Source organism: Molothrus aeneus, chromosome 4 (genome assembly GCF_037042795.1).
Source record: "Molothrus aeneus isolate 106 chromosome 4, BPBGC_Maene_1.0, whole genome shotgun sequence".
Lineage (NCBI taxonomy): Eukaryota > Metazoa > Chordata > Aves > Passeriformes > Icteridae > Molothrus > Molothrus aeneus.
Genome location: NC_089649.1, coordinates 16,189,218 through 16,333,396, shown reverse-complemented (window position 1 = coordinate 16,333,396; position 144,179 = coordinate 16,189,218). Strand labels below are relative to the sequence as shown.

The window sequence follows — 144,179 nt, the reverse complement described above, 5'->3', positions numbered from 1 at the left end:
CACCAGGGTACAAATGCTCCTATTTGGACTAAAGGCTAAAACTGTATGATCACAGAAAAATTATGGTGCTGAAGGTCCTCATTCACAGAAAAAACCCAGATTTTAATTCCAACCTGTCATCCACAAAAGTATATGCTGTATTTCAAAGAAACCATTTGTTTTGTATTTAAATGCCAACGTTTCAGAAACCCAAGTTTTCAGGGACATGACTAAAACAGAACTACAGTATTTACTGATGTCAAAAACATGGTAATGTCAGTTTATGTCTTGCCACAGTTTGTAGAGCAATAAGCCCATTTGCTCATAATGGAGCCAAATAAACATTTATCTTAATTTTTGTCCATAGAAATGGTGTCTCAAACTATATAAAATAGTTTGGTTTGTCACATAATACTTTTTCTGAAAGCAGATATTAAAAGTTTTAGCACTCATACTAAAATAGCATTCCTAGTGAAATGAAGGAAACAGAAATTTTAAGGCTTTCTCTTACTGCAATTTACTTAAAAAACATAACATGAAGAGTAAATTATTAAAATCCTCCATGTTGCAGTACTATTGCCTTAGCAAGTGTCTTACTGAAAATAATCAAGCCTAGTCATGAATAGATGTTGTATTGAGAAACAGGCTTCAAGATGTATTATCACTTAAACTGTATTATTCCATCATCTACACCAGTAATTAGCAATTGCATGACTTCATAAGCAATAATTTCCATCAGTTCAATTTCAGTCAAAAGAAAGAAGAGTTACTTTTCCAGACAAAAATTAAAACAGTACCATTGTATCCTATGATATAAACAGAGAAGCTCCAGGCAAATGTCAAAGAATGGAAGACATTAAATTCATGTTTCAAAACTAATTCTGAAAAAAGTAAGCCCTTTACACTTCTTAGCTTCCATCTTGGAGCATAGCTTAAAGGGACTGAAATCAATTTTCCAAGTTGAACTGGGAGAACAATCATGCCTAAGATACAACTTAAAATATTTTTCACACCTTACATCTAAATAAATCAAATGGGAAGTTCAATACATCAGGCAGTAAAAAACCCAAATGTACTACAAATTGCTGCAATGGAAGAGAGCAACATTCTTTTGGTACTTTCTGTGAGCATGCCACAAACATTGGTCAAGCATACTACCTTCACTCTACTCTAAGTGCTTCTGTTCCAACTTTAAACAGGAATGAGGCAGCCATGAACAGCTGAAGTGAGCCTTCTCCTTACTTCAGTTCCTACCAGTATTGCTGCACTGTGTGTGCTGAGATATTACAGCTGGCAGTTATAAGGTCACCTCACCCAGCCCTTGTCCATTCAGAAGTGCTTTGTGCCTTTCACTTATCCTCTATCATAAATAGATTGAAGCAATAGGATTTCTCCTAATTAGTAAGGAAATTTATTCTATAGGCTCCTTGAAAACATTTTATTTTTCCCTTGATATGTTCATCTTTCACGTATTCTACTTGTGAGCAGAGCTGTGAACACCTTCTCTTCTCCCTAGCCTTTCTTTACATCTGTACAATGCACAGTTCCTGTGTACATCCCTGCACACCACCCTTTGGTTCCTCTGTTCATTCCCTGCGGTAATTCTGTATGGACTGCGTGGATTAGACAGTGAGCTCTGAGAGGAGACAACCACATCTCTGGTGGACATGGTGCCATTCTCTTAGGAGGTTTCTTGAAATAGACTTCTAATAAACTCCTGTGAACATCCTCCACACAAAGCACAGATAAGATGACCAAAATTAGGTCTACAAAGGAATCTGTCTAATAGCAATGACAGCAAACAAAGGTTAGCCACTTCATAGCCAAAAAAGCAACTTCTCTGATTATTCCAGGCTACAAATATCATGTAGGAGAGCCAAATACTTAGGGCCAGATGATCCAGTTAATTCCACACTTCATGGCAATCATTAGAAAGGCTAAGGACTTCAAAGGGTGTCACAGGATCTTATGCTACTTGGCCAGATGCCACAGGACACAATACTCTGGAAAGGAATAAATAGCAGAGCCTGATTGGAATGAGGTAACTGCCTTTGAACCAGATCTTTGCAGCTCTGTGTACAGCTCACTGTGATGACCAGACTTTAGAAATTAGACTTCTCATCCCACAGAACTGAAGCCCACCTAAGAAAACTATTGAGGACATAGATCTGAGTGTTTCCCAGGCTTTATATGCCTTCTCTCAGATAACAACAGAAATATCTGTAAAACAACATACATGTAGGTAGCCACAAAGTTTGGTCTGTGTGATGTAATCCAAAGGCATTTAAGTTAACAAACCATGACAGCTTCCTCAGCATGACCATTGCCTCTTCCCATTCTTCTCCAGAAAATAGGTGTTCAGCAATTTACCGTAAGTCACAGGATGACAGAATGGTTTGGGTTGGAAGGGACATAATCACAGAATCAATCAGGTTGGAAAAGATGTCTGAGAGCATCAGGCCCACCAAGTGCTGTGAACAATAGTACTTGGTGGATGATATTTTCAGGCTCTGATGAGGATAAGCCACAGAAATTATTCTCTAGTAAAATGTGCCTAAGAAATAACACTGCTATGCATAATAATTTTGCTACCTGAGAGCAGATGAATAGAATAGTAGAATAGTCAGAAATGGCTGCTGCCTGGAGAGCAGGCTAAAAGACTAAAAAAATATGTCAGCTATTAGAGAACTGTGCTTGTCTCAAGCATATCTCAAGGCTGGGCTGGAACAGATTCTACAGATCCCAGAAACTAGACCCAGGTATGTAAAATAGAGGTTGGTATTACAGATGGTAATTATATCCATACTGTATGTCCACTGGAAAAGGCACAGCTGGGATTAATGGAGTTTTCTAATATTTATTCAAGTCCTGCTGCTTGTCAATACCATCCTCAAAAAGTTGACTTTCCTCAAAATTCTTGTGTGGTCAGTTTTCAGTTTTTCAAATCCCCAAGGCACTTGATTTGTTTCTCTTATTATTTGCTAGCCTTTTACATTCTCCAAGTATCCTACAGGCCATGGATTGGTCAATGAACTATTAGGCTGTGCAGTTAAAGAATCCAGTGGACCAAGGACAACACTCATCAAAGACTTGGATGGAAGTGGCCAAAGGCATCACAGAACTGAGGGTGGGCCTGTTCCACAACTAAGCCCTGCATAGCCTCAGTCTGCTCAGTAATTCTTTTCAATTCATGCCTCCCCCATGGGGTAAGAAAGCTGGAGTAGGTGGCCTGCTGGTCCTCTGCCAAGCTTGTTTCCCCAGCTCCTACAAATGCCCAGAATTAACTAAGGGAAAACATACTGGCCAACTTACCAAGACCTCTTTCCCCTGCACAGTTCACTCACTGACCCTTCCCGTCTCCCACCTCTAACATCAGTTTACTGCTCTTGTGCACAGTCTCACAGCCAGTCTCACTACCCCACACACCCCTTGCATTGCCCCCTGTGTGTCCCTGATAAATCTGGTGCTGTTTCCCAGTGTATCCCGTCTCTCCTAACACATGCCCTTCTGTGCCTCTGCTCCAACTGTCTGCTGACCCAAAGGCCTGGATGAGCATGAGGGAATAATGGCTTTTATACTATAAAGTGGGCAAGCCTTGTTCCAGTTTCAGAGCCATGGTTCTGATCTTCTTGGGTGGGCTAGTCATGACCCTGTCTTGACAAGAATTAAGGACTTTCCACATGGGTTTGGCAATATTTAGGCACACGGCATGAGGGAAATGAATCAAAACAGGGATGGGTGGAGGACAGAAGGCTAAGTTGGCAGGGGAGAGTCAAATGAATGTGAGAAAAGCAACTCAGAAGGCAAGAGGACTTTGTAAATCTAATTTCTGCAAGGCTATCTGAATTAGATGAATACTGCATCCTTGGGAAGTGGGATTAAGGTCAAGATGAGGAAAAAAGGCAGATGACTTGGACAGCAGAACTTAACTACTAACCTTCACCTAACTAGCTAAAGAGAGAATCCTAATACTAATTTCAAGAATCTTTTTCAAGAAAACAAATTACTCACTCAGCTATACTGAAAATATACTGAAAATACAATATTGAAAAAAATATATACCTTATCTTTTAAAACACTGTGGTAACCTTGTCTCTTTAGTGCCCTCTCCAATGATCTGGGAAATTTGATGGTTAGAAGCAGGCTGCAATTTTCTGGGATAAATACTATTATCTCCTTACATCCATGAAGCTATATTCAATGAAGAAATTAACTATCTGTGATACCATCTATATTGCATTTGTCTCAACAAGTACTTCAATTATGCCCAGGGAACTAATTTTAAAACAAGGATCAATGAAAAACAAAAGCAAGCATTTGCATCAGAAATCAAAATTTAAGAGAATTATAGCATGTATTTGACCAGGACACAGTAGTAATCCCGTATAACTTTTATGATAGTTAGTAACCAAATAAAATAACCTTTACAATATTTTTTCAAACACCAAGCCACATTACATTCCAAATTAATGAAATATTCTGTTAATACATTAAGTTTCAAATAACTGTATTTAACCATTTCACCTGTTTATGGATATTCAGTGAAGATTTCTTCTCTTGGTCAATTTGTCACTACTATTTTCTTTCAGTCATTCAATTTGACTCATGTTCAAACATAAAATGACCCATCTTGTATTAAAGACACAATAGTTTTTCTATGGACTCATAAGAGAACTAGAGTAGGCCCACAGAGAAGAAATACTCCCTCCTCACTCCATGATACAATGCATTAACTTCAAAACAGAGTTTTCAGTTTCCTACAACACTTACATGATTATGCTGTACCCATTTACAACTTGTTAGTTCATTTTTTATTTCTCCATCCTCTGTAGACCATGCTGTTGATCACAATTCAGGCACAGTTTCACAGCTAGTTTCTTTCACAATCCATGGCCACGTTGCCACCAAAAGGGAAAGTTCTCCCTCTTTCATTGAGCCCTTGGCCCCTCATTTGTGCCAGCACTGGATCAGATGGATTGACTCTATTCAGCTGAAAACTATAAAAATTAATTAATTAGTTTTCAGGCAGATCAGCTTTTTGATGTAACCAATTACCCAGCTGCCTGAACATTGGTGCCAGCAGAAAGGCATTATAACCCATGGCCTGGAGTGGAAAAGTGGTGGGACAGTAGCAGAATAGATTTAAACTGGTTTACACCAACTGTGAAACTGCAGCCCTAAAATCACATGGAACTTTGCTGAACATACTGATCACCATCTTCAACAGCACAGCACTTTGAATACTACATGGTCAAGTAAATAATTGTTGATGTGACATGGTTAATATGCACAAACAAGAAATTACATATCACATTATCAAGCACTGAATCACCTGTTTATTAAAATGCATACAATTTACATTTGCCTCACTGAAAAAAGGAACTTTTAGATAAATTTTTGCCCCTCATCTATTCTTTTCTGCTTCATAAACATTATAACTTGTTATTAAACCTAACCTAACAAAAATACCTGTATTGCCATTTCATCACACAATGAAAATCTTAAATTTTAACCTCATTTTATGTCAGGTCCCTTAAAAATTATTGTTACTGTTACTATACACATACTAGTCATACATTTTTAAAATAAATTTGAGACATATTATTTGGATCTGTCCAGCAATCATTAATATATTAATGTACAAATTTCATCTACATCCTTGCTGTTCATATGCTTTATTTGTTCCTGTAATTTTTAGCCCCATTGAAGGTCCTAACAGGTAAACCTAAATGGGTGTTGCATATGTGAAACAATAAAGATGTATCAGGTAATGTAATCAGGTAATGTCCTAGGCAGTTGCCTAGGACACACAGCAGAAATTTTCTAGAAATGTATTACGTCTATCTGTTGAAGCTATTTTATTTCTAAAAGAAAAAAAAAAGTAAAAACTCTCTTCTTTACTCCTTTCTTCTTAACTATACTACTATAACTGTACTTCTCAACATGGATTCCACCAGTTTGAGTCAGTCAATAACATTATGACAGCTTTGCAAAATGCTGTTGCAGAGCTCTGCTGAAAAATCAGTGTAAGTTTTTTCAAGGAACCATAAAGACTATTGTCAAATATTGTATACTTCTAGGAAGAAGTTTATCCCAATACACTGATGAGATTTAGAAATGGCCAGCTTCCTTGCCTCAAATATCACATTCCTAGCCATTCCAGCAAGAACTTCACCTTGCTGATTTCTCCCATGGACTCCCTAGACTAAATTACCTAAAAATAATTAAAATCACAGAACTACTTTACTATAACTGATATCCTTGTACTCTCCCTAATTTATGAACAGACCCCTAGAACCTGCACTGTTATCAACATATTGCAATAAGGAATTTTAAAATATTCCAAGAAAAAAAAAAAAACAAACCCAAAAAGCTGCCATAAAAAAATCAGAAATGTCAGGTTTTCTGGCTGTAGTTTTTCCATTTCACCTTTAAATGCCAGAAGTCATTTGTCACTTCTATTGGATTACCTCATAGATGTTCAAAGTCCGCCAAGTGCTTTTCACTATTATTTCCATCAACCTTTCAGTGTGATGACTAATCTGCTGCAGAACTATGTGATGTAACACAATAGTTAAAATTAGTAAGGAATAGCTTTGCTTTCTTTTATTGCCAGTCATTTCTGGAGTTCTTTATGCCCTCATGTAACTTTCTGTCCTTTTAAAATGAAAATTAAAGCAGCTTTCTGTCCTTGAGTAACACACATCAGTCCATTGCTTACACTGTATTTTTATATATATATATGCATATGTGTAATTATACACAACAAAAATTGATATATTGCAACTATGACTTGAAGCACTGAAAATTTAGAAAACACTGGAATTAGTGTTGCTGGTACAACCCCACTTAAAAAGCTAAAAGTGACAGAGGCCTTACAAAAATTTCAGAAAAAAATGGAATAATTCTATGTTTGAACAAGTATTTGAAATGTCTGTAACAAGTAGGGCTTGGAGCCATGCATGATAAGGGCAAAGCAATATATTTAATAGCTGCTCATTAAGTGCATCCTGCATGAGGTAGGAATTCTGTGAAAAAATAGTGTAATCTCATAATTAAATATAAACACATAAGGGACCAAGTTTACTCCATCAAAACCTCCCAGGCTTTTTCTCATTCCTCATCTCTTATTGAAGCTCTGTTATGCCCACTGCCCATGGCTATCTTGTTCTTTTCCTAATTCCTTCAGTTTATTTATATATGTTTGTCTTTTCCCAGCCTGCATTCCACCGAGGCAACTCCTCCTCTGTGCTTCCACGGGGGTTCAAAACAGCAAAAAGAAAAAAGAGAAAACAAACTTGTTTGTTTCCAATGACTGGACCTAGATCCAATCCAGTTTCAAACAGTGCAGGAATACGTAAGTACAAAGCAGAAGTTCAGTTCAAGGTTATTAAACCTAAAGAAGAACACAGCTAAAAACTTGATTTTGTCACAGGTGGAACTCTGGAACTCCAGTAATATTCAATCCCATGAGCCTGCCCACAGCATCAAAGTCACATTTTAGGATGTATTTGTCTGCTCCAAGCACTGTTGAACAAAAAGTTGGAGGTCATGTAATTAAACATGGTGCATACACAAAAGCTCAAATCCAGGTGCCCAGGTCATGGTAATACTTTAAGTCCTATGATTTGACTTTGGGATTTGAGAACTGTAACACTGTTCTTTTAATACAGGTTGTGTGAGTATATATGCCTGTTTTTGTACACAATATCTTTCATAATAAAACCAAATTTGATCAATAGTCTTGATCTAGAGGCAGTGTGATTCACTTATCACACTGCTTTACACTACTTTGATTTCAGTGTAGTTGTTTCTGTTGCATATTAATCCGTCAGTAAATTATTGGTTCTTTTCATACACATGAGCACCCCCACACATAAATCAAGTTTTATACATGCAGTCATATAGGTACAAGTACCTGCACACTCAAACATTAAAACAGAGTGTACAAAGCATTTTATGTCTATTACATTTTGTGTATGGCCATGTCTGACTGCATTGATTCTACTGTGTTTTCGGGAAGATTATCTTACTAAGATCCTAGTCAAGCTTGCTGCCACAAAAATTTAGTTTAGCACTAAACTGAAAGCTAAACTAAGGCAATAAACTAAACTTACCCCTTACTCCCGGAGAGGGTCCAACAAAAAAAGAACATAAAAGCTGCTTGTTCAGCTGTGGCACTCCTCTTTTAAAGCTATTGTATGACTGCCTCTATTTCAATGACACATGCTGCCTGTCAGAAGGTGATAGTCTCTGTCATATTTATTAAAAGGCATTTTGGAACTAAGCGATCCTAAGTAACTAAGGACTGTGACATTAATCATGTAGGCCATTATAAGACACAAAAAAATGGTTCTCAAAGTAGTTAGCAATGACTGACCTCACTATAAGATATTTTTAACAACAAAAATTATCAGAAAAATATTGTCTCACAGGGCAGAAGCTTCAAAACTTTTGAATGTCAAAAGCCATCACTCTCAGCAGTTGAATTTGATTTTGCCTTTCTCTGGTAACTGCAAAGGTATAGAACCCTGCAAGCAAGAAGCTTTCTGATAGCTATGCCTTTTCAGGGGCTCATGAGAATAGTTTCATCCAAGAGTTTCTGTATCTCATTAACTCTGTTTTTTAGTGTTCCCAATTGCTGATCAAAATACACAATAAATTATACTTTGTTTTATCAGTACTTATTATTTACCATACCTTTTCTGAATGTAATCTTCTAATGCATCATTATTTCCACAGCAACAGCATAACATTTAAGGGTGGTATGCCACTGCTAATTTACATTACAGAAAGGACTATACAAAAGTGCAGAGATGTCCAAACTCACTTTAAGCCACCTACAAGAAGACATCCTGCTGCATGGCCATGGCCAAACATATCAGCTTATTTAGTATGGAAAACATGCATGTTTCTCCAGCAAGTTTTCTGCCAGTGGTTAAACTTGCTTATTTATACAGGTATTTGGGTACTTTTACATTGTGCTAGATGTGCAGGTCTAATTTACACATCTCTGGTCCTGCCTGCATTTAACAAGACTTCTTGACTTGGCAGCACTTGCCCTTTTGCTGCAAAAATAAACTTGAAAAGTGTATTTATTTTGGACACAGCTAGTATGAAATCCTGATATCACCCTAGTATGTAATCCTGATCACATACACAATCAAGGTTTATAAACACACTAAGCATTACTTTTCCCTTACTATACCTCACACCAGTGCATTGTTGGGTTATTTTATTAAAATTGGGGCAGATATCACAATACTTTTTCTTTGGACACTAAAATACAAGGAAATACAAAATTCAAGGAATAAAATACAAAACAAATATTTTAGGAGGCTAAATATTAAATGTGATTGTGTCTATAAGAAAGGTGAACAATTACTTTGTAAAGAAAGGAAAAGGTGGGTTTGGCTGTGTAAGAAAATGGCAGGAAAACAAGAGACCCTGTAGAAGTTACTGCAGGCCTTGACATGAATATGAACCACCAGAATCACTGTGAGAGCAGTGCTGCTTACTTCTCTCTGCAAAGAGATAGACATACATGTTCAACATATATTCACGTACAGAGATACCAGGACTTCAAATTACACAGAAAGAAAATAGATGGGTCTAAGGAAAAAAGAGGTGAAAGCCTAATGTACTGGCTGTACTACCTAACAGTTTTCATGTTAAATTCCATTTCTTACTCCGAAGGACTCCATTACCATTAAAATAAATAGCTCAATTTCTTTAAAGAAATGAGAAGGACCATCCTATCAATGACCTATTTTGTGGGTAAGCACTTGAAGTTTCAAACCTGAACAAGAAATTACTTTGAATGATTGCTGCTGACAATTGTTTTGCTTCACATTATTTCTTGACATTGTATCTGGGTGGTAAACAGATCCTTCCCTCTTAAATTTTGAAATCTCAAAAATATTTCTTTCCCACATTAGAGTTAACTCCAGAAGTTTCAAAGTTTCCCCACATAAAAGCAGGGAAGACAGAGCCCAGAACAGCCAAAAGGCATCAGTTGTCAGCGTCCTCATTTTAATGTCAGAGCAGGAACTTAAAACTCAGCTTTCTGCAACCCAATCCCAGTGCTCCCTTTATTTTTCATATTTTTCATTCATTTTTTTTCTTTCTTCATCATTCCTAGTAAAAGTGATCATGAAGTAGCATTTTCACAGGAAAAAAATATTAACCCTCCTTAACAGCTTTTGTAGAAACAGAGACGAAAAACAGCCAGGCATTTTGCTAGTTCTCAGTGCAACAAGCAAAACCAGGTATGTGAAGGAACGTAATACTTTGCTTGATGAAAACATATTTGTTTACATCAAGCTGAGAATATTAATCTAGTCAGTTCTAAGGTGTCAGGATGCAAACCATTATGTTGAATAAGATATTAAAATCAATCAACATACTATTAGCAACTATTCCAAATATTCCAGATTAAATTGGAAGTGAAGAGATCAGACTAACATTATTAGCCAAAGAATTTTCACCACTCATATGAATTTGAATTATTTAAGCCAGTTTCAACATTTGAAGAACTTTCCTGCTCTCAAGGGAGATATTAAATGTATACATCAGTAATTCACAGATTGCTGCTGCTGCTAGTCACCAGAATCTGGCTTTAATTCCTCACAGCTAAAATCTCTCTTCAAATTAAGAGTGTTTAATTCACTAAAAACATATCAAAATCAAACAGAACCTAAATGAACTTACTAATGATAGACAATTTTAAATGATACCTTTCCTTTAGGACCTGAGGAAGGGAGGTAATTCATGCCTGATTATATGAGTTACCTGGAGAGTGAGCTGTGATCTAATTTACATGGTAGTAATGAGCACATAGCTTTCTAATTACTTCCTGAAACATTTGCACACTGAGCTGACAGAACCTGGAGTCCAGAGAGCAAAGAATATGACACTGTAGGGAAAAGGAACAGTCTGAGACAAAGGAGGTTACAATAAACATTTGGATACAATTTGCATGGGTGTGAGGAAAAAACCTGGGTCATGGTGTGGCGAAAAGTTCAGTAGTTTTTGTTTTCCACCCTTCATGCATTTTAGGGCTACTGTAGTACAGCACTGTTCTCAGAAGAAACAGAGGATGAGGTAGTGGTCTTGACAATTCAGCCTGCCTTAGGCAGGGCTCTTGTTTGTTGTCTCTTCTTAAATGACAGTGTGGTTTCAGAATGGCCAGCAGAAGATGTTAGGTTGTTAATTTGTCCCTTTATTCTCCCCAGCCATTAATCAGATAGACAGGGGCTTGCTCTTCTGTTCCCTCTGAAATTCTCCTATACCATTCCTCAATAAACCTGGCTATCAAAGGCAGCGTCCAGAGCAGTCCCGAGCCATGGAAGGGATTAACAACTCATTTAAGTGCTACCTGGCTACTTGAGGAAAGAGGGGCTCAAGATACACTCAGATGTAACACATTCTCCTCAGATACTGAAGCTGACCACACTACGAATTGCCAAAGGGATTTCAAGAAATGCAAAGTGCAAGAATTCATTTACAGTTGCATTTATTGAACAGCAGGGAAAGTCATTCCTTTTTGATTTCTTTCCTGAAATGAGACCAAGTATCAGCTAGGCTTTAGCTTGTCTGGCAACCTTTATTTCAGGCAGACTATCAGATATATACGTATATAACACTTTCAGTGACAACTCCGGCTCCCCCAAAAACGTTGGGTTTTTTCCTAGGAAGTCCTGTTCTACAGGTGAATCTGGAACTTTCTGTCATGTCAGGCAAATAATGCTGCCTCTATGAGTCTTCTAAATCTGTGTGTGGTTGCACACTTCAATTTAATAGATTTAATCTCATTTCTTTAAAAGAACCAATAAAGTAGCTTCATTATACATTTTTGCCTGTGTTAAAACATTCTTACAGCTGTTTCACTGAGAGAGTCCTCAATCTTCCTTCTTTGAAGGACTTAAAATTTGGCAGGATCCTTCTCACTGTCACTATGCAGTCTCACCCTGCGCAGACATGCTCTAAACTTCTGAGAAAAATCAGGAGTTTGCACGTGCTCGATGAAAGCTTGCTAGAGGGTATCAAGCAACATTCTTTACAGAGCCTGTTTTCACATTTTGTCTTCCAGACTGAACAGAGCTTTTCCTTGCAACAGCTCCTCATGGCTGCCAGAAACAATTATGGCACTGGGCACTAGAACAGAAAAGAGGCAAACAGTCTTCCTGTGTTCTCAATGTTCTTCTTGTTATACACACAGCTCAGAAAAAGAATCACTTGGGTTGGAAGACGCAGCACTCATAAAAAAAGTGACTTAAAGTGTATGGGAAAACTTGACAGCAGAAAAGCAGAAGGGGCAAACTGCTGGGAAAAGTATGAAAAATATTAATTAGTACTACTAATTCCAACTTAGTACTACTAAGTACAACTACTTCCCACATGAACCTGGAACAGGACGCATAGCTCTCAGTTTTTAAGATTCCTCTGCTGTAGGTATGCTGTTGGGAAAGTCACTGGTGAGCTGCATGAATCTTCTCCACACTGTGGTCAGCCCACAAAGGAGATGACAGCTTATGGCTGTTGCCAAATATTTCATTTGAAGACACACAAAAGCCTCTGCCACAGGTCAGTAAAATCTCTATTTAATACCATGACAGCAGCCTGTGTACCTCCACCTAAGAACAATTCTATTTTTCAGGAAGGTCTTATTTCCTTTCCTACATTCTACCTTGTCAGATAGGATGGGACATTAAAACCTAGACAAAATATGACACATGTTGCAAAGTCTTCCTCAAAGTTTGAAACAGGTCAGCATTATCTTCACCTGTACAATCTTTAATTGCTTCCTGTGCACATAAAGAATCTTTTTTTTTTTTTCCATTAATGTGTTTGGGATCCCTGCTTCATTCAATAGTCAGGACGTATAGTGTTTAGGGAACAATTAAGGCCTAGGCTTTGAATAAGGATATTGTCATTAGACTTCTGCCTTATTTCTTCCAAAATGCAGACAGTACCCTGAAATGAAGCAAAAGCAAAGATTAGTCTTCTCTTCTGAATGTGAATTTAGAAGTCCCTACTGAGCTGAATAAGAGGAGATCCTGAGGGAAAGAATAGCACTCAAGCCCTTGAGGGAGCAGCCTATGTCAGGAGAAAGGTGAGGGAAGAGAAAGCAAAGTCTCACTCATGCAATGGAAGACTGCTCTGTTGGAACTGTTTTGCCTCTGAAGTCTGCCAGAAGACCTGAATTCTTACAACAGTGACATAAGTCAAGAAGATCTCTGCTTTTCACACTTCAAGCTCTATATAGGCACCTCAAAACCCATTGAGCAATCAGGCCTAAAGTCTCCTGCATTCTGAGGAATAGGCATTCATGACAAAACAGGATTCACTCTCAGTCTTTCAAGTACACAGCTATTTCTGTGGGGGGCATAGAAAAGAGCTAATTTCACAAAATATATTGTTTCTTGCTTGCAGAAAACTCATTTAATATAGCAGCAATTGCATAGAAAATCCCACATGGAAATTAATTACTCGAAGCAGGGTTTGACTAGAGGTCACAAACAAAGCAGAAGGGGAAAACATTGATTATGCAACCACAAAGCTATGCTGTGTTGTCAGCTCAACTGAGGTATATTTAACTGGAGCAACACAGCTCCATATACGGATAGACATGCTTGCCTGAATGACAGACACTGGGCCCTCTGGGACAAAACACCCTACTGACCAACTGGGCTAGTAAGATAAAGGATTTCTGAATTAATTAAAATGAAGTTATTGCCCAGAATTTGCTTGATATTCCTGCAAATAACAGGTGCATGCTAGGAACTAGGATGTAGGGCTACAGGAGCCCAAAAGGACTGAAATACCCCCAGTTTTCATGTCAGTTCAAAGGTAGCAAGGAGAAGAGTCTCTGCTTTTCTAAAGCATGTTTTAGTTGGGAAGCAGATGAATCCTTAAGTCTTTGCCCTCCATTAAAATCTGTTGCACCAGAACATAAAACCAAAACATGTTTTACTTACACCTTTAATAACTTTGGAGATACAGAATGGATTTCAACTCTGTCTCTTTTGGACAGCTGTAATTACATGTCATTTCCTCATAGAACTTAACTTGAAAAGCACAACCAGTAACTGATTTAGTAACCTATGTGACTCAGACAGGAGAAAATATTGCAAAGAGTCCTGAATTCCCAGAATATTAAACTCGTGAAGGACTGTCTTCATGTCTGAGGATCAGATTCTTAAGGCCCAGTCTGCGTAAATGTTGCTTACATGGCTCTTGGCTCAACAGGGGGACCACAGCCGTTGTATACTATGGAGCACTCAACATAATCTGAAGAGAACGTTTCCTTCAGTGTAGCTGCAAAATACCATAAATAGGCATTCCCTCTGCTTCCTTACAAAAAACAAAATCTCAGACTTGGCTCAGTAAGACATCTGCTTCACTTGGGGGACAGAATCCCCTTCATTTCTTTCCTACAACTATGACTATGCAATAGAATCAATACTTCAAACAAAAGAGATGAGTCTACATTATGCTCATTTTCTCTGACTTCATTATCTGCAAAAAAAGATTGCAACACTATGCTGGAGTAAATTTCACTCCTTATATGCCCTTAAGGAAAGGTTAATTCACAGCAAGTAAGGGGACAGAATAACAGGGAAATCAAAGGGCTGTTATAACCACTCTCAGTTCTACTTTTTCCAAACACTTCACAGCTTAGAAGCTAAGCTAAGTTGGTTTTTTTTTTTTCTATTAAGTGGCTATTGACTAGAATAGATTAAACTGTCATGCAAATTGTTTAGGTATATGCATTATAGTAATAAGAAACACACATACATGGTTCCCTCTGATACTGAGACAATTGATGCCTACCACCATTGGTAAGACTGGAGACTGACTGCCCACAGCTATTCAAAGTACAGTGTTGCCTGTCCTTTCTCCTTCATTGCTTCTAAATTGCTATAAAATTAGTACTTCACATGTCAAAATAACACTCCTGTAATGAACCTGTAACCTGCAATCTAGTCCCAGATAAAATGCTCCTTTGGTTTTGAATAAAGAAAACATTTTCATCTATTTTATTTTTTCTCTTCCTTCAGACAACAGCTGAAAACAATTAGCGGATACAACATTACTTGCTCTTCGTTCTTTATATGCAAATACCATGGACTCAGTGAAGATACTAAACAGTACTGGTGCCAATAGAGACCCTTGAGGGACACCACTCATTGCTGGTTTCCATTTGGACAGTGAGCCATTGACTGACTCTTATCTGCCTAATGGTCCTTCCATCAAATTAACGTCTTTCACAATTTAGAGCCAAGAATGTTGCAGAAGTCCAGAGAGATGACATCAATAACTCTTGCCTTGTTCACTGATGTTAATCCACCCTTGAAGGCTGCAGGCTCTGTCTCAATTGGCCCTTGGTGAATATTTGCCCTTGGTGAAGCCATGCTAGCCACCCCTAATCTAACTTCTGTAAAATGTTGGACACCTTGCTGGTGTTTTAATTAAGGATATACCTCTGTCATTTTAATTTAACAAAACTTATCCAATGTGTGATACCATTTTTTAACATAAGACTTGCAGGAAATGTGGTTTTCAAGCAAAAAAAAAAAGTTTAGCAACAAAGGTTATGCTATCTGATTGTTCAATGAGAATAATGTGAGATACTACAGAGGATTCCTTGGTTTTCAGCAAGCAGCAGACTATTATAATACACACCACCCAATCATGATCTTTGGGAGCCAATGAGGGGTGACCAGAATTTTGGATTTGCTGGTAAAGCTACTAAAATGATCTTCTATTTTGGAAATTGAGTCCTTGCACATATTGCAATTGAGAAGCTTGTGATTCTTTTACAGGACTGTTACTCCAGCAATGCCTGCGACTGACTATATTCTGCCTGTGGTTGTGATTTCATTAAATCAGGGTAACAACTCTGAGAATAAATTTTAGTTAGAAAACATGAATACAAATAGAAAAATCTAGGCCCAACCTTTGTATCACAGTAAGATGCAAAAATTTTGACAAACCACTGTTCAATGGGTAACTATGACCTAAATTCCTCTAGTTGAATACTTTCTGCAAGCCAAACAAGGAAGAATTTACCAGTATGAAATATACCCCTTTTCAAACCCACTGGCTTCCCAGGACTTCATTGTCTTATCCATAAAGCTTTGCACCCTCTTGAAATTGCTTTAATTAATAGTGTGTGTCTGGTACCCAGTAAACTGGTTCTGCTGCCATTTCCACTGCTCCTGTTTTTTCCATTGTGGTAACAGAATTATCATTGCTTGTTCTCAGTTCTGAACTACTTTTTCTGGTTTTTAACCAGCTCTAAAGACTTGTTGCAAGTCTTTATTGCCGCTGATTCACCATCTTTTCATGCATCATGTGTAGTTTCCTCATGTGATTTATGTATTTATTTCTTTTACCAGCCTCTTTTATCCTCCAGTGCCTTATCCTCCATTTTTCTCTCCATGAACACTTCTAAAGACATGAACCCTGCAACTATTTACCAGATATACTTAATAACTATAAGTATTTTTTGCCTCACTTAAACTTTATCTCTTTTTAAGTCCTTCTACAATACGGCTGACTGGAATCATCAAGTAAAATTCAGTTTCACTTACAAATAGCTACCCATAAGAAATCATTGGGTTTGTTGCTGTTTCTGTTAGAGGCTTCAATTCAGTTATTTACTCCTGAATAAAACTTTTCTCTGGAAGTTGGCATATGTCTAAATTACTTCAGCTGTTATCTTCCCTTCCACTTTTCTGTCAGCATCAGTCATCTCCCAAATATAAGGCAACATTAGGGAAGGCAAAGGAAGACCAAGAGGGTGTAGAACAGTGAAGTAAAGTGAACACAGCAGAAATGGAAGAGAATTAACAGACTGAAGAATATGGAAAGAAAATTGAGGAAGGGGTGAACACCAAGGGGAGACAGGGGCGAATCACTGTGAAAAAGAAAGCATAAAAGGAGAAAAGAAGGCAAAGGAAAGAAAGACTTGGGGAAAACACCATAGCCACAGATAGCATAAAGATTAGACAATAAGAAAGAACAGGCAAAGAGGAGGCAGAAAACAAAGGAGATTAATCAAGACAAAAAAAAAAAAAAAAAACCAAAAAAACCACCCCACCCTGGGGAGATGATTTGTATCAGAAATAAGGGGTGTTTTTAACCAAAATTGGAGATGCCTGGTACAACGGGGAACACTACAGCCCAGAGTAGGACAATAAACAGAATAAATATTTTAAAATAAATGAGCACAGAGTGACTAGAGCAGTTGTGCTGCTGTACACTCTAAACTGGAAAGAGGTAAGTTATGAACATTAATCTGGTGTTTCTCTACAATTGAGAAGGAAAGCAGAAAGCTAAAAGGAATAAGTACAAAACTAAGACTGAATATTAGGGAGGGGTTTTTTGCTATATGCTCTTGAAACCTCTATGTGCTACAGTATATTGAATAAGAATAATAAAACCACAGAGCTCTGCTGTCATCACATAACGATACATAGTAACTGTAAATGTACATGTTACATTGGGGTATATTGCTTCTGAATGCTTATTTCAGCCTTTTGCCAAGCTGTAGTCTGCTCCATTCTTGCTCAATTTTATAAATATTTTTAATGGAAATGGAATACACATCAAAAGATGTGATATAATTGTTTTATGAGGCACTGGTTAGGCCTCATGCTTATTTGGGCTCATTTTGCTACAAAAAGGCAATGATTCTTCAACATAATGGAGTACATGGGATCAGTTCAGCTTTTGAGATAATTTCTTATGAGAAACTGCATGTTGGCAGATGCACTGATTTCAAGTGAGGCACCCATCTGCATCTGAAAGCACAGGATTCTCCAACAAAAAGAAACCTGCAAAGTAACCAAATGAAATCCTCTGAAATTAGATTGTCAATTTGACAAAATGTACTTCATTCTTAGGGTGCTTTTAATGTCCAGTGCTTGGTTATTACCTTCGTGCTCATCTTGCCTAAGGAAAAAAGACAGAGTGACCTGATAGAGGACACTTGGCAGATGCAAAGCCTGAAATAAACGCATGAATTGGTAACATCAGCTTTGTTGAAGTTGATATTAAAATTGTAACTATCTCCTACTGTCCTGGGGCTTAAGCACAGTTTTCCTGTCAGTTTGTCTATTTATTAGTCTAACCGGGAAAAATGACAATGGCCTCTCTCTTTTAGGGACAGGTGGCAGCTCCCACTTGTAGCATCCTCTTTGAAGATTGCTGAAAGGACAACTAGCCCCCTAGACAAGTAGCTGTGCCGGGGAAAAGGAATGTCTAGTGCCAATCTTCTTTTCCAGGGGACATGGCCCAACAGTTGGGCTTCAAGCACGGTTACGTACCTGAGCAAGAGATAATATGTGCTTGTGAGGGCAGTGCATGCCCTTACAGGCATTTCCTAGCTCCTCCTTGGCAAATGCAGCAGGCCAGATGGAACTGTTCCTTGGGCTGCCAGTTGGACCACCCTGGTTTGTACCAAACAGGATTTTTAAAAAACCCAAGGGGATGGAAAAAGTCTGAAAATTAGCAACTAAAAATAAACAGGAAATGAAGGCAGAACTGTTTCACATGAAGTGCCATAAGTAAATGAAACACAATTGTTCAGTTGGAATTATCAAAATTATGAATTTAAGTAAAAACATTGTCCATAGAGAAAATAATGCTCGGGCAGAAGGGAAAGGAAGAGCTAAATTGAAACAAAAAAGCCAAACAAACACAGCTGCAACAATGCTATCAGTAGAACCACACCTGGATATCTTCAATGTGAGGTAAAGGAATGTGTGAGAAGTTTGGCATTTTGAAGGTCTGAAACATGTTAACTTCAACAAGTTTCTGGTATATCCTTTGAAATTCCTTATTTGTCACAGTATAGTCTGTTGCTTGAAATTTTTTTTTCCTTTAATAGCTCTGAAAAATTAAGGCTCAGGCCAGGTACATAACGGAAGCTTGTGTTCTATAACTTGTAAGGATGAGCAATTAGATAGGAGAAAGTCACTGCATAATAACAAGAATACTTCTCTATTTACCCAGGATCAGTTAAGATTTCATGCAGATTTTTTTCCAGATGAATGTTAAGACACTGTTGGTCTGTGAGACACATAATTTTCAAAAGACATTATTTAATGGAAATATAATGCCAAAGAGAAATAGCACCCCCTACAATTTGATAATACTGTTTCAAGTTCAACAAATCAGAAGAATCTCTCAAAAATGCAAGGAGATAAAAAAACTAGATGATCTACACAGGACCTTTTCCTCCTGTAGGTTCTGGCACTGCAAGGAAAAAAATTGCTTTCTGACTGTTCTATTTAACAGTCACACCAGCAAAACGCAACACAGAAAGCAAAGCATAAACAGATACTATTTACACAAAGTATCATCTATGCTAATATTGAGATACTGAGTCAAATACTTCAATATGCAAATCCTTTTGGTATTTCAATCATCTGAGACCTTGAAACACTAAAGGCTGTGCTTTATAATTTTGGAGTTTTACACAAATGCAGGAACTGGAGCACTTTCATCATCTAAACAGTTCCCCAAGAAATTTAAACACAGTGAAGCACAATCAAGCCTTATCAGATAGCTTATTAAGTAGGACTTGCTGGGATACTTGAACTGTTAGCCAAAACAACACAAGCAGCCTGTGTTTGTGCAGCAGGCCAGGAGCCTTGAAAAGTCTTGCTCTTCGGCAAGGTGAATTCCACTGAGCCATGCTTGGTTCTGTGGGGTAGGTGGGGAGCTGGGGAGGGAAACAACAACAGCACAACAACAACAAAAAAGAGACACTCCTTTCCTGCAGGAAATAGGGAATGCAAAGCATCCAGGACAACAAACTGAAGAAGAATCACTTCAGAATTCTTTGGATTTGATGCACTCTCGCTGCAGTTAAGGCAGAGACAGAGTCAATCTCAGGTGTTTCCACACCATCTCTGTCACCACTTTTAAAGGCAGCTGTCTCTGAAGTGTCACCAAAGGATCTCTCAGTGGTCTTGCCTGTCTACCAAATGTCCTAAGTTAACAGGTGAAACAGCACAAGGTTTAATTTTTTTTTTTTTTTTACATCCCATGGCTACTAAGGTAATCTTTTTCTCGTCCACTCTGCCTTATGAGCACCAACAGCATTTATATATTTGGAATTAAGTAATGTGGAGAAGACTAATTCAATACAACAGAGGCAGGCTAACAAAGAGGAAATCATAAGACTGTTTAAGAGGGTGAAAGGAAATTGCATCCTGCTTTAGTTGGCAGGCCACCTTCCTTTCTTTTGCTACCAAAGTGCCAGTACACTTTAATATCCTAAAGTGATAATGCAAAAGATGGAGCACAAAGCATTTTGTTGCTGTTTTCTGGGTATGGGTTTTTTGCCTCTCAAAGAAAATAACACAGAAGGGTCTTTATGGAAAGACCATGGGGCAGACTTGTAGTTAGAAATGATCCAAACTGAAATCAACAGAGACATGACAGTTTCAAACAGCTGATGGGCCTCCTCTTCTCCTTTACAACTGAGACTTGAATGTGGCCATAAAAGGATCATAGGAAGTCCCAGCACAGAATTTCCGTGCCTCAAACATCAAGTACAAAAAACTCTGCTACAGGTTTTAATAAAGTTTTTCTTCTTTAATTCTTACAGCACGCGCACTTTAAAAACAAAGAATTTTGCAAATTTTCAGTAATTTAGGAATTTTCAACCTCATAGAGAGCAAAGGCTTATATTTTCCTTTCACAAAGTTACAATTTACATTAAGACCCAAACAACTAATTAGTAAATTAATCAATCTATTAATTTAACATCTTATTTTTTAAAAAAATAAAATTAAATCTTTAGTAATTTACTTAGAATTATTCGTAAGACGAAACCAGGAAATCACCATTCAGAGTTCACACCAGAGTTCAATAAGTCTCAATTACTGCCCAGAGATGTTTAATTTAATAATAGAAGGAAGCATGCATTTTCTCCATATACAACAGTACCCTGATAAATGTTCCTTCTACAATCTTCATATTTCCTTAGTTTACTTAAAATTTACTCTAATGTTATTCTATAAACTACTGTAATATGAATTAAATGACAAAATCAAATGCAGATTGCCACTGTGCGGGGCAACATACAATTATATTTAAAATACAAATGGAAAATTAACTTCCAACAGGCTTAAAACAAAAGATTAGAGTTATATTGAACTAACTTACATAATGAAGATTTTTAAAATAATTATATTCAGCTTTCTCTTTCATGTCTTATTCCAGTAGTAAGTAAATTTCCAAAAGCAGGTGATTCAGACACTGTTTTACCCATGACACAATGTGAACATAAAATTAATTTTGATTCACATTATACCAAAATGTCAATATAGATCCTGCAAATAATGTTCTGTAGCAATACTCATATTTTTCAGTGTCAGCTAAAGTGTTTAATGAAAACTAATTACCCATTCTCAGTATGAAACACTGACGGAGTTGGCGGTGGAATCACACTTGGGTTGCAGCACTCCTCACCATCTCAGCCAAAATCCACACAGCCAAGGGTGTTGGCTACCTGTAAAGCAGTGATTTCATCATTTCCAATTGTCTCCTTTCTACAGACATGTAAACAAATCAGAGCATCAACCAATACGGCTCTTTGGAAAGCTGCGTTTCCACAAACAAAGCAAATTCAAGAAATTTCATCTCCACAGTATTTTACATTTTATTTTGAAAATGTAAAACTGTAAGTATGAAAAATAATGTATCTTTATCATTCATTTGAACAGGAATATTTGAGTATTCATGTGCTTCTGACATATAGCGATACAACAGATCCTCAGTTCTTTTCTATCAGGACAGTAATAAATGTTCCACAATGTTTATAAATTGTGACTCAGAAAAAGCATCAAATCTGTATGACAAAGCACAAAATCTCAATTTTTGTTGCTTTCTGTTGAAACAGCTTCTCAGAGCCCTTGATACCAATGAAAAAATGCATGCTTATTACATGTAGTAATTTAATAACACAAACTGCAGTTTTCCTTTCTATTTTGTGGGTTGCCATACACAAAGACTGTATCTTACAGGCCAAATGAAGCAATGAAACATTATTCTCATTTAAACACTACAGAAAGTTACAGCACAGCCTGGCTAAATAATTTTCTGGGAAGAGTTTAGGGTTGGGAGTGGAAGAAAAATTCCTATTATAAACAAGTACTTAGCACTTAAGAAGTGCTTTGCATCTCTACAAGACTCCTCAAACAAGTACATAAGGATTCTGAGCATTGTACAAGTAAGGTCACTGAAATGGGTATCTTTAAGAAAGATTTAAAAAGAAGTGTTTTCTCCAATAAGAATCAGAATACACTGCAATGGTTTGTTTCAGAGCTAACCAAACCCCATGGCTTCCCCGTAGCTCATAAGTAAATTGGTACATGAAACAATTTTATTGTCCTATCACTGCATGACTGAAAATATTCCATATCAATGTAAGATTAATGAGTATAAAAAGAAATGTAAGTAAGTAAGTAAACAAATAATAGCTAGCTGACATCTTTGCACTCACAAGAAATAAAGTATCAGCTGAAGTTCAGGTCCAGAGAAGGATCTCCACAGCGAGGGGAGGATCAAGACAGAACAAGGGGTAATGACTTTAAACTGACAGAGGCCAAGTTTGGGTTGGATATTAGGAGGAAATTCTTTACTGTGAGGGTGTTGAGGCCCTGGCGCAAGTTGCCCAGAGAAGCTGTGGCTGCCCCATCCCTGGAAGTGTTCAAAGCCAGGCTGGATGGGGCTCTGAGCAATCCGGTCTGGTGAAAGCTATCCCTGCCTATGGCAGGGGGTTAGAACTCCATGATCTTCAAGGACCCCTCCAACCCAAACCATTCCATGATTCTATGATATGACATTCAGGAGAACCTGTTGAATGAGCTCTGGATCAAGCCACAATGGAAAGGATGATGCATATGTGAAGGAACCTTGATTTCATTACTCACTTTTCCTTCTCTATTTTATCACTTCTTGTTGTTCTTTCCTTTTTTCTTCAGTATTTTTTCAGTTATGGTCTCATTTTATTATTATTCATAAATCTTAACATTCTTAAAATAAAAGATATTTACCTAGTTCTACCTATCAGTGAGTGAATTGATGTCTGCATTGAGAAAGGATGTAAAAAAAAATCACAATTAACTCATTTAAATGTTACACCTTTGCAGAATTCTCTCATGCTACTGGATGGATCCCAAGATATCCAAAGTGTGGAATCCTATTCCAGAAATCTCTAAAATAAGGATCAGTAAGAAGGAAGCACAGGACTGTAGCCCATGAAGTTGTTTTTCTAGAGGTGTCCTGTTTATGTCCTACATTACTCCCTCCCTGTAGGAAAGCAGAAAGATTAAATAACTCACAATTACTCTGCTATCTTCTTGAAATTACATTTTTAACATCTTGTTCAAATCAGTATTAAAACTTTAAAACTCTGTCTCGTATCCAAAAATACTGGAAAATTTAGAATTATTACCTGCCCACTCAGCTCTGTCAAAACAATTTGATTGTGCAGACTTCCAGACCAGTTCACTGATTTCTTGGTACAACAGCACTCTCAGGGAACATGCAGCTGTCACTTAGAAGTGTTTCCCAAAGTTTTGTCTATACAGATTACCTCCTCCTGAGACAAGCAAGTGCCCCTGGTGTTAAAGTTCAAACCCTCTGGAAAGCCACGCTTGGTGGAGCGATACACAAACCTCCCAGAAGAACTGAACATTTGGTGTGAGGATCTACTAAAAAAAACCAGAGGTCCAGAGAGAACAACCCACACAGTCCCTCTGCTCCTTCAAGCTGCCAGAGGCACAGGATTCAAATGTCCTCAGAGCCTTCCTTCCTTACATATATTCAGATAAGTTTATCATAAACAGTTCCACAGAAGTTCATCTCAGACTCTGTATTAGTAAAAAAAATAACTGCTGGAACAAAGAATTCCCTCGTGAACACCCAGCTGATCCCTGAGTTTCCAAAAAATGTTGAGTGGCAATAGAAACTCATCTGACTTCCACTGATACTTGACTGATTTGCTAGCAAGATTCAACAACCTGTCCATGGCATAGACACTGTTCTGCAAACAATGTATTTCCATATTCAAAATCACTAAATATCATTATTCCACTGGATGGGTCTCAAAAAATTGATCCCTTATGAAAGTCAATACTATATCTGAGTGGTGACCTATACCTACTAATCTTGTCCCAAAGACAGAAAATAGCCTGTATTTTGTATAGTCCCTGGAATGCTATGATTCTGTTTTACAATTTAGGCTTTATTCTAAAAAAATTATATGGGGAGCAGAAAAAGTTAAAAAGCTGGAATAGTGATGAATTTGAATCATAGTTTTGCCCAAATTAAAACCAAATCTCTGTCGTAAGGGTTAAGTGCAGTCTGTTTACCTCATTCAGACAACATCTAGTCTGCAGTGACCATTCCTTGGGAAATTAGGGATTCCCTCACATCTGTAACAAATTACATGGAGCAGTACAGCTCATCCTTAAAGTTCATTTGATAGTGATTGTAATACATGCCTTAAGGTTAGGATGGAGTGCTTAACTCAATCACTTGATTATATGCAGAATTTCAAATGCTGCAGAAGCCAGGCTGCATATGGAAGTTCTGGGATTGAGGACAACTCACCTGGAAATCAAGGCTTTTATTGTTCATATCCTACCACAGGCAGACCACATTCATAGGGAGAACATGACTATTTAATGGAGAAAGAAACATGCAATAGACTAGAAGGAGTTTTCTATTAGAGCTGTCCAGGAACAGATGGTTCCAGCATCTGCTATTGTCTCTCCTTATCCTGGGTAATTTATTTATTTTTTAAAATGTGGTTCGGCCTTAAGTTCAGTCAAAGTTCATCTGGCATCCACATCAGTTTACATCTTTATCCAAAGATCTTCTTTGTTCATGCATCTTACAGTCAAATGAAAGAAATTACTCACACATTGCCACCTGTGTGTGAACCCACCACCTACTAAGATTTATTTCTCACCAAAGTTAATGGACTCTTTACCTCAAGGTTTGAAGAATTTACACAGTCCAATCTGTCTTTGAAGACCACATTCCTGGCAGAATAGTATCAGGCTGCACAACCAGGGAGTCCCAAAACCTGATGGTTTGACAGTACTCTGTGTGGCTGAAGCAGCTTTATGACCACATCCTAAGCTACTGCCCAAACGAGTGCTGGCATTCCCTTTTAATTACTGTGAACCTGAGCATGGCTTTCTTGGTTAAAGGTTCACTACTGTACATAATCTAAGATCCATAGGCTTGAAATTTGCTGCACATCACAGCGTGGGGGGCAAGCAGGCCAAACTCAGTGACTTCAGTGATAGATTCCCAAAGAATACCATCCATAAGAATTAGCTTTTTACAAAATCATCTGCTTCCACCAGCTTTTTCTTTGCATGACTGGGACTCAGGCTACAGCTTTAATTGTCTCCAGACTGATCTCATCTGGTCAAGATTCAGGCTGGTAACACAATGTTCCCAATGCCCCTTCAGGAAAACAAGACAGAAAAAGAGAAGAGAGGGTAACATTTGCAACCACAGGTCAGTGGAGGCTGGACAGACACCTGGACACGCTGGCCTGATGTATGTATGACAGTGCACAGGAGTGCACACCAGCCTGCAGAGCTCACAGGCGATGCCAGAAACGTGAGGCAGTGTTCGGCACTGCTTGGAATCAGTTAACATGGCAGAATGTCTGATTTGGGGCAGGCTGTTGGCACGGGGCTAGGCATGAGTGCCAGGTACACATCCCGTGTGCCAGGGCCCTGGGTAGCTGTGAGAACAATGCACCACAGAGCAATTGTAAGAGAGCCGAACTCCTCTTTCAAAAAGATAAATTATGGTACTGAACTAGAGACATCTTTCTGAAAGCTGCATCGTACATATGAATTGGACACATGCTGTTCCAGAAAAATATATGGCAATGGTTGCTGACTCCACTGTTATTTTCCATTTGTGTGAGCAAAGTTTTTTTATTGTTTGCAAAGTAGTCTCAAGTTAATTTAGCATATATGCCCGATATGCAGCAATGCTGTACACGGTGCCTTACCACGTATTATACAAAAGCTACAATGAAGAACTTCCCCAAGCTTCCACATCAAATAGGAATTGACTCACACCGGTCTGTGGAACAAAGGAAATGCACATACACTGCATCAACACAGGGAAAACCTGCGGAATCCTGTCTGACATCCCAGTGATTGGGCAGCTCACAGCAGAGCCTCCTAACAGTTTACTTTTAACACTGCCAGGGGAAAATTTCCATCCCCACACTCAGCAGGCTACAAAGAATACTAGGCACAAATATTTAAGTCCATTATTTAGTTCTGGCATGCACAATATTACTTATTCAGAAAGACCTTTATTACTTTGGTAAGTATTACAAGTATTTCAGAGTTCCCCTGTTGACATCTTATGCAAATTGTTCCTACAGCAAGTTATGGAAACTTCAAACACTGGAGCAAGGCACAACATACACGTGGCTTGTAAACTGCAGTACGGAGTGGGATTACCACAGTCCCTGGCAGGAAAGAAATATTTTTCCCACAGCAGCTTCCTTTGTCTCTTTGTAACACATAAATAGAGACCCGCTGTTGAGGTGAATTACAGCAGGTAGTGAAAGTATGCAGGCTATAGGCAAGAGGGCCTCTTGAGTCTTCATTCCCTCACAAAATGCTTTGCTTTATCTGCCTCCTAGTTAGACCAGCCCTCATTGCAAAACTGAACACACGTAATTGAAGGTTTGTGTTAGCAGCTGCTGTGATGTGCTAAAACAATCTGCAGGTCTTAATCCCTGATGAGCCAATCAAGTGGAGTTAACATCAGTCCAATACTGCTTTTGTACACAGATGGGAATCAGGGTTTTTTGAAGTCTTGTGTAGAGAGGAGACCCATTAGTTTACAGACTCAAATGGTCCAAGTGGCTTCAGCTGGGTTAGAAGATTTGTAAGAGCCACGGGGAAATCGGTGGTAAAGGCATACCCTAAAAACCTTTCTGTGACTGTCTGGGCACCTATTTTCCCATAAAAAATATCCTAACAAGTCCTGTTCATTCATGCTATACCAGCTTTCACACCTTGTATTTGTAGTATGCAAAGACAAGCAACATGTTATTCTCAACCCCATGAAATTATGTGGGCTATAGTATACGGTGGGGAGAGCCAACCAGAAATGTTTTGACCAATTGAAAAAATTCTGTTACATCACAAACAGAAATATAAGCAAAAATATAATGGTTTTATAAACTTCTGACTAACCACAAGACACTTTAATGAAACCATTCCAGCAGCTTTCCCTCTTCATTACCAGAGAAGCTGCTACAGTGACTGGACTTGTGGAGTTCACAGCTGTGGGGAACTCCTGCCATTAAGACTGTCCCAGAGTCAGAGTTTCCTGATATTTCAGTTCTCTGCCCTGAAGCCACAGGAACCCCAGCCCCAGTGATTCAGCCCAGAGCCAGAAAAAACTCTCAACTTTACTTCTAATAGGACTCTCAGGACAGTTGGGCTTTCACCCAAAAAAAGCAAGAAGCACAGGAGCCCAGACTGCCAAACCTTGAAATTCCTGCCCAAGTCCTCATTCTAAATTTCCAGATTCCTCTGTCTCTGTCCATCTAGCTGACAGAAAACAGGGAGATGGGAACTTGAAGTTTCAGGAGCCGCAGCTGAAGCAGGAGCCTCAGAGCTTGGGTTCTCAAGCTTGGTGGTTTTCAAAGTAATTTAAACAAACTATGTGACCTTTAGAAAGATTTTTCTGCTTTCCTCTCTAAATGAAACATACAAAATTTCAAATTAAAGGCGGTTTTTTTTTTTTAATAATTGAATCTGGAAATGGAACTCTAGTTTTCAGCATCTATAGCACAGAATCCATGGCTGAGTATTTCTTACTGGTCTACGACACAGAGTAATCCCAGTAAAACCACAGAACTTTGGAACATTTCAAGTTGGAAGGGAGGCATAAGGATCACCAAGCCCAACTCCCTGCTCTTCAGAGAACCACCTAGACTGAAAAGGAATCACTGGCTTCACAAGACATCCTACAGTATATGCAAGGACTCAGAGAAAAGTGTAATGGTAAAGAGATAGGAGAGATTTCACCCTCAAGTAAGTGGTTCCAAAAAAAAAGAAAAAAAGCTTTTTTCTTTTTAAAAAAATAAATGTGTTTCAGAAATTCAACTCAAATTCCAGTTAAAAGAAGAGCAGAGTCACTCTCCCAAGAACTGACGTCCATCTGCTTTATCTAGCTGTGTTCTTGATACACAGGGGTGATGCTTCCCCACCAGGATCTGGAATACCATAATTTCTCAGAATACTGTAATTTCACAATATCATAATTTCCAAGCCTACTCCAATGCTGCAATATTCATCCTCAAGACATGCCAGGTATTTACCACCTATGTGAAAGGTTGGAATTTAGCTCTGATGAAGACACATCTCACACTACATGGGCTTAGCTTTTCACAAGTGAGGTGACCACTTGGAAAGCTTCCCTGTGAATCACAAGAATATGTAAATCTGTGCCATCAAACAACATCTGTGGGCAGTTTATGAATAATTTGATGCTACTGTTTGCTATCAAACCTGGTGCCATGAAATAACTTTGCCCAGCTTCTGCACCTATCTGTAAACTCCTGTGATAACTGTATTTCCAAAAGGGACTCTAGCTGCTACACGTGACTATACATTTCCTCTTTTGTTCAAACTTCTTGGGAGTCCCTGGACCCAGAATCATAGAATCATTAGGGCTGGAAAAGGCCTCCAAGATCAGCAAGTCCAACCTTTGACTGAGCACCACCATGCTAACTTAACTACAGCACTAAATGCCAGGTCCAGTTGTTTCTTGAACACTCCACAGACAGTGATTTCACCCCTCCCTGGACAGTCAGTCCCGATGCTTTAACCATCCTTTCACTGAAAAAATTCTTCCTGGTGTCCAACAGGTCTTCAAACCTGAAAGCAAGTTTCTTGATGCAGCTGAATTCCCTTGCAAAATATGTATAACATAAAATAATTTGAGAAACAGTAAGTTCAAGTGCATGCCACAATCAGCCTCATACTCTTGACACATTCAATCCACACGATACAGGTACCCAAGGACATATCATTAGATACACAATAATACCTATTAATTAAAGTAATGGTGTAACTAAGCACTGTCTGTTTATCTCCCAGGCAAATCTAGAACAAAATCTAGCTACACTCAAACAGTGTGGCAAAAATAGCTTCACTTTTTAAAACTTTCTAACTCTTTCACACATAATTGAACTGTAACCCAAAAGATTCTTACTTATATCCCATAAAGATTCTCATTTATATCCTACAAAGATTATCATCGCTTCTGAAGAAATAAAAGAATTTATTCAGCTCTCTTATGGCATCATCATGCTTAATTATTTCTAGTAATGAGCCTCATGTCACAGAATCCAGGTGGCCTTAAAACCTGACGTGTTTATTATCCATATTTCCTATGTGTATGTTTTTACTTCGTAAGTATTCCCTTATCTCTGTTTATCAGGGGCTGGAAGTCACCTGAAGTTAACACTCTGAACTGATATATACTAACACCGATCTTAACTCTGCATTATTAAAATTAAAATAAAATTCTGTATCAACCAAGAAAAATACTGTATTAGAAAAGAAGCCAACTTGTACTTTTAAAGAGTGGAAAGGAACATTAGATTAAATCAGGTCTTCTTGCACAAAACCCCGAGAATCAGCAATTTCTATTCAGAGGTTTTAAAGAACATTCAACCTTCTTCAAGGTTGCTTATACATCTTTACATCACCCCATCACTACAGAGCTTGAAGTTTTGAGCATTTCATATTACACAAGGTCAACAGCACATTCCACAGACTCTCTGGGAAATGTCTCCATCACAGATCCAAGTAAAATTTCTGTGTAGAAACAGCTCTTCACAAACTGTCACATCTTTCTTAGTTTGGCAGCTTGATCTAAAGCCCATTTTGGGAAATCTTTCTCTAATTAATATACCCCAAACTCACCTCCTCTGAGAAGCAGAACAGATATGTATGCCTACGCAGGGGGAAGAGACACACAGACCTCCTGCTCTGTCCTTAGGCCACTACCGTTCTGCCAGTGTAACCCCCTGTGAGGGATCTGCTTGGGAATAAAAGTGACTTTAATATCATACTGTTATTCTGCTGCAGACCAGAATCACTTTCGTTTCAGAGTGATCTCGCAGTACCCCTGAGCAATGCAAAAAGGCACAGCTGCTGTCGTAGAACTGCACTGCTACAGCTCTGCCATGTCAGGTTGTTTATGGGACAAGTTTGTGTATTGCAAAGCAGAACTCTTCTCTAAAACTACAAAGTGAGGATACTGTATCTCAGGAGTACACCCTTATTTCACTCACCAACATGAGTGAGAAAGCCCAAGCTGCACCACAGGCCTTCCCTACTCATGTGGATGTGGCTCAAGCCAGGGTTGGGAAAACCTTTAGTCAAATGAGAGTCAGTGGCAAGACAAGGGGTAGTCGTGAGTTGACTTCAAAAATGCACTCGAAGGGAGAGGAAAGAGTCTTTCTGTCTTCTCAGGAATTTATGTGATGTGCTATGTATCCATGCCAAACTCCTATTTAGTTCAGTGCTGCTGTTTAAGAGCTCAAGTGTAAATATGAAGAGACTTGCTTTGTTTGGTGAAAAACAGGGCCCAGTTGGTATAGAGACACCAGTGCTCGTGAGGAACTAATGCAATACTTCTTTCCCTTTCTCCCTCCTAAGGGGACTCTTTGGGTACATGCCAAATTTTCCTCAGTTTCTGGGATGAGCAGCCAGCCCCTGGTAAACATACCTCTGACTTTGGTTGTGCAGGTGCCCTTCGCCTCCAAGTCAGTGGCTGCAGCTGCACCTCAGCCCCTCTGAGGCCTTACCCCGGGCTGGGGTTCTCTGGGCTTCCGTCTTTTCCCTCCATTCCACCCCTGCTGGCCCTCCCTTTCTGGATTGCAAAACAATTGAAATTGAAAACTGAAATTGACTCAGAAATTGAGACCTGGCCTCACAGGCGCTTTCTTGCCACCAGGCACTTGAATCTTCCTGCTCTTCCCACACACAGCTCTCCCGTTCTCGGCACACCGGGACCACGCTCATCCCTCCACGTGCCACGCCCTCACGGCTTCAGAGATGGCCGCCGTGCCGCCATCCCCAGCAGGTTGTACCTTGGTCATGCCGGCCGCACACCGAGGGTCGGACAGCTGGCGGCACCTTCGGGGCAGCCACGGCACCGAAGCCCCGCTGCACGAAGCCACCGGGAGCTGGGGGCAGCTCCCGCCGTCGACGCCCGCCCCGCGCTCGGCCCCGCGCCTCTGGAACCTTCCGTGGCCTTGGGGACGAGCTGTGGGGGCAATGGGCGAGCGCGGGCGAGCCGACCCCGAGGGAGCCCTGCCTCGAGCGCCTCGGCCGTCGGGGGCGCAGGACCCACCTACGGCGCTCGCCATCCGCCGGGCACCGCCGCGATCCCACCCGGTTCCCGCCGAGAGAGGGGAGCGGGAAGACTCCCGCCCCCTCTCTCTCTCTCTTTCCCTCCCTCCCTCTCTCCGCCGGCCCTCCGGGAGGCCCGGCACCCGCTCCTCCGGGGGGAAGGGGCAGCCGGACCCCCCGGAGGGGGGATCTCCTCGGGGCGGGGCCCGCCGCCGCTCCCTCCCGGCGGGCGCGGCCCCCGCGCCGCTCCCGCTCCCGGCGGGCCCCCACGGGCGGCACGCGCGGCCGGTGGATGCCGCCGGGTGACGTGCAGGGCGCGCGGTGGCAGCACCTCCCCGCGCGCCGCTTAAAAAGAAGAAGAAAAGAGGGAGCGAAACATGAGAGCCCGGACGAGCCGCAGCCGCCGCCGCCGGCAGCAGCAGCAGCAGCGGAGGGGGCATCGCCCGGCCCGGCCGCCGCCGCAGTCCCGCCGCGGGGACACCCTTCCTATGGGACGACAAGTGAAGGGCTGCTGCCGCCGCCCGCTGCCCGGCCCGCCCCGAGCCTCGGCGCTTCGGCGCGGCAGCGGCAGCTGCTAAAACCTGTGCCGCTCGCACAACTTCGCCGGCTTCGAGCATCCTCCCGCCGGGCTCGGTCCCCCCCGTTCCTGCCTCTTCGCGTCCACCTTTTTGGAAGAAGCGGGGGTGGCCGAGGTGCTGTTCCTCCGTCGTCTCTTTAACCGCCGCTGTTATTATTCTCCTCCAGACTTTCCCCTTCTGGGGGAGGGAGGTGGTTTCCTGATCTGAAGTGCAAAGAAAAGTCAGTGGGATTCCCCTCCTTCCTTCTCCCCCCACCCACCCCCCCACCCCCGGTTTGGGTGCATTCACACGCTCCCTCAGGCATGATGCTCAAGATGCTGCCGTTTAAGCTGCTGCTGGTGGCCGTGGTTCTGTGCTTCTTCGAGGGGGATGCCAAGTTTGGGGAGAGCGGCGCCCGGAGGAGAAGGTGCCTCAACGGGACCCCGCCGCGGCGGCTGAAGAAGCGGGACCGGCGGGTGCTGTCCCCGGAGGCCCCGGGCGGCGGGGAGGCGATGTGCCGCGGCCTCTACCCCCGCCTGTCCTGCTGCTCCCGCGCCGAGGCGCAGGGTCTGCCGCACGCCGAAGCCAAGGTAGGCACCACCTGGGGCTGCGCCGGGCTTTGGGGGAGGTTTTTGGCGTTCTGGGCTGTTTTTTTATTATTTTGCGCCGAGCCGCGCACCGGCCGCGAACCTGCCGCGTTCCCACGCGGGCGGTGGGGGCGATGCCGCGGCGGGGGGCGGCCGCTGCCGCCCGGGGGGCGAGGGCGCGGCGGGAGCGGGACCGGCCGCGGCTCTGACGCTGCCTCGGGAGGCGCGGGGAGCCGGCTCCGCTCCGCGCCCGGAGGGGACACGGGCGCCCCGCGGGGGAAGCGCTGTGCCGGCTCTACCGCCGGCTCTGCCTCCCAGTTACTTTCTGCCCGCAGCGCCCGAGTGTCCGGCGGCGGCCCCGGCGGCGGTGCCGTGCCCGTGGAGCGAGGCCGGGCTGCCCGCAGGTACCGCCGCTGCTGCGGGGAAGGGCGGAGGAGCCGGGCGGCGGCAGTGGCAGCGGAGGGACTGTGCGTTCGCCCGGCGGTGCCATCCGGGCTGGGCTTTTCCTGGCGTGAAAGATCGTGTCCAGTTTGCTCCACATGCTCACTTCGGGAGGGGGTTCGGATAGTGGCTTGGTGCCGGTGTACGGACATTCCGTGATCTCCGGCCGCCTCGGGGCCCGTGTGCTACTCACGGTTCCGGGTGTCAGCGGCGAAAGCCCCCCGAAGCGTCCGCTGTGGAGCCCCGGTGTGCCGGCTCTCGCCCAGGGCCGGTGTCGCACCAGGTGCCCTGAGATACTCTGCCATTGCACATTACCTGGCAGCCTCTCTGCCCAATTTCAAGCTGCGGTCATGTGAAGGGAAGCACCTCCTCTGCTCACCGATTTTTTAAAATTGTCAAGTTCTCTGCATCCTTTAGCAAGTTAAATTCTGCTTATCAGCCTGTTGCTTAGATTTTCAAACGCGTGGGTACCTAACCAGGCAGGACTGTGTTTGATAAGCTGTGCTGTGCTGGCCAGTGCTGCATCCGGGAGTATGCACGGGGAGGGAAGTTGCTGAATAATGTCATTAAGAATCACTGCACATGAAATAAACAATCAGGTGCCTTTTTAAAAAAATATTATTACTTTTCCTTTCCTTTTGTTATTTTGGGTTTTTTTTTTTAACATTTCATCCTCCTTTAGGTTTAATTAAGAATTCCTCAGTTACAACTCTCTAGTTGTCAAGGTCTGAGAGACTCTTGGAAAACTTGTGTTTCAGTCTTGCTGGCCCAAGCATAATAAAAAAAAATACCCAGCCTGAATCGAATTTTTATGCTCAGTTCACGGTAGATTTCACTCCATTCTCATGTAAACAGCTTCTACGAATCAACATATGTGTCTGGGTGGTATCTCTCACTTTGTTTTGTAACAAAAAGCCATATTGCATCATTTAATTTGCTCAAGTCATGCAAATAGGAAAAAATCAATAGGACAAAAAGGGGTCGACTTATCCTCCTCCCCACTAAACTGCTGCCCACACACAGAGTCCTGTTGCTTATGGCAAAAGAATAACAACAACACCATTGTGTTTGTTAGTTGGTTCACTAATGGGTGAAACTGGAGAACATCATTCTCCTTCAGTCCCCAGCTCTGTCCAAATGTTCATGCCTTTTGAGGGAGCATTTGTCCTACCCCCTCTATTCCCAGATGATTGAGAACTGTCTTACTGCAGGTTTTCAGCTGCAGATCTCTCTTTATTCATACCATATGCAGCAGCAGTTTGAGATTCAAGGCAGATATATTTCTTCATGTTGTCTAGAGACAGTGTCATTAGGCTCCTGTGTGATGATTGAATTAAACTATAACCACACACAGATAACCTGAAAGATCTAGCTGGAAAAAAAAAAAAAGAAAGGAGAAAAAGAAGGGGAAAAAAAAGGAAAAAAATAATAAGGACTGGAAAATATGTCCTTAATTCACCCTGTTTGCAATGTCTCGGTGGCATATATACTACTGAGATTATTCAGTGCTTGGAGACCCTTGTGGTAATTGGTTGAATGCAATAAACTGGAAGTGCAATTTTGGTTAGTTTTCCATCCCCAGGCAGTTGAAGTGTTTATTCTCTTCTTACTATTACTTTAAAAGATCTTTTAATTCCTTTTCAATGTGTTTTTTTTCTTACTGACGGTACTAAAAACCTGATGCAAATGTGAGGAAGTGACCACAGTACCTATTCCTGAGCTGTTGAACCCATTTCGTATTTTCTTTAAAACATAAATTAAATTTTTAAAGGAATGTTATTGTACAGGGTTGTAAAATCAGACTTGTTTCACTGAAGATTAATTTTAATGAAACTCACAAATGTGCTTTATCATATCTGATATAGATATATGATTAAAAATATGTCAAAAGATATGTAATTTATAGTTGACAGAATGGGGTGGGCATTCTGTAGAAGACTTGGCATAGTATTAATGGTATAGATTTGAATGTAACTTTTCTAAAAGCACATTTTTTTAAACTGTGTTCTACTACAGTTCCCAAACCAGCTTTTTTAAACTCCATCATCTACCTACATGATGGAGAGGCCATGCCATTAACAGAAATCTGAGCACTGCCATCTTTAAAAAAAAAATAAAATTAATTGACCATGCTTAGTAGACATTCTAATAAGAGCCTCTTGGTTAAGATGCTGGGTCTGTGAGAATTTTTGACCAAATTATTGATCTGTGCTTATAAATGAAAACACCACCTGCAGTTTAGGGAACAATAATGGAGCTCCTGTAAAGAGCAGATACAACACTGCACTGGCTCAAGTAAAATGTTTGTGTCCTGTTGTTGACATTTAACTCTTATTTTTCTGGCAATATCCCCTTGTTTATGAAGGGCTGCTACATCCCAGCCAAACATTGTAATATCAATTTTTCTAAAAGTTTGCTTACAGCCTGACAGGCAAAGAAGTCCTCTCTACCTTGGATGGTTTCACAGCCAAGGCTGTCAAGGAATGGGTGAAAAGTAATTGTTTTCAAGTGTGCCCTTTTACAATCATTTGTTTGCTCTGGCTCTTTCATGAACAAAGGCTATTGTTGAACACATCCAACTAAACAAATAACTCATCTTGGGGTCCCTTTAACAGCTGCCTTAGTACAATGATCTATTTAAATATTACCCTAAAATTGAAACTGAACTCTTTAATGACATAATCCAGCACTATAATACGGAAGAGGCATATGTTCAACTCAACAGCTGAACAATCTCGTCAGCACATGATTTTTCGACATAAATGCTTGTATATCAAATATGGCTTAACGCAATGACTTATTTCACTGGTTTCTTCCTTCTGTTAGCATCAAAATTCTACTGCCTTTCTCTAACTAGATATGACAGAGTACACAAAACAGATGACTATTAGTTGTAAAGAATTTCTGTCTGTCTCTTGTGTCATCTTCTGTTTCTTCTTCTTTGCACTCCTCCTTCTGTTGATAAACCAATTTAGTATGCTGTGCTTTCCTGTGCATTCCAGGATTTATCTTACCTTTAGTCTACCCGTTCTACTTTCATGTGGCTAGAGATTAAAGGATGATCTTACAGATGTTGTAAATTAGTCAGCAGCAGGCATAATCATTATTAGGCATGTTGCAATAAATGTTTGGAAGTTTTACATATTTTCCAGAGCACAGTTAGTTTAAACCACTGCAGTTTGATGGTTTCACATACGACTTTAAAAATTGAAGCAGGAAATTAGTTTACATTTCTTCAAAAGACCAAAGCCATTGTCAACTTTAAGGTCATTTTCAAAGTAGACATCCAACAGAAAAAAGCTTCATTTAAATAAGTATTTCAGAATCTGCTTAGAACTGGTTTAGTATACTCCAGGATAAATACATTATCGATTTACTGAAATTCAGAATAGAGACTTGTCCTATCTCCAAGCCAGTACAGAGTTACACATCAGACCTCACACAGAGCAAATGTTACCACCCTGTTTTGCTTGACCATTCTAAAAGTTAAGTAACATTGTACTTGATTTTCAGATAATTGATTGACTCTCATTCCTTAATCTTCCGATTAGCTATTATATGACCAAGATTCATTCCAGAAATGACATGAGGGGGTGAATTCCTGTGGTTAATTCCTGGATAGCAGCTGCTCAGGGGGATTAGGATCCTTTTGTCTTAACTTTGAGGATTGAAATGTTGGCAAGCTTGTATCACCAGGCAACGTCAATTACGTTTTCCACAAGAAACAGTAAATTAGCTTTGCCATCCTGTAATTTATTTTTCCCCCCCTGTTCACAATGTGTCCTGGAGCCTTCCAGTAGAAGTACAGTTTTCTATCTGCATCTCTGTAGAGTTAATTCAATAAACACACTGAATATTTATCTAGTAATACCTTGTGTTTACTTGTACTTCTAAACATACCATCACACTGTTACCACAAGAAAGTCTGAGATGAACTCCCTGATGAAAACTTCTGAGACTTCTGCAAACCAGGTGGTACTACTGCATGTAGGCAAGTACTTTGAAGGGTCTGTGCTCACAGTCCTTTGATGGAAGCACCAAAATGGGTTATTTCATCCTTACTTCAAGAGACAAGTGACATGATGTTCTTTAAAGGTAGCATTTATGGATAGTGGTTTTGCTCATCCCCCGTTGGCTTCAGACTTTGCCCTGTTTGGCAGCCAATGACCTGATTGAATTATACAGGCCCCTTCCCTGTGTCAGAATCACAGCATCCCTTAGGAAAGTTCAGCCTAGTGCAGAACATTGCCTCAGCAGCATGGATCGCTGCAAGCATGTCAAGTCTCTTCTCTACTACCTGAACTGCAACCCTCAGCAGTATTCAAATTGAAAGTTTTAGTTGTTATGTATTTTGGTTATAGTTTTTAGTGCTTATTACTATATTTTTACTTCTTGTCATCAAGATTTACCATATCTCAGAACAACATTTGAAATTCAAGAAAGAAGACTGAGGTTAAGAATTCTACTGCTATGGCCCAAAATGGGCAATCTAGCAAAAGGAATCCAAACTTTTTCAGGAGTGAAGAACCTGTGGCCATGGAAGAAATTCCTGAAAGAATTCAGGACTAAGGCAAACCTTTTGCCATACATGCAACATGCACAGGTCATTTCTGTCTGATTGATTACTGTCTTAAAGCTTAAAAAAAAAAGACAAACCCTTTACAAAATATGTGGGATAATTACATTCTCAAGAAAGGTTTGAAGAGAGATAATAAACTATATGTGGCAGATGTTAATCACATTACTTGCCTGCAGGTGCTATGAAGCTGAGGATAGTTTGACAACAGATAGTTTGAAGAACAGAACATTTAATGTTTTTAGTGATCCTGGCAAACCTGGAGGAATTGTTTTGAAGCCAATGGCAGCATATCCAGAATAAGGGTAGAAGCCAAATGGTGGTCTTCTAATCAGTGGTCCAACTTACAACACTAAACTTTAGTGCACATTTCAGGTGGTCTTTTGACAATATATGTATGGTAAGACTAAATTTTTCTGGATAGAGAATGCCTTCTAAATTAAGGTTGTTATAAATAGGATGTTTTTAAATATATGAGCCATATATTGTGTAATATTTTGAATACATACCTGTTTTAAACAATTGAAAGTGCATTTCTCTCAAGCAATTTGAGGTCTATGTAATTATGCCCTGTAAATAAAAAGCTGAGTTCACACCTGTGTTATCAAAGTACAGCATCCTAGAAGAGAGCTGACCTATGAGACAGCAAACTCAAGCATATCCAGAGTGTTCCTGCACTAAATAACTTATTTATCAAAAGCAACTTAGATAGTTCCCTTGAATGTTACACGGCAAGGGAATGACATTGGAAAGTCCTTCTGTAAATCAGTCCAGAGATACAAACTATAGACAAACTAGCAATATTTTCAAATATGTGATTTGCAAATATTTACAAATTTCATACAATACATATATTTGCGACATCAATATTTTTTAACATAAGTGTCGTACAGTCTCTGCTTATAACTGTGTTATATAAATAGCAGAAAGAACCTGAGCTTTGTTTTTGCACTGGAACGGATTCAGACCCTCTCAACAGAGAGAACACATTTCCCACTGCCTACCATTGGGATGAATGACCAAAAAACAATCCATGTAGTTAACAATAGATTAATAAAGTACACACATTCAAAAGCAAATAAAGACAACTATGCTGTTTTCCATGATTTTTCATGATTTGATGACATTGCACTACTTTGGCTCCTGTGTTTACTTAAACACATCATCAGTTGTGGTTTCGTGCCTCTTTAAGTGCTATGCATCCATAATATATGCTTTTTTAGAGGACAAAGTTAATGTTTCCATATTGACGCAAACAAGACATTACAAATTCTACTTTTGCACTTAAAATAGAAAAATGTCTGAAAACATACAGGGTTTCCCACCTCCAAACAGTGTGCATTAGAGAGAGCAAAAAGCAGAGCAGCATTTAAAGCATGAAAAATCCATGGCACCTGCTGAATTCCACAGCAGTCATTTCAGCAGCCAGGCTTTGTGCTGTTCAAGATACACCTATTTTACAAATACCTAGACATGGTTTTCTGGATGTGTTCTGATGCAAGAATTTTAAGCTTTAGTCTCTAAACACTTGAGTAGGCCACCTTACAAGTTAGGATTCTAGATATTTCTTGTCAGAGAAGTGGGTAGGCCTGCTGGTGTAATTCCCTCTTATATAAATGATTCCTCTAGTTCAGAGTTTGCCTATGTGATGACAGGCACAGTTCCTTAGAATAACATGAGTACTGTTGTTCTTCTCTGAGAAGCAAGCTCAGATAGGAAATCTTATAGAAGATTTTGTAAGAATCCTCTATAAGAAATCAGAGAAATTAAAATCTCACTGTACCAATGGCATATTGCACGTTTCACAGTAATAACTTTTGCACCTCCAGAACGGTGACATGAAACTCGATACATTGATAGTAACTGTATTGGTTCCATTAGCTTTATTTATGGCATGAGGCCATGCAATCTTTCTTTGTGTAGGACGGGGACACAGGTCACAGGTTTACTTGTCTCTGGTTTGTGGCTTGCAGGTCCTTTCTGTTACCAACAACACAGAATGTGCGAAGCTACTGGAGGAAATCAAGTGTGCACACTGCTCACCTCATGCTCAGAACCTATTCCACTCACCTGAGAAAGGGGAAACTCCTGAAAAAGAGCTAATGCTTCCCTACCTGTGCAAAGACTATTGTAAAGAGTTCTATTACACCTGCAGAGGTCACATACCAGGTAAAACTCGTAACAAAATATGGGGCTAAATGATGTCCTGATATGTTGATATTGCCTGAGCAGTTATAGATCCAGCTTTTAACCAGGAAAAATCCCCACTGATGTCCAAGGGAATTTGCCCAAGCAGGGACAGAATGTCTTCCCAGCACATCTTGTGTAGGGAGGTAAATACTTTGAGGGCTTTCTTGCCACCCTCCTGTTAAACTCACCACGAAACACACATGGTTTGATTGTTGTCAAAGGCACCTGAAACTGTTACCTTTGCTGAAATATTATTGTGTTCATTCTGATCATGCAAACAAGCAGCTGGCCATCCAGGAGGCTATCCTAAATGATAGTTTGCTTTAAAATGCAAGAAATAAAAGGTCCTGGCTGTTTGCTGTAGCCTCTAAAAGCTGATGAGAAAAGTGTTTTTTCTGGTTTTGTTACCCTAGAAACTGATGTTTTTTCCACAGGGTTTAAAGCCCATTGAAATCAAAGGGCCCTATTTGATAGACTTCTGTGATCTTTGAATCACTTCCAGCGTGCTGTTAACAAGCAAATTCTTGACTTACCTAACACTTCCTCAGTGTAGTCAGTGGAGTTAGCTGGACATAACCAAAAGCAGAGTTTGCCCTGTGCTGTCTGAGGCAGTCACCAAATGTGTGCTATCACTTGTAACTATATCAACAAAATAACCGCAGAGGATGGCTCTTTTACAAACACTGTCTTAAGACACTATTATATTAAATAACATCTTTGGTATTCCCAATAGTAAATTATTTATATGTTTAAGACTGTCATTTTTAAACTATGCTTTTTTCCCTGTCCAAACACTACTTATAAACAATGCCACACAGGAGAAAATAATTAAATAGGTTAAGATTTCTTTTTTTTTTTTCTTTAAACTAGTAACACAGACTGGAAAAAAGGACTTGATAATGAAATGAAAAATGAATTTGTGAATAGTCACTTTTAACATATGAACACAGCTTTGTAATATAATATAAACATATTTGAGTAAAGGGGATAGTTTAAGTGGATGGGATTTGCAGGACAGTTTTTTAATTGCATGTTTACAGTGTGTACTTGTTTCCTCTGAAACCCCAAGAGTGCAGGGATTTTTTTTGCAGTGTTCTTTTATTGACTCGAGAAAACATTTTGAATTGACTTACTTTTTCCCTTTACTGTGGTTTAACATGTATCTCAACCCATTCAAATATGAAAATATTATTATTGTCTTTATAAACTAAGAGATGTTTCTAAGGCTTTCTTAAACCAGCTGTTTCTTGCTCTTTATCACATTCCCCAAAGCAAAGCAGAATAGATCATAGTTGCCAAGACTGCCTGCTGAACAGCGATAACAGATTAGATATTCTAAATGTTTGGCCCATATAAGAAGTCAGCACAAAGACATTTTTGACATGAGTTTGTAGCTAGCACAAAGGATTTTCAGATTCTGCACAACGAGACCCTCAGAGTTGTTTTGTGACATTCTGTGTTTATGAGGAAACAATTTATTTAATTGAAAAAAGCGAAAGAGGGAAAAGGGGGGAAGAAGGAGGAGGTGGAGGGAGGGAGGGAGAATGAGAAAGGGCTGAGCAGCACAGGAGCTACAGCCACAGGAACCTCACTCCTCAGATCAACATATGTGGTGACGAATGACAAATTTATTTTTCTACAAAGTTTGTGTATATGTAAAACTGCTGAAGTGCATCAAGATGTCAAGTGCTTTTTGTGACCACCCAGGTTGCCTTGAAAGATAACCAGATGAAAGCATAACTTTAGCACTGGGCAGAGCAATGTGCTTTGCAGCAAAAGAGCTTACATACTTTAGCATCAGTTAAAATAGGATTTTTCCTGCATCAATCAGATGCTAATAATTGTTCTAAATACTTGTCCTGAAAGTAGGTTGTACTGACAAAAACTTGTTGCATGCTTACATCCACCAACAGGATCAATTTGGTGAGTTGACTGGTACTCATGGTTGTTGATACCTATTCTAGCATTTCCCAAAGATATTCATTAAGATTCAGGTCCCTCTTTTTGAGAAGATGGCCTATAGGATTTTAATATAGTTTTATAGTCTTGTACATTCTGAAACATAAGTAATCAAAATAACTTATTTGGGGGTTCTGTTTTCCTTGTGAGATTTGTATATCCGTAATAATATTTATTGCAAAAGAAAGAAAAAAACCAGAAAATGTGGAAGCTGTGTTTTTAGCTTAGCCTGGAGGATTTTAGAAAGAGTTGAAAATTACCAGGCCCCAAACCCAAGGTCTCTGGCAATGATTCACTGTGCATTTGTTAAAATGTCGAATAATTACTCTTCCTCCATTAGGGAGTGCTAATTGTTTCTGAACACCAATACAACAGAGTTTAAGGAAATTGCTGACTACAAAAACAATTTTATCCCTTAAGTCCTGTGCAAATGAGAAATATTATTAACATTTGAAGACAGCAAGCATCTTTTCTGGGATTGAAATGTTAGCAGGACATATTAACCAAGAAGGCTGAGAAATTATGCATCAGTTATTTTCATGAGTTAGCTTCAAAAATTCATTTATGTTCTGTCTCCTGCAAAGATGAAAACTCTACCAGATCCTTGGTTAACTCTTTTGAAGACAGCAGTTTGCCCACCAGTTATGACTGAATCAGAACTTCCACCAACTTCATAAAGAATATTGAGAGAAAAAGTGGACCTTATTCTTTATTCAAGCAGAATAATATCAGAAGCTGTTAGGATTGTATGGATGAGCAGGAGGGTGTAATGTTTCACCAAGACTTTGAGATTAGAGCTTCTCTGCTTCATTCCAGATAACTGTTCTGATTATTTCTCATCTAATCTTTACTTCAAGCCTCAGTTTAAGAAATTATTGATGGAGACAGTGGAGTTAAGTGACTTAATGACGTGTCTTCCATCAATATGAATTTTAAGTTTTCCCTTTCCAAAAGGGAAGACTGTATAATATTTATTACTAATACAGATAGTAAAGGAAAGCCACAACTGATTCTGCCTTTAGACATAATCAGAAACTTGATCCATGCCATTGAAGTGGCATATTCTAAGGAACAAACCTGTGCCACAGCCATGGTGCCATCCAAGGACATGGGAGAGATTTTGAGCTATCTGGCCTCCATTATTTTCATTTGAAGAAATGGGTTCCAGATGATTGTGGGTGAATTCAGATCCAGGCCCAGATCTGAATCCAGACATTACCAGAAGAGATGTCTGATGGGAATTTTCAAGCACCAAACAGGGTGTTCCAAAATGTTGGAATTCTAGCCCAAAACATTGGAATTCAAGAAATTCTACAACTCACAGAGCACTTCCAGAAGTTCTAACATGGCTGATTAATAGTCACAGTCAACACAGTCAACTTGCAGAAAAATAGTAGTGGGTGGTAAATTTGCTACTGGTAACAAGAGCACAAAGGGGATCAAGCCTGGCCCTGCCTGTGTGCAGGAACTTGCAGTGTCTGGGCAGGAGAAGAGGGTCACCAGCCACTTGAAAACCAGTTGGAAATTATGTGAGCTACCAGTGGACTTAGTACATTTTGAAACACTCTGTCTGAAATCACATCTTTGGTTTGGTTAGTAAAAACCAAATAGTTGAGAAGAGAGGAGAATGTAGGATTTTTGTGAACAAATTCACATCTAGCTGTCAAAGGTGCAAATCAGGAAAAAAACCCCAAAAGGTAAAGGCTGCTTTGACAGAGTGTTGAACTGTATGCTCAAGGTCACAGCAGAAATCAAGCAGGTGAGCCTGATTTCCAGATGCCCTCAAAGGCAGTGCAGGGTTACTCAGATGAGTGGATGATACTCAATCCTGTGTGCAATGCAAAGACTTTGACTTGCTGCCATGGCTCTGGAGTTGTGTGTCAGAGAGAAGAGGAAAGGGAATGGGTAATCAGGGAATCCAGCAAAGTGGCATTTGGTGAAGATAGGACAGGAAGGGAGATACAGTGTGAGGAACAACTGGCTGCAAATACAAGTGGAGAGAGGAGGTGGGGATCAGCTGGGAGCAGTTTTCCTTTGAAAAGGCTTTTAATCTTGCAATTTATTCCCACAGTGTTTTATAAAGGCGAACACAGAAAGCCTTCACTGTAGCTGCCTTAACTGAAAAGCCTGTCGTTGGATTCTTGTTTGCAAGACAAAGTTTAGCATAGAAATGCAAGCCTGTGCAAAATCTGACACTTAAACATGATGTTTAATCATCCTTTGTGATTTCAATTTTCTTCGTTAACACAGGCACCGCTCTGTCAACGCGTACACAGCTGGTCGGAAATTTGTAATAATATGTATGAGTCTTTTAAAATAAATTAGTTAGTACAGAAATTCACACAGGACCAAGGGTTGCAGTCCCTGTTACTTTTTTTTTTCCTTTTCTCCAAACAATTCTAGTGCTTAGGGGCACTTGTCAGGGACCATTCTTCTGGACACTGTACAAACTCTGAACAAAATGGCAAACTGTACACTAAAGACCTTACAATCTAAGCATGAGAAAGAAGATAATAAATGGCTACAAGCAGATAGGAGTGCAGAAGCAAATGTTTCTCTAAATGTCCTCAGTGAAGCTGTTAGTATGTTAAATGGAGCATATATAAGACATGGAGGGGGTTTTTTTCTAAATTACTATGTTTTTTATAGAACAAAATAGCAATATTCCACCCTTAATGCAGAGGTGAAACTGTATTTACAGAGGTTAGATTCCTTCCAGGAACAAGGCAACATTTTTCATAGCTTAATTCTAGCTTAATTCTAGCCCCACTTTTTTACAAGTGCTTCTAATGGAAATGGTCCATGAGCCTTATCCTTTCTTCGAATCTGCTGATGGGTTTGCTAAACAGCAAAAGGCAACTGCAGTGCACCATGCACTTTAGTGCATGATAAAATATTTCATGAGGCAAAGGGATCAGTCTTACATATAAGAAAAGGCATTGTGCTGGTTGAGTGAGTTTGCATCTGATTTAAAATTGACGTGTTCTTAGTGAACAACAGGATCACAACCTGCTCTGGGTTTCCCTGACTAAAGATAACACTCAAGCCAAGAGAAGTTTATCTTTACTGATTAGTAAATTGTATACTTGGAAAATTCTAGAAATTCTTAGTAATTGTACACCTCTAATTTGCTATTGCATTTTTTCAAATGACCCACTGTGCCTAGAGAAATAAATTATTAAAGACAAACCCCTTTATTCTTAAGTCAAATAATTCAACAGCAAGATTTTAGATTACCTTTGATTTTGGCATTATATTTACAAGCCTTGGAATCCTACTCTATGATTATATCAGAATTCCTCTTCAGTTGTTCCACTTGAAATTACATCTCCCATTTTCTCCAAGTAACTACTATAAATTAAAAGCAGCTCTTCAGAGATGAAATTTACTGAAGCTCCAAATCATGGTAATTAAACTTCTACACCACAACACACTACCATGTGTTTCCAGATATTATTTTATAGAAATCAAAGGCAGGCTTTTTCCTGTCATTTTTTCCAATATTTTTAAAGGAAGATATATATGAAAAGAAGTATAGTTGGGTGGGAAAGGCTTTTCACTCCACAAGAATTCTGGGATCCAAAAATTTTTCCTATTCCACATAAGGAAGAAATTGAACTCTTTCAAAATTTTCCATGAAGAAAGCCACAGAGAGACCACCCCAGGATAGCTAATAAAGTCGTTGTTAGGACATTTACTTGGGAAATGGGAGACTTAGGGTCAAACTCTTGCCTGACAGATGAGGGGCATTGACCTGAATATTCCTTTTCCTAATGAAACACCCTAATTACAAGACATTGGAGTATAGTGATACAAGGTTTGCTGTCTGGTTCTGTCTTTTTCATTTAGACCAGAAGTTTGAGCTTGGACCAGAAACATCATGCTAAGTAAAATTTTGTCAAAACTGATAATGTTTCTGAAAAAGCTTTGCTTGTAAGAAATTGGCATTTTCCAATGAAACACAGCTGTCCCTGATCAGTTTTTATTGTACGTTGTAAGCCAGAGGTTTTATGGCCAAGATCTATGGATTACTGCATTATTCACAAGTGGTAAAGCCATGCATAAATTAGGCCTCTAATTCCAATTAAGTGCTAATTCTGTGTATCCTATGAGTTATGTCCTGGACTATAGTACATCCTCAGACAGCTGCCAGTAATGCAAACAGGAACAAAGGTAACTTAAGACATATTCTCTCAACAATGTTCTGGTGAAATAGTACATGTATAACTGGCCAGACTCTGTGTTCTTAGATTTAATACTCCTGATTAAACCTGGATTGAAATGACTAGAAATAAGTTTGTGAACAGAAATAGATTTCTTTTAACGTCCTTTAAGATAATGCAAGAAAGTAATAACAATAGTGGAAGGGTTTTTCTTCAAAGGCTCCCATTTTATCAACTTTGTGTTTCTCTGGGTCTTCAAAGTCCTTCCCATTTTAACCTAAAACCTAAGGACCACCTTTCATCCAGTGCAGGATGAGACATATACCCTTTTCAAGGGATGGGGCTGAGGAAATAGACTTCACCATGGGATACTGCTCAGCTACTTTAATGCTGGAGAGACCAGCTGGATGTCAATGTGGTGCAGTTTTCAGCACTACTTCCCACTTCTCACCTCTCCAACCAATGTCCTTTGCTGGCAGCATTCCACAAAACTATTACTGCATGTCTTTTACCACAGTCTTCACTGAGATTTTCACTAGAACTAATCACTTATTTAAAAAAAAGTTAAACAGAAGCTGCTCAGGCTATTTTACAGCAGATACTACACTTGATTGATAGGGTTAAAATTAGGGAGAAGTGTGTCACAGCCTCAACTCTGAACTTTGTCTCTTAATTTTTTAGTGAGTGAACTATTGTGTCATTTTGAATGAAACTTAAGCACACTGAAAATGAGGTTTAATACAAATACAGATGAATAAACTGTAAAAGGCAATGCTCAGTTTGTGTTTATACATTTGTGTTTACTCAGAGCAGACTCGCTTTTTGCAGATAGCCCTTTGTTTAAAATGTCTTTTTCCACTATAATCTATTTAAAGATGAGTTTGATGACACAAAACTGCAGACATGACAACACACTAAATATTTGTATGCTCTTTTGCATTTTTAAGGTTTCCTCCAAACTACAGCTGATGAGTTTTGCTATTACTATGCAAGAAAAGATGGTGGTGTGTGCTTTCCAGATTTTCCAAGAAAACAAGTGCGAGGGCCAGCTTCTAACTCCCTGGACCACATGGAAGAATACGACAAAGAGGAAGAGATCAGCAGGTTCATAAAGATAAATGCTGTTTAATGCTGAAAAAACCCCCCTAGCAAAGCCTGTGGTTTTCACAGTGAAACAGCTCCGTGTGTGCTTATGCTGAGCAGCTGTGTTTTCCAGATGTGACTTTCTTTTGCTGCTGCTAGTGCACGTCAAAAGAGAAAGTTACACGAGCTTCAGCACTACAGTACCATTTGATGTTTGCCTTGCTGAAAAGGTGTTAGAATCCTGCTCTGATCCACCCTGTGGATCTTGGTTATTGTCCAGACCATGGATCATTCATAGTTCTGGGAAGTAATCTGTACCTAAATTTAATATTACTAAAAAACAATAATAAGGTTATTAGTAAATTTATATCATTATCTTCAATTTATTTCATTTGTGGAGGATTTTTTTGTGAAAGTAATTAAATTAGATTATTCCATCATAAGTCATTATTTTAAAATAGATATCAGAATCCAAATTTTATCCAAGAGATGAAATTTACTCTGTTTATTTTACAGTAGAAATTCTGTATTTCTAAATTATTCTCTTCTTTCGCCAATTTGCTCTACATTTTGGATCTAAGTTTATTTAATGTTCTCTTTTTTGTATGCAGACCAAATTTTCCTCAAGTGAAGTTAAAGCTGATTTTCTGTATTATGTGCTTGCATACATTCAAGGGAATAATTTATACACATTAATATATTTAAAATGTTTTATTATAAACCTGTTTTTAATATTATTGCACAACAATAATTTTATCTTTTAGGGACATTGTTGTGTCATGGTTACGAGAAAGAAGAAATGTCTTACTATTTCTTTAAATTTCTTTAGAAAACACAAGCACAACTGCTTCTGTATTCAGGAGGTTGTGAGTGGACTAAGGCAGCCTGTTGGAGCAGTACATTGTGGGGATGGATCCCATCGCCTCTTTATTCTTGAGAAAGAAGGATACGTGAAGATCTTCACTCCCGAAGGAGACATACTCAAGGAACCTTTTTTGGATATACACAAGCTTGTTCAAAGTGGAATAAAGGTTGGATTTTATACTTACCTCTACCTTTTTATATTTTAGCATGTGTATGGGAGAAATGGGAAGAATATTTTTTAGGTATTAATTAAATTTAAATAACAAAAAAGAGTAAAGACAAGAGACACCACAGTTCTTTCTGGCAAAGAAGTGAAAACTCATAGTGGGAAGGGAAAACAGCATCTTGTAACTCTTATCAAACTATTTTCTTTCCCTTCATTTTTTTCCTCACTTTAAATTCAAATGAAACTATTCAGCACCAGCATTCCACAGCAATATCTTTGTATTTTCATTCTTTGGGCTCATTTCCAGCCCATTGAATTGAAATGAGTTTTCCTGTGGTGCCAGTGGGAGCAAGTTTGGCTTAGGGGCTCCTCTGCCCTCCAGGTGCTTGGTGCTGCCCGGGGAGCTGGACACAGGAGGGGGCCTGGGAATGCTCAGGGATGCCCTGGAAGGACCAGGAGTGCTCATTCCTTCTTGGCTCAACCCCAAATGTAGCCAAAGCTTCCCTGGGTGGGAGGCTGCTTTAAAACTGTGTGTGTTGGAGGGGCACATAGAAGTGACTGACCCTCTAAATTCAGATATGAGGGTTGGTGGGATGAACAGCTTCCTTCCTGTCCACTGGGAACACTTTCATTGTTGGGTGTGTGAGGGTGGAATGGGCACTGATGGGAATATGTTGGAAGGTGGAGGTGAGAAATTACATCTAGTTATGGGGTAAGTACCAATGGAAAACTCTTAAATCTGTTGGAAGATACTTTATTCTGGAATGCTGGAATTCAAGTGTTGTTCCATGCTGATTTCTTGTCACAAGAAATCCATTACCATTCTGAGTGGTAATGCAAGTAAAATTCAGATATATGAAGAAGTTTTAAGTTGTAATCAGGTTATGCCTAGAACAGCCTGGACTATGTATCAAAAAGCCTTCATGGATGAAAGTTATATTGACACACTCTTGACAGAGGGATCTTAAATGATAATTGTGACAAACTAGGTCAATTTGAAATGCATAGCACATGTTAACTGATAATTTTGTTTCAGCTGTAAGGGCAAGGGGCCAATTAGGATAGACTTTTCTGACAGCAAATCTCAGAGGTTTTTAGTGTATATTGTAAAAGAGAGCTATGAAACATATTGCACCTTTTTCAGGAAAAAACTACTTTATATGATTATGCATTTTGCTGAATGCTTCCCCTTCTGCCCCGGAAGATAACCATTATGTTCAAGATACCCAAACAGAAGGGACTTATCAGAGGTGTTTTTGAACAGCCACCTAAGGCTGTTTCATATTTCTTAACCAAAAGTTCTGATCACTTGTACTTGTGGAAAACTGACAGTGAAATTTCCACGGAACCGTTATTGGTCCCAAAGAAATCTTTCTTGAGGAAACTTTTACAGCTGCAACTTAGAGACAAGGCTAAATGGAAAACTGATTTTCCATGCTTTTGAACAGGCACTAACCTGCTTGACATGACTCCCAACAGGTACCCTCAGGATCAGATACAACTTTCAGTTCTGTTTTAAATCCATGACCTGATCTTTTTAAAAAATCAACATGTAAAGCTCTACACTGGATCTGTTTCAACTATAACATTTTGTGTAAATAATTTGATGTTTCTAAGCTAGAAAGTCTAATTTAATTCCCTGAGATAACAGCCCAGTGACTAAGGATAATTGTGTTGCAGTGTTTAATGCAGGCTGGCAAGAATGGAGGCTTTATGTACTTTGCAGCGAAGGAGCAAGGGAATGTGCCTAGGAGCAGGACTCCAGCTCTTAAACAGAAAGAGTAAAGAATTTGTGGAATGAGTACATTACATAAAATAATAAATAAATCAAAAACCCCAAACCCCTTATAACCTAAATTATAGTTTTAAAACAAGGGTTCTTAAACATTTTTACGTTTGCAGTCTAGTTCCTATAAGCATTGTCCATGGTTCCTTACCCACAAGGATGGGAGATCACTGTGGCAATGGCAGCGTTGTCACTACTTGACAGAGTATTTGGTTTTACTTACCTGTTACACACTTCAATACTAGAAATCAGTAATGGAGAATACTCTGTGGACAGATGATTTTCCAGCAGGCAGTGCAGAACAGTCAGCAGTTACAAAAACCTCAACAAACCACTATATGAAACACTGCATCCACTTGCACAGTGCAAACATCATGGAATGTGTCCTCTGTGCTCACTTAGGAACCATGCATAGTGCCAGAATTTGGATGTACACACTTTGAAGAAAACAAAAACCACTCATCTGTTTTGCAGCCTCAGAGCAATAATAACAAGAAAAGGCAAACTGTTTTTTCCCCTAAAAACAAGTGTAAAAATTTTCTCTCTTACACTCAAATATCTGAAAAGAGAAATACAAACAAATACTTAACTCCAGTGACAGTAAAAACAGCAAAAATACTTTTTCAGAATTTTAGAGACATATGTTGTACCCAGTAAATAATTAGAATAATGATAATGACAATGCCAATAATGCAGCTGTGATTGAATCAAAGGTTATATAAATTGATGCCTCTGAAAAGAATTTTGGACAGCTATCCCATTAAGATATTTATAATACCAATAGATGGAATAATATAGTGGTGGTTAATTTTGTCTTCTTTCTTAATGTCAAGAGGAAATTTAGTAGTGATAAAATCATTACATTGTCCTAAATTAGCAAATCTGTTCCAAAGAATCAACTTAAAACTATCCTGAAGCTGATATAACCAAGAAACTGAAGTGATATATTTCCTTCATAAAAATAATCCTGGAGGTTAGTTTTGATCTCACTAACATATTTCACTCATTACAGCACTGGCAGTCAGATAAGGAGAAAGACAATATACAAAAACAGAGAAAGAAAGATGATTGCATTGTATAATAATAAGTCATTCATGTTTCCCTTCTAAAAAGATGCCTTTTTGTTTCTCTAATGGATCTACTGGTCCCTGTGTTGATGAAATTCATTTGAAGCCCCTAACATTGCTCTGAGCACCTTTGCAGGGCTTCTTCATGCCCTAAGCCCATCAGTAGGATTGTCTGGGCTTGCTTCTTGTCCATCACTCCTGGGAAGGTCTGTGGATATAAATAGAAAGTAAGTGAGAAGAGTGGTACAACTCTTTGCCTAAGTTTTATTGGTCCATTGGCTTTTAATGTTCATTGAAATCACTGAGGTTCTCTGCTTGAAAACTGTTGCTGCAGTACAATTACTGACAGTTACATGATTTAATTTTAAGGAGTTCAAATTAAAAAGGAGCAGCAATAATTTTATCTGCTGCCAGTATCTCAGAAGGAATTAGCACAAGTGTGGAGAAGCATTTCATAACAGAGATAGATTTCATGAATGGATGATAGTGACTTGTGCTTCTTTGTGGCCCTACTCAAGAGAACATTAGATGCAGGATTCCTGAAGATTTAAAAACAACTTTTAAAAAGCTTAAGAACCAATTTTTCTTTGCACGTCTCCTAATTTCTGCACAGTTAGCAGGAATGCTTTTTGGATCTCCTATTTTTTAACTTGGTTGTTGGAAGCCCTGAATGGATATTAATTAAGAATTTGTTAATTCAACATCTGTGGTCTTTTCCACTGCATTTTATGTCACCCTGGCTACATAAGTATTGCCAAGTGTGGACACTTGGCCAAGCCCCTCCTGTCACCTCCTCCCCTGCCTCAGGAATGTGGTGACAAGAAAAATCCGTGTACCTTGGTCTTGCCTCAAAGCTGAGCGAGGACATGAGTGAGACATGGACCTGTAACCCAAATCTAGGCCATGCACCTGGCTCAACTGTTTAGGAATATCTAGCCCAGTGTAGTGGAGAAAATACCAATTCCATCTCCTAATATATTAACATACCCATTAATATTTTGAACTGTCCTGAGTGTATACAGAAGAAAAGAATGAACCTTTTACCAAAAAAACCCCTCATAATACACCCAAACTAAAAGTCTGCTTTCCCTGTTTTGGTGATTTACTGCTCCATTATGTTGTGGAGAAGAGAGTTGTTAGTTGCAGAGCAACATTTTACAGTTCTTCCTTCAAAGTTATGTAGCAAAGACAAATTTTTAATGAAAATATTAGAACCCATTTTTTCTCTGTCTGATTTTCACTGCTGTTATTTTCTTTCTGTTTTAAACTATTAGCAAGTAGAAGAGAGGCAGAAAGTTGAAATGAGAAGCTATTGAACTAATAATGGTAACACTAAGTGGCATTTAAGGAGACCTTAATCAATTATCTAGAAAATTTAGATCTGATGCGTCTGAATCTCTTGTCAAAATTTAGGCAAAAAAATTAAAAGCTCCAAAAGTATCTCATAATGCTCAGCAGGGGAAAAAAAAGTGTCAAAACATTCCAAACACTTGGATTTAATGATTTCCTGCTGTAACAATGAGCTTTAACAATGCTGATTATGCTGTTATTACAAGATCAGTCCAGTCACCTGGTGCTCAAGATTGTATCTAACTTACAGAAAAATGGTCAATGCTGTAGCAGTTCTCCAACTTTTCATGCTCCAGTGACTGTATTTTATCTTATTAACTGTATTATTTCCTAAGATTTGGAAACCTTTAGGTTAGCAGCAATCACTATAAAATGTAGCACAACCTATTACATCAATTTTCACTTACTTTCTTCTCTCCTGAGCCCAAAAACCTGTATTGGTCTAAAATATATTGGTTTAAAATATATTGTTCAGAAGGGAAGGCATCAAGGTACAGTTTGGCAACTACAAAAAAATTAGGAACTTAGCACTTCTCTTGGGAAGTAAATGCTATAATCACCTTTCAGGATACTTTCTGAAAAGCTAAGTAGCTCTAGGGCTGCAACTGTTTGTCCTTAAATCATTTTTGTGGTCCTTCCCTATAATTATTCAACTTCCCCAAATCCTTTTAAAACTAAGGACCTCAGAACTGTACAAAGTAGCCAAGTTTACATCTTACTGCTGCCAATGGTAAAATCAAGTCCCTGTAGTTAGAAGGTCGTTTTCTACTTATAAATCCACTGACTGAACGACTCTTTAGGTACAGAATTGCAGCAGGGCTTCATGTTCAGTTGCTTGTCATCTCTGATCCTTAGGTTATTTTCAGTTTATTGCTTTTTGGTTTTGTTTTCTTTTTTTTTTCTTTCTGATTGTGACAAAGCTCTGGTGCAGCTCTGGTGTGTATCTGCTGGCTACAGGGTCATAAATTGCTCAGCCAGCAAGAACGGCTGCACTCTGCTGCACTTTGCCTCACACAGTGCTGAGAGTAGAAACCCCTGCAAAATGGGTGTCCTTAAATTTGCCATTGTGCAGTTACCACTTGCACTTGTGTAGAGATTCAGTTGTTTTTTTGGGGTTTTTTTAGCCAGTAATAAAATATTTCTCATGTATCTCATGGGAATATCATGATAAAGGGCAAAGTCTCTGAGGAAGGAAAGGGCATGGCAGGAGAGGGAAGGGAAAAGGGACAGAAAATTTCAGTTAAGTGGTATAGAGATCACCATTGAGTTAAACTCTACCTCTGTCACCTACCTTAGACAGAGGTATCTGATCTAAGACTATGGTTTTACTTGTCAGAAACAAACAGAAACTTCCCCTAAATATTAAGCTATAGTCACTTTCTTAGTTCATCTTGCTTTCAAACTAATATCAGTAAGACTACTTTATGTGAGGTTTTTTTAATTCCCAAAGTTTTTAAAATGCTATATTCCTACTTAATTCCTTACAAATATTATAACAGTCAGTTCTCTTTGCAGGAAAAAAAAATCCACAGAAATATCTGACAATTATTTTAAGTGTATGCTCATCAAATTTCCCAGTAATAGCCTTTAGATGAGTTAAAAGTTAGATATGTCTCTTACTGTGTGTTTTGGTAGTTTTTTAATCAGAGCACGAGTGCTTTCAGTCCTGCAGAATCTTATTAATGAGTGATCCAGTGATTCAGGTAGGAAATTTCTGTGATGCCATGAAGACTGCTGTGGAACACAGCAATTCATATGTTCAGTATAAGAGTATGGGAGTAGACTGTCAGGCATTAAACATGTTAACTGTGCTGCTCTGAGCCAATTATTCCAGAGTTTCTCAGGATCAAATAAGCATCTGGTCACCACAGGAATCTTTTTTCTGGAATGCATGATTAGTAGCGAAACATCTACTGTGCCTTCATGGTTGTGTCAAGATATTGGAACAGACTGCCCAGGGAAGTGGTGGAACCATCACCCCTGGAGGTGTTCAGAAGGCAGGTGGATGTGGCACTTGGGGACGTGGTTTAGTGGTGAACATTGGAGGCGCTGGGTTAATGGTTGCACTTAATGATCATAGAGGTCTTTGCCAAAGTTAATGATTCCATGATTCTGTGACATTTAATCATATGAATATTATTACTCAGGTCATTCAACATATAATCAGATAATTTTTTCTTTGAACTGCCACTACCTCCAGCCCTGGAAAAGCCTGCTCCAAGAAGTTATAAGAGGTTGTGCTGTCTTTGCAGTGAGGAGTGGCTACAAAATCTACAGTAAGCCAGGGATAAAATCTATTTAAAACTTCATGTGGGAATCAGATTATTTGTGTTATTTGCTGAATTGCTCAGTTCTGTCACTGATAAAACTTCTCACATATTCCTCTTGATTGGATGTGTACAGTTGTTCTTGCATCTTGCTGATGCACAGACAGATCTAAGTTAACACATACACTGTCCATTGATATCCACAGGATTTATATTACTGACAGAATAATTCACATAATTCATGCTAATCCTTCCATCCAAGTCCAGCAATTTCAATTTATTTCCCTCTGAACACTTACATGGATGAGGCTGAAATCAATGAACCTTTCTTGAACTTTTTGCCCTGACATCACAACAAGCTGTGCTTTCCTCCACAAAGCACAACTATCTTGTACTCTCCACAAAGGTTATTTGCTCCTGCTCCCTTGAAAGCCAAACTTACAGTGGCTACTAAATTCATGACCAGTTGGTCCCGAAAGGGATTATTTTGATGTATGGAGAGAAAGGGGAGCAGTGGAAGGTTGTATTTCTCTCTGGACACTGGAAGGACAACTGAGAGGTCCTATCTGAATTTCTTCCTTCTTCAACCCAATGGGCCTGCAATTCTTCAGAATTATTCATAAACAGATTGTGAAAACTCTGGAAAGTAAATCCTCATTGTCCTACCAGACCAAGCTCTCAGCTCTATATAAAGAATGGGGATAGTCCTCTAAAATATCAATGTTGAGGCACAGAACATAAGTATGACATATATTCTATGATGAACAAAGATTTCATTTCCATTCCATTCTACAATTAATTGCACCAGTGCTGAGTGCAATCTCTATTTGCTGTCCTGCCCCTGTACTTCTAAGAGTAATGAAATGGTAAATCCATGTAAGACATGTGCATAGGCCCAGGCAGAGGGGCAAGGTGGATGAAATCACTGACATATAACAGTGATAATTTGGGGTATTTTGGGGTGTCCTGGAACTCTTTTCTCAGTGTATGAAAAGGGGGACTCTAGCATGTCTTTGGTGAGAAGCTGAAACACTACATTTCCTGTGTTGTTGCAAAAATGACAGACCTTGGATTTCTCCTGGAGACTGCAGAGGGAAGTGATGACAGGGAAGTGATGAAGACTATTTTTCAGCAGGACTTGCAGGTGAAGTGATGTCAGGTCCCAGGACATGGGGGTTTCTCACTCATCTGAGAGGTCAGAAGCACAGCAGTCAGACCTGTGGCACAACAGACATAATTTTTGAGGCCACACCTCACCTGTGACCTGCCCACTAGGCACCACAATTAATTGCTTTTAAATGTCTTGACATAACTGGAGCAGAAAACTCAGAAAAAAGTAATGGTTAAGGTGTGAAAATGGCCAAATGTGAAAAAATCAGGACATTTTAAAGATAAACCACGTTGAATATAATTGTTTATAGTGACCTTAAACAGTAACAAAACAGACACAATATTCTGCATGAGAATTCAGCCTTCTTCATGAATAGGAAGATTTTTTTTTCTTAATGAGTGGTAAGTTCTTTGTAATTTTCGAGAGGGCAGCATTGCTATTGTGAGGACTTAATATACTTTAGCTGTGTTCAGAATCTGTAAAATACTGCATTTTAACCAAAGATTGCATAATGACAGTGAAATGTGCCTGAGTTTCTCATTAAACATTTGCAGATCCTAATAGGGACACAACAGGCCTTTGAAAGAGGTTGTATCTTAGCACCATATAGCTTTGTAAAAAATGAAGGTTTTTACCATCTAAAAAGCATGTGCCAAAAGCTTTTCGAGACCTCTATTTTTGTGTGAGAGCCTGCACTAGATAACCCTACTCGAGCTAGCAATTGTGGAACAGTGCAGTGGCTCTCAGGTTGTAAGCTGACCAGATGAAGAATTGCCAGTTTATTCTGAGGAAATTTGAATCAACAAAACATAATTGTGTCTGTTGATTTTGGGTAGCGTGTCTCAGATTTGAGGAGCTGAGAGGGGAAAGAAGATAATACTTTATCATTTTACATGCACATGTGTAGATTTTAATGTTCTGTGTTTCCTTGAGAGGAATCCCATGGTGCCAATTAACCTAACTTATTCCAAAACAATTCTCTGTTTGGAAAGAATAATTTTCATTGTGGGTGTTCCATGAAATTGTATGCCTCATACCCTGTTATTACTGAGATGTGTGCAGTGCAATTGAGAATGCCAGTTTCTTTTCCATGCTCTGTATAGATTATAGCTGTATCCCACACACAGTGCTAGATAATCCCTACTTTAATTTTGTTATGTGTACAAATCCTTTTTGAACATTTAGCGGTTTAAAAAATGTAAAAATCCATCATCTTCTGAAACTACATTTGTTAAAACCAAAAGCTGAATTTAGAAGTGATCAAAACCAATGAATAACATGGCAATTATCTAATTAAAAGGAAATTATTGCTTTTGCTGAAATATAACAGGCAGATCATGATAGCCAACACAAAATGGCAAAGAAGGAATAAAGTTACGCAGAAAATTCCATGGTTTTTAGCCAACACAGTTTCAACCACATGTTTTTCTTTAATGGGAGGAGGTTTAACAATCCACTTAGGCTCCAGGATTCATCATCCTTTTAAGCTCTTGGACACCCCAAAAACTGTAATGAGGTCCTAAGAATACTTCAGGGAATCCATGACACACTGGAGCTCTCGAAACCAGTCTGTGTCCTTGGGACTTCTTCTCTGTGCTTTCCTGTCCACCAGAGCTAGGGTTTCCTTTTGTTACATCCCTTGTACTGTGCCACATGGAAAAAGGGTCCTGTGTTTGTCTTAAAAGAGGTGAAAAATTGAGTAACACATTTACTTTCATAGTTAATACAGCCCAACTGCTATTCCTATATATATTTCCCCCAGATGCCACAGAACAATTTTCTTTTATATCCTCTTACACACATTTTCTCACAAGCTCTTAAGTCTTATTCCTTAGACAGGATCAGCAAGTTGAGTTGAGGGAGGAACACTTCCTCCAAGGAGCACTGGTATATTATCATGTTTTCCACCCATTTTATCCCCTCTGCAGTAAAAGTTGGACAAATGATCTGCCCCTAATTAATGGTTTATATATAATTTTAGCTTTAAAAAGCAGTCAGAACTAATTTTTCCCATTACCAAAAACATAAAAAGCTCCAAAAGATGAAACCACTTAGTAGCTGACACTTCTTTTTCTTCATTGTCAGTGTCTGCCTACATTCTCATATTGCTGGAATTTTTAAAGAAATTATTCCATAAATCTCAATAAAGTAATATTCTTGCTTAGATTTAATTTGGAAAATGGAATATACAATCTGTGGGAGATAGGTCTGCAAAATACTCTCAACCATTTGTTTTTAATTTACAGCAGATACTTTTTAAAACCTTGATCTATCTTCACTGGCTTTGGACTGCAATCCCTACAGCTGAATTGCAACAACTTTAATTTATGTAATAATCATTATTTTTATGCTAACTGAATGCCTTGAAAAGGAATAAAAGAGGGAGTAAATCACCCAAAAACTTTTATATTTTTGGCATTCTTAAAAAATTGGTGAATCTCCCTCAGCTGGATTCTCAATCACTGTAACAGCCCAGAGACAACACACAAGTGGTAGTAGATACATGGATCTGAGTGAGCTGTAGTGTTTGAGAAGAGGTTTATTTAATATCAAACCACATAAGAAAAGTACTTACTTGAGTTCTTCCTTAAAGAAAATGCATACCATAACAAACTGGATGCTTAATTGTTAGTAATGAATGTAAAATGGTATTGTACACCTCACAGAGGCCTGGTTGAAGACGTGCCCAAGCACTATTGACTCTCTTTATCAAGTAGCACACCATGTTTAGGGCTGTTAAAACCCTGACCACTTCAAAGATCTCATCAAATCAAAAGGATCTCAGATCAGAAGAGAGGTGATGTGCAACTTCCATTGCTGCTGTTTTCCTTCCCCATAATGGCCTTACAAGATATGACAGGACAATATTATCAGGACAGGATTGCTCCAGTGACTTTTTGAGGGAAGGAGCAAGAAGTCACGGTGCTCTCATGTAACAAGCAGGTGTGTGCCTGGGTAAATAAGCCAGAAGATCAAATAAACCTCAACAAGCCACCTAGGAGATCACTCCAGTTTGCCCCTACAGTGACTTTCAGATCACAGCCCTGCCAAACCCAGGGGAGTTCCAAACATCATGTCCAAAGTCTGAAGCAGCAGACAAATCCAAAAGTAGGGAATATTAGGGAACTGCCTCACAGAAACCAGCCCCTGTTGGGTTTTACCCCTCTCCTAGTTCTCCCTAAGTGGGAAAAACCAAAACTATTTCACAGACAGGATCCATGTTTCTCCAAAGGCCCGTGGGGCTGGGAGAACCACAGGTACAATTGGACCAAACCCTTTATTTACAATTGTTTGGTAAAGAAATGTGTAATGGATTACTTAATTTGAAAGTAATGCCATCCTTGAAGCAGAAACATTGAAAACTGTGGTTTTTCTGTAGTTTAATGAGTCAGCATTTTGTAACTTGCAACATTTAACACTTCTTGTAGAGATACATTCTCCCTACAAATTATATTGTCTATTAAAAATTTTTGCTTTTAAATGAGTTTATTAAACTTTTACGGTACAAATAAAAAACCAAAAGGAACATAGTTCTATACAATCCATATAATTCTCTGTTTTGTATAAAATGCATATACATTTCATCAATGTGTATATATTTTATTTTACCATATGCATAAATATTTCAACTTCCAGAAGTAAGTATCCTAAGGAAAAAAAGGTAACAAATGACTAAGGGAAGTGAAACTAATTTGATCCTTACTAACCTAGTAACTTCTGAAATCACTTTATATGAATTGTCAAAAAAAATTGCAAACAAAATGCATGAAAGAAAATTACTTTCAATGTGAGGAGAACTAAAATTATTTCTAATAGAGCCTGATAATTCCTTTATTCAATAAAACAAAAATGTACCTTCAACACCCCATGAATAATTTAGGTGGATTGAAACATCATGAACTACAATGCTTGGTACTGAATTTTATTTATTTGATTTCCTTAAGTGTTGTAGTTCATCAAGGTAGAAATTATAGATGATTTCAAAAAAGTGAAGAGAATGTCTTATGCATGTGTTAGATGTTCTAAATATGCAGCAAAGGGGAGGTTTTGGGGGGAAAAAAAAGGAGCTTCAGAACTGAAGCACTGGGTTTTGAAACAGTGTCTGCAACGTGCTGACTTGGTTAGCAAATGTGTATGGCCACTGAGCAGTAAGCAGTGATAAAGCAGAAAGTGCAGAGGCTATTGCTGTGCTATAGTATCACTCTGTCTGGAGTATTCAGAGGAGCTCCCAAGGCTGGACTGCACAAAACTTGCACTTCTTCCATTATGTTTCCTTGTTTTCTGTGTGAATTCTGCCCTTTTACAAGAAGGTAGAATAGTGTTTTCCTAATGCTGTCCTCAAGCACACAATTCTTCATTTGATCAAAATCTAGTGGAATTAGGATTTGTGTTCAACTGATTAAAGGTCTGGGTCCATGATACTTTGTTTCAATTCTAACTGTTTGAAACTTTATCGTCTTAATTTTGAGACTGAACATACACTGTGTTGTTCTAATTGCACTGGCTTTTTGCAAAGAACTTTGTACTGTATTCAGCCAAGTTACAGGGTTTCCAAGATCATGGTCTTGGCTCAGGATAAATGGAGCCAATGAGCTAAACAAATTCCTGCTTTCTTGGTTCTTATAGTAAGAGAAAAATGGAAAGAGCAGGATACTTTTACTGCTTTGTACAAGTGAAACAATCCTGGAAACTGCAAAAATGTAAGTTAGCTGTGTTTATGTCAGAAAGACACACTATTTTAGAAATTATTTTTAGCTTTCTTTCGAAATGTGAACCATAAATTGTAACATTAATGAAGTAAACCTTTCTTGGAAAATTTAAGAAAAGTTTGATTTAAGATAATCAGTTTGGGATTTAAAATAATAAAGAAATTGAGACTAATACCAAATATTGTGCTCTCATAACATGTAATAGTAATAGCTCTGTGTTGAACGAGGATACACATGTCTATATTTGTTTCAACTTCTGTTATTAAGAATGCTTTTCTAATGAGATAGATTTTAAAACTGGGGTTGAAATAAATGAGTAATGGAAAAAAAAAAAGAGAAGGGACTCCTAATCAGGAAAACAGTGTACATTCTTTCAAAGTCATGTTTATAAGTTCAGAGAAGCAGTGGATCTAGTTCAAAGACAAACCATATTTCAATCTGCTTTTCAGAACTACCATATAGTTCACTCCTAAAGATTGTTTTCAGCTGAATCTTAGCACAACGACAACTGATTGCTTGAGATACATTACTGGGCATCATCATTGGCTTTCAGTTGTAAGGTATCACAATTTCTATGGAATACTGAGAGGGCAAATCTAGTCTTGATGCAGATCTTGAGCAAAATATATGAGTTGATTCAGGAAGTTAACATGGTTGAGCCACTAAATAAAAGCGACCATAATGTAATTAAGCTCAACATCCTCCCGTGGGAACCTACCATAAGGTAATAATATTAAAGTACTTTTCAAAAAAGGAAGATTTTTATATTGAGGAAGTTAGAAATAGCCTGAAGGGGAAAGTTAGGAAATTAAAATCCATAGAAGCAGCATGGAGGTTTTTTAAAAGTATCTTATTAGATTCAGGGAAAATATGTATATACTGGAACAATCAGGAATCAAGAAGGTGAGAAATATCACGAGGTACAAGGGAATGTTCAGGCCCCCAAAAAATAATAATCCTATAATAAAATGGAAATCCAACTCAAGTGGCACTAATAGAGCAGAATATAAATTCAGAACACCAGAGTAAGGGTTATATCCTGCCATTGTTTCACTGACAGAGTAAGTAGGAGTTTCCCATAAATATTCGTGGTAGAACGACATTCTGAGGTTTGAGAGGAAATTTAAAGGACAAATAGGGAAAAATACAGAGAATTTTTAAAGACATCATAATAGAAGAACTCCCTCAAGCTAAGTGATGATCTTTGGCAGAGGCTGGTTGGGGGGACCAATGGAGTATAAAAGGAAAAGATACAACTTTATTTCTTTCCATAAGAGAAACTGAGAAAAGAACATCCTATACTTGGTGTTTAACATCTGCTGCTTCTCCACCTGTAGGATGAGAAGGGGGGAAAAAAAAAAGAGGGAGAAGAGAAATCATTGAAAGCACCAGCATAAATTACCCTGAATATAAGTACTCGAAAGCAACTGAAAATTAGAGTAGTTAAGGTAATGAAGCTGTGCTATTTGTTTTTACAAAATTTCATCTTTCAATCTGGCTTTTAAAGGGCTCTGAAGGTCATCCTGCAAAATACAGAGAAGGGAGAACAAAAAATCCCAGATGAAAAATTAGGAGAATTGTGAAATTAGGCCCAAAAAAGCGTCTTGTTTAAATGTGGATTTCTTGCCACAAAAAGAATGCTGTCAAAGAATCTGTAAGATAATGAAGAGAAAGTAATTTATATCTCTAGAAGTTTTTATTTGGTGTTTCTGAAGAAAGTGGTATGAGGGATTGCTGCTCTTGCAATAAAAACACGAGCTGTTGTGGTTCTGACTCCACTCAGGCAAGAACTGCACTATAGCAATGCCTCTGGACATATCTCCAGTACACTTCTAAATTAGGAGTGAAAAACAAATAGAACAAATAAATAATCCATATCTTTAAAATAATTTTAAAATGTGTAATCTTGTATTGCTTCCAGAAAATCAGCTGTTACTTTGAAAAGTTCATAACTAAGTGTCTGAATTTGCTGGTGATACAAGATTGAGTGTGTTGGAAGGAAGTCTAGAGAAATTTTTTTAAATATAAGTAATGAAATGGCACAGTAATATATAACATAAAAGAATCTTTCAACACACAAAGAGCTCTCTGACCTTATTCTGTTCTGTCCTGGAAAAGAATATAAGAAGTGTCAGTGACAACTCCAAAAATCTAACCAACTATAAAAAGCAGTTATTGAGCAGTATCTAAAAGAGATATTTGGGTAATGAACACTGTCACTATTTAACTCAGCAGCATCCTCAGCAGTACAGCAAGATACAGTTGAACAAAATAATATTGAAAAGGGTTTTGACGGCATCTAAAAATATATTTAATTTGGAAAAAGCCTGTAGCTTTTCTGCTGCTATAATTTATTATCCAATTGCTTACAAAAAACACAGCAGTCATGTAGCTTTCCTGGTAGGGAACTGGGCCTACTGTCAATAAAACTGGGTGCAGGTAGGTCCTATGTCTGCTGGTGTGGTAGCCTATAGAACTATGACCTTTAATCTTTGCTTCAGATTCCTTGTCCAGAAATAACATAGTGCTAGTGCTTGTTTTCTGCATGGGACAGGACCAAGCATCTCAAGATTAGCTTCTATGTGAAACTTGAGGTATGCTGCAAAGCTTGGTGACTTGATAACTCATTTAGGCTACCAGACTCACATGTACAGGCTGGTTTGTGTCAGGGCTGGATGCAATAGAAAACATTTCCAACAGTAACTAGGAATTGTCAAGATATGCTTCTGGGGAAGCTTATAAAATTACAAAATATTGGACACAATATACAATAATACAATTAAATTCAGAGCGGCAGCTTCAAAGGCACATATAAAGTCAATGGTCCTTGCTCACAGAGACCTGCTGTGCTACTGCATGAAATTAAATATTGTTTGGTAAAAGGGACTCATTGCTCTATATAGATCAAGAACATTATCCAGGATATCTGAATTGAAGATTGTAGTCCCTGTCATGAATCAAGTGCAGAATTCCTCTCCTGATCTTTACGAAGGTTGTTTGGAATCCTTCTCAGGTAAAGACTAGAAATTCTAGTAAAAACAGAAAAAGAAAAGGAGAAAAAATCCCTAACAACATAACAAGTATCTTGATAGGTTAAATCTTTAGATTAGGTGCCTGAACTGTTTGGGTTTTTTATATATATTGATTAGGGTTTTCCAACAATACCTGCCACAGAAATGTTTTGCCAAAAACCCTAGGCTGGCATATGAGTCACAGACTCTTGCCAAGGACAATTACATTGGGGATGTCATTCTCTAATGTCATTGTCACACCCAACTACCCCACTTGCAGAACAAGGTCCCAAAGCCTTCTATTCCCTGGGCTGAGCAAGCCCCACTCTGGTGGCCTCTCTGCAGAGGGCAAATGCTCCAGATCCCAGCCCCCTTCACACTGTGGTGTAATGACACCACTCTGGTGCTGAGGGGCTGTAGAACTCAGAACTGCAGGTGCAGCGTCCTCTCTGCAGCCTCCTGAGTGCAGGGAGAAGGGGTTTCTCTGCTGCCTGTGCTCTTGTTAAGTAGCCCAGCCTGCTGCTGGTTTTCTCTGCTGCCAGGGCTCTCTGCTGGCTCACGTTCAATTCTCTGTCTGCCGAGACCCCACACTCCTTTCAGCAGAGCTGTCCCCAGCCAGTCAGTTCCCTGCCTGCATTGTTGCAAATGTAATGGGATTTGGAAAAGAAAAAGTCTGCAGGGATCTCTATCTGTAGCTCTGATTCATTCCTTCTGGCTGGGCTATCCAGTCAGAGGTAGTTCTTCCCCAGCACAACGAAGATCAAGGTTTCTGTTTAAAAACTAGAATCCAGAGATAGCCTCCCCGAGATATCTTTCTTATCCTCCACTCTCTCTTCCCACCACAAAACCCATCAAGCTGCTTTAAACACTGTAAAGTTTAGAACTTCATATCAGGCTGGCTCCTCTCTGTCTTAAGAATTACTTTAATTCCTCAAACAGCAGTATTCAAATGAAATTTGCCAAAAGCATGGATGTGCATCAGAGTTCAGAAGTAACAGATGCTGTGATGTTGCTGACTTAATGGCAGTGAACTGCAAATATACACAGAAGGGTGTGAAAGAAGCCTCACCACTCACACTATTCCCACTGAAGACTGTCCTTTAAGGGGTTGATTTTCAGAACTCTTAATCACTGCTGTAACCAGATACTTAGACTTGAATATTTATTATATACGTAAGGCATTAAATACTTATTGTGATTTATAGCTTGGGTTAGGATGTTATTTTTAAATAAGCCATGTAAAGTACCTTCAGTCCTGTCCATTCACACACGCATGAGGCAGACTCCAAAATCATGAAATTGGCTTAAAAGCCACGTGCTTAAAGAGTTCATTTGAAAACAGGAGGAGTGGAAATTCACTGCCTCCTTACTTTTTAGTTTGATTTGTGTTCTCAGACTTCTTCCTGCAATCAAGAAGTCTGAAGGTTTCAAATTAAAAAGCTGAAAACCTACTTGCAGTGCTTTATTCAACTAATTTCAGCTTTCAATACACCTCTTATGCTCGCAAAGCTTCTAATTTAATTGCAAGCGTTGGCTACACGACATACTAAGATGTGTGCACACAGCTATGTAGCCGAAAATTCCACAACATAATGAAATATTAGTTGTAATTAACAAGAGACTGGATTGCTGAGGTTCTGTGGCATGCCTGCAAATGTTTGAGCCCACATTCCTTCCATACAGCCAGCTCTGTCGAGGCTCATAAGTCCCTCATGCAGGGAGACTGTGGGAAGAGCCCATATGGGCAGGGAGCAGGGGAACCTGCTGGTGTTCTGGAGAATATCTGCTCTCTTTCAATCTTCAGAGCAGAAAGGGCAATTTTCATATTAGACTTATTACATTTGGTGTGTCCCTGGGAGATTTTCCTCTATCAGTTCCAAGAACAATTGCAAGGAAATATTTCTGAGTTTATGAATTTGTAGAGGAAGTGAATTTACCACTTTGAAATATGTTTAAGCAGTTACATTTTTATTCCTCAGATACAGCAAACTGTGTGTAGCCTGCCATTATTTCAGAAGTTACTGTTCTTTTTCTCCTAAGGGAATATGGTTTCTGTAGCTTTAGTGAGGCTCTACTAATTATTACATACCTCATATTTCTAAAGAAGAAATTATGTTTATGCAAGCTATTTTTCTTTCAGGAATTGTTCCATTCAGTACTTAGGTATAGATTGCAAATGTGTGAATTTCCTATTCCTTTTTGGGGGGAAGAGAGGGTAATAGAAAATGTTGGCATTAATGAAGGAATAATATATCAGTGTATTACAATATTCTGACAACTCTAGTAATTTTTTCTACCTTGAGTTTGAATAACTGTCGCATTTAGCTAATGTCCATTCAAATGCAAAAGTGTAAATAATGACATAATTTAAAACAGATGCCCAAGTCTTCCAACAGCAACAACAAAATCAGGAATAATTAATAACATTTACTTAAATTTCAAGTTTATATTAAGTAATGCAATGGACCATTTGAAAATGCTGTCAGGGGTCTTTGGATTAAATGGGTCCACATCATTTGTGTACTGTGTATCTTTGAAATATGACTTGAAAGATATAATCCCAGTTGATAATTCCATTACAAATTAACTCAACTGGCAGATATTTGTCTAAGGACAAGGATGCTGATGAGACAGTCATGCTGAAGAAACAAAAAATGAGTCCATGACTCCTCTAAAACTTTTTTTTAAGTTTGATTCCAAGAAGCCATTGCAGACCAACTGTGATAAATGTGCATTTGTCACATGGAAGGGAAAATTGTTTCCTACATAAAACAATTATGATGATGGTTATTTCTTTTAGGAGAGAGCCACACCAAAGAGCATGGTTCTTTTCTTCATGTGAGCCCCAAGACTCAGGACTGAAACTTTGGTTCTTACAGACAATCACATTTTTGACAAATTGCTACTGCTGTACTCCTATCATTCCTGGACTGTTTGGGGTTTGGTTTTGTTTTGTTTCAAACAAGTTACAAAGATGGCTTAACTTCAGAGAGATTTTCTTAATGAAATCCATTCCACCCAGAAGGTGTTCTCTCTAACAAATGGGAAACATCACTAAATTTAACCTAAAGTCTGAGCATATGGAAAGCTACATAGATGATGTCAGACATTACAAATATTATTTGTACTTGCTAGTTTACTTCAAGGGAAATTATGAGAATGACATCATAATGATGACTGACTAATTTTTATTAGTGTTTTCTCTCTGAAACTCTACACTTAAGTGTTATAAAGAAAAACAGCTTTTAAAATGCCGTATCTGTTATTCTTTTCTAACACTTTGTGATTTTCTTATTTATAAAAGATATTCATATTTTAAAATACCATAGATACTATCAGCTCTTATTCTACTCCTTTGACATGTCAAATATTTTTTGTCAAAAAGAAAAAAGATATTATTTAATGCTCATAAAAGATAGGAAATGATCACATCTTCTTTTAAATTAATTGCCGCTTGGGTTGGCCTACGAACCTACAAACTCTGCTGGAAGACTTGTAGCTAATTTCTTTACAACAGCTTCTTACTCTGGGAATGAATTATGTTGATGAAGGGGTGATGACCAGCTTAGGAATAGCGATATGTTCCTGCAGTCAGCAAAGACAAATCACAGGGTGCCACAACTCTGGAAACTCCCAAAATCCACAGAACCCGTAGAGCTGTATTTTACAGCAAGAACCCCGGTAACGCAGCGTTGCATAAGCACTTTTTGCAAAGGTCTGCTGGGTCATTTTGCTGAGGACCTCTTAGAGGATCAGCTCCAGCTCTGCAGGGCTGCTCAGGCACTCTGTTATCTTCAGAGCCGGAGACAGCAGCAGCCATGACACCAATAAAGCAGCGTCTCCCACAGCAAGGCAAGGAACGTTCTTTGAGCCCAGACAAAGGGCATCCCTACAGGAATACTGTGAGAGTCATCAAGGGATGAGATACGATGATTCAAGTCAGTAGGGACTCCACAATTAAAACCTGGTGGGTGGCACAGCAAGCTGGAGAATTGTGGAGAATTCCCCTCCCTATTTTTAGGAACTTAGTACCACCAGACTGCATTCCTGGGCTCTTTCCTGAGGACAAGATTAGGCCACAACACCACAAATCTCCATGACCATATTAGTATCTTTCTCCAAATGCTCTTGCCCCATTCAGCACTGTGTTTATGGTTGACCTCAAAGGCAATGGTCTTATAAATGTGTTTATGGTTCAGCATGTTCATAGATGTTATACATATTAGGACCTTTGTTTATCTGTGAAGGCTTGTTTTCGTGAGAAATTAATATTTATGGTATCACAGTGCTTACACACTCCAGGGTACTTTAAATGCTGAGCCCCAATGGAGCCATCATATTCATGAATTAATTTAATATGCAAAATTCAAGGATGAATTTATCATCAATAATCCCTGCCAGATCTGCATATTTGGCTCTGACTTCTGGCATAAAGCGATCCATTGTCAGTCTCAGCTCCCACATGGATATATTTACATTAGGTGTGCAAAGGCAAGCTTCACAATGTGACTCCCATGGCTGAGTTAAAGTCCCAGGGGTAAAGCTTTTGAGAAATTGCCCCTCTCAGTCTTTTTCACCCTCTTGCCTTAGCAATGCTGAGTGAGTGTCTAACTGCTCTTATTTCATTCCAGTGCAAAGCAAATAAAGTTCAGCAAATAACTAAGGCTTGGTACCATCATACAGCATTACAAAATTTTACTTCCAGAAAATCCAGCAACATCTTCCATAAATGATGTGTATGTGAGTTCAAAGATATCCCAAAACAAGAGGTGTAGGTTGTATCAATGGCATCATTCAGCTCAGCACAAAGGAAAGTTAGTTCTGAGACTGACTTGCAGAGCAATACTAAAGAGAGCTACACCACCATATAATGGGCCTATGCTCCAAGGAATGCTCCCCTAACCAGCCCCATTTGCAAATGATTTTCAAGATAAAAATGAGCAAATGATCTGTAATAGATAATAAACAGCTAATCATTACATCACACATACCACATCAGTTAATACAGATACATTTATTAAACCTCTTTTATATATGACTTAATGTTAAAGCATTCTATTTTATCAAGGATTCAAAGGGATTAGAGTTTAATTTGTTATTTTAGTATACTATACCTTTAAATTGTTGACATATAAGTTGTATAAATAGAAACACCATAAATCTCTTAAAAAATGTACCATAAATTTTTTATGTATGACCTTTAAGTAACAGCAGTCTGTTGCATAACTCTGCAGGGGAAGTCACATGGTGGAAACCTCATATTTCCTTAAATTTATGGTTGTTTCTTGGTGGTCTAAAAGACTTCTTTCTTTTTTTTTTTCTAAAGTTGTAATCTTAGTAAATTGTTTAATGTTTGGTCTAATGCAGGTCAGTGTAAGTTCTTATTTAGATTTATAATAGGAAATATATAATGTCAGATACCAATGAAGCCTGGCTAATAAAGGATAGGATACCAGTGTTATGTTTCATTATAATGATGTGAAGATAATGCCTTTAGCTGCATAACCACCACGTTAGCTACAGACCATAAAATAATCTTTATGAAATCTCAGAATTTTCTAAGAGAAAATTCTCCGCTTTTTTCCAGTACTTTCTTTTCCTCCTCAATCAGAAGCACTTTAGATTGATAAATCGCCTCATCAACATTGTATCAGATCTCATTTACTGACACCAAAAATCAAGTAAATGCTGAAGTGGAGAGAATTGGCTGCCTCATGTTATCCTTTTTTGCACTAGAAAAAAAAAATCAGTGGAGTTTGGGCATGTGCCTAAATACTTGCTGAATTAGAGCCTTATGAAACAAAATTTTATATTAAGGTAATGATCATTGCTATTACTTAGAGGAAATTTTACTCTTTTCAACTCCAAAAGTGTTTGGTTTACACTCAAAGCAGTGTTATCAGCATCAATAGAAAAGGCCTGCCTCAAGTTAAAACATGCAAGGGAATATAAGTTGCGTGAACAAGAAGAAATTATTAGTGGTTTTCCACCTCCACTGAAATCCTCAGAATCCAAAACAGGAATTTACACCACTTGGCAGAATAAAAATTAAACCCCACTCAGAAATGTCAATATTTACAATACGTAGTACAACCATAATTTAATGAGTTCTTTAAAAATACACAGGGCACATACATGAAGTGCAGTTTTCAAAACCCTTTTTCCCCAACAGTGGAATTGAATGTTGCAGGCATAACCACATTTGTTTATTCTTTACTATAAAATAAATCCTTCCAGATAGTTCAAAGGCCATTTATTTAAGCCTTAAGATATGCAAATCAAGCACGTGTGCACTGTTTATATCCACTCATGTTCCACTTTTGGGGCTACAAAACCAATGACATTTGATGAGAATTTAACCTACAAGGCCAAGGAAAACTCTATTTGTCTAAATGCTGGATGCAAGTGTATGTAGTGAATATGTGCATAACACATGGGCATAAACAGCTTGGAAAATCCAAGCCCTGCACAGTCATAAATCCTCCCCTGAGAGGCAGATGTGCAAGGCAGATGTGCATGTTCCACAGGAGATGCAAGTGAAAGCAGTGCTTTGTGTGTCCAGCCTGGCAGAGGATGAGGGCAGGTTTAGATTGGATATGAGGAAGGAATTCTTGACTGTGAGGATGAAGAGACACTGGCACAGGTTGCCCATCAATCAGAGACACCCAGTGGTGTGCCTTCAGTGTCTTAGGAACATTTGGTTCAATTGACTTTGGTCATCCTGTCTAAAGGTCTCAGGTGCTATGCAAGTTCAATGAAGAAAAGAACTGACGATAAAATAATGAACATTCATTTTTCCCTTTTTTGCATTCAGACTTCTGGATATGCACTAAAACAATTGATACATGTTAAATGAATATCTCCAGGAATGTTAAACAGTGAGAAATCAGATACATTAAAAATCTGCTGAAAACAAAATTAGGACCAAGATACAATAACAGCCATTTTACTGCCATTGTATGAGCATTGCTCAGTTAAGGAACAGGTAATTTGTAAAATGAGTGTCTTTGAGCCTGGAACAGGGTTAATCCAGAATCTCGACAGGCATGAAAGCTTAGCAAACCTTTTATTTTCTCAATATTTTTCTTCAAAAAGAGCATTTAGAGCCTGAACTTAGAGGAAGGATGATAGTACTCAAAGCTAGTCTGGAGCAGAAGGCAAATGTGCACCAAAAAGAGAGTCTGGAACTTTTTCCTATCCAAGGCAAGGGATTCATTATCCTCACAAATAACAGAAAAATCAGCACTGCTGGGGCTTTCACAAGTAGATGAGGGTGTCAAGGGAGAGGCAAAAATCCATCCCGCAGGCAGCGAGTCTTAGGAACCTCAGAATGCTGGCAATGGCTTCGTTAGAAACCAGAGAGCCTTCCTATGCCAAGAACAGACACTAAAATCTCAGACAGTTAATGCCAGAACAGGATAGAGAGGAGTGAGAATATTCTGAGATTTTGAAAACATACTCTCACCAAGTGTGGACTGAAAGGTTCTCAGAAAGGGCCAAATGAAATATTTCATTTCAGTGTTGACATTCTTTTAACTAAAACTAATTTCTAAACTGAAAACAACTCACTGAAATAATCAAAATTCCCACTTTTACACGTATTAGAACTGGATGTTCCAAGAATTTCAGAGCTATTTCACTTTTTGCCCCCCAAATACAACATGTGTGACAAGCAAACCTCCATTTCCATGAGGGAAAGTGAGGGCTTGGACAAATCAGCATTTTCCAACGCTGTCTTTACTGAGAGATCTTCCAGCCTTTTGTACTGAAGACATTTTTCATAGTAATTTATTGGTTGTCTTAGGACAAATGAGTTCTGAAGTTCTATGTCTGCATCAGCTATTGACACACACAAACATATTCCTCCAATTATTCCATATGCATGCAGTGCCTCACCCTATTTCATTTTTATAACTGAGCATGCTTAACACATTCCTTCTTTGCAATGTCCAAAACTATCTTTGCATTCTCAACAAGAAACATATTTCTCATTCACACATCTTGGGCCAAACCCAGATGGTATTAGTTTCCTACAAGGGTATTTCCTGTATGTCTGAATTGTCAACACGGCTGTGGATTGCCATCATTCTCCTCTTATATACAGATCCTAGTCATGGAGAGCAAACCGTATATCCTCCACCGCCCTGCTTTTTCCACTTGGCACATTTCATAAAAATATTCACGTCTCTCTTCAAAATATTAATATTTTTTCTCACTATTTTAGTTGAGAGGTAAAGACAAGACCTGTATGAGGGATCCACAAAAGAAATGATTATTTTAGCTTCTTCTGCTGTTTGCAAACGTCTGTGGAAAAAATCTGGATATCTCTGGATTTATTTACTCCTTGTTTTCAGGTAGCTGGCAAAATACATATATTTCTTAAGACTTACTGAAAGAACTAAAATAATTTGATTGGTTAGGGCAGTATTTAAAGCCAAGCTTAACTGCAGCAGTGTGAGTAAGTTGCTTACTGGCCTTTCTGCCCTTGGGCTGCTCAGATCCTGGGGCACTGGGAGGTTGAAGGGATTGGCAAAGAACTGGGAAGAAAAATCCTTGGGCAGTATCAGAGAATGTATTTTTCTTCCTAGCTGCCATTCAGTACCTTTTCAGAAATGTGAGGGTTCAATGCTTAAATGTTTTTCTGACCCAGGTACAAATATGATGCACATGCATGATTTTTGTTGAAAAAATGCAATCATAGCCTTTTTTGGATTATTTCTGGATGCATTTGTACCAGGACTCCAAAAAATGCAGTCCTTATATATCAAGGAGTTTGATTTTAGATAACAAATACAGTTCCAATGCTCACACTCACATGTGGAAGCTTAAAACTCAGTAGCAGATACTGGACATCTAAATGGGTTTTCTGTTTGCATTTGTGCCAATAAGACAAGACTTTCTGGAATGGCTGAATGGTCAAAGAATGTAGGCATAAACAATTTCAATACTGGAGTAAGAAGACATAGCAGACTGGCCTAGCCTGTAGTGCTTTTGTATGTTTACTGGTAAAATCTTGAAGAACATTTACTGAGCTTTATAGCTCAGTAAATATAGCTCTAAATACAAAGTCTGACTTTGCCTATTATGTTTAGCTCAATAATTACTGAGTAAACCAGCAACACATGCAACCAGCATTTGCTTTGAAGATATGACACGTTATTATCAAAACTATGCTGAATGCTGATGCCAAATAGAGGCTGAAATATGCCTTGCCATGCATCCAGATTTCAGAGTCCAAAAGTTCTTTGGATATTAGAGAGCAGAATAGCATTTGCTTTATCTCTAGGATTTGCACACACATTTTTTGGCAACTGAGAAATAGTGACATGTTCCCATCTTTCAGGCCTGCAGGCAAAGCCTCACGTTCTATGTGGGGTCTGTGCCCTCAGGAGAGAACCTCAGACAAGATCATAGGTGCTATATAAGCACAAATTGCAGTAAACCTTTTTTTATCCTTTCTCTACTGTGTTCTTTATGCTACTTGAACTTCTATCCCTCAGATTGTCTCCCACTCCCCTACTAAAATCCATTCAGATAATGCTATTTTCCAGTTTCTTACAATAAGAAGAAAAGGAGATTTGAAATATCTTGCAGAAATCACTTTTAAGCCTTTCCTAAATACCTTCAGAACCTTAGTGACTAAAGCCAGGAATTTGCTTAAGAAATAACCTTCAGTGGAGAATATTACCTTTATATTTACAGCAAAGATTGAGCAACATTTTGATAAGCCATGGAACTCACTCTTTTCTCAAAACAATGACAGAGCTCATAAAGGCCACAGTTTAATCCAGGTTATGTTGATTATCATGGTAATACTTGGCAAAGGAATAGAAAGGGTGGGGACTGAATGAAGCTCCTCTAGCCCTTTATTAATCTCTGGCAAAAGGTATCCTGTTGAAGGGGTGGTTTTTAGAATTCTTTTAACCATTTCTTTTGCAAGATGCAGACTGCTAGCAACTTGCTGAGCAAGTTTTAAGATCCATTAGCATGCAGACAAGGGTAAGGACATGGAGACCAATCTAAGTGGAAATCTAAAGCTTTTTTCCTTCAAGCTGGCTGTGGTTTTCTGTGTTCTCTCCCAGCCCCACAATATTTAAGTACATAGCTCATGTGAATGTACCGTTCCTTTTGCAAGCAGAAAAAGCAAATACCTGCTCTAATAGGTGACAGCTCAGCACTGGGAGCCAAAGGAGAAAGGCAGAATTGTTTGTAAGAGTAATGTCATCATGGCATATTCCCATTTGCATCCCTCTTTTTTGAAACTAGTTCTTTTTAATGCCTACAATTAGACAGATCAACATTTCTGGTTTTAATTTAATGCAGAGAGTATGATAATTACTGTTATTCTGTTCTGAATTATATCCCTAAATTTCCATATAAAGTGGTCACGGTAAAACAGCATGAATTTGTTTTCGATTATCAGAGTATAGAATTTGTTGTAGGTTCGTTCATTTTACATAAGCACTGTCAAATTTGCTCTGTGTCACTGTACATCCTTTTTTCCCCCTCTCTCAGCAGAAAAGTCTTACAGCTCATTTAAAGTGCTGTAGACTTTTTTGTGGACATTTATTAAAATTAGCAGCCAAAGAAGATCTTTGCATGGTAGTAGGATTTTTATTTTTCCATAGCATATTTTTATCCATAGGAAGGACAAAAATGACAGCAGTGATTGGCTGAAATGTCATGCTATAAAAAAAGCAACTTATGTATTCAATTGTAATTCTTAGAGTATTTTGACAACTCTCTGTCATTAATCTGCATTTTAAACAAAATGAAAAATTATATTGAATATGCTCCTGAAAAATAAAGATAAGTTTTATATACATAGTGAGGGAAGGAGAGCGTGAGAAAATCAGAACAGATGGGTGAAAGGATCATAGTCAAATTAGAGCATTGGTAGAAGAGCAAGTCACTAAGAAGATTAAAAATTTGTATTTTTGTGTGTTTACAGAAAAATAAAGTCAGATAGCATCAAAATAGGGTGGAAGTTTTAAAAAGTCATTCTTGATTGGAAGGGGCAAAGCCCCAGTTTTGGTGACTGGGAAAAAGGATTATTGGTGTCTTGTCATCATGTCATGTATTTGTGAATGTTAATGGAACGTAGTCTGTTCTCTGTGGGGCATCATCTGAGCCAATTTTATTGGACTGCCCACTGAAAGAGAGTTGTAAAATTTGCCTTTATCACAGAAGTGGTGTGGAAAGGTGGGTAAAGCTTCAGAGCAATAGAAAGGAGGAGGAAAAAATACAAAGGTCATCAAGTCTATTCTGCCCTATTAATGAAGGATTTTCATGGTCAGTGAATTTCTGAGCACTTACTGCATTCTCATTCACTGGAAGGAAGCTTTCTCTGCTATCCTGGAAGGTTAATTCTGCAGCACAATAGACCTCAAACCAATCCAGCAGAAAACCTGTCAGGGAAAGACAGTCTGCTGTGGAAGAATGCTGAAGAGGAAAAGTGTAGGAGAGCAGATATGCCAAATAAATAAATAAAAGAGCAGAAAGTGGAGGCATGCCAGGGAACTGAGAAGGAGCATACTTATTTTTTACCTTCCCATAGTGGCCTCCGCTGGTGAACCACTCACTGAGTTGCTGGTGGAATGTAAAGCTTCCTTGAAAATAAATCCAGCTGGGGACAGAGGTGGAATCACCACCTGTGTTCCCAGAGGATAAATGCTGCTTACAGCTCAAGAGGCCTCTGTGGTGCAGGAAAGTGTGTAATTCACACCTTCCTGAGCCAGCTTTACTGAATGCAATAATCATCTGGTCTTTATTTGAATCTCCCTCTTCCGGGACTGATTTCCACTGTCTTCTGTTATTCCAATTCTCCTAAAGCAGTGCAGTACATAAAGTTTCTCAGTCCAGATGCAGACCTCACATGGGCTCATGGCCACCTCCTTGCAAGCACACTCGCAGCCCTGTGTCGCTCTGCCCAAAACCTCTCAATTATTGGCTGGCTCTGGGCAGTCTCAAAGCTTTCAGCCGCTCCCAACCAATAACTGGGAGAGTTGGGAAAGCAGGATTCCTGTTGTACCAGAAGAGTGTGAAGGAGGCAAGCTGTGGGTTTGTGTTGGGTTGGCATCTGCATTTATAAGTTTCGTGTACTTTCTTTAGGAGGACGGGAAGAAAGAATTGTATTATCAGGGACGAGGATTGTCATTTGGATTAAACTAAAGACTTGCCCAGCAGAACAGCAAAATCTGGAGTTGAGGAATTAAAAAAATAAGTACAGAGGACTAGGACTAGAAGTGAAAGGTCCTGCATTTAGTGACTGGTATCTTCAAAGGACTGTGAAGGTAAGGAAAAGAAAAAATTATCCCCCCATATCAAAATTTTGTCTTTGCTGCAACAGAAGTAAGAAGAAAAAAATAATTAGGCTTTAAGTTCTAGTGCTGTCAAACATCAGAACAGAAAAGTTTGTGATGGATGCACTTTGGCCATTTTCAGCTAAATCCTGCCCTGTACCTAACTGAATAAAAAGCATCTCTAACTTCAGTAGGTTTTGTGCTTAAATTCCAAGCCAGAGTACAGTCCTTTAAGTATTTCTCATGTATAAATTAATTTGTAACATGTTCCTGTGCCTAAAGTTATTTTAAAGTCAAGTATTAAAATAGTGCATTTGTTGAAATCAGTAAAAAATAATGAAAATGTTTTTTAAAAAATCCTTAGACAACTGCAAAGCCCATTATAAACAGAGAAAAAAGCAAAGCTCTGCAACACAAGAGGAAAAAGGAAATGCTTTGGAGATAGGGTCTAGTATGTAGCCCATACTGAGCCATGACATCAGTGTAATTATTTTCCCCTAAGGTAAATGTCTAATGTTACAAATCCTTCCCTTGCCAGAGGCCTCAGGCCCCACAGATAGCAAAGCACTGGAGTCCTCAACACCCAAGAGGTCTCGCAGAGCTCTGCTCCTGCAGCCCAGACAACTTCTGCTCCTTCCATTCCATGTTTGCTGGATTTCCACCAGGCAGGGGCAATTCCCTCTTGTGGAGCTCAGAGTAGGTGGTGCAGCTTGAAGGGCAGGGTGTACCCCTGCAGCAGACCTTGGCAGGCTTCTGCTTCTGCTGGAGTCACGTTTCTGTTCTGTGCCGGGGCCAAATTTCCAAAACATGGCAATTAAGCAAACACTTCCCACTGAGAAGAATACCTGACACTGATCTTCAGCCCTCCTGCATCTCGTTCTGAAGAGTTCAGATGGTGTTGCCTGATAAGAGGTTTTACCCTTCACCCATGTTTTTTTACAAATAAAACTCCTTAAGATCAAACACTTGGTAAAGCATATCGGTTATGCTATTTATTACGTAGGAAATAAACTAAATTAAAGGTGATTATATTACTTCAACAACTTACCCAGCATTTCTGCTATGAGAATAGATGAAAAAAAAGAGATAAAGATATTAGAGTTAAAATATTGGGTGTTGAATTTGCATATTTTAAGCACAACCCCTTTTTAAAAAGGTTGTTACTTCATTCCAACATGAGAGTGAGTTTGTCCAGACAAAAAAGTCAAGTATAAATACCATTATATACCATATATTTATATATACCCATCACATTAGTACTGTTAAGTATAAATACCATTATTTTATAAGTATTATATAAAGACTGCATTTCAAAATCACTTTTAAAGGAAAACTTGGAATATGCTACCTACATTGTTTACTATTAAGCCACACAGAGTAATGGAAATAAATGGTCACGTCTGGTTTTGCTTACTAGCATTAATTACTACTAAGGATATGTAATTAAGGGTCATACTTACAATATGATCTATTTTAAATTAAATAATTTAAAATACCAGTTAAAGCATTCTTGTGTATTTCTCTGTATTTACTATATGTAATAACACATATATTGACATAATTAAATGGCAGAATGTCTTAAAAATAAGTGCAGCATATGTTTCTGAATTACAGAAAAAGTATAATATCTTAATAATATAATAAAACTTCTGTCTGTAATACCAGAGGTATACCAGAGTACATTTGAAAGCACGCAAATTGGAAGCAGAGCCCAGCTAAGGAGTGGTTACATGAAAATAGCACCATTCTATAAAAATCCAGCATTCACATGTCTCACATCCAGTATTCACAGGCAAGTTACTTCTCTTTGTGTTAGGTCAAAATACAAAGTGGATAATTTTGTACACTCGTTTAACATTTTTACAAGTGTAAATATATTATAGCAGAAATTACAACGCAAAAAGAAGTATCAAAAATATCCTTCAGTTGGGAACACATACTGCTGCAATATACTTTTAGAATGTTTTAGACATAACGTAGCTAAACAGCCCTTTAAAAATGAAAAATATAGAAACACTTTGTTTTAATGTTTACTTGGCTTTGTACTGACTTTATGGAATTCTGATTAAATTATTTCGTGGCTGTGGTCTTAAACTAGACCAAACTGGGGTTTAAAGGTCTGAGGTCCCTGGCCTAAGGAAATCAGTTTTGGTAAAAAGTGTAGTATTGGTGCAGAAGGTGTCACAGCCACGAACAGGAGAGGGGAGCCTTCAAACTACAGAGCAGCACAGGCAGGCATCGAAAGTGGGAGCTGCCAGATTTAGTTACGACACAAATTTCACATTGGCCCCAGTCCACAGTATGTTTAAGTAATTAATAGTCATTTCAGCCAACCATCATTCTTTGTCTTCAACAGACATCCCAATGGAATACAAAGATTTGTCTCATTCTTCTTGCCCTTCCTTATACAACTGACAAACATTAATGGTTATTCCATCAAATAGTGCAGTGCAGAATCTCATACGAGCTGATTTGTCATCTACAGTTTGTTGGTGCTGGTTCCATCTAAAGGGAAACTTTCAAAGAAAAGGATGTCAATAACCTTTTAAGCTGCCAAGAAAAAGATATAACTATTTGACATGGTATACACAGTAAAGACTGTAAAGCCTGAGTGCTGGTTTCACATCAAAAGTCCATTGATAAAAAATAAAATAGAGGGAGATTCTATAGAGAAAGTCTGAGATTTTGTACAGAATTATTTGGTTTGATAGTACTAAAATTACTACTCCAAAGGGATTTTGCTGGCTATCTCTCCATTTACCACGCAGCATATGAGACAACGCTACAGAAAACGATATACTTTCTAGCACATAGAGGGTATTTTAAAAGCTATGGAAGTGTGGCAGGGATTTGGTTGGGAAGAACCAAATCCCTGCCACAGGTTTGCCAGTTAGTGATAAAGTTCAAAATACACATGAAGAATCGGTTTCCAAAACCAGGAAAACTAAATATGGAAAAACTCATCTGGATTTCTAGTTGAACGTGAGCCAACTAATGTCTTGATGCTGCACTGATTTCAGTATCTTGGAGGGATATTCACAAAGTTTTTATTAACTGCATGAGTAAATAGACTTTTTAGAACAAAATGTGTCTATCTGACTTTGAAAAACAGCAGTGTGACTTTTCAAGAAGCAATAGAAACAATCTATAAAGTGATACACTGCTCTCTAACAATCATGCAAGGCAGCAATAAATAAAAGTCAAGGCCTGATCCTACAATGCAACTTGCCATAGTTACTACCTTGCAGGTCCAGTGTTTAATTCATTTTTCAAATTCTTGCTTCATGTGTACTTCATTAAAAGCTCTTAATTTAATTTTCACCTGTTTACGCTTTCAACAACTTCGCTTTCACATTGAGACGGCTGCCATGGCATCCAGCACTAAATAAAATCTTCAGCTCAGTAACAAAAAGATCTTTTCTTACTAATACTTTCAATAACTCACCTTGCATGGCAGACCTAGTGTGACTCACTGACATTCCTGGGCCCTTAAATGAGTTGAACTCATCTCTCAGGAGAAGAAATAGGACTGTCTTTGTCTGGGCACAACAGATAGAATCATTCCTCAGGAATCTTTGAAATATGCCTTCCTGTTCCCAAAGCAACTGATTTGCCTCCCTTTGCTTCAGACTTTATCACAGCAACTTGGTCAAAGCTCTTAGAAACTCAAACAATAATATCTACAATCAGTTCAGACTCAGCTGCAGAATTATTTTTGGCACATAAAGGAGAAAGAGCTGGATTGGCAGTCCCTTCATCCATGATGACTGCAACTGATTTGGCAGCTCTAACTAGACTTTCAAAACTAACCTCTCTGATAACCCCCTGAAACTAAATTTTTCGAGCAAACAAACTAGCAAATTTTGTCTGCCTCTAAATTAGCAGGATCCAGATTTCATTGTACAAATCTGTTTATATGGAAATCTCTTGACCTATTTACATGTCCATTTCTGACTCAGGTTTCTTTTTGGTGGTTGTGATTAAAAAGGAAGTACGGCAATCACGTTGAATTAAAATAAATTAAAGCTGTGCACTTTCCCAATTAGGCCCTTTGTGGGATGACTTTCAACAGGAAGACAGGCCCATCCATCATTCTGAAGTGCAAATACATTTTAAAGCTTCATCCTCTGTTATAATTTCAAATTTCATAATTACTTATCTTGGGTGTGGTTAGAGTTGCAAAACGTTGTCTCCTTATTGGTGCAGAGCTAGAGTACTTGAATCTACAACAGAGTCACTGGTTCTAGTTTTGAGGGGCTGGCAAGTCCTGAGTCAAACCCCAAAACTTCTATCACTTTGTGAATAATCACATATATTAATTGAATTTGAATTGTTAACTATGTGCTGTGTTTATTTCCACGCCTCAGCTTGGCTCCCTGTATTGCCTCAAGAGCAACAAATGAATCTGAGTTTTATTCTTCATTTATACAAATACAGTTTTAGGCATAGTAATAGTACATACATTCTTAGAAGCTTTTTAGAAACCAAAAAGCCTTCTATTTAAGTTGACAGGGTATTTGAATTGTCACAGTACATTACATGGATTGGATGCTTAACATATAACTGCACTAATCTTCATAGCAAACATAATAACAAAAGCAAGTTGTTCTGAGATTTTTCTATTTCTATTTAAAAAAAAAAACCAAAAAAAAACCCAAAACCCCTTTCCAGTGAGGGACCACATGTAAAACTATGGTTTCTCTGCACACAGACCAAGGCTGCTTATTACCTACAGTATACCAGCTATGATGAACAGACCACCATAGTTGTGACAACTGATGTTGCTGCCTCCAGGGTAAAACAAAGGTTTACATATTACACAAGCAATTTAACTGTTTTCTAAACATATTGCCAAGACAGTGGGAGTTGGCAGCCAGCACTGTGTTTTAGGTTTTGGATACTTGGATTAGAAGTGACTGCTGATTATAGACCTTTTTATTCGTCTTCTACGAATTACAAGCAACCTAGTAACCCAGCAAAGAATCCTTCACAGCACTTAAACTTGTCTTCATGGCTTCCCAAAGATTACATACACAAATCACTCCACAAAAGTGGCGTAACAGACTTGTGCATAGATAACTACATAAGGCAATTGTCTTGTTCTAACTCTTAAAGACTTCCCCAAAGTGAAATGTTTTATAATCCTTTTTGTGCAGTAGTCAGGAAAGAAATAAAAGAGTTTGGGCAAAGATTATCCACAAGAAAGAAACTTTTTTTTTTTGGGTTCCAGCTGAAACACAATAAAGAACATAATTAACTTCACAATTCTTTGTGTTTTTCATTTGACTGCAGGGAGGAGATGAAAGAGGACTGTTAAGCCTTGCATTCCACCCCAATTACAAGAAAAATGGAAAGCTGTATGTGTCTTATACCACCAACCAAGAACGGTGGGCTATTGGACCTCATGACCACATCCTTAGGGTCGTAGAGTACACAGTATCCAGGTATCAGTAGAAGTCTAAAATTAACAAACTCTGTATTTCTCAGCAACCTCTGCACTTTAGTATTTCTGATTTCTAAAATGAATATGAGTTTACAATGTATGAACTTGGGCACCTACAGAAAAACTATTGTGGATTTTATTTCAAATAGTAATTTTGGAATGACAGTAAGAGCATAGTTTTTTTCTTTTTAAGACTTTTTTCAGTTATTCTGTAATTTTTAATTATGATTACTTCCTACTTATTGTGTATAGGCAGCAAAGTAATTGTTGTGAATGCTGGAAAATTGAAATTTCTCAGAAATAACTGTTAGGCATTTTTCCACCAAGTTACAACATCCACATCTCGAAGTATAATTTGAATGAGTCAAGTGTATTTTCAGAAAGAACATAGATAGTGAACTGTGTTCATATCTTTAACTTGCAGGAAAAATCCACACCAAGTTGACATGAGGACAGCAAGAGTGTTTTTAGAAGTAGCAGAACTCCATCGAAAACATCTAGGAGGACAGCTGCTGTTTGGCCCAGATGGCTTCCTATACATTTTTCTTGGAGATGGCATGATCACTCTAGATGACATGGAGGAGATGGATGGTTTAAGGTACAAAAACTACCAGTGGATAGACTCCTATTATTGTGCACAAAGACCTCTTTGGCTCAGGAGAATTGCAGGTGCTTCTGTGGTTTTTAAAATATTTCTTAAGTACAAGGGTATACTCAAAACCCAGACCAGAGGGCAATTGTAGTACCTGGTTTTAAATTAATGGAATGGAATTAATTTAAACATTACATCGTTTCATGTTTATGGTAAGAGTGTGCTCCTCTACTTCTCCTTTCCTCCATCCCAATCACAAATGTAAGTTAAAACACATTTTGGTTTCTCCTGTTTCTTGTAACAAGAAAGTTCTGAATCCTTATAAAAAAGTATCAACACCTGCATTGAAACCGTACAATTTTTTCTCACTTGCTTTCTATATAATTAGTCTTTGGATTGTATTGTGACTAGAAATCGTTGAATTCAAGAGTAGGATCCAGAGTGTGAGCAAAAAGCACTTTGTAATTACAAAGAGTTTATATCCAAACTTACTCTAGATGACACACAGTATAAAAGACTTAGTAGCCTTATATTTGAGGCCCTAAACAATTTTGATGTTTAGAAAGTTATTCTTATGATCAAGTTGCTTCCCAACAACAATGATCAGAGGCATTTTAGTCTGCACATAACAAGGCAAGATATTTGTCCAAGTGAATCTCTGAAAGGCTCTGCTACACTTCTTTGGACTTGCATCCACCATGATGGACTTGCATCCATCACTACGTGATTAATCAGTAAAGTGGGTTGTTTATTTTGCTGGCTCACTCTAGTATTATATGGATTAAATTTACCAGTGAAACACCTTTAAAAACCCAATTATTTTACCCTCCAACTCTCTCAGTGATTTTACAGGTTCTGTATTGCGCCTCGATGTCAATACTGACCTGTGCAATGTCCCTTACTCCATCCCACGGAGCAACCCACACTTCAACAGCACCAACCAACCTCCTGAGATTTTTGCACATGGACTCCACAATCCAGGCCGGTAAGTAAGTTTCCACTAAACTGAAATTGCTCTGGAGCAGACAGTTTTCAACCCGGCTTGCTTTTATACAGACAGGCAGCAATATTTCAGTAATAAAAGCACTCGTGAACTTTTTGAATCTTCCACTCCTCCACCTCCACACATATGTCACAGTTAGAAACAAATGTACATTGGCAAAGGGGAAAGAGAAGAGCATGCACAACTACTACAAGTCAGGACCAAAATGACAGAAACAAAGTACAGAATTTTTAGCTTTAATCAGTAATAAAATTACTACCTTTGTGAAAGAAAAGAGCTTAAAGCAGAAAGCTGGTAAAGTACAGCTGAAATGGAAATCTTGACTGGGAAAAAAAGGCACGTGGAAAACAAATGAGAACATCTGGTGATATCTAAACAATAGCAAGGAGGAGAACAATGCTTTAACTAAACAACACATAATTCAGCAAATTAGGTGGGTGGTAGTACTGAAGTGACATTTAAAGTCTTGGTTTGAAAAAAAATCAGAAAGTCAAGTTGTTCAGATAAGGACTTGATTCTGAACTTTTTAACAGTCCAAAATTCCTACACCATGTAAGTTCATTTAGCTTAAGGTACTATTCTTTCCAGGTGCTATATTGCAGACTACATTATATCACTAGGGAAAAATACTTTTATTTCACATTACATAGAAACGTATAGGAACGGGAAAGTTGTATTATCTCCTGTATATAAATTCAATGCATTTCTCAGGTATTTTGGCTCAGCGGGAAATAGGTTCCTCAAATGAAACAATAGGCACCACAAAGAAACAATAATGCTTTTAAAATGTAATGCTTCAGATTGATAGTTATATGTCATGAACTCACCTTTCTCATGGGTTTTCTCTTTTTTTTTTTTTGTTGTTTTAAAGGTGTGCTGTGGACCGGCACCCAACAGATGTAAACGTCAATTTAACTATACTTTGTTCAGATTCAAATGGAAAGAACAGATCTTCAGCAAGGATCTTACAAATAATAAAGGGCAAAGACTATGGTAAGTTCTATCCAGGGTAAAGCTGCTGGCAACAGTCAGGTTCTATTATTTCCATGGAATAATAAACAGAAAGCAGAAGAGAATATGTAAAAGCCTGTATAGCCACGATAGGAAACTTACAGCATAGACAGGATAGACAACTTATCTGAGATAGAAGTGAAATTGCTATCTTTTCAAAAGAAATTTTCGATGTAGAAGCAGATAAAAGATGCAGGCCAAAACCAAATGGAAATGACTCAACTTTGTTCTTGTTGGTGTAGAATATCACGTAAATAAGATTTAACAAATTTGACAGTTGCTAGTCTGTCAAAGATCTCCCTGTTGCTGCATATTTTGGCTCATAAAGAGAATATTTTGGAATATCAGGAAATGATCAAAACGCATTCTTAGTTTTCTTATTATTCTTAGTCTTTCACAAATAACCTTTTGAGACAGAGAATGGAAACCTCATGTAATGTGCCTCTTATAATGGAAAAAGTGAGATAGACAACAGCAGACCACAACCAAACAGGGAAATGACTGAGCTCTGTTTAAATGTTACTAAAAATAAAAAACTTAGAAAAAGGCACTATGCTGCTACTTCATAATAAATTACTAGTTTAGATTAGATTACAAAAATATAAATACACTCAATTAGGGACTCTAAAATATTAAAGTGCTTCATGCTCTCTCTGAATCAGTATGATTGCCAGTCACAATTTCAGTTTGATGTTTAACTCCGATGCTCACCAAGGTCCCTTGCAAGTTCAGGCAAGCCAGGTGACACTTCCTCTGAGCTATCACCTGCCTTGACTGCCCATTTAGCAGCTTGTAAATTCCTGATGGTAACATGTGATAAATGCCAACGGTGTCTAAAGGCTTTGAGATCTGGCCTGTCTTCTGGAATGTAGCATTTCCCTTTCTAATCACATCCCTGGGTTCTCCCACCTGTACTCCCCTTAAAAGCAAAGCAGCTGTGCTGGCTGGCACAACAGTACACAATAGCATAATGCAATTGTACTACTTTAGTTATTGCATGGATTTTCTGTGTCCATTTTATAGAAGCCAAACCAAAGAATAATATTTGGTTAACCACTGCTCCAATGGAATTTTGACTGCATCCTTATTGCAGAGTAAACTAAGCAATATTGTGTCTGTCCCGAGCAGCTTGCCAATATTAATACTAGGCTGTGGGTCAATGGCTTCAATAAAGAGTTCATCACCGTTTTCTCCCCCATAAAATTTCAGCTCTAACTCATGTGGAACAATCTGGGAAATGCATTTATCAAAGCCTTGCAGATAGCCTGCTGACTAAAAAAAAAATCCTATTAAAAAATGGTCAACTGGCTGTGGCTTTTTTAAAAATTATGCAGCTAGCATGTCAAATGAAGCCTACTTGTACCCTAAGTGGTATTTGATTGCATGAATAGGAAAATGTACACTGAAACTTCCTTGAAGAATTGTTTGATAGGACTAAACTCAGTGGTTTTGTGAAATAAAAAAGCAGAAAAGAAGTATAGGAATTGCAACTACTACAGCAGCATAAAATAAAGTACCATGAGAAGATACAGCCAGCAATAGTAGTGCTTTATGGGATATAACACACATAACATGTTTAAAACTGTGACTTGGGAAGTTTCTCAAACCATTGAAAGGGATTTCAAAACTAATTCTACTGGAAATCACTGGAATTTCTGCGCTGGACTCTACAGTGAATGGGGTTATTTTGTTCCTGAAGTTCAGGAGATCCAGTCTGCAGACTGATTGACATATAGAAATTAATAGCAGTAATCACTCTGGTTTCAATGGAAGTTCAGCCTAATCTTTATGTAGTTTTATTCTCCCAGCTTGTGCACATGGAAGAAAACAATTATAGCCTCACCTTTTGAAATCTTTAATGGATTGTTTCCCAAACAGACTTTGTTGTAATTTTCTGATTTTTTTTTAACATCTCATTTCTGAGATGTTAACATTACAATGTCAATGCATCTTGAATTCTGAGGAATCTTTAAATGGAATTAATCTTTTTAACTGAAGCAGTAACGTTTTCCTAGATGTGCATCAATATGAAAATGCATATGATCTAATGCTACGGTAGTTCCTTTTCAGAGAGTGAGCCCTCCCTTCTAGAATTCAAACCCTTCAGCAGTGGCTCCCTGGTTGGTGGATTTGTGTATCGGGGCTGCCAGTCGGAGAGGCTCTATGGAAGTTACGTGTTTGGAGACCGCAATGGGTACGTGTGGTACAGCTCACTCTGAACAGAAATGCATGGCAAGTGGATTTAGTCACTCAGCTGCCTGTGTCAGTCTTGTATATTGGGTCACTTGGCCAGTTTAGCAGTGGGGTAATGCAGATTAGATTCTAGATTTGGGAATAAAATAGCACAGCATTCTAATGCATGGTGACATACAGAACGTACCTAATCCTTGGAAAAAGGTACAGAAAGTCGTAAGACAAGGAACTGCACAGATGTATCTATGAAGCGACTTGCAACAAGTGTTTACTTATTTATCTGGACAATGAAAACCCTCTGTTCAAAATGTAATATAACTTTATATAACTTTTTTTTTTTTTCTATTTGTGAATGTAGAAATTTTTTAACGCTGCAACAGAGTCCTGCAACCAAACAGTGGCAAGAGAAACCCCTCTGTCTTGGCAACACTGGCTCATGTAGAGGTTTCTTTTCAGGCCCTGTCTTGGGATTTGGAGAAGATGAATTAGGTAAATACTAAAAGAATTTTTCTTAAATTACAAGGGTTATCAGTAATTTCTGCAGCAGTATTCATAATTATAGTAAATGTTTAAAAAGAAGGCTATCTGTCCTTTGCCAAAGCTGCTCTCACGGCTCTCAGCTATACCTCAGCAGCCTTGTAGGGAGAACTGAGAAGAGGATGTGTTGCTGGAAGGGGCAAAAATCCTTATTGTGTCTCACATGCTGTGAACCTGGCACTCACTATGACACAATGTATAAAATACTTGCTTTTATTTCCAGCATTACAGAATTAAAGGGCAAAGATATTGCATGAGCAGACTGACCCCTCTTCGCCCTTCCTCACCAATTTAATTTTTTTAATCAATTCTCTACTTTGTGAAAAAAAAAAAATCTCTCATTATAGAATGTTTTTCACATTTTAACATCCATTTGGGCAAAGTGCTTATATAAATTTTCAAATAGCAAATGATTCCTTTGTATATTTCACTGTTTCTTCTGAAGTTTTTAAAATCTCATTTGGCAAATACAACCAGCTCACAAAAGTCATGTATTTAACATCTTAGGAAAGGAGAAGTAATTTATTGCACTGTTTTCCCTAACAGGTGAGATTTACATATTATCAAGCAGTAAAAGTATGACACAGCCTCACAGTGGAAAACTCTACAAGATTGTTGACCCAAAAAGGTGAGTATTGCGCTTCTTTTTGGGATCAGCCCAAATAGATTAAAAACCAGAAGGTAACTGCAGTTCTGTTCATGTGGCTGAATTATGCAATACTGTTGTTCAATAAAAAGGAAAATTCCCAATGCAGGGGGCTCCCTAAAAGCAAATGTTCCAGCAGCAGCAAGCAGAATCGATTCACTGTCTCATAGGAAGTGAATGTCAGAATAGCAGAGGGGTAACCAGCACTAACTTCTGGGAATTTTTACAGTTTGACATTGTGCTGAAAGCTGCCCACTTTCCCACCTAGATGTATATTCTTAGCATGTTTTCATAGAGACGTTGACCTACTTAATTTGGAACCATATGGACTGGTAGAAGATGCTCCTGGTAGTTCTGAAGCCGAGTGATTTGTAAGTACCACAGAAAGTTATGCAGCATCAGTGGAAGGCAGATGCTGGAATTCTCCCCAGTACTGCTGCTTCCTCACCTGCCACTGTGGTGGGACAGGGCACAACAAAAGCTGCCTCCAAAAATCAGCACTGTGTAACAAAACCTGTTCTGTGTACTAAACAGCAAGCACAGAAAATAACCAATGAGTCCTAGCCAGGGTCAGTTTGGCCATAAGTAAGGTCTAAGGGACTCGTTCAGTCTTTCCCAAATATCTCTTCAGTCTTTCCCAAATATCTCTTCTCCTGTTGTACAGGAGATACCACCAATGGACAATAATAGTGAGGACTCAGTTCTCAGTAGGTGTAGTTGTCACTGCTTACTGATACTGAACATACCCCTTCCATACCCCTTCTATTATATATCTCTCCCTTGGCAGGCTTGGAGCACCAGGAAGGGAAATCCTCTGTCCTTGGACTCTGTGCCAGAAATACAGGGAATTCTTTAACCATTCTTAAAGAACTGCTTCCAAAGGGCTTATAAATCCCACTCAAGTGATTTATAAGACATGGAATTTAATAGGATTGTTCTAATTATTTAGACTAATTTACCAGTTGTAAAATGAGGATAAATGAAAATTATCAAGCCAAAGCTCCTCAAGGCATGATCTTTGCAGAGCAGCTGGATGTATGAAAAGATTAAGGAATCTGGAAGGACTGCAAAAAGCCAGTTCCCAACATGACCCAGGGGCCCCAGCAGTAATAAGAGCTGATGACTAGCAGATAGATACTCACTTTAGCTGGGGAAATACCATGTTCTTCATGATGGATCTTGCTGCTCTATCAGACCAAGTTCTGACATGTAAAAGTTGCACATCCATCCTGCAAAAGTATCAGAAATCAACACAAAAGGAGTCAGCCATCAGAAGTGAAGTTTTTTGTATAATACTTTGACCCCATAGTACCCTACAAAAGCAGCTGCCTGTTTGTTCAGCATCTACTTCATCATGTTCCTCCATGGGTATCAGATACAGTCAGACTTCCATTTTTGGCTTTCCTATTAAGGGAGGAATTTATTTTCTTGTCAGACTTAAATTCTAAACATTGTTAGTGGGATAACAAGGGAATACAACAAGAAAATCATGACACTGGTTGCACACTGTACTGTAAGTTAGAGTTTCAGGGGTAGTGGACTTTCCATGTTCTATAATTGTACTACCCCAAAACTACAACAAATAATTTGGAAGCAGATGTTACTGCAGGTTGGTGCAGTCTGTCAGTCAAGGTTATTATGTATGTTTTATTTATGCTTTCTGGTATTGAAAACATTTTTTTAGAACAAAACTTGCCATTCTTCCTGGGATTGTTTAGTCTGTTGGTGTATGGTTTTAAGTGAATTTTACACCCTAAATCCACTATTAGTATCTAATTACATGGGGCTGCCTTTTTTGACCTCAGCTTTTTGTTCTTGTTACCTCTTCCAGTAGGGTGGTCTTCAGCTGACATACCTGAAAGGCCAGACCTCCCATTGCTGCACTCATGGTTGGCTGTTTTCATGCATGGAAAAGGGTCAAGACTGTGTTTGGTTACTGGTGAAAGTAACCAGAAAACTATAAAATACTTTTGTAAATTGGCACACAGTTGAAATTAAACAGACTGTGGCACGGGAATATCGTTTTTGGTAACTCTTCTCAGAAGCATGGGATAATTTTCATTCAGGCAAAGTTTTGAGTTTTGCTGTCTTTCAGTCTCACACCACTGCAGCATTTAAGGGAATGATAATGAGTGACTTCCACAATGGAGCATTGCAGATGTATTTCCCATTCCATTCTGAGTTCATACCACCCATGTAAACAACTTAAAAACTCCATGGCTTTGGCAAATGTTCATGTAAAGTTTTAGTAACAAAATAATGTTATTTACAAGATAATATTCTTTTCCATGTTTATATTTTGTTGCTTCTCCTCGTGGTGTGCACCACACCAATACAACAAATATTCACATAAACCCTACCACAATAAGCTTTGTAGAACACAAAGTAAGGATGCTACAGGTGGACTATAGGTAGGTGGTAATAATAAAATAATGAACCTATTGATTTGTCATGTCTTAGAAATTCATTACTTACTAAAAAACCCCTGTGAGAGGTGGTCCCTGGCAGACCTGTTAATTTACGAAGAGAATCTTCCATGCCTGGGGCAGTGTAGAAGAACAAAATTATCATGCCCTGGAGTAGCCCCTTGCTAGAAATTAACAGTTCCATGCAAACACAACCTTCTTCTCCTTGTGGTCATTTGTAAGCTGCGGCAAGCTTACAAAATTATTATTTTATTTTTAAAAATAAACATTACATGAAGGTGCAGAGCTTTATTTCTTTTGATCTTTTTAGAATCATAGAAACATTAAGGTTGGAAAAGGCCTCCAAGATCAGCAAGTCGAACCTTTGACAGATCACCACCTTGTCAACTAAACCAGAGCACCGAGTGCCATGTCCAGGTGTTTCTTGGACACCTTCAGGGATGGTGATTCCACCACTTCTCTGGGCAGTCCATTCCAATGCTTAAAAACCCTTTCAGTGAAAAAATACTTCCTGATGTCCAACCTGAACTTCCCCTTCCTTTTGTCTTGTGGAAAACTACTGCATAATCAAACAAAACCATGACTCCTATTTTTCTTGTCTCAAATGTAGCTTAAGACAGAACTCTATTACTTGGACATAGAAAAAAATCAAATTAGGTCGCAGGTTAAACATTAGGAGATCAGAAGATGAGACTAATGCAAAACTCTTTGCATTAGTCTTCAACACTCAGCAATGGGAAAATCCCATCCTACAACAATCCTTCAAGTGTAATAGAAATGAGGTGTTTAACTGAGGTGATATATGACAAACTGATGAACATGATCAACACAGAGGTTCTGAATCCCACAATTGCCAAAGCAGTTTGAAATACAGAATTCCAGGTACCACAGTAAAAGTTCTGTTCAGTTCTTCCAAGTACTTCATATCAATAACTAAACAGACCCCCATTGAAAGCAGTGAGTGAAATAATCCTTCTCTTTGTAAAAAGGTTGTTATAATGATACATTAGTGCCTGAGAGCTCACAGACAATGAACTGATTAAAAAAAAGCCCTAAGCATGTGAAGTGCTGCAAAATGTAGGTATACTACATATTACCAAAAATCCCATAGAGAAATGAGTATAGCCAATAGCATATTTAGCTCTGAGGATGGAGGAGATGTGGGAAACATTAAAAATTACAGGCACATAAAACCAACATTGGGCACATTAGTTAAACTGGCAGTTGAAAGACATTTTTAAGTTAAAACTGTCTCTGAAAAATATTTCCACTGTTTGAGGATTATCAAAAAATACTTTCCAGGGATTGGTACTAGTGAGGAAATACAGGGAGAAAGACTTATGTTCTTCTCAACTAAAAGGTAGGGTTACCAGATATCCTGAAGGTCAATGCAAATACTAGCATTTTATAAATTGTTTTTGTGACCAAACACCAAAATCTCTTTATTTTCTAGTTTTCTACTTTCTGTTTTATAACCTTCCTATCATGTTTTCTGTTTCTAAAAATACATACTAATATCAATCACGAAAGTGTTGATGAACTGAAAAGAAAAATCAGCTAAGTAAACAGTGATGTAGAAAATGTATAGAGGTCAAAAGATTCCAGTTAGTCAATAACAGAGAAAATAGGAGACAGACCCATTAGAAAAGAAAAAGCAATCATTTTTCTAGCATGATGAGAGGAGAAAATCAACTGTGAAAATGAATATTTAAATAAGTAAGATTTGTTGATAGGTCCATACACTCTGTAATTTAAACATTATTACTAGACCAAGAAGTAAGAAAATAAACTTTGTATGGTGGAAGAACAGCCATAAAGAGGCTTTGTAACTTTTCTTTCAGAATATTTATAATATGATCTCTTTAATTTCTAAGGAAATTACAGATAAAAGGAAAGATATCCAGAGAAGAGTCTAGAAGTGACAGACAATGCAAAAGTTTTCCTTTTAAAATATGTGCTGTGAAGTTTTAAGTGTGAAGCTTTAATTAAGAGTTTGCCACCATCCATAGAGTGATTCCAAAGTGGATGAGTGACTGTTTTGACCAGGATGGCTCACTGAAACCAGCAGGTGATTTTTATGAAGGAGGGCAGAGCCTGAGCAAGTGTTCCTGCACACAGAAGAAGATTTCCTCTTCCTCTCCTCGTAACACCTTATAGATCTGGACTTCAATGTGTTTCAGATCAGCAGCGGAATTGCTGCTTCCCGTTGGATTGAAACTTGAACTTGATTCAAACCATCTCACTCCTCTTTCATGCCCCTCCAGAGTATATAATTCCACTTATCATCCTTTCCATCATCACCTTCCGGGGTTTCCGCTGTCGGAGAGCATTTCCAAACAGGCTGATTTCAGACACCAAGGGACAATATCTAGGCCATGCCTCATTTTGACGCTGTTCAGGCTCTTTAGAAAACCATTAGTGATTTGATTTTTTAATGTGAGTCAGGAGTGTTTGGTAGTATGACAGAAGAAAAGCATTTATGAAAGTGAAGCTCTGTTTGAGCCTTCAATTCCTGTGGAAATGGAAACACACGGTTTTAGAGTAATCTGCATCAAGATACTCAGTTCTGATAGTTATAGATAAACTCCAAAGCTCCTACTGGAAACTCTTTGTAGAAGGAGCCAATTTTGTTGGTGAATGCCCTCACCAACCCAGGTGGGCCATATGATTTTTCTGTTCAGAAAGTTACTATCCCTTAAGTCATTTGAGGGAATGGAAAGCCAGAATTAATGTCTAATTATGTTTAGTTTAGCCGGAGCATACAAATTTCTTATCTCATTTACCTACCCACATGAAGTTACTGTTCCCACAAGAGACACTAAAGAGAAATTAGAGCTTTTTGCTAATACCAGTCTAGAGAGTTTCACTTTACAGAAGTACTTCACAAAAAGTCCTTTGTAACCACGATGGAAAAACCTAAGGATTTTTTTCAATCACATCACAGCTCACTGACTGTAAAAGTTTTTGTTTTGGTTTTATATTTTTTCCCCTTTTCTTAAAGTCTTCCTAGCATTGGCTATTAAGGACTTCTCACTTTTTATCACTTTATAAGGAAAAAAACAGCTCAGTTTATCTTTTGCTTATTTTCTGGAGCCTGCAGGAAGCCTCTGCCATCCTAAAGAAAGCCACACATAATAAAGCAGCTTTAGACCAGTAAGCCAGTCATTCCCAATTCATCAGTCAAAGTGTTATGCAAGTGGCCCCCTAAATTGATAAATTCCCACAGTGCCTGTTGACCCAGCTGCCAAGTGCTCATGCAGCAGGTGTTGTTTTCATGACCACCCTGACAGTAATACAAACTGTTTAGCAGTTGCATTGACCTCTTAGCTATTAACATTGATACAGGCTTCGCTAGGGACTAGTTTTCAAACATGACAGAATTTCTTAAGACTAGAGGTCATGAACAAGTATACCATATAAGAATAAATTTGATATGCTGCTGAGTTTAAATCTTAAAAGCCATGAGTTTTTTCCACATTATTCCCATGTAGTAAATCTGGAGACAAGTAACGAGCTTTTGGCATCTCTCCCAGGACTAAAGGTATACTTTTTAATTTTAGAAGCTGTACCTGAAGAGATGCTATATTTATTCTATGACAAGCAGTAAATTTAGGTTATGACAAAGAGTGAAACAAAATTATTTTTTCTTGACATTTTCCCTTATAAAGGAAAAAACCTCAACAACTGATGCACAAATGTTGGTGATATACTTAAGTATCATTCTAATACCTAAATCTTATGTGCAGATAATTGAATCATAATTCCATATATTTTATATCAAGATTTCTACAGCAGTGTCTCCTGTTTGAAATCTGAACATTCAGGAATTTTGTCTGCCTTTTTTTCCCTCGTTTTAGTAGGGAAGTAGAGATTTTTGATATTGTGTCAAAAGCCTGGCGGAGGAATTGTTTTCTGTTCAGTATCATTATTTTACTGCAGAGTTTGGCCCTCCATTTGCATTGATTTATGCACATCTGAGTTACAGATAGCACATACAGCAACTAACACACTCTATGTGTTCAGTGGAGCTGCGAACAGAGATGCGCTGAAGAAAGCATGAAGTCCTGAGCTATGCCAGAATGAGTTTTAATCTATTAAAGCATGTTGGACTTTTAAATGCCTCTAAACAGTAGAGGCAGCTTTCTTCTACTAGCTATGGTAAGGCAGCAAAAATTATTTTACACATTGCACAGTCAAGAATTCCCGGCTCACTGCACACGTCAGCGAAGGGATCCAGCGAGGCCCCAGCCCCCAGTACAACTTTTCCTTCGTGTTCCATACATTTAGAGTTGTTATACAGTTTCATGAAAGCCTGTTTTAACAAGCAAGATATACTGTACTGTACTGTATATATGAACAGCTCTTTAAGATAACTAGAATTGTACAGACCATATAAATAGTCATTATCAGCTACATTTTTGGCTGACTTTCTGCGGACCAAATAGTGCTTACTGTAAGAGTAATCAAGCTGTACCCTTTAGAGTTTTATAGATTGAGGGATACAAGGAAAAAAATTCTCTCCAGCCCAGAGTGTGGCTCCATCTATTCCTCTCCATTTTCCACATCAGGAGACACAGCGAAGCACTGGTTATATAAACAAAATCATGGTCCTGTCTAAGTGCAGGAGAGATCAAGTCCCAACAGTCGGTTTCAGGACTTGCATTATCTTTGTGAGACTCACTTCAACTTGTGCTCAGCCTGAACATTTCCACCTCTTCCAAGCCCTAAGAATGCAAAGTGTGAGTGCTGTGGGGCAGAGGCTTTCTCTCAATACGTGTTGGTCCCAGAGCAGTGCTTGAATCCTGAGAAAGAAGTGTGGCTTTTCCCAGAGCACAGCTCAGGGAAACCAGCCATTCTCACACGCGAGGATTCCACTGCAGCTGCATTTGTATTCCTCTTCTCCTAAGGCACCTTGCCAAACAGAAATTTTTCCATCTTTGTTTCTACTCCACCCCACCATTAATAAATATTATCCAAGGCTGATGAGTGCAAGTTCTTGACTGATGGTAGAATAAAAGGCAAGGTTATATTCACAAGTACCGAGAGCGGTAGAAAACTTTAAATCATAAAAGTGACCAGCCATGCTCAGCTGGATTCAAAGAAGTGTGACTTCTGCCTTCCTAATTGCATACAAAAAGAACATGTATTATAGCATTATCATAGACAAATACTTCACATCTATTAATAAAATAAATCATTATCTTCCCAAATAAAACACCTTTGTGACTTAAGAGGTCATTCTTTGCTAAAGATATGCCACTGGAGCTCTTTTCCAAGAGATGCTGCAGGAGCCTGAGGTTATGTTTCTTGCTAAGCTCTGAACTGTAATTGTGCTTGAGCAAGAGAAAGAGAAGCCTCCCATTTAAAGTAACTTCAAATAAATGAGCTTTAAGTAGTGACAGGTAAAGAATGTTGCATCCTGTGCAGTTGGCTATACAGAAATAATTTCAAATGTAGATTTTTCTTCCAGATGTAGGAATTAGAAGACAGATCTTTTTACCTTAAATCTGAACAAGTCTCCACTGAAAATCATATTATTCTCTCTAACCGTTTCCAAAACAGCATTGCATGTGAATATTGCTTATAATATTTAAGGGTAGGAACTTTCTTAACTAGAACACATGTAATATACTCATTGCTCATTACAGAACTGGAATTCCTTACAGGTCAAAAAAATAATGCATTCTATTTAAAAGACAGCTGTGGAAATATGTAAACAGCAAAACTGAAAGGGTTTCAAATATGCTGCACCAAAGGTGTCAAAACATGTTTCAAATCCCTTGAATAATACAGGACCTTCAGTGTGATTCTCAGAAATGCTTTGGAAATTAGGACTTGGTGCTATGCTAAAGAAGCACCTTCACATTCTTTCTGTCCTTAACATCTTTGGGGAACCAGTTCTTGTGTGTGGATGTTTAAACAATCATGGCAGTAATTAAGACTGGGCAGAGAAAGTGCTATACTGAAACCAACCAGTGGGCCTGTACTCTATTACTCTCTTTCAAGGAAAAATGCAACAAACCCTGTAGTGAACCATTAACAAGATGCATGTCAAAATGGGAGGGGGAAATGTAAGCCCAGTCAACTGGTGAGGGACTTAAGTATGAATTCTTATTTTTTAAAAAATTATTTTTACCCTATCTAATATTACTCTGAATGGCACCATTGCACACAGAAATATCTATTTAAAATCCTAGTAGAACATGGGCTTCAGGTATCTTTTGATATCTTAGTAGTCACAAGTTCAGTTAGTTAATTTTATTTTCTTTAGCTTAACTTTTTCCCTTGATGTTTCTTCTGATGTTGAAATGGGAGATAAACAAGACTGCTAAATTTTTTCCTCTTTTTCTTCTGTCACTGTTTTCTACACCTCCATCATACCCATGTTTTCTCAGACCCCAAAAACTATCCTTTCCTCTGCACAGGAGTATCAGTCTAGGAATTTAATATGTGACAGAGTGATCAGTGCACAAGCTGCTATTACAGCTATTTGCACATAATTGGGGTGTTAATACTGATGCCAGTATAATGAGCAATGTCCTATTCTATTCTATTCTATTCTATTCTCTCATAGAATTTTGTTTTGGTTTGTTTGGATTCTAGCTGGACACTTAGCCAAGGTTTCTCTAAGGTCCCCACTAAACTATTAGAATCTTTTTACTGCTCATTTCAAGCTTAGTATGTAGATGATTTCCTAGAGAATGAGTAATTTTGTATTTGTCACTAATTAACTTAATTTTCCATGATGCTCCTATTTCAATTACTTGATTAGATCACTTGGGAGATCCTGACATTCTTTTCCAAACTTGTACCTGTGCAACCAAACCTACAGCAGAGACACAACATGGTACCTCTACTAGGAACCTGTAGCCTTTGGATGGTCCTATCTTCCTAACCAAAACATACAGTGTCAGAAATATTTTAAGCCATCTGAACTAGAATTTCCTTTGTGCATACATTCTACAGAATCACCTGATGCTGAATGGCTGAGTTTGGAAGGCACCTCTGGAGAACACCTGGTCCAACCACCCTGCTCAAACAGGGACTCCTACAGCCAATTTGCCACACAATTTCTGAGTATCTCCAGTGATGGAGACTCCACAACTCTCTGGGCAACCTTTGCTAGTGCTTGGTCACTCTTGGAGTGAAAAAGTCTTTTCTGATGTTCAGATGCTTAAATAAGCATCCAGAATGCACAATCCAAATATCATTCTATGGAAATATGGAAATAAAAAGCCAGCAGTTTAAAGCTGAACTCGTAGACAGAGGAAATACTTCTGCAAAATTATTACACATCACAATGCCATAAAACTTGTTCAGGTTATTCTTCCCCCTTTTTTAGGGGAAATCTAGATCAGCTAGAAATGAAAAAAAAACACCATCACTGCCTGCAGTAAGCTGGCAGCTTTATGAAGATAAACCTTCAGCAAGCTGGTTTTGGCAGGTTCATGCTTCAAGAATTCTCAAGGAATATTGCTTAATCTTGTGGAAGATCTCTGAAGGCAGTTACATAAAGTAATAGCAAATTGTACTGTATTTTCCTGTAACATATCATCTATAGGCTTACTTCTTTTTCTGAGGAAAAAAGAAATCTCATTATTTTTTCCACTGATAATACTACAGCAGAGAATCAGGTCTTTAATTTAAAAATCAAAACTTTTCTTCTTGATCCCAACTTTTAACTCTTTGTTTGGTTTGTATGGTTTTTTCAGGCCTTTAGTCCCTGAAGAATGCAAAAGAACAGCTCAGCCTGCACAGATACTGACATCTGAATGCTCAAGGCACTGTAGGAACGGGCACTGCACTCCCACAGGAAAATGCTGCTGTAATCAAGGCTGGGAAGGAGAGTTCTGCAGAACTGGTTTGTATACAGATTCACACCAACAAGTGAAAAAAGCAGTGACATGTCATAATTGGCTTTTAATTATTTGCTCTGAGAAATTTTCAGTATATGTTCACCAATATATTGGCCTTCAGTCGTAAGACAACATTAGAAAATACTGATTTCATGAGCTGCAGGAGAACAATAAGTCTTTAGATGAATGCATCTGCTAAAACATCTAATGCATTGTGAGCCAGTGCAGAATGCAATTGATAGCATAAACATGACAACATTATTCTTTTTTTTTCCACCAAGATTTTCCAATGAAAGGAGATGCAGTCACTACATGTCCTGTGTTTGGACATTCACCTTCCACTTCCAGTATCATCACTGTCAGTGTCAGAGAGGTGACTTGTCAGGAGAGATGGTAAAGAAGAACTGCAGGTCTCCATTGCATCTTTTGCACTTCACTAATTTAATGCATATTTTTTAGTTTTGGTACATTCTTGCTTTGATCCTGCCAAATGAAAGGGCTCCAGTTTGTTGAAGAGAATTCTCTGTACAATGTATCACGAAACAGCAAATAATCAATGTTGTTGTGATCCATTATTACAGTCATTTCATCAAGTCCTATCTTGTTGCTTTAGCTTTTAGAAGTCACTTGGAAAAGTGACTGTGATTGAACTAAGATGATGGGTGTGCCAGCCAAGGGATGAGGTGAATGAGCCTAGAGTGTCACAGCTGTGCCATCACTGTCTCAGAGGCCATGGCTCTGTCTGAGCTGTGTCATTTTGGCCAGTACAGCTGTTCCAGAGCCAGCCTGGGTACCAGGAGATGTTATTACAAAGATTTTATTCCTCAGCATCAGCAGAGTCCCCTGGCTGGGCATATTTTGGACAGCAAGTTTGACCACATGAGAGATTAACACCGAGATGTCCATATTGTGGCAGTAAAACTCAAAGAAATAGCAAGGACTAAGGGAAAACAAGGATCCCACGATGGATCATGGATAATCCAGGTTGGAAGGGCACTTAGGAGGGGCCTGGTGAAGTAGGGTCAGCTATGAAGTACTTATGGGCTGGAGTGTAAATTTCAGCAACCTCCAGGTTTTTAGTGATGAGCAGAAGTGACTTCGGAATGAAATGAAATTATTAAACCACTAATAAAGTATCTTACTGGCAAAGATTCATAAGCTGACCATCCAAAACCCAGCAATGAAGGCAGGTTAGAGAAATGGATGAGGTAATCTGGCCAAATATCCCAACTTCAATTGTCCTCACTTTCCAGAGCCATCCTGCTTTTAGAGAATGAGGCCCATTCTACAGCCTTTGTCCAAGTGGAACTTAAAAAATGCCTCCAACATGAACATAAATGGGTCTTGATAACGTGCTTTGTTTTAAAAATCACAGCTTTATGATAGATTATGTGATGGACATGATGAGCAAGAAAGCCACAGAAAATATGTAGACTAAGGATCTTCCTTCCCTGTATCCCACATGACAATTAATAGGGATTGTCTAAATTGAACCTCAAGCTACTATTATAGTTTAAATAAGAAAATTTACCTTTCAAGGTATGAGTTTCCTTTTCATGTAGTTAAGAAACTCTTGGACAGAATCAAGAAAACCTGCATTTCGTTAGTGTAGTATAAATATCCGTAAATCCATATTAAAGTTCATTGCAATAGATAACATTAAGCAGCATAACGCCTGCAGAAAAAGAAAGATATACTATATACATTATATATATCACAGTCCTGTGACTACCCCAGAAGAAAATACTACCACAACTACAGTTATTGATTATTAATTTTGCTAACACTGGCTACAATTTAAAATAGGAGCTATATTTGAAGGACTGAAGCAAGCTGATTAACCTAGAATTCTACAGATAAATCATCAGGCATCTGCTAAAGAGAGGGGAAAACTTTGAAACTTATATAACTGATAAAAATGGTTGAAAAAACACCCTGGCTCTTTTTTCTCCAATAGGAGTTCAATTTTGGTCCCAGCATTAAGTGATTCAAGAGCCAAAGGAGTGCATTGGGTGCACTGCTCAGGTGTAGTGTGCTTTGCTGAGGCACGTGTGTAGTGCAGAACTCTGAGTATACAAAGGAGCTTGCTTGAGATTCCTAAATGAAACCTGAATATGGGAATTGGACATTTCATAATAAATCTGTTATTTGAGTTTATCAGTCTTGTCCCAGGTAATGTCCTCAAAATTATATACAAAATTACTTTCTCCCCTAATATTCTAAAACTTTAGAAAATATGTTTTCAACACTCCTAATATTTCATCCTTTCTATGTTGTTTTTAATTTATATGCTTTTTTACTACAAGGTTAGAAAAGCTCTAAATGAATGTGTACTGTATCTTTTTCTAGTTTGTGATGATCTAAACAAATTAGAAAATCACTGTTTTTTTCACCCACAGCAAAATGTGACCCAGCCTGTCGACATGGAGGTGTCTGTGTGAGGCCCAATAAATGCTTGTGTAAAAAAGGCTATCTCGGCCCCCAGTGTGAACAAGTGGACAGAAACATCCGAAGAGTGACAAGGGCAGGTATTCTGGATCAGATCCTAGACATGACATCCTATTTGCTGGATCTAACCAGCTACATTGTATAGTTTCTGGGACTATTTGGAAACTCCACTTTCAGCGGGCATTTGTTTAGAATCCTGTCGTTTTTGAAAGACTGTTATCCTGCAACAAACACCGGTGATTTGATTTCCTTTATTAATTTAAGTGTAATATCCACCAATGTGCAGAAAAATCCCCTGTATGTGTGTAAATATTCCTGCACGTCTCCACAGGCGTCCTGATATCCAATATGTGCACGCATACACACACAGCCGCTATCACAAATACGGTTTTGCAGAGAGTGGAATCTTTTTTAATATTTATTTCTTCATGAGAAATAGTTTACGAAGCAATTCCACTGTAAAACACATTTTCGTCAAAGGACTTTCCTGATGTCTTAATGGATTCTTTGACATCCCAGAAATCTCGTTCCTGTACCTATCTGATTATAGCAGTGAGAAAGCAGTTTCCAAACATCACTCTATAAACTGCTGGACTTAATAAAATCCAGTTGTAACAGTTTCTAAGGTAAACTGAACTCCATCATGGGACAATATTTCAGAACTGCTTAATGCATTCCTATCTAGGCAATTCATTGTAAGACTGTAACCTTCACTTTCATCAATGTAACTCTATTACAGAATGTTATTTCTTTATCTAGCATAGATGCAAAAATCTGGTTATCGCAGCTTAATATCAAGATTGTTTCAAGTGTTTAATAATTAAATTATATTCGCATATTTCAAAACCAGTCATCCTAGAAGGTCTGCTTTTTATCATATATTTTATTTAACGATGGGCACTGGGTTCATGTTACATATTTATATTATTTTATTTTATTTTTATAATATAGACATCACCTAGATGAGACAGCTTTACCATGTCCTGTAAAATACTAAAGTTACATTTTTCACCAAGGTAATTGGAAAGAGTGGGAAAGAGAGAGCAAACACACACACACTTTAACGTGTTGTGGATCTAATCAAGAAATGTACCCTTGTGTCAACTTGTGATCATTTACAGCGGATGAGAAAAAAAGAGCAAACGCCCACCAACCCGAATAAAATTGCAGCATGTGTTGCAAGTGTCCATAAAGTGATTTTCACTGTTGCAGGACAGTGCAAGAGGTGATACCCAGGCAGACTCTGCCCATGTCACACTGAACGGGGCGTCCCAGGGCGAGAGCTCGCATGAGCACGGGCTGCCTGTGCACGGTGTCACTTGTACAAAACCTACAGCAGCTCTTGCCAAATGTGGTTCTAAGTGTTCCTTGGAGAGCCAACAGAAAACCAAGTCTTTGTAAATGTATCAATAAATGTGGTGTACATGCTGTAGTGAGGTTTTCTAAGGTATTAATTAATTAGATGTATTCTGCAGAACTGGTGCCCTCTTATCTCCAGCTCTGCTGGCAGTTTCTTTGTTCACTGCTTACCAACTATCAGGTTTCCTTTGCACTACCTGCAAACTACCTACTGCAGCTTTTACAAAATCTTGCCTAAGAAAAGAAAGCAGAGCAGCCCCAGTGTGCACATCCTGTGGTCCTTAGAAGCAGCTGCTCATGCATCAAAGACTGACAACACTTTAGCCAAACAGATCTAAAAGACTTTCCCCATGTTACATTCCAGTAGTAAAATCATCTCTCCAGGGCAGCAGCATGCAACAAATTTTCCTTTATAGAAATTTGTCAGTGTTCATTTAGTAAGTATTAAATCTGAAATTACAGCATAACCAATACTTGCATTTCTGTGTCTCACACATTCCAGCTCTGAGGAACAGACAATTACATTTGCCTTCCATATATGTTTGCCTGGGTTTCAGTGACCTCATGCCAAATGGAATTGGTTGAGAAATCTTGGTTAAGTGCTCAGAGAACAATGGTCTGCATTAAAAAGTGCATGCATAATTTTGCACAATGTAGATTCAACTGACAGTCCATTGAAAGACATCTTGGGATTAAATGAGCATGAAGACCAAATTGCCCTCTCACCCCAGAAAAGGGTGGTCCCTTATAGTCACACGAACACTTCATTGGCTAAGCAGTGTGACCAATCTTAAAATGAACCCTGTGGTAGCATCTGTAGGTTAATAGCAGCTCTTTGTCTCCACTGCTTTCTGCCTTTAGTCTTTTCCCTGAATTCCATCACAAAAAGTTCTACAATTAAAAAATGTCCTGACAACCATTTTTGTAAATTGACCTTAGCATCTAATCTTTCCTTATTCAACGTGGGTGACAAAAACGTGAACTTCTCATGAATGAGCCAGCTGTCTAAATCTGTCACATAGCACGTTTTTATTACACTCTTCATAGTCAGCAAGGCAAGAAAGTTGCTGAAGTATTTTAGCAACATTTAAATATCTGACAGAGATAACATCTTTAACACTTTCTTCAATGAAATATATTTAAAAATAAACCCAACTTTAACTCTACTGTGACATGTTTTCAACAACCAGCTGGGGAGATGTGATAGCTCTTTTCTCACTGCTTAGTGCCTTAAAAATGCCACAGATGGCACCTAAATTGGAGGTTCACAATAATATATACATGCCACAGTCATGCAGAGAACAGAAAACAACGATCTTGGAGTTTTGATCTTAAAAATAATGAAAATTTAGTTTACTAGTGAAATCCAAAAATAAAAATCCAGTAAGAGCAAAGAATTAAATCCAGGCCTCATTCAAATCAACAGCAAAAAGTCACATCGACTGTGCTGCACCCAGAAAATCACTTTCAAACTTAAGCAAAATTCTTCAGTTTGTTTTATTTAAAAAAAAAAAAATCTGCTCTGAATCATTCCATAAAAACTTCAAAATTAAGAAATAATCTAAGTGAAGGTTTGAGGGAGAGACGAGATAGCTTGTGAAACTGTTTTGATTCATTTTTAAATCATCTTTTATATTGCGTGAAAGCAGGCATCTGCATTAAGCCCACATGTTCATAGGAAGTCCCAGTGGAAAAGAAGAATTCTCATAAAAAAAAAAAAAGAAAGAAAAAAAAAATCCTAGCTGCTTATTTATCAAAAGAAATTATACTATTAAAAAGAGTGAGCAAACCCCAGGCCTAGCCACCCAAGATGCTGATATAAAAAGGGCAACTGCAGTAATTGCCCTGAGAATTGGCATGCAAAAAAAAAAAAAAAAAAGAGTCTGTAGAAAGCCTGTTGCCAGTTAGGTCATTCTGCAGCCATTCTCACACAGCCTCCAAGAGTGTCCCAGAATAAAACTGAGCTTATAAATGAAACTAGATAAATGAGGCAATTAGATAAGGGCCTCCAGAAGGGATTTTATGTATGTGTTCAAGTTGTCTCTGTCTCTGTCTCTCTCTCTCTCCTAATCTTTTATTCCATTCATTTCTTCCTTTATTCGGAGCTACTGCCTCTCTGTTCCCAACACATTGTACATCTCAGGCATTCTGTCAGCCTTTCTGCTGCTGAAGGAGAACAAACCTACCTGTTGCAAGAAACATGACTCTCCCTGATGCCTGCTAGTGTTAACCCTCTGCTTTATTATTTTGGGAAGTAAACTCATCTTTCTCTTTTTACATGCTGCTGATCAGAAAGAGGGCATATTACTGGAATATAAGGAGAAACATCTTTACTCCATAGATAAGCAGGGAGACAAAAAGATGTTATGCAAAAGCAGCTCCAAATCATTTCACTCCATTTCAGAAAAACAGTAAACTCATTTTTCTCCTGCACCCCATAAGAAATACTAACTCAAAGCCCCCCGCTCACACAGCACAGGCACAAACAGACTGGAGCTGGAGGAAGGCAGAAATCACTTCAGTCACTGTGCTTATCACAAATTTACCCATTGCAATCCAGTGATCAGATGCCTTAACTGAAAACCAGAATGATATCCCTGGCATGATGGAATGTATCTTTTCAGTACATGTTTTCTCTAATTTGGCTTGAGAAACAAGGACCTTTTCCTGTAAAATTATGCAAAAAGGAGATGCTGAAAATATGAACAAGTAATTCCACAGGTGTAAAGTTGCACTATGGTGAAAATGAGTTTTCATACATCTAATTCTAATTGCATCCATGAAATAGGCATTCATAAGATTAGATTGCATCCATGAAATAGGCATTTATAAAATTAGTTCTATGTGGAAAAAACAAGTCCAAGGATAGCCTGTACTGCTAATTTCTCCTTAATCATGCAAATTCTTAAAAGACATTCATGCATTTTAATTTACTATCCTTTAGATTATCTATGTATCACTTAAATTAGGAATTTTGCCATTTTGATCTTCTGTCCAACTTAAAAGGTGTCCTTTGTCTTGGAAAAAACCAAAAGGAAGCCAAGTGGTAAATTAAAACTAATTATTTTCATTTTTCAATATTAAGAAAAATAAAATGTAAAATACTCATAAAAAATGCAGCCAACCCTTTAATTCAAATTTGCAGAAAATTTGTACCAAATAATCTGAGTTCTAGCTGCAAATACCTGATAAATAAATATTTCCCTAAGTAGTTTCAGGACAAAATGTTTCAGAAACATTTGAAAAAAATTAAGACTGCTTTGCTGAAAAGTTTGTTGTTTTCAACAACAGAGTAATTCAGTGAAATAAGGCACGTACTTTTTGGGATATAGGTGTGAAACAGCAGAAGCCACCTGAAAGCTTAGTACAGGATTACTTTAATCTTTGAGGGCATGACTCCAAGCCCATTGATGTCAAGTGATAATCTCCTATTGACTTCATTAGTTATAGGATTAAGAACTTAAAAGATATCCACTTAGCTGGCAGAAGATTTAACTTCAGACATCAGTGCACACATGACCTCCCCGTGTCTGCATCTGCAGCATTACACCAATGTTTTGTGGAACAAGAGTGCAGCCCCAGCCCTGCAGGAAGCCCTACAGAGCTTTCCAATCCTCCTGGGTTTCCTTATAGGTGTTGCCAGCATTCACACAAAATCTGCCTGATTTCTTGATGCTTTTTAAATGTCTGGCCATCAGCTCATGGGAAAGCCGAGTGAGTCTCCTGCTTCCCTGAGCTCTCAGTACTGAGAAAGTATCATCTAGTGATCATTCTATGCTACAGACATTCACAAACAATATTCTGGTTTATATGCAAATAGTTTGTATCCTTACCTATTGTCTACTGCACACAGCCAGGCTTCCAGAAACAAAATTGTCAGATCTTCTTGCTCAGACAGCAAGCTGCATTACTGGAGAAGAATTTTATTTCTACTGATAAAAAACAACTTTCCATCTGTTACACACTACCAAGAGGGTTCAGTGTATCATATAGTAAAGGTCCTTCTATGGTCCATGAGATTTTCCTATTTATTTTCATTTTGTGATGAAGTAAAAAATATTTTACGTGAAAAACTGCTTAAATTCCCAGGAAATTTCAGAAAGGCAACATCACAATATACACAATGGCTGTGCTCACAGTATTCTTGGAAAGAAGGCAGAGAGAGTTGGCTGCTTTGGAGACAGGGTTTTTTTAATGTAGGATACATTTTACAGTAGGACAAAGGGTGTTTTGTATCACAAGGCAGTAACAAACAAGCCCATTTTCTGAATTTTCCTAGAAGGAGCTGCTAAAAAGAAAATGTTCTAGGCAGTCAAAACTGGTGTGCAGAATGACTTTAATTCATATCAAGACATACTGAGACCAGAAACCACCTGGTATTAAGTCACCAGATGAAGCTTGTAGTGGTCTCCATTAATACCAGGAGCAGTAACCCTACCCTGTGAATTATCCAGAAATGCTATTAGTTGTCCCCCACAAATTATACTTCAGAATTAAAACTTCAATTCCCCTTTGAGAACAATTAGATTGTAATGGGAGCCAAGCAGAAAAGGAAATAACAAACTTCTGTCACTTGAGAACATTACTGTAGGGGCATTCCCCTGTTCAACTAGTTTTAATTCATAGTAGCTGTCAGGTACTGTATGTACATTTGAAATGTGGGAAAATAGATTAAAAATATCTGGAGAAAAAACTCAAGCTAGGTTTAAGCATCTTCTGTAAACTGAATTATACTACTAAGCATATACAGGCACCGATCTAGCTGGGAGCACACAAGTAATTTTAAGCATATGAGCCTCACTGAAGTCATGTGCTTAACATTATTAATATAATTAATGTTTTCTTGGTTTGAGACCTTACAAGTCTTTGCAAGTCTACCTACACAGACTCTCTATGCTATATGTGCAGTTCTTTTTAGGGAGACAGCAGGACTGAAGTTCCCAACAAGAGAACTCAGTTGCTGTCTGTCACAAATTCTGTACAACCTGAAATTATTGCATCTTTGTGCCTCCACTTCCCATCCAAAAATTAGTGAAATCAATCCTTGTAAAAGCGCTTTGAGCTCTTCAAATGAAAAGTGCTATAAAAACTACAAATTATTATTATATTATTGAACACCATGTATGTATACACACTATTATGTAATATATAATATATGTATAATGCATATAAATTCTAACAAATGTATTTGTGTAATATCTGAGAAATGGAACAGTTGTATCTGGAAGTGATAAATACATAGAGTTGGATTTATTGTTAATCTGTGGATTTAATGATTTTTTTAGACAAAAGGATGTTTAAGTGTATAATTGCTTTTCTTAATTTAATATATTTATGTAAATGCATGCCTGAAGTTCTGATTAGATAGTTATTCTGTGTCCCTTAAGCTAATAAAATATATTAAACTTTATCTTACTGTATAAGGTACACCTGCTGCTTTAATTTTTTTTATTTTAATTTTTTTTATGACTAAATGCATAATTTAAAGTTCATGAAATTTTAATTCAAATCAGCTCTTTGATCTTTGCAGTAAAACACCAGCTTTTTATATATTCCTTAAAAATGTACACTAGTTTTATTTATATAAATTCTAAGATGCTTTCATAAAATGTGACTGAACACTGCTATTATTTTTGGAATGGGAAGTTTGGAATGGTGTTTCCTGGACAGAAAATGAAGACATCCATGTTGAAAATGTACCTGTTGCATGGCAAGCAGTATGTGAGTGGACATGCAGCTGGAAGAAGGGGACAGGTTTTGGAAGCACAGATATCTTGGAGAATTAGTTCAGCAACAGAGGGAGAAACACTGGGGTCATTATTTTTTTGTTGTTTATTTTGTATCTTCAGAGGAGCATGTCATCAAATCAAGGTGTGTTAAATTCAGAGGTACCATTTCCAGTGGTTTAAATGAGGGCCATAAAACATGGATGCAGTGTGGAATTCTTTCCTTTGCTCCCCATCCTAAGTAACAGGTTCTGTTCCATTGAACTCAACACCTTAGCACACACATGGGAGCTGGGCCAGCTCCACAGATCAGCCCTGTGGTTTATGATACAAGAGAACAGTTAATCATCACAAGACTTCAATGCAAGCTACACTTGCATCTGGGACAGCAAAAATCACTTGGGGCAGGGAGCTCTAAAGAGCCAAGGGCTTCTTCATGCACTAAGTTTGTTTTGGTAATGTGAAATGCTGTTGAATTAGTCTTGCACATTTAACTTGCCTAAAGCCTTTAGCCTGTCCTGTGTTTATTTCTTAAACTAAAGAATGAAGCATTACCAACTCTATGATACTGATGCTATCTCTCTGTGTCAGATTGAAGCCAAAATAACCTTGAAATTTTCATGAAATTGTTTTTCCATTTTTCAGCTAGCTATACCATTAGTGATACGGGCTGGTGGCCAGCCAGAGAACTAGGATCCAAGGAAAATTTGAACTTCACCCAAATTTGAGGATATTTGGAAACTGTATTTTATTTCAGCTTTTCTATGAATAAATACAGCAGTTGCAGCAATGTTCTTTTAAACATATTTTCTTGAAAATTTTCTTCATTTGAAGAAGTGCTCAGAACAAGAAAACAGCTAAAAGATGGAAAATAAATAATGAAGAGATCCCTGAGGATTGCTTAGATTTTTTAGTGGGACCTATATATTCATGTAGATAGTAAAAAGAATTCTGTGAGTTTTGTACATAATTACAATAAATACAGTGCAGCATGTAGTTCTGGTGACATCATGAGTCACTGAGTTTTTCTTGTAATTTATTAAGACACTATGAAAACCCACTGACATATTTATAAGGCTTGGAATTAACAGCTACCTTTCATTCCTTTTACAACACATAAGACATGAATTTTACTTAGAGAATTATATACACTCAGCTCTGTACAGCAGGACTGTAATTCTAGCTAAAACTTCTGATGGTATCCTACACCTGAAGGGCCAAATTCTGAATCTGCTTTTGGATTTACCAAAGGAGGTATCCTTAGCCTCTTGAACAAGGCTTGTGGTTTGCCAAAAGCCATCAGAAATTTCAAAAGGAATTCAAAGCCTAAATGCACAATTCAGGAGCATTTTATGTTAATAATACAATTACCACTAATATATTTGAGTAAGTATTCATTCACTATTCCCAAAATATATATTTTGAACAATCTTTTTATTGCCTTTTTATTTCCACATACAGCTCTGTTCCTCAAGTCCTTGGTTCTTTATTTTTTTTTCTTATAGATATGTTGCTTTTCCCTTCTATTGCACTAAATTCAGTACATATTTACAAGTGTTTCAAGAGACTGATCATGGCACAAGTGCTTTTTTTTCTGTTTTACTTTAATGAAAACACTAAGTAATGGATCAGCCCCTGGTTTAACTGTAAATTAAAAATTCACCACAAGTAAGTAGGGTAGAATCTTTAGGATGCCAAAGAATCATTTCGGTCTATGTGGTTGGATTTATTTATTTTGGGGGACGGGTTGGTTTGAGTCATGTTTGATGACATGTCTACAGATGACATATGTCTCTGGCAGAACTGGGCAAAGTAGGACATAGCTTTGGTTTGGGAAACCTCACTCAACAGTGGCTTCCTTGTTTGCTTGTTTTGGGGTGGTTTCTGGGGTTTTTTTAAGTTCTTTTTTTGTTTATTTTTTGTCCTTCAGAGCTAGGACTACTCCTGGATTTTGCATGAATTCCAAAACTTTGGGCTAAAACAGTTGAATGAATGGTTCTTACACTGCTTCAGCATTCAATATTCAAAATTCAGATATTGACAATGTTTCAGTCATCTTCAACTCTTGCTTACCTTCCATTAGCACAAATTCACTGATATCAGCATTGTCAGGAGGCAAATCTGGCTCAGCAGTGGCTTTCCCTTTTCACTCATTTTATATCACTTTAAGTACATTTCACTCAGAAGTATCTGTCACACTGTCCCACAATGAAACTGGTGTCATTATCCTGGCACAGTTTGCTCCAGTTGTACACACTGGAGCCACATGTTTCACCTTTCACTGTGCACATTTGATTGCTCAGAGATAGGCTGAGGGAGGGAATATGGGATCTGTATGCCTGTCCTTCATTAGAACAAGAGGTGTATTCTCCTTTCAGTATAAGAAAATTGGGATTCTGTGATATATATGCAAGCTCTTTCCACTTCAGGGAAGGGGAGCATACACATGAAGCAAATGGCTGCCTTTGGTTCAGGAGACTTATAAAGAACAGATCCAAACTGCACAAACCCTCCTGCAGTGGAATTCGTGCTTTCTGGTCGGATGAATAGAACAGGTGCAGACACAGCTTTCAGACCTTTAAACTACACCAGCCCAAATAAATTACAGCCACAGAGCATGTTTAGCAATTTCAGGCAAACATTAGAAATGCAATGCCCATGGTGCAGATAAAGTGCTTATGAAAAAGGTGGACGTAACATCTGTACTGGCACAGAACGCCTGTTCTACAGTAATAGCTGCAAAATGCCTCCTATAAAGCATAGGACTGTTAGTACAGCTGCAGCTTTTAATAGCTATTGAATTTCTTGATCAGGGAAGCAGGTCCAGAGCAAGGGAAATGGACAAGTGAAACTATAAACTGCTATTTTACACCTATGAATGTAATATCAAATAAATGTGGCCGAACCCACTTTTATTTTTTTAAGAAATTCATCCCCAGAGAGCCTCATGCTGGATCTTAGCTAGCAAGCCATCAGAAGGCACTTATGTCAGCCTAACCCTGAGGTTTCCAAGATGTATGTGCAGCCTACACACACACACATATATATACACCTCTTGCTTATTATATCTGTAACACAAACCTGCAGCCACACACACATGTTAATACCTCATGCATCATTTCTGCACTTACTCTGAGCTATTTGGTTCTAGATAGATGCAAGCAAGCAATGAAAAGGTAAAACAATAGGCAGCTTTTAAGATGGTTCTGCAAGAAAAATTGCAGCAAAGTGACTGAGTTGCACAGACTTCAGTATGGGCAACAGGATGCAACCAGTAAACTCATTACCATGTTAGCTTATTCCAAAAAATACAGCTGTCTGGCATTTTCTCAGGTTTCTTATTTAAATACCTTAGTAGTAAGATGAATTCATGTCTAGGAGGCCCCTGTAAATTACTAGAATAATTTTTACTTTGCATTTGTAATTACAGCTTTTTGTTTCTGATGGAACTTCTAGGGAATTATCAGATTTTCAGTATACAGATAAACTGCATTTTAATATTTTTAAAGCTGATTGTCTTGCAAATTCTTCATGTCTTCTATTAGCCTGGAAATGAAATCCCTCACATAATACTCAGGCAGCAGTGGTTGCTGAAACTGCAGATTCACCCGAAATTACCCCAGATGGAACATTCTGAATATGCACAGAGTATTCTGACTTGGACCCACAAGGATCATCAAATCGAACTCTTCAGGAAAAGGCCCATATGGGACTGAACCTACAGCCTTGGTGTTGATGTCTCCCAAACACAGATTAGACAAAACACAGATTAGGATTGGTTTGGTGGTTTTGATGTGTTTAGGACCACTTTTTCCCCCAAAAGACAGCAGTTTTCAAGCTATGTGCTATTAACAACTACCCAAAGTGTGGCCCATGCCTTTACCCTTCTGGGTAAACCCTTCTGAGTCCCAAAGATCTTCATCTACCCATTTTCCAGCACTGCTTCAATATCCTGGCACCTGAACTCACTATGTTTCTTCTAATACAGCTAAATTTTTTTTCTGGCTGGCATATATGCTCAGAAGTACCCGAACAATATGGAGATAGATAATTATCTCCTTCTAAAAGCATTGCAGAATAAGACATACAACTGCCAAAGCTTGCTTGAGACCTTGGAGAATCCTGAAAAGTTAGTCATAGCCAGCACCTCAATTAACTTCATGGGTGGTGGTGCCAGTGTAATGATAAGAACACCACTAAGATTCACAAAGAGGTGGATCTAACTGCTGGTTCCTTCCCAAGAAATTGTTTTGACTGTAGTCTTTCTGGTTGAATCCAAGGTAGAGTGAAGCCAGAAGTGATAAAAAGCAGTGGATCAAAAGAAGAGAGGGAAGAGCAGAGTCAGAATCTTTTGGCCTAGAAAGCTTATTTGAAAGTGTGAATTAGCCCACTAAATGAGTCCTGCTAAGCAATTTAGATATTCATACTCTAGGAAGCAGGACCGAGTGCCCCAGTGCCTCCTTCCAGGTGAGTCAAACTCCCTTTTCTGCCTCTGCTCTGCTTTTCAAAGGTCTGTTTGCAGCAGGCAGCATTGACAATGCTGCCTCTTCCACACTTCTTCACTTGGCCCTCACTGGGGCAGAGCATTTCTGAAATCTCCATGAAGTTTTGTAAAAGAATTAATGGACAAAAGCCAAAATGTTTGCTTATATGGAATAATCAAGGATTTTTTAAATTATTACTATTTCACAAATTATAAAAGCCCCATTTCATAGCACAGGCAGAGCATCTCCCCCAACTCTGGTAAGAGCCCACCTGCAGTGCTGCATCCAGCTCTGGGGACCCCAGCACAGGAAAGACACAGAGCAGGTCCAGAGGAGAGACACAAACATGATTGGAGGGATGATTTTCCTATGAGGAAAGGATGAGAGAGCTGGGATTGCTCAGACTGGAAAAGGAAAGACTCTGGTAAGACCCTGCTGAAGTCTTTGAGTTCATGAAGGGGACTTGTGTAAGAAAGATGGGAACAAACTCTTGTGTGACAGGACAAGGGGTACTGGTTTCAAACTGAAGGATTTAGATGAGATATGAGGAAGAAGTTTTTTTTACAAAGAGGTTGGTAAAAACCCTGGCACAGGTTGCCTGGAGAAGTTGTGAATGCCCTATCCCTGGAAATATTCAAGGCTGGGCAGGACTCTGAGCAGCCTGATGCAGTTGAAGACATCCCTGCTCATTGCAGAGTGGTTGGACTGGATGGCCTTTAAAGGTCTCTCCTAATCCAGACTATTTTGTGACTCTGTGATTTACAGAGTGGAGAATACAAAACAGAAAAAGCACAAAGCCATGACACAAACTGCTACGAAAACAGTGCCAACATAAAAATTACCACCTGAGAGCTACAAATTTTTGGTTTTCAAAATTCACTTGCCAGAGGAAAGTCACAGAATAGATCCAGATCTGTGGATGTCCACAGGAGCTCTGCCTGTCCTTTCAGAGGTGCCAGCACACCAACCCAAGAGATTAAAGTCTGATGAAGCTGAACAGAGTCTTCAGGAAGACAAGTTCAGACAGCAATGGGCTTCAGTGGAGCACATGACTATCTCTGTGAGTTTTGAGCTTCAGTCCCCAGACAAATAAATACTCCAAGGAAAAGCTCAAAACAAAAGATTTGCCAGATTATGGCAATAAAACATTAAAACCGCACAGGATTATATGAATCCTTGCATCTTCTGAACAAGTAACAGAAAGCACTGAAGTGTTTTCTATATTATAAAAGGAAATTAAAGTGAAGACAAGTGTTTGCTGAAGTTTTGAGTGATTACTGAGTCACTCAGTAATCACAGAGGTCTGGGACACAGCTTTGAGTCAGCTGGAGTATGAGCAGGAGCCCAGTGGTGGCATCAGGACATCTGGGGCAGCAAAGAGAGATCCCAGGTGAGGCTGTGAAGCTCTACAGGACTGTTTGAACTGCGACCTGTATCCTAAAGTGTTACAGACACCTCATTCAGAAATGTGCTCTGCTGGCTGCAATCCCTGCTAACTGCAGCACAGGCACAGCAGAGGGCTCATCTTCAGTATCCTTACTCAGTTAAGCAGAACCTTCCAGAGATCAGAAAATGATCACACAAATTAATAGGGATGAATTAATAATTCATATTAACCTTTTTATAAAGAGTAAAGAGAAGCAAATGAGATTCTGTCCTCTGACTGTTTTGAAAGCAGCCTGCTCAGAAAGAGCTTTCTTTCAATTTTCTGTAATGGGATTATTAGCACATTTTCCTCAGTAGTAGATATCTTACCAGAAATAGATAATGCTGATAAACTTTCCATAACAGCTATAAGAGACTAGCAATTTTAAACAAATTAATATTCTCTGCATTGCAAATATTTAGATTAACATAATCAGGGTAGTGATCAGTACTCCTATAAAATGACAGTGCAATATAGGATAATGTTTGAATAAACTGGATTTTGCCCATGTAAAATATTTTCACTGATTTCAATTAAATGTAAAATTCTCCTTCATTTTCTGCCTCTGTTGCCTACTATTCTAAAATAACTGCTACTGCTACATTGCATTTCAACCATACAGATAGGGTAGCTATTATTACTTACCTCCTGCTTTTTATGTGGTCACAAAAACATAAGGTTTGGCCTTCTTTCTGTTGCTTCTTGGTGACCAAATATTTCAAGTATTATTTTGGCTACAGCACAGTTTTGCACACACAGCATGTAAGCTGCTTAGCACAAAAGAGAAAAGGGATCTGCAGGCCCCAATCCTGCCACCAAGTGAAAAGAAATGAAGTTTAATCCCAAAAATCAACCATGTGCTGTATCAGATGTGCACACTTATGCACACCGGTGTATTTAACTCATAAAATTTTGCATGCATAAAAATTATACTTATTTGTAAACTAGAGAATCCTTAATCATCTGCTATATAAGTACAAAATACACATTTATAAAAATAAAGTGATGCCTCAGAAATGTAGATGTTTTGACACATTAAGTCTAAGAATACATCTGGAGGGGGTAGTTCCATCTATCAAAAACTAAATTTGTGTGAAAACATCTGGGAGTTGCTATTTCAACTGAAAAATTACAAAACACATTGCAGAAGACGCTACCTGCAGTGTCCCATCCTCAACATCAACCAGCCATTACATCACAGATGAGACATGAAAGAACATGGACAAGGGGGTTTCACATCCTAAAAAAAAAAAAAGATTAAGGCTGAAACTAATTTTTCAGCTTGCTTCTATGAAGGAATGACTATAAGAATTTCCAAGTAATATACAGGGGAATACTTGGATAACAGGAATAGGATAAAACTCTGAGAAAAGGAATTAGAACCTGATTTTTTAAATCCTTTGCATAGAAAAATGATGTTTGAACAACCTAGAATGTCTGGCTTTTATTTCCTGGTCCTGCAAATTGCCCTACTTGCCAGCTTTACAAGTATAAGCCATTGGAATGAACACAGAGCATCTGCCTATGGATTTTTAAGTTTCACATATATATTATTTTCAGAATCATATCTTGACAATAAAAAGATTCTTTTCATTCCTGCCTTCCTATGATATGACACGACAACCTCTCCAATGTTCAGGATACAAGAGAATCCTGAGTTATTCAGCAGAAATGTGTTTACATTTTTTTAGGCATATCAGTCACTTGCAGTAGTTTTTTCTTTCTCTCTTGATTAGTACATATCCTAAAGCCTCAGCAGCCCAAACATGAATGTGAATAGATAAGCTAAAACCTGGGAATTTCAAGAGCAGTGAAGTGCATGCTTTCACCTCTCCCCCTTTTAAAAGTGTCAAATGCTTCCTGACACGCTTGGGTCCTTGGAAATGGAACATATTTTCTCATTACGTTAATTAATGGGTCTGCTTGGGTGGTATAATTCAGTATAAATTTCCTTTAGTATTCTGTCATACCTAAAAACGATCTTATTTTTGTGATGTCTTTAAATTTTTATGACTTCTACTCTGTTTAGTCTGTGTGTAATCCTTCTTTTGAAACCTAATGTCCTAGAAAATCTGCAGGTTTCTCTGAAAACTGGCACACTCTGTAGTTTACAGTCATTTCTTTTTCTTGCCTTCTCAGAACTCCCTGCGAGTCCTTAAGGTGTAGTTCACAGCTCAGGGAATTTATGATTCCATCTTCCACGTGAACCCGAGCCCTGCGATGTATTAAACCGGACAAGATGCCGCTCGTTAATCTCTGAAATCCAGCCAGGTGTGATGTAATGAGGAGAGGCTTCCAACTCAGAGAAGCCCAGCACAGCTCCCAGCTCAGCTTGATGGTGGCTTCCTTTACCTCATCTGGGAGAAGAACTGCCTGGGTGGGGACTCTTCTGGAAGCGTAATTCCAGAAAAATGTGGTTTGGGGAAAATGAGACGGGAATCTCTTGCCGTGCCAGTGCTTCTCAAACAGCTCAGCTTCTGCTTTCCTTTCATTTCCAGGTTAGAACACTAACTTGGTCATGCTGTCATGAACCACAACTTCCCAAGGAAATGGTTTGATGGGCTGGAGGTACATTTTTATGTATGAAAAAAAGGGAGCATTTTAAATACTGGAGTCTCAGCTAGTGGAGAAAGCAACAGCAGGCTTGGAACACAGAGCAGCAAGTGCTACAATTTACACACACATTCTATCTATCTTAATCAAAACAAGGCTTTAATTTGGTTGTGACCATTTTTTTTTTTAAATTTTTATGAATAATTGCATCATTTCAACACAAAAAAGGGCAAAATCAAACCAGAGCAAATATAAGGAAAAGCTCAACATTTCCAGATCCTTAATTCCAATCTCAAAATAAATTGATAAATGTTACTATCAAATTTTACTTCATTAACAGCACATGGGGAATATATATTGAGTAAAAGTAAGACTTTGAAACTCATCCCTGTCATGGCAATGGAAGAGACTAAGAATGAAACTCATATTCCTGAGTTGAAAAACAAACAGATGTGTTTTTTAAATATGGAAAGAAAGTGTGAAAATGAGTTTTTATACAGTCTATGATTTAGCATTTTGCATCCATGAAACTTTGAAATCCACATCCTAAAACAAGTTAGGCCACTAAGTAGACTTACTCTTTGCAAATCATAACCAAGTTGGTTATTGCAGCAGTGCAAATCTGGTTGATTTTCACAGATTACTTGATTTGATTAATTTTATGCAGCTACAAAGATAAATTTTGAGAACAAAGATAATTCCTACTATATTTACCCAGGAAACAAAAGACACATCTTCTCAGAAGCATAAGAATTTGGGCAACCTTTGTACTACCTTTTGAAACTTCTAGGAAAGAATGCAGAGCAAGACTAGTCCTGCATTTTCTTCTGACCATGGAAAAGTTATGAGGAGAAGGCTCTTTTTTCAACTTCTCTTTCCAATTTTTTTGGTAATTGTTGTTATTATTACTGTCTTAAATTCTCTCCTGTCTATTTCAGAAGAGATTCTTCCTAGCTCTTCCTGACCTCCTCATCCATGGACAAAGTGAAAAACACAGAACAGAAGAGTAAAAAAGATTGTGGATCTGGAAACAGATAGATCGGATGGCTGGGATTTCTATCCTAACATGCACAGCCCCAGTCACTGAACACTGTCTTTAGAAGAGAAATTACATCAGTAAATAGATAGGAACACACTGGGATTAGTCTGCAGAAAAATATTATACCTAAAATTTTAAATGTCTAAAGGATTTAGTGTATTTATGCTCATGACATTCAACGATTTTTGGCAAATATTCTGGCAATTTACTTTCAGAACCGATTAGACAGATACTGATGGACATTTCCAAGAAAGTGAATCATGTATTTAACAAGAAACCAGATTTTTAGAATTGTATTCATCCATTAGATTGGAAAATTCTCTTTTGGCTATGTTATCTATCAAGCTAAGTTTGACTATGATATCAAATAAGTACTGCTGATGAGTTGGTTGATTATCACAGAATCCCAGAACAGATTGTGTTGGAAGAGACCTTAAAGATCATCCAGTTCAAACCCCCATGCCATGCTGAGGGACACCTTCCACTAGACCAAGGTGCTCAAAGCCCCATTTAACCTGGCCTTGAACACTCCAGGGATGGATTGTTCACTCATCCACAGCTTCTCTGGGCAACCTGTGCCAGTGCCTCACCACCCTCACAGCAAATAATTTCTTCCTATTATCTAATCTAAACCTGCCCTATTTCCATTTGAAGCCATTCCCCCTCTCTCTGTCATTCCATGTCCTTTGAAAAGTCCCTCTCCAGCTCTCTTGCAGCCTCCTTTAGGTGTTGGAAGCTGCTCTCAGGTCCCTCCAGAGCCTTCTCTTCTCCAGGCTGAATAACCCCAGCTCTTACCATTAATATAACTATATATCTCTTATTTAACTACATTAATTGAATTAAACATATAAAAATATTTAATGACTCACTTCAACCACTTGAGAATATCTTAAATCTTCAGAATTACTTTGAACTCGTTCACAAAGAGAGAAAAGGTGATGCACATCAAATTAAATATCCCACAAGAAGAATTAATTTAGCAACGGTCAAGGTATGTTGCAACTTCCTCAGTTAAGATTGCATTCCTGCCCTGAGTTAACATTACATCAATTCTGGATCAATTCCTGCCTTGCAAGATAATTTGACACAAGAGTTCTTGTTTTTGCTAGAGGTGTGCCACCAATGCTTTATCCTGATCTGTCTCAGCCTTTCCAGACTGTTCTCTATTGCAGGAAAGGCATTTGGCAAAGCAAGAAATGTTTCTTGTTAGATAAATATTTAAGAAAGCAATAATTGTGAAACAAAAGTACTCCAAACCTCACAGAGTATTCACCACACTTGGATGCTTTTTTTCCCCCAGCAATATCAAGTCTAAGAATAAAATTCAAATTCTCTTGATGCCTGGCTAACAATCTTCACTAAACTGCTGAACCCTGTAGGCCTCTTTCTGTACTAACGCTACATTTTTTGAAAAATTCATCAGACCCAAGCATGATGGAACATCTGTGGTCAATCATTTCAGCTAAAGGTGGACCCAAACCCACTAGTGAATTAGTTACTTAATCCCAGGCTCTGTAAAAACTTGGATCCATCATGAAAACAACTGGTAGAACAAATCAAGAATACATACACTTCAGGAAAACATTAAATCAAAAATTTTGTCCACAAGAATGACAATTACAGAAACTGGCTGCAGCCTTAGCCTTGCAAATCAGGAACCATTGATGGTTTCAGGCTTAGATTAGATATTAGGAAAACATTCTTGACTGTGAGGGTGGTGAGGCACTGGATCAGATTGCCCAGAGAAGCTGTGGCTGCTCCATCCCTGGAACTGTTCAAGGCCAGTCTGGATGGGGCTTTGAGCAACCTGGTCTAGTGGAAGGTGTCTCTGCCCATGGCAGGGGGTTGGAACTGGATGATCTTTAAGGTCCCTTCCAATCCAAGCCATTCTATGATTGATTCTGTGATTCCATTCCACTCCAAATGATACTGAAGGAATCTGAAGGCTTAGATTCTTTTTAATGTTTTAAAACCATTAAGATTTATATGCTTTTTGAGACACTTCTCAAATTACTCACATGAGAAATAATGCAAGAGCTACTCTGAGCCAGGTTTTCCTCTCAAAAGTTCACTGACACATGGAGAATGAAATCTACAGCTGGAATTTTGTCCTTCCACAGTCTTTATGCTTCCTCTGCAGCAAAATAATGTTCTGGCACCTGTATATTTAACATCAACTATCTTAAAATAAATAATTAGGCAATAACTCAGAATACAACAAATTATTGTAACAATTTGGGCTACTAGTCAGGAAAGGAATTCACACTTGATGGTCTTGGAGACTGTCAGAAATACCCTTCATCACTTAAAAATGCAACTGTTATTCCAGATTCCAGAAGCAAAAAGACAAAACCTCTGTGAATTCCAGGTCTCTTGCAAGAGCAAGTGACAAGAGTTCTCAAAATCCTTCCAATGCTACAGTGTTTCCAGTGTCATTGGCCAACTAACCTAAATCTCAGCTAAAGAAGAAAATTAAGCTTTAACTAATTACCTTTCAATAGCTACTAGAGCTGTTGTACAGATGCTTTATTCAGATAAATTAATAGTAAGTCAATGCTGTCTTCTGCACATAAAATCTGCTGTTAATACCAGAAATCAACAATATTCCCAAAGAGTATTGACATCAAAACTATTCCGTCTCTCTTCTTTTTCTTCTTGGTACTTGGCTAAAAGTTCTGGGCCAGATTTTATGTTCTAAAATTAAATATTGACACTCAAAATTTATACCTTTATGTCACCTTCTACCCAAAGTTTCAGATAACTTCAAAAGGGTCAATAATTCTCTAGATGTATAATGCATATTAGCTACATCTTACAGAAAAGGAAGCAAAAATAAAGCTGGCACAATGAATCTGAATCTGATTTTTAATGCTGACTAGCCTAAGGTCTGGAGACAAACCATTTCTGATACTGGAAGACTGTGAATAAAGATTCTGAATAACATCCACTAGGTTTGAAAAATATGCACTAAAATAGTGCTCAACAGATGCGGAAAAAACATGATTGGTATTATCCAACAGTTACTTCTTTCTCTGCATTGTCTCAATCATCACTCTGTCCTCAGTTCTGTATGAACATCCACCACTCACAGACATATTTTGTGGAACAGCCTCTCTTTACCTGAAAACAAACCCTGCTCTTTGCAGAAGCGTGTCCCGTTCCACTCTGCAGATTCCCCAGAGCACAAATGCATGACTTACAGAAAAAAGTTTGAGATATTTCTTCATTTGTGCTGGCACACCTCACCACACTTCTCAGTAAGTTTAATACAAAACTCCAGGTGAAGCAGAAGGCTTTTCTAAACATCTGTGGGAGTCTGTCATACCCATGCCCACAAACTATTTGCCCGTTGAGATATCCAAAAGCTGTCACGGTCTTTAAAAAGTCAGCCTCTCCTGAAACAGGATCCTTCTCTAAACAGAGTGGGAGGTTAACTGATTTCATTCTATCTGCTTCTATTCTTTGATTTTATCTTTTAATATTAATATCCTTGAGACCACCCATCAGCTAACCTGCTTAACAAAACTTACTGCCCAGTTATCTGATCAACAATTGCAGTGAGGCAGAACTCCCTAAAAAGATGCATAAGGTAATTATTTAATTACATTCTTATATCATGGATCATTCAATTTAATATTTTTATCTAAATATTCAAAACAATGTAGTGGATATAGGTTGATATTTAATATGGTGGGACACTTTAGCACTGAGATTTGATTCAACAAGAATCTTACTCAAAGCCAAGTAGTTCTACTCAGATTAATTTGCAAATAGTAAGCCCTAAATTTCTTACCTTTAGAACTTAGTAAAAAAATTCATTCTCTTTCAATTTTGAAAGCTTGATGTTTGTGATATAAATATAATTCCTATGCAATATACAAGATTTACTGAATGACCTGAAGTTAAAGGAGAATTAGAGGACTATTTGTGGTGGACTTTGTAGTGTTGATGTTTAAGCTTGGTGATCTTAAGGGTCCTTTCCAATCTCAATGGTTCCATGATGCTATTTTTAAAAACTCTAAGGGGAAAACAAACCAAGAACCATTGTTGTATCTCTTTATCCTATATTGCATATGCCATTTGTTTCAAACAGATTCTAAATGAAGGAAAGCTAAAATGGAGCATTGCTAAAGTTCTATGAAGCCTCAGAATATTGTAAAGCAAAGGAGGTTTGCACTACAGATATTAAAATAGCTCACTTTTCAATTTGGAGAGCATATTACAGTCCAAAGCATAGGAACACATTCTGAATGCATGGCTGCTCTGGAAATGCAGCTCGGTTGCAGGGCAGGAAATATGGGATTAATCACGTTTGCTCCGAGAGCAGGATTTATGACTTGTAAAAGCACAGAACACATGCTATATATTGATTAAAGAAAAAAAGGCCCATCCAGTTTCATTGATGTGTTGTCAACACCATGTCACCAGAAAACGTGCCACCTAGTGGAGCCTGTGCCCACCTCCTGCAATCCAGGAGCAGCCAGATCTGCTCTGGTGCCTCCAGCTACCTTCCCTGGGAGAACTGCTCCGCATTTTCCATTCCTCTCACTGCAAAGCATCCATCCCTCCTCTGCCCTCCCTGCAAAACTTGCTCTGCTTACAATTTAACCAGAAGATTTCTAGGATATCTTCTACTCATGACTAAAAACACCTTAATAAATCCTGAACCAATACCAAAATTAGCGGAGAACAGAAAATGTGCAAACAGGAAAAATCAAGCACAGCACTCTCTCTGCTGTCTGCCTAAGAGTGTAATCTCCATGAGACATTATTCCAGTAGAAGAAAATTTTTTCCAATATAAGATATTCCTGATTCTTTTCCCCTAACCAGAAGTAAAGGATTGAGATGATGAGGAAAGAGCTTTTCACTGCTAAGCAGGAAGACAGACACACACATAACTCACATGCCTGGGGAAACAGCTGGGAAAATTAACCCGGAGATTGAAGAAGGCAGATGAGACCAAATAACATCCAACTTCAGCTACCTAGAAGAGAGTAACTTCTGAGTCTAAATTCTACACTAATATGCAATTTTCCACAGGATGACCATATTTTCCAAAGATCCTGAGCACTTCTGATGGCAATACTATAATTGCTCCTATAAATTTATAGCACAAACCCAATCACCTCCACCTTTCATCAAAAACTGATTGAATTTTTTTTCCTGAATTTGAACACCAAAATATGTGGATTCTTCCAATCTTATGTTATAATTAAAGAGTGGAATTATTTTTTTTATGAAGCATAATTGTATTAGTTATAGGAATAGTCCATGACAGAAGGCACTATGCCAGGACCCTAGCTTGTAGATTGGAAAGGTAAAACACTTGCAAAGATTAATAAGTTATTCTACAATATCATGGAAACAAAAATTTCATTACTTCAATATTATGCAACTTAGGAGTTGTATACAATATTCAGTTAAATGTATGAAGTTATCAGTGCTGAATCTCTCATAGAAGAAAAATACTAGATATGTTCATAGATCCTAAAATACTCTGAAAGTTGTTTGGTGCCCTTATCTCTTTTCTAATTGCAGGAAACCATGAGGGTACTAAAATAACAAATAACCGAGAGTGAGGGGTCATTTCACTGTACATTTTTCTTTTGAATGAAATTTTCTGAGTTTAAGGTTCTTTGCTTCATGTAGTGGAAGGTACAGTAGGCAATAAACAAAAGAAATTTCAACAGAAGTAGAAAAATGTCCAGAGGAATATGAAATACATTTACATAGAGAGATTCTCTGACAGCTGCACCAATGTGCATTTCTAACAGGACCAGACCCATACAGACCTTAGAAGAATCACCTATAGACCATTTTCCCTCTCTTTTTCAAAATTAGTTGTAAGTAAATACAGCAGTGAAGAAGCAAAGGAACATAACCCAGCCCCCAGACAGCTCTGCATGGAACTATTGGGACTCTGGTCCAACACACTACAAGCACAATTATGTATTTCTGAAAAATCTGTAAGTATAGGCATTGCTTTACGAGTCAGGGATTTATGGCAGTGCACAGGTTTCTAACACAGATCCAGACAGTGCTCTGTTAAACTCTCTGTTTGTGCTTGGAGAAGGAGCAGTGTGTCTAGAGAAAACAGACTGGGTTTGGTGATAACAGGGGAATGCAGGCATTTCAGAAAACATCCACATTTAAGGTCACGGGGTGGATATTAGCATCTGCTCAGGAAAATGAACATCAGCTAGATTCTTATCATGTTGCCCTCCATACTATGGTAAGGCCCAAATGCTCCACTTGAGTAGCAGCTGCTTTATTTGAGCAAACAAAAAGTCAACCAAAGGTAAATTCTTGCCATGTATCCAGTCTGAAAGACTCAATTGGACAAGAAGCTGCAGAATGCTTTCCCATTCTGAAATAAGAAAAAGGAACCCTGGAAAAGAAGGTTGGTTTTCTTAGGTGAGACACAAAGACACACCTCCTCACCCCAAGATACAGCATGTTCTGGCGAACAAAAATAGGCTATATTTGTCATTTCTTGTAAAAAATAAATTCAAGTGGTTATTTTTTTCCCCTCCTGTCCCCAAAGCCTATGTCCCTCTGCTGCCAGGACCCTAGCTTGCAGATTGTAAAGGTAAAATGCTTTCACCTTAGGCAGGTGCAAAGATTCATAAGTTATTATAGAATATCATGGCAGCTGCAAATTACCCAACTAGTCTAGTGAAGATTCATTTCCTTTGCTCCCACATTGTCAAATGGTGATTTCCTCTTCTTGTAAGAATATTTGGTGTTCTGGTCAAAGTATAAGCAGAGCCATAGTATTTCATACTTTTGTGCAACTCAATTTTCTCACATGAGAAATGACAGATTCCTCAAGTTTGTGTCAGCTGGGAAAAAAAAAATCTAATCTAAAATGAAGAGCCTATTTTAACGAGAAATAATAAGCAAATTAGTCATCACACCTCTAATGTTTCCCCACAGACATATTCCCTGTGTTGCCCAGCACTGTCCATGCCCACAGCCAGCCTGTGCTGTGACACACAGAGCTCCAGCAGCAAGCCTGGACCAGAGCATCCGTCAGGAATTAACGAGGGATGAGAAAAGCAACTGGTAACAGTTAAAGCAAGTGTTCACAGGCTGCTTTGAATGGGTTGCTCTGCATTCTTTTGCAATGAACAGGGAAAGCTGTGATTGGCTCCATATGACTGGCAAAGGTGATGATAACATGACTTATGAGCAACCTGCCACGAAAAGCATTTATCTTGCAACATATGAGGTGTGCAGGAGGAAAGATGCTCCTCTAGAGGCACATCACACAGTAGTAAACCCACAATTTAGTGAGGTGATTTTATAATCACCTCAATACTCATGTAAGCAAAGAACTTTTGCAGCCACAAGGCAATCACAGGTATCAGAGCTGTGAAGAAAGTAGTGGATTTTATTCAATTCCTGCTTTTAGAAACAAATCCCTATTAAATAATCTCGCACCTTGGAACCAGCACAACGTGCCAAACTAATGACATAGGTATCCTACTCAGAGAAAGTGACAGAACTGTCCAAGTCAAAAGGAACAACCATGTTTGCTTCCTGCTGTGTGACACATTACCACAAAGGTCTCCTCTTGGCTTCTTCTGCTCTTTTCCAATCTATTGTAGTCTGGATTCTCTCTTACTCATTGCCATTTTGGTTGTTTCCTCTTTCAAGTTAGGTTTCCAGATGCTGCTTACCCAATTTTTCCCTGCCACACAGCATCCTTTGCCTGAACTCCTCCACCATTCCGTTCTGTATTTCCCCCCACTATTCAACTCACAATCTAAGTCAAGATTTTGAAACATGTTGTAAATTACATTAATTGGCAGTCCTTTCCTGCAGCTGTGTGCATTTCTTAAGACCACATACTTACAGGGCTTGGGGGCTGGTTCTTTTTTACCTTCTTTGGACACATTTTATACTAAAGCAAATTGCACCTGGTTCCAGCACCATCTGAATAATCATGCTGGTACCTTTCAGGGGTCCTAGCAGGGACAGGTTTATAACTATTTTGTTCAGTATTCAAATGGGAGACAGTTGCATCAGAAACATATGAGGAAAACTGGATGATGCAGAACATGTTATCTTAAGTAGCTCATCTATTTTTTCCTATGTGCTAAATGCAAAAATACATTAATGAATAAAGAGCTTAAAAAAATGTGAGTTATGAGGTTCCCTGGTAAAAAAATGAGGCTGCATGAGTATGGGCAAAGGGTTTTATTAGCCCTGCTAATAAGGAAAGTTTCTATTTTTATTTAGAATCAATTTAACCCACATAGCTTAGAAAATAATTATTTAGAAAATAATTTAGGTTAGCTTGAAATTACAATATTAATTTCAACAGTTCATTTTATAATATGGCCTCATAAATTAAAAACAAAATCCTGAAATTATTCAAAGAAAATATTAATAAAACTTTCAAGTCAGACCACAGCACTGTAGTATGCCAAAATAAAACCCTGAATCTGTCCAATATCTTTGAGTCCTAACAAAATCATTCAAGAAAAGATATTGTTTCTTTGCATATGCACTAGAAAATCAGTAAGGAAAAAAGGAAAAAGTGACTAGGAAGAGAAAATTAGAGGGAAACACATTTGAGTTCAGATATTATTGTGACTTTTCCATTTAAAACTAGGGGAAAAAAATTCCCTAGCCTTGTTGAAAAATGAAAAAGTGCCATCCATATATTTCCTTTATGGACATATCTGAATCAGAAAGCTCAAAGCCACTGTGGCAGAATATCTGTAACCAGTAAGGTTGTCTGTAGAAGACACATTTACTCTGACCTCCAATACCTCCTTCCCCAGTACAGTTGAGTCTAAAATCTTGATTGCAAATCCAAGACACACCTGGAGTCACACAAGGAAACCAAAATTGCCTCCATCAGGCATATCTGAGCCCCAGCGGTGATGTATCCTCCCCTGTACAGTGATCAGTGATGCAAATGAAGCCCTGCTCGTTCCCAGCTCTGTGTCCCTGTCCCTCCTGCCCTTTCCCTATACTCTGTAGCACTCTGGCTCTCTCCTGTACCCTTTCCCCTCTTTCCTTCATCACTTTCTTCTCACCCAAATAATACAAATGACAATTGAGCTCAAACAAATGCTGTTCCTTCAAGGAGAGCACTAATAGTGGTCTCCATGCAGTTACCAATCTCCCCAAGGATTGGAGAAACAAGGCATCCCTCAAATCTCTCTCCTTCTGTCAAACAGATTTTAAATTAGTCAGGGTTTTAAAAAAATATCACATGTCAAATTGTGAATAGAGTGAAGATGTAGTAAGTAATGCCTGTCTTCATGCATAGAAAAATAAATTTCAAGTACTTTCTGGCTGCGTTTCAACTTCTGTTGGCTGTACTGGACATTGGAGGGTAAAGAGGTTGACAAACAGCTTTCTTTTCATGTCTAGTAGAAGAATGATGCCACCTACTCCAAATCCTACAGCTCTTTGAGCTGTGAGACCCTATTGGCAACTTCTGAATGGCAGCATACTGACCAATTTGCAGATGAATACTAAAATTCATGCAAAATAAAATAAGTTAATCTTACTTGTTTTCATCTGTTTTAACATCAGATTTTTGTTCACATTTCCTCCAAGAATATACATTATTAAATTGGGTCTACAAATGCACTGTCAAAACAAGTACACAGGTCACTGACTTAAATTTTCCTACACACTTTTCCTGTATCTTGCTGTGCTGCCAGGTTTCTAATACAGAGTTTTGGAAAAAAAGGAGCTTGCTCAGGTTTTAAATTGATGAATATTTGAAGGCAGTGAAGCTCCACAGCATTAGACCAGCAGGTCTGGTGATGCTGAGCACAAAATAATAGTAACCCTCTCTAAAAGTAACCCTCTTACAATTAAATTAACATGTAATCATACAGAAATTACATGCATTTTTTAGGATTACATACAAAACCCTGACAAGCCAAACTTATCTGAGGTTTGTCAGTGCACCAATGTGGCTTTACAGTGATTCACCAGCCTGCTGGCCAATCTATAATGAATTAAGAGAGCTTCAGCTGCATCCAGGGTTCAAAACCACTTGGGTTCAATTATCATCCAATCAACTAATAAAAAATATAAATATTTTTATTTTTAAAAACAAACTTGCACTATCGATTGGGCTGTGTGGTTTAAATCAGCTATGGAATTTGGACAAACAAATAAGAACCATTTTACATAGCCAGCTGCACATCAAAAGTAATTTTGCAACACAAAAATTTTCTGGCCAGACCTGCCTTTCAGACAGTTATAGATCCCAGTGGAGGCATGGGAAGACCAGAGTTCAAATTCAGTTTACTATGGCAGTTCTCCCAGCTCTGAATCTCAGCCATGTGACTGGCAATGCTTACTGTCACCACAGGGGAGTCTTAAAAGGGAAAAGTGGTAGCTCTGACATTCAAAGAAAAAGCAAATACTACCACACAAAACTCGTGTAAGAGTAGAATGTTTCTCAGTAGAATTTCAAGCTGTTTCTCAGCATTGTGCTGGTATCTTATTGTTGCTTGAGAATGACTGCAGATATAGAACAAATTCTATTAACCCAGAAAAGTGCATTTGCCACCTTATCTGCCTCACTGAGCATACCCTGAATAAAGTGGATACACCATGAGGAGATGGTAGGAGACACAATAACTGCATCTACATTAGCAAGCAGTGTTACTGAAGTCACTGCCCTACTGACAGAGCAGTTACTACACTGGCAGCCTGGAGAACCTGACATCCTTGTACAAATACACTTCTTGAGACTTTCTCTTTCAGAATTGCTTTAGTTTGGGGCTGTGGATAGAGTAGCAGTAGAGTGTAGAGCATGCACTCCTGCAGTACAAGTTTCTCTCAGAAGGAATCCAGTTTTTGTCCTGTGACACAAAGCAAAAAGGCAGCAAGTGGAGACTACTGTGAGGTTTGTTTCAAAAGCACACCCATGATCTGTAATAAACGTGTACCTGAGGTTTAAAAGCATGGAAAAGTGTTCAGGGGAAACAAAACAGTACCTGCTATGATCCTCAACTCAAAAATATTTATCATCACAGCAACATATCCAGGCAATGGCTTTAATACTTCTGTGCCTATCTTAATGCAAATGCAATATTTGGAATGCATATGTGGCATTTACTCTTTTTTTTTTTTTGCAAACTTTTCAAGTCCCTTCTTCCCAAATACAACTTTATATCTATTCTACCAATCACTGTTCTTTTGTATTTTTCACATTAATGGGGGTTGGAAGGGACCTCTGGAGATCATCCAGTCCAACCCCCCCCCCCCCCAAGCAAGAGGCAGCTGGAGCAGGTGACACAGGAACACATCTAAGTGGGTTTGGAATGGCTCCAGAGAGGGAGACTCCATAATCTCCCTGGGCAGTTGTTCCAGTGGTCTGCCACCCTCCACATAAGAAGTGGAACTTGTGTTTTAGTTTGTGATCATTGCTTCTTGTCCTGTCACTGGGACATCACTGAAAAGTGTCTGGCACCATCCTCTTGGCACCTGCCTTTGAGATACTGATGTGCATGGTGAGATCCCCTTCAGCCTTCTCCAGACCAAACAGGCCCAGCTCCCACGGTCTCTCCTCATGAGAGAGAAGCTCCAGCCCCCATCACCTTTGCGGCCCTTCACTGGACCCTCTGCAGGAGCCCCTGGCCTTTCTGGTGCTGAGGAGCACAGACACAGCACTGCAGGTGTGACCTCCCTAGAGCCAAGGAGAGGGGCAGGATCACCTTCCCCAGCTGCTGGCCATGCTCTTCCTGATGCTCCCCAGGACAGCAGTGTCCCTCCTGGCTGCAAGGACACACTGCCAGCTCATGGTCAACTTGTCATCCATCAGGAATCCCAGATCCTTTCCTGCAGAAATGCTCACTTCTTCTATTCTTCTTCTTCTGTTAATTTCTTTCAGTGGATTTTTTATACTGAGTTCAGCACCATGAACTTAAACATACAAACTACATGTTTATATCAATATTACTTGAGAACTGTTAATCAATCTGGAGACAAATAAGAAAAGGGAGCCCAGGCATTGTAACTTACCCCTACAAAATATTTCTTATATCCCTATACACCCAGAAGCAACTGTAACACAGAGGTTAAGAATTTTAAGGGACCAGACACAGACATAGCATCTCTTCATAACTGAGAAGTATCACAGATGAGGAGTGACAGTAAATCTAAATTCAGGATACTGACATTATTCAAAACTGTGCTGGTTGTTTGTGACATCAGCTAGGCTATGTAAATAGAGTACCTAAATCTGGCCAGTGCACAACAATAGCCAAGATGTGTATAAATGTTACTATCATAGAAGCTTGTTGAGAAATCAAAATACAGCATAATAATGCAAACAGACAGTGTAGTTTGTGAGGAAAACCTACGCAATTGTGTAGTTGATTTATATTTCAATATTTGAACTACGTATCCAGCTTTCTATGCCAAAAGCACATCAAATATGATCAGATTGACAAGATACTTATTTTGGAGAGCAGTCACCAGTACTGACCCAGTACTGACACAAACAACCTCTCTTTAGATGTCTTTGTTTTACTCATTTGTATAACTGGAAGTAATGACCTCTTCTCAGTTTTAGCGTAATGGTGATTAAGCATTTAATCCAAACCTCTGGCAAGCTAATAAGAATTGCTAATCACAGACAGGAGGAACTGAGGAACATGCTGACCCTGCAAGAAGAAACATTGTGTTTTACCTCTTCTGTCACTTCTGAAAATCTGTAAACTCATAAATGCAAAGTCATAAACTATAACAGAAGATTACTGTTAGTGAACAAGAAAGATCTTTTCCATCCAACAAATTATTAAGATTTTGTGCAGGTCTTTTCATTGCCAATTTTTCTCTGAATAATTTAAAAGCAAATGGAAATAATGCTGTCATATAACATTTTGTACAGCATACACACAGATTTGAAAAACTTTCCCTGCAACTATCTTCAGCTTTGTAGTTTTTCAATAATTCAGCAGCATTCTCCACCAACAATAAAAATATCACTGACACATCTCTTTGTAAAATGTATCTCCAACTCTGTATTATAGAGACAGTGACAGCTATGACAATATGGCTTTGGCATTTAAACCATTTGGCACGATTTTGCTATCAAAAGTGCACAGTGGAACAAAATGGTTCAAGAGTATCAAACAATGCAGGAATTTTTCATCTTTAGATCATGTGTGACCTCCAGCCAGGCCATCCCTAGCTGGTGTGACAGTGACTCCCACAGAACAGATTGGTGTTTTAACAGTAACTCTCAGATAACCAACCATATCAATAGAATTACTGCAATAGTTGCCAGCTTCTGTGAAGAAGCCAATCAAGAGTTCAAAAACCACATGGGCATTAAAAACCTAGCAGACATTTGTACTTTTTTTCAAATTACTTTCATAATTTCTTTTAAATCTTCCCTGCTGACGGCACTACAGCTTAAGGATAAGAACATTTAAACTTGTTTCAACAAGCTAACTCCAGGAGGAGAAACAATTCTGTGGAGGTATCAGCAAGCACAGTATTTGGCTAGTTATCCTGCCAAAAAGCCAAGTGATTAGCTTAGCTAAGTGCCAAATGTAGGGAACATTGCACAAACACTGTTATGTGTACTGAGTCTGTGCTGTACAACCACCAGATTGCAGGGCTGAACTGGGTTTAGGTGGCAAGGCTTTGGCACAGGGGTGGCTTCTGTGAGGAGCTGCTGTGCGATGCAGCCCGTGCCAGCCTGGCTTTGGGATGAAGCAGCTGCTGGCCAAGGCTGCCATGGTGGTAATGCCTCTGGGAGAATGTATTGAAGAAGGGAAAAGAGCCACTGAGCAGAAGCAAACAGCAGCCAGAGAAGAGAGGAGTGAGAATATGTGAGAGGAGCAGCTCTGCAGACAGCCAGGCCGGTGCAGAAGGAGGGGCAGGAGGTGCTCCGGGTGCCAGAGCTGAGGTTCCCCTGCAGCCCCTGGTGCAGCCCATGGTGAGGCAGCTGTGCCCCTGCAGGACCATGGTGGAGCAGAGATCCACCTGCAGCCGATGGAGAAACCCACACTGGAGCAGGTGGAAGAAGGAAGATGTGACTCTGGGACAAGGCTGCCCTGGAGCAGGCTCCTGGCAGGACCTGTGCAGAGAGGAGCCCACCTGGGGCAGGTTTGCTGGCAGGACTTGTGACCTTGGGGACTCACACTGGAGCAGTTCTTGCAGAACTGCAGCTTGTAGGAAGGATTCAAGCTGGAAAACTGTCCCCTGTGGGAGGGACCCCACACTGAAGCAGAGGAAGACTGTGAGGAGTCCATCCCTGAACAGGGAGGAGTGGCAGAGACAACGTGTTATGAACAGCCTGCGATGCCCCCTTCCTGTCCCTCTACACTGTTGGATGGAGGGGAAGTTGAGAATCAGGAATAAAGTTAAGCCCAAGACAGAAGGAGGTTGGGTTGAAGGTGTTTCTAGGATTTTATTTTATTTATCCTACTCTGATTTGCTTGGCAATAGATTGAATTAATTAACCCAGGCCTTGTCTGTTTTTTCTGTGACAGTAGTGGGTTGAGCAACCTCTCCCTGTTCTGATCACCACTCACCAACCTTTTGTTATATTTTCTGTCCCCTGTCCTGTTAACGGAGTGGCTTTGGTGGGCATCTGGCATCCAGCCAGGGTCAACCCACCACAAGAGCCTAAATTCATATGCCAAATGGTGGAAAAGCTGGTCTACACAAGATATGTGCACAGAACAAAATAATGAAATGAAGGACATAACTCAATTACCGAGTCAAACCTGTAGTTCTACTTTTTAAAACCATTTAGGAGATAGATTTCTGATACATAGCTTATAGATAAAATCATAATTAAGCTATTGCTCTCCCTGCATTATTGTCACTTATTTTTAAAACAGCTGCAGAATTTCTTTTCAAAGAGGAAAGCAATGTGTGATTTTTACCCTTCAGGTTGGGAAAGTTCTGAAAAATATTACAAATATATCAAATGGTTTCTTTGTATGTTTTTCATCTAAATGAAATTTTCAACATACAAAAAATGCAAAAGTTAGAAGGCAGTAGATACACTTGAAGGCTTCTTGAAGTGCTTCCTAGCTACAGCAACTTGGGTTCCATGTAGTACAAATTTCTATCTCTGACAAGATTGTATTTCAATGATAAAGCCTGGCAACTGCACTAGAAAAAGCTATAAAGAATATATGCCACAAGATTGTAGCCCTCAGAAGGAATGGGACTATTATTCTACCATAAGTCGACAACTACCAATCTGATTGCAAAATAAAGTATTTCTGTTATTTTGAAGAAATCAAAAATGGCCCCACTGCAACTGATTTTTTTTTAATTTTCTTGTTAGGGTATTTTCTGTAAAGAAAAAAAGTTATGTATAGAGAAAAAACATTTTTCCTTCACAAGATATGAGGAGTATCTCGTTCTCCACATTATTTTAAATTCTGTTTTTAGTGGGCAAAAAATAGCTTATAAAGAGTGCACTTAATATTCTTTTAGATTAGGAAAGTCCATCCTTGGAAAAGGGTCTTCCTAGTACAATTGCAACAGTCAAACTGAGCCTCCATGGGAGCAATCAGGCTCACCAAGTTATTCATAAAGGCAGGAAAGACAAACTTGTTAAAAGGTTAACAAAGTTATAAGGAGGAGAACATATTCTGATTCATGGCCCTGGCTGCAACACAGCCAAAGGCACTGCTGTCCTCATGGGGAGAGTCAAAAGACACCAGGCTTATAAAAGCCCAGAGGGCTAAAAGTGGATAACAACCAAAAGTAATGGCTTGAAGCCATCAGTACATTTCCTTCATTTGCAAAAAGGACTTCAATATGTGCTTGAAATGCTTTGTTTTAATTTGTAAGCTGTTCTGCAAAGGTCTCTTGATAATAGAGAATTTTTCCACAATAAATGTTGGCCAGAACAAGTTTACTCTAGAGTTTTACTCTATCATTGAGCATTTACAAAATAAAATAAATTTAAATAAGTCAGGTTGGCCAAATGCAAACCACAAATCAAAAAAACCACCATGTAGGACCATCCTCCCTGCCAAAGCTTAATGTGACCTAATGGGAGAGCTGTAAGAGGTTAGAGTTGGTTTTTTATGTAGCTTCGTGTAATATTTGGCAAACCAAACGGGCTGGGTCAGGACTCCTGATCCTTAAGCAAACATTTGATGTAATTTTTTTTCACTTTTTCACTATAATAATACTCTGCATTCTGCCCTCCTATGACCTCAGCCCCTTTTCCCCAGGGTGAGTCAGATTTAGAACCTCCTTCTTCACTTACGAGTGCCATTTGAATCAGTCCCTTCCAGATGTGCTTCACCTCCACCCACAGCAGGCCCTGCAGGTCCAGCAAAGTGCAGAGAGGAAAGGGAGCATAGGGAGAAGGAGCTGTGCCCTGGCAGCACATCAGTTGGCTCCCAGCTTCTGCCTGAGTTTATTATTCATAGCACTGGTGGGAGGGCAGGGGGCAGGGTGACTCACACAACATCTTGTCTAAATTGAAAACCAACACCAACCCACACCCCTGCAGCCGAGCTGTGGTGGGTCACTGTGGTCAGCTCTGCTTCCAGGGGGTGTCTGGGCCCCAGGGATTTTCTGCTCCAGGCTGAGCAGGTCAACCAATATCACTGAAATGGGAGAGGACAGCAAGTTTCTCTTTCCCTCCAACCCCTTCAGAGAAGTGACCTCCACTGCCTGCTCTCTCTGAGAGAAGTTACTTAATGCTTGTGACAAAAGTCAGTGTGAAGTGGATATTCAAAATATTCAAAATATTTTATAACTTGCAGGAAATATATAGGAGACAGTATAAACACCCACCCCAGCACTCCAACTTAGTGCTACCCTAAAAATATATAAAATTAAATAGCCATCTTAACCAGCATCCATCCAAGTAAAAAAGGAATGTTATTTAGCCTGAACTCCAGGCTAAATATTTCAAATGCAAGTGGACAAGAAAATTATGGTCCTAACTACAGATTGAAAGAGTAATGTAGCATGGCACAAATAAAGAGCTGTGTTCTGTCAGGTACCTCTGTTGAGAAAACAATAGTTTAGCTGTGTAGGATTCAATAGCAATGTGTTTGCCTAGCAAAGAAAGAGTTAACATGTGTTCCAATGATATTTTAAACCAAAAATTCCAGTGTTTCTGCCACCATGAGAGAAAACTACCTCAGGATATGTGTGTACCTTCAACAGTGACAATATGACTTCTCTCACTTGCACTGCTGTCCAGGATTTCACTGTTTAACAATTCTCTATCATCTCACCTTCTGCTTGCCTCTTTGTGCTATTTTTGATGACCAAATGCCTAATCCTGTTGTCAACACACCCTGCCCTGGAGAGTGTAAGGGCAAAGTAAAAAAAAAACACAAAACCCCAGCACCTGGAACAGGTGCTCCCAATGAACAGGGAGCTGGGATGGGGATCCATCAGCACTAGCCCGGGGCTGCCAGGGACCTGCTCACTTGAGGAGTGATAGGAAGCTCCTGGGATGCTCGAGGTTGTTTCAGCCACCTGGAGAGAAGCAAAGGCAGTGAGTACAATAGGGAATGTCCTGCCTGTGTGCTGCTGCAACCTGTACCTCCCAAGAGCTCCTTCCTGCCTGGGATCCAACAGGGAGGAGATGCCCCATGTTTCCTGCTCAAGAGGGCCACAGTGGCCCCAAGTGGTAAGCAAGGAAAACTTCAAGCACGAACCTGCAGGTCTTCTCGCGGCAGAGCCAAGTCCAGAATTGAAGGAATGTGTGACAAAGCTGCCAAAAGTGTGACACTTGGCAGCTCTCCCAGCTGCCTTCTACTACTTCCCTTCTAGCCCCCAAAGTATCTGTGATGTGAGTAAGGGGCACTCTTAAGTAGCTGTTGGCCCTTTCCCACTGCAACTGCTTGGAAGGACTCTTGGCTTCTTCAGGCGTCACTGGGTTAAGGTGGAGAATGTGGCTCCTGGGCCCTCTGCCCATTCCTATTCAGATGGTGGAAAGCAGCACAGGAGATGGCTGGCTCCTCCTGAACTGAGGAAAGCTTCTAGCAAAATTAGGCTCCTTTCTCCTCAAAGCTACACAGAAGAAAATAAGGCAACAGCCAAAAATCTCTGCCCTCGCTTTCTCTGAACCCCGATGTCAATTGGAGTAAACTCCCACTGAGCTATATTCCAGCTAAGGAGGGGAATAGCTCACTCTGTTCCACGAGCCAGTGTTCCTCCTGAGGTACAGACTGTGTCCTCACAATCTTTTTTCAGTACCTTCAATCCTGGCACCTTGGAAGTGAGAAATGTTGGCTTTAGCCCTTTTTCTTGTAGGTAGGACACTTGCACTTCAATGAAGTCACAAAAGCCATAAGCATAGAAAAATCTCTCCCACCTCACTCTTGCTTATAAACTCTTTTCCTCTGGCTAAAATTAAATTAAAATTATTTCTTCTCAGTTTATATTGATATTTCTAATATTTCATCTCCAGAGAGGGTAAAACCCCATCAAATTACCAAAGTGTTCCATATTAGGTTACATTCTCCATTGAACTGAATGTCTCATTGACTCCTTTCCATGTAAGGATAATTGTGTTTCACTGGATAACATTAAAAAGTAACTATGTGTCTGTCATCTTTTACCCCAGAAGCTGAGTTTTGTACAAATATGCAGGTATTCAACCAACACAGCTAGCTACAAACCAAGGGAAAAGGACTATTTGCACACACACAAAACAACTCACAGAGGAGCAGAACAGAAATGGAAATATATTACACCTAGGTTATCACAAGGAAAATTTAATCATTCAAATTATAATTTCAGTTGGCACAAATACATACACACAATATTTATAAAATGTTTGATCTGTGTGAGCAATGCTTTCATATCTTACTGATAATTTGGAGGGCACAGGCATGCAATTAATTATGCAATTATCCAGAGGAAAAAGCAGCACTGCATTGTTTCAAGTGAACTCTTGCAGTTCTTTGGAACATTCCACCCTGCTACCCATCTGACATAACTGAGTTGAATTTGAGGTACCTGACATACAAGATACATGCCACAGCTGGCTATTTTGTCATTTTTTTAACAGCCCAGAAGATCCAGCCTGATGTAGGGATTTAGGTTCATAGCCCTCCTGAGTCACTGGCTAATTGTGTGAAATCAGCCAAGTCTATTAATCCCTGTAGTAATCCCTGCTGGCAAAAAACTACCTTTTGTGATCTCTGAATGAAATGTAAGATATTGCCATTGCTTAGGTGACATGAGGAATTTAAAAGTAAGTTTTAAAACTGACAGGGCTATGTTAGGAAAACAACTTTTATATTTCCAAACTACAGACAGGTATTAATATAGAAGATACAGATGAGATATATTGAGGCCCAAATCCCTTCTCTGATTATCCCTCAGGAAGCTGTAGGCCAAAGTATGACCATTTGTTTTACATGACCAATTGGACACTTCAAATTTAAGTAGAAGTTGTCTTAACAAGGAACCATGAGGAATTTAGTTTAGTATGGAAGATAGTAATTTCTGCTGGAAAGTCCATTGAAGAATAACTGAAAAGCCACACCTTTCCTTTTCTAGAATTCTGGGGTTCCATTTGGGCCTGAATACCAGAAACCAAATATTCCTTTTTGTACTGTCATCCCTAAAGAAGCAATCATTAAAAAAAAGAAGTACAGAATTTTTATATTCCTCCAATTTCTGTAAATGCAGCCACTTTCCATCTTCCTAAATTGAAAGACTTCACTCAAAAGTTAAGACTGCTCTTTTTTAAGATCCTATCTCCATGTTTATCTCCCTCTCAACAGCACAAGTTCCTTAGGAGCATAACTCCACTCAAACACTCAAGCTCTATTTTCTCATCTGCTTCTGCATCTCAGGAGCCATTTCCTTCTGAGAGGAATTTCAAAATGGAAAATTGTTTTTTTCAGTCAAGATCTGATGACTGAACTCTCCATGCAGTGTTCAGAGCATGGCAGGAAGTTGCCTTGCTTGAAGTGGAAATTGGAAACTGTAAAGAGGGAATAATTTTCTTTAAATGTGCATCTCTTCCCTTGGTTCTCTTTGAGTTACTTAACTTAAAATTGCCATCTGTTTACACAGATTGTTTTTAAGTATAGGGTTGAGGGTTTTTTCTTTCACAAATTTAATTTCCTCCATTTTAAAAAGAACTAGATTTTTTTTGAAGGAATGGGCTACTTGAGCACTGCCTTAAGGTACAGGGAAGACTCCACTGGCCTGTTCTCATGTCTCTCATGAGTTTGTGTTTGATATTCAATGGCCTCTAATAGAAATTTTATTGCATGGGTAAAAAGTAGCATAGCAATGTCAGCACACAGCAGAGATGCTGCCCAAGAATTCAGTTTGCTTTAGAGCCCTGAAAAACACCACAGTGATTTTCAAGAAGTTGCTACTTTCACCACAAATCAAGGAGGTGACCCCAAAAGAGTATGGAAGCTCTGGTCATCATTCCACAGCCTGCTGTTCTATCACAGCACATGGGAGATAGGGACAGAGAACAGGAATTCTTTACAAGTGTACAGAACTTCCAAATCTGCTTAAACACAGGGATTTTGTAGAAAAGGATTACTGAACTAAACCTGCTGTTCTACACATCCAAACAAAAGTAGTTCAGCGACACAGTGGTACCATAATTGCATCAGGGGGCCTGTCAGAAAATTATTGAATAGCTGAAGCATTAGGTATTTTAAAATTTATTATATTTTGTGACCAAACTGGCAACTGCAGAGGGGTTGGGACTATATTACAGTGCAATAAAAACCTCATAAAACATTTAAACAAACTCACACATCTGCAGAGAGATGGGAGGTATTATGTAATGCAAGTCATTGCTAAAGTCACCTCTCACCCTATGAGCTGCTGCAGGAGCAATGTTCAGTATTAAAGTACCTCTGTGGTTTCTCACTCTGTCTCACTCTCTCCAACCCCCAAAACACATTCAAACATTCTTCTGCATGGATGTTATTTACAAAAAGGACACCCTGGGTTTTTCAAAATAATTAAATTTAAAAAAAGAAAAAAGTGGAAAATAAAAACTGAAAAAATCTGGAATTATTTTAGTTTAAAACAAACAAGTGTAGAGGCAAAGGAGATCCAAATCTCATTTCATCTTAATCCCCATACTAAGGAGGTCTTGGATACAGGTCTTTCCTTTAACTCATATCTAACAACCTCCAGAGGATTTCACTGGATTTAATAAAGAATATTCCATGGACAAATTCTTGACCTACTTCCTAGGCTGGCATTCCTATTATGTTTGTTCTTAGAAAATTTAACAAGAGCTCTACAGCATTCCTTTTGCAGATTGCCAGAGAGCTTATGTCTCAATTATATGCAAATGCAGATGATAATGTGTGAGGTAGGATCCCCAATTTCACTCAGGGGACTACCTCAAAACCAGTCCAACAATCAACAATACTCCATCCAAACCACAAAAGACAATGAGAGATGAGTGCTTGGAATGTTTTAAAAAATTATGGCCGCCAAATTGTTTGAAGGCAGTCAGGAATGTATACTGAGTTCTCATTAGAGTTCCTCCCTGGCTGCTCTCTTCACGGCAACATATTCAGATCAGCTCCCCAAAGACCCTCGATGAAATATTAAGTTACTGAGCTGGAAAAAACAAATATCTTCAAAGTTTCATTTCTTTCATTCTTGATTTTGTACTGACCTACTCTGAGACGACACAACATGGGATAAGAACACTCTGCAATGCAAAACAGCATAACCACCACCTTTCCTACTATTGAAAATAGCATTCTTTTTGCCAGCTGGAAGCTGAGCAGAAGTTCTGTAAAATGCTGAAATCCTTTGTAGCCTGGTGGTTTATGTGAACAGATATTATCTTAGAATACTGAAAACTTCCATCCACTTTGTTGTTAACTTGTTTCTTTTCAGCTTTTATTTTCTAACGTAAAAATCACATTTTCACATATAAAGGTGCAGACCAACAGCATCTATAACCCAAACTGTTAGCAGTAAAACCACTGTAAGTAGCATTATATGCTTCATCTTTCTCTGGTCATTAGTAAGAATATTCTAACACAGGATAAAGGAATGAATAAGTGGGAAAAAATTCTACCCATAATGATGATTTCTAGGCTGCTAAATTGTTCACAAAGAACAACTCAAACACAACAATCTCTTCCCAGTTTTAAAAACATTTTTCAGAGCTATCATGAGATAAAACATATTTCAAAAAAAAGCTGCCAAAGTCAGCTAAACTCTAAATAACTTACCTACATCTCTCCCACATATTATTTGAATTATATATCAAAGGGTAAATTTACACAGTGTCTCTTGTTTACCAACCTACCATAAAATCATGCTGTGATCATGGATTGGAGAAGTTTTGAACTTTTTAATATTTTGGGAGAGACCTTGAAAGAGTTCCAGCTTTATCAGCTTATCTAATGAAACCAGCTTAGCTCTCCTATGAGACTCTTCCTCTCAAATCCCATATATGGTAATGGAAAGCTGTTCAGTGAAGCACAGAACCCACTTGGCTTTAGGAAAAGCAATCTATAGGGGATATTAGGGATGGAATGCCTCCATGACACCACAGAGTGGTGGGTGCAACGTGTTTAAGCAGGAGAGGCATTCACTACCCAATCTACTTTTGGACTTCTGACTCAAGACTTTTCAATGTCTGTGATTGGTAAAGCTCAAGTTCTCCTCCAGTGGTTTTGAAAGATCAACATTCACTTCAAAATTACCCTATAAGACCTCATAAAACAAGCTCCCGGTCTTACAGTTTTGGGAGTTAGCCTAGCTGGACTCTGTAGGGAATGTGTTATCTCTGCTTAATCCTTCAGGCAGATCACTGCCAGCATGGCTCCCACAAGAATTTAAAATAGTTCAGGACTAGTCATAGTTTAAAAGGGCATTCAAGGAACCACTGTGCTGGTTTGGGAGTACAAAAGCTCAGCACTACTGCTGCTATCTTTCCTAACCATCTCTTGGTATGGCTGCTAAGAGAGTGCTTTGTGTTAGTATTTTATGACTGTCTCTCAGCAGTCCTGCAGTTCCAAATTAGACTTCTGTCCAAAAGGAAGGCTATGTGCACAAAACAAAAGAAAGCATTTAAATTACCTTTGCTGACATGAAAAAATCTGGAATGCCAGTAATGACTTAGATACATTCTGGGGTCCATAGAATTTTTGAACTGAAAACATTAAATATGGATATAGATGCATATTCTATAGCTCAGTATCAGAAAGTAGTCACGATGAACGTTTATGGAGAAAGAAAAATAAGAAACATACAAGCATAAATGATACTTCCATTGTCCCACATCTAGCCATGTATGAATTAAGAGAGTTTCTGGGCTATTCATGTTATCCTTCATCCTCTGAATTCAGCAGAGATCATGAAATGATGATGGTCCCAAAAAGGAAATATATTGAAACTAAACAAAGTTTTAAAAAATTGAGAAGTAGAGTTCCAAATTTTCAGTCCAAAACAACTTAATTTAGAATCTACTGTCTAGAAGTGTGTTAGCTTCAGTGTGATACAGACCAGGCCCTAAAGGTTTGGGTAGCCAAAGCACAACCCAAATGTTACAGCTTAACTTGAACATACATTACTGTAGAATAATTATCTCAAAGAATTGCTGACATTCCTAATAGACAACAATCATAGTGTGTTACTTATCAATGGATAAACTCATATATCATTAAAATGAAGTTAACTGCTCCTTGACTTCTGTTGGAAAAGGGACTTTTTAAAACTTTCAGTGCAAGTTCAGTAAGTTCTTCATATCCCAAGTAAGTAAAATAGCATCTTTAGTAAAGTTCCTCTTGTTGTCTTATATGTCAAGAGTTCTATTATCACTATAGTGCAAGGATTCCATATCGCCAGAGTTTCGTACCTCCTCGATGTTTCTCGTAGGCAGCTCCTCTAAGCACTGACTCTTCCTGGTCCTTGCAGCAGCCATCTGACTCCAGACCCCACCAATCCACTCTTTTATAACACTGTTCTTATTGGCTACAGGTGTGGCCTGTTAATATCAGGCCTGCTCCTGATCTTTAGTAATTGGTCCAGCTGCAACTCATTGGGGGATAAGATCACCTTCATTTATCCATACTGTATCCCCCTACATCCTCTGATGGAACTGTTCCTATATTTTTCTGATGTAGAAACAAATCCTAACTTAACATTCTCCCAAGAGTGCAAAAGTATAAGTCATTTGATATTTGTGTACATTCTAAAATATGATTAACAAATATTTATCAATAAAAATTGAGTTTGTTTTTCTAAGACAGACTATCAAGGAGTTGCATCTTAAAGCAATGCACAATCCAAAGTTTCACAGTAGCACAGTATTGAAAAATGTATAAATAGCATTTGTTAATCATGAAACATTGGTGGAACGGCCAGAATGAAAAAAACCCAAACCCTGAGAAGTAAAATGACATCACAGATAAAAAAATACATAGATATTCAAGAAAAATGCACTTTTCTTTAAGGAGCTTAATCTCCATTAAGTGAGGGATTTTGCAGCTTATTAAGACTGCAGAACTCCTAAATACAGAGCACAGACTAGCTGCAGCTTTCTTTCAAATTAAATAACACAAGCTGCATATAGAAAATTGGTCAGCCATGGTTTTTATTGTGCACTGAAGAACAGAGAGAATTCAAGCTCAAATAACAGTGTCTTACTGTTAAAGCAAATGCCATTTACTAGACTGTGTTTTACTAAGTGTAGAAATCGCACAATGTAGTTTAAAGGCTATTTTACAGTATTCTTGGAGGAAATTAATCACTGTTCTCAGTAACCACTCTCATTCCAGTGATGTGCAATAAGCAGCAGGACAATGCAAAACTGCTGTACCTAATGTCCTTGGCTGCTGCAAATTACAGTAATTCTGGGTCAGTCAATGAAGACTCTTCCATTGATATAACAGTGTAAATCTAGCATCAACTATGAGAAGTTTAGTCTAGCTTAATATTCCTTCAACTACGTATGAACTGATAACTAAATTAGTACATATAAAATTAATATACTTCTGTAGGAATATATAAGAAGGAAGTATAGAGATGATGACTTAAAGTGTTGTCAATCCTGTATCTCTATCATTACCCCTCAAGAAAAAGTTTTCATGACTGTGATTGTCAAATGAAATGTAACAATGTTAGTTTGTTTGTGAATCAGCAGTACAGAGGAAAAATAGGAACAAATTGAATTACAAATTCTAATTTTTTGTCTGCTTGTTTGAGAACTGGGCAATTGGAAGGATGCCACAAAAATATTTTTGAAATTATTTGAAGACTGATATTCCTTCACAGAGTATGGAAGGAAAGTAAGTATCCCATAGAATAATACACTAGTCTATTACATTTTACAGCTTGAAAAAACTTTAAAACACTAGATATTTCTATTGAATTTGTTTGTTGGATTTTTTTAAATCACTTTCTTCCTTCATTTTCCACACAGTAGAAACATTAGAAATTCTAGACTTAATGACAGTATGTCAGAGGACATGCTCTCTTGGGAGAAAATGAGTTCTGGAGGCATCACCAGCTAAGTCTTACACTTTCAACAAGTGCTCATTACTCCAGTTCATCCAGATCCTGAATTCTGACCTGCCAGAGAACAGCACATCACACAGCTGAGGAGGAGATGAAAATTCAGTTTAAAATACAAAGTATTCAGCCTCAGCCCATGTGTCAGCAGTAGCTGGAGCTGTTTCACACAGCAGCTGGTGGCTGCTGTGCCCGTGTGCCCACACCATCTCAGTTTTCACAAATCTTACTGGAATTCAAGCAGAAGTGAGGCAGGGGCCACTCTGGTACACACACAGGAGGAATTAACTTCTATCTGGCTTTTATGCCTGCACCAATATGCCACAGTAGTGCCTGGCAGCTTATCAGCAGACCTAGTGCCTGCTGAGTGTGTAAGGAAAGTAACACCTGGAAATTCTCCTGCTATTCATAATATTGCTCCTCTGTCAGAGGAGGCCTGACTAAAGATTTGGAACAATTGTCTTGAAAGTGGACATGAGAAAAGTCTGCAACCACAGAAGCTTATCCAAATAACACTTATGCTTCAAATGTCATTGATATTAGATACACTCATAAATGAAGAAAATCTAAGTCCACGTTCTGACTTCTTCATTCCCATCAATTCGACTAAGAAGTATCAACACACCAAATTCTGGGTGAGTGATGTGGCTAAATGCCCACTGACTCCAGCCTTATCATCTCAGTGAGCCTGGTCTTCTGCAGCAAGAAAGTGGGATTTTTTAATTATTGAAAGACTTGTTCTATTTGTACATAAAAGATACAGGACAGATGATAAATTGGTAAGTACAGGCTTATTGAGCCCATTTGGTCCAAGAAAAACCCATCTGCACAAAAAACTCTTCTAACAAGGGACTTAAAAACTCTTAGTTGTGGATTAAATGGCTAACTGTATTCCCATTGCCCTTTAGAAGCATGAGAAATCCAGGAAAAGAGGGTGGAGTAAGCTGAAAAGAAGTTAGTTACTCAAGAACAGTTTACGCCAATTCAAAAGAAAAATCAGAATTCTTTCCAAAAACGGAGAGTTTAAGTGAAAGTCACAATCTGTGTTTAGACCATTTGTGTGGGATTTCATGTTGAGGAATGTATTTGTTTACTTTTCAGGAGAAGCAGCCATACTTACTGTAATCCCACAAATATATGAACTATGTTAAAACACATTTCAGTAGCACAGTCCAGGAATTACCACTCCACAATGCAATTTTTTACAGAGCCACATTATAATGGGGCTTTCCTTCTTCTCTTTGAACATTTCTTTCTCCTACAAGGAGGGCTGTGGGCACCATCCCCAAGATCCATCCTTGAGAAGGGTTTTCTGTGCTTAGGCTTCTGTTCATTTATAGATGACATCTCACTTGTCACTTTAATAATGTCATGGCTCTAAATAAAGAAGGGGACCAAAAATTCAAATTTGTTCTTTCTTTCCCAGAGTTTGCAAGATAACAACATTAAGCTTGAGTCTCAATAAACATAAAGATGTTGTCACAGAGAATCAGCACCATATCACAGAAGGTATTCCCCGAAACAGCTCCCAAAGGTTTGCTGTTTTGCCAGCCAGTGGTAACCAGAGTTCCAGGCTGGCTCAGTTCCCTTGGCAGTGTTTGGTGAGAGACTTCAGGAAAGAATCCTCAAAGGGAACAAGTTGAGCATGGAGCCATGTAAGACTTGTCTACAGCAAATGCCTTGGAGATGGATTTGCTTTACAACTGGAATATGTTAACACAACACAAATGGAATTACAACACAAATAGAACTGCAGCCAGTAAACCTACACCAGCAGTGTGTGTGCTGTGATTTCCAGCAGGGATGCCTCAGGACTGGGATGCAAACACAGCCAGCCCAGAGTCTGAGATGGTGGTGTAGATGTGCTCCTAAACACCTCCCTCTGGACTATGGAGGAAAGTGGAATTCCCTCTCCCTCACCCACCCAAGTGCAGGGCCAGAGCTCACCAGCCTTTCTGATCCAGTGGTTTCAACCCACATCTTCAGAAAGGATGCAAGAATGAAGGAAAGTAAAAGGAGGAAAACAGTTTATTGATTTTTCATGTTAAGCTGATCCACTTGAAGGGAATGTTCATCAGGCCAGCAGAGGGAAGAGAACACAATTTTTCCTAATTCCTAGAGACGTGCCCAAACAACCAGACCAGAGTATTTTCCTCTGCTGGTTCATAAACACACACACCAGTGACTCATAACTGCTAATTAAAATCAGATGTGGGTGATTCCATAGATAGCCAGAGGAAATGAAGCAGTGAAAACACAGGTCCTATGGTTTTCTGGCATAGTCAGATAACAGAGTGGGCATTTGGAGATTTAAAAACTGTACTAAGAAATGAAAGATGGCTTTTATTTA

At 38.6% G+C, this 144,179-nt stretch overlaps 1 protein-coding gene across 1 annotated transcript; it reads left to right on the top strand.

The window, feature by feature from the left end:
* The first annotated feature begins 32,313 nt into the window (after window positions 1-32,313).
* Window positions 32,314-106,563, top strand: HHIP (hedgehog interacting protein). The gene is made up of 13 exons (XM_066547993.1): window positions 32,314-32,580; window positions 39,568-39,763; window positions 46,854-47,010; window positions 47,819-48,020; window positions 80,915-81,066; window positions 81,490-81,663; window positions 82,499-82,642; window positions 83,532-83,653; window positions 85,742-85,865; window positions 86,223-86,353; window positions 86,948-87,029; window positions 97,186-97,334; window positions 99,729-106,563. The coding sequence occupies exons 1-13, from the start codon at window positions 32,314-32,316 to the stop codon at window positions 99,920-99,922; spliced, it is 2,094 nt and encodes a 697-aa protein (XP_066404090.1). The 3' UTR covers window positions 99,923-106,563.
* Window positions 106,564-144,179: the final 37,616 nt, after the last annotated feature.

Excerpts from the sequence above, each read along its gene's own strand:
- HHIP (XM_066547993.1), top strand. The coding sequence starts at position 32,314 with ATGATGCTCAAGATGCTGCCGTTTAAGCTGCTGCTGGTGGCCGTGGTT. Across the intron at positions 47,011-47,818 it reads AAAGAGGAAGAGATCAGCAG|AAAACACAAGCACAACTGCT; the intron begins GTTCATAAAGAT and ends AAATTTCTTTAG. Across the intron at positions 82,643-83,531 it reads GGACTCCACAATCCAGGCCG|GTGTGCTGTGGACCGGCACC; the intron begins GTAAGTAAGTTT and ends GTTGTTTTAAAG.